Source organism: Callionymus lyra, chromosome 5, assembly GCF_982586985.1.
Source record: "Callionymus lyra chromosome 5, fCalLyr1.hap1.1, whole genome shotgun sequence".
NCBI lineage: Eukaryota > Metazoa > Chordata > Actinopteri > Syngnathiformes > Callionymidae > Callionymus > Callionymus lyra.
In genome coordinates this window covers 29,388,447-29,502,767 of record NC_141822.1, presented here as the reverse complement: position 1 = coordinate 29,502,767, position 114,321 = coordinate 29,388,447, and the positions used below count along the sequence as shown (strand labels likewise).

At 39.9% G+C, this 114,321-nt stretch overlaps 13 protein-coding genes across 18 annotated transcripts; 5 read left to right on the top strand and 8 right to left on the bottom strand.

Moving 5' to 3' along the window:
• Positions 1-2,281: 2,281 nt before the first annotated feature.
• Positions 2,282-4,701, bottom strand: LOC148080180 (uncharacterized). The gene is made up of 4 exons (XM_087791791.1): positions 4,622-4,701; positions 3,805-3,907; positions 2,853-2,960; positions 2,282-2,780 (listed from the first exon to the last, which is right to left on the bottom strand). Exons 2-4 carry the CDS (start codon positions 3,905-3,907, stop codon positions 2,611-2,613), a joined length of 381 nt encoding a protein of 126 aa, XP_087647917.1. The 5' UTR covers positions 4,622-4,701; the 3' UTR covers positions 2,282-2,610.
• Positions 4,702-11,761: 7,060 nt separating this feature from the next.
• LOC148080179 (SH3 domain-binding protein 4-A-like) lies at positions 11,762-20,419 on the top strand. Its single transcript, XM_087791788.1, has 4 exons — positions 11,762-11,910; positions 12,238-14,543; positions 19,017-19,205; positions 19,431-20,419. Exons 1-4 carry the CDS (start codon positions 11,787-11,789, stop codon positions 19,653-19,655), a joined length of 2,844 nt encoding a protein of 947 aa, XP_087647914.1. The 5' UTR covers positions 11,762-11,786; the 3' UTR covers positions 19,656-20,419.
• A 2,334-nt stretch (positions 20,420-22,753) lies between these two features.
• Positions 22,754-34,648, top strand: aox6 (aldehyde oxidase 6). Its single transcript, XM_087791787.1, has 35 exons — positions 22,754-22,903; positions 23,908-23,965; positions 24,051-24,147; positions 24,944-25,052; positions 25,127-25,253; positions 25,357-25,418; positions 25,943-26,023; positions 26,124-26,198; positions 26,387-26,531; positions 27,326-27,418; positions 27,480-27,631; positions 27,954-28,047; positions 28,114-28,223; positions 28,923-29,107; positions 29,174-29,336; positions 29,563-29,637; positions 29,712-29,881; positions 29,959-30,085; positions 30,719-30,841; positions 30,907-31,003; positions 31,216-31,340; positions 31,413-31,546; positions 31,620-31,707; positions 31,791-31,877; positions 31,939-32,130; positions 32,202-32,432; positions 32,503-32,598; positions 33,029-33,157; positions 33,290-33,364; positions 33,432-33,484; positions 33,539-33,653; positions 33,717-33,782; positions 33,856-34,044; positions 34,134-34,301; positions 34,382-34,648. The coding sequence occupies exons 1-35, from the start codon at positions 22,850-22,852 to the stop codon at positions 34,430-34,432; spliced, it is 3,996 nt and encodes a 1,331-aa protein (XP_087647913.1). The 5' UTR covers positions 22,754-22,849; the 3' UTR covers positions 34,433-34,648.
• A 5,858-nt stretch (positions 34,649-40,506) lies between these two features.
• ipo5 (importin 5) lies at positions 40,507-49,358 on the top strand. The gene is made up of 26 exons (XM_087791786.1): positions 40,507-40,650; positions 41,723-41,803; positions 42,387-42,579; positions 42,668-42,770; positions 43,010-43,106; positions 43,190-43,294; positions 43,368-43,490; positions 43,616-43,736; positions 43,797-43,884; positions 44,115-44,221; positions 44,675-44,799; positions 44,875-44,964; positions 45,031-45,204; positions 45,272-45,490; positions 45,557-45,640; positions 45,702-45,834; positions 45,898-46,019; positions 46,089-46,185; positions 46,647-46,819; positions 46,888-46,999; positions 47,564-47,619; positions 47,750-47,872; positions 47,938-48,157; positions 48,225-48,453; positions 48,518-48,659; positions 48,724-49,358. The coding sequence occupies exons 1-26, from the start codon at positions 40,573-40,575 to the stop codon at positions 48,808-48,810; spliced, it is 3,282 nt and encodes a 1,093-aa protein (XP_087647912.1). The 5' UTR covers positions 40,507-40,572; the 3' UTR covers positions 48,811-49,358.
• A 635-nt stretch (positions 49,359-49,993) lies between these two features.
• On the bottom strand, positions 49,994-55,910 carry atg13 (ATG13 autophagy related 13 homolog (S. cerevisiae)). Of its 2 annotated transcripts, XM_087791779.1 has the most exons (18): positions 55,747-55,910; positions 55,241-55,321; positions 54,878-54,958; positions 54,684-54,803; positions 54,548-54,594; positions 54,099-54,239; positions 54,000-54,040; positions 53,786-53,882; positions 53,216-53,320; positions 53,072-53,154; positions 52,788-52,885; positions 52,464-52,547; positions 51,641-51,747; positions 51,429-51,567; positions 51,294-51,368; positions 51,130-51,240; positions 50,673-50,801; positions 49,994-50,611 (listed from the first exon to the last, which is right to left on the bottom strand). In XM_087791779.1, exons 2-18 carry the CDS (start codon positions 55,307-55,309, stop codon positions 50,534-50,536), a joined length of 1,605 nt encoding a protein of 534 aa, XP_087647905.1. In that variant the 5' UTR covers positions 55,310-55,321; positions 55,747-55,910; the 3' UTR covers positions 49,994-50,533. The 2 variants fall into 2 exon arrangements, with proteins under 2 accessions (XP_087647905.1, XP_087647906.1); XM_087791780.1 differs by lacking the exon at positions 52,788-52,885 and having other exon boundaries at positions 53,067-53,154.
• A 188-nt stretch (positions 55,911-56,098) lies between these two features.
• Positions 56,099-61,151, top strand: harbi1 (harbinger transposase derived 1). Of its 2 annotated transcripts, none has more exons than XM_087791784.1 (7): positions 56,099-56,134; positions 57,943-58,108; positions 58,171-58,373; positions 58,446-58,524; positions 58,580-58,787; positions 58,855-59,030; positions 59,916-61,151. In XM_087791784.1, exons 2-7 carry the CDS (start codon positions 57,944-57,946, stop codon positions 60,114-60,116), a joined length of 1,032 nt encoding a protein of 343 aa, XP_087647910.1. In that variant the 5' UTR covers positions 56,099-56,134; position 57,943; the 3' UTR covers positions 60,117-61,151. The 2 variants fall into 2 exon arrangements, with proteins under 2 accessions (XP_087647910.1, XP_087647911.1); XM_087791785.1 differs by lacking the exon at positions 56,099-56,134 and adding an exon at positions 57,386-57,408.
• creb3l1 (cAMP responsive element binding protein 3-like 1) lies at positions 60,148-82,416 on the bottom strand. Of its 2 annotated transcripts, XM_087791782.1 has the most exons (13): positions 82,176-82,416; positions 72,338-72,470; positions 71,428-71,514; positions 67,595-67,743; positions 67,439-67,520; positions 67,181-67,374; positions 66,949-67,095; positions 66,766-66,824; positions 64,526-64,594; positions 62,697-62,799; positions 62,427-62,562; positions 62,191-62,356; positions 60,148-61,346 (listed from the first exon to the last, which is right to left on the bottom strand). In XM_087791782.1, exons 1-13 carry the CDS (start codon positions 82,278-82,280, stop codon positions 61,310-61,312), a joined length of 1,467 nt encoding a protein of 488 aa, XP_087647908.1. In that variant the 5' UTR covers positions 82,281-82,416; the 3' UTR covers positions 60,148-61,309. The 2 variants fall into 2 exon arrangements, with proteins under 2 accessions (XP_087647908.1, XP_087647909.1); XM_087791783.1 differs by lacking the exon at positions 71,428-71,514.
• A 3,998-nt stretch (positions 82,417-86,414) lies between these two features.
• Positions 86,415-89,981, bottom strand: LOC148080173 (ras-related and estrogen-regulated growth inhibitor). The gene is made up of 7 exons (XM_087792678.1): positions 89,930-89,981; positions 89,710-89,766; positions 89,385-89,458; positions 88,150-88,288; positions 87,795-87,888; positions 86,601-86,672; positions 86,415-86,523 (listed from the first exon to the last, which is right to left on the bottom strand). Exons 1-7 carry the CDS (start codon positions 89,979-89,981, stop codon positions 86,415-86,417), a joined length of 597 nt encoding a protein of 198 aa, XP_087648804.1.
• A 435-nt stretch (positions 89,982-90,416) lies between these two features.
• Positions 90,417-95,729, bottom strand: ndufs1 (NADH:ubiquinone oxidoreductase core subunit S1). Its single transcript, XM_087791778.1, has 18 exons — positions 95,617-95,729; positions 94,828-94,904; positions 94,345-94,436; positions 94,165-94,272; positions 94,000-94,076; positions 93,854-93,935; positions 93,447-93,763; positions 93,230-93,364; positions 93,051-93,165; positions 92,835-92,980; positions 92,474-92,602; positions 92,259-92,388; positions 91,700-91,860; positions 91,482-91,636; positions 91,235-91,410; positions 90,932-91,066; positions 90,738-90,810; positions 90,417-90,666 (listed from the first exon to the last, which is right to left on the bottom strand). Exons 2-18 carry the CDS (start codon positions 94,898-94,900, stop codon positions 90,575-90,577), a joined length of 2,196 nt encoding a protein of 731 aa, XP_087647904.1. The 5' UTR covers positions 94,901-94,904; positions 95,617-95,729; the 3' UTR covers positions 90,417-90,574.
• Positions 95,730-96,031: 302 nt separating this feature from the next.
• unc50 (unc-50 homolog (C. elegans)) lies at positions 96,032-99,062 on the top strand. The gene is made up of 6 exons (XM_087792603.1): positions 96,032-96,120; positions 96,746-97,017; positions 97,178-97,298; positions 98,150-98,289; positions 98,358-98,465; positions 98,556-99,062. Exons 2-6 carry the CDS (start codon positions 96,750-96,752, stop codon positions 98,690-98,692), a joined length of 774 nt encoding a protein of 257 aa, XP_087648729.1. The 5' UTR covers positions 96,032-96,120; positions 96,746-96,749; the 3' UTR covers positions 98,693-99,062.
• Positions 99,063-99,402: 340 nt separating this feature from the next.
• LOC148080170 (inosine-uridine preferring nucleoside hydrolase-like) lies at positions 99,403-103,709 on the bottom strand. Of its 2 annotated transcripts, none has more exons than XM_087792601.1 (8): positions 103,584-103,709; positions 102,763-102,944; positions 102,502-102,681; positions 100,323-100,434; positions 100,112-100,248; positions 99,959-100,036; positions 99,631-99,747; positions 99,403-99,555 (listed from the first exon to the last, which is right to left on the bottom strand). In XM_087792601.1, the coding sequence occupies exons 2-8, from the start codon at positions 102,937-102,939 to the stop codon at positions 99,403-99,405; spliced, it is 954 nt and encodes a 317-aa protein (XP_087648727.1). In that variant the 5' UTR covers positions 102,940-102,944; positions 103,584-103,709. The 2 variants fall into 2 exon arrangements, with proteins under 2 accessions (XP_087648727.1, XP_087648728.1); XM_087792602.1 differs by having other exon boundaries at positions 103,576-103,598.
• Positions 103,710-104,746: 1,037 nt separating this feature from the next.
• On the bottom strand, positions 104,747-107,955 carry LOC148080169 (nucleoside hydrolase-like). Of its 2 annotated transcripts, none has more exons than XM_087792599.1 (8): positions 107,904-107,955; positions 107,089-107,269; positions 106,837-107,016; positions 106,366-106,477; positions 106,157-106,293; positions 105,415-105,492; positions 105,028-105,144; positions 104,747-104,963 (listed from the first exon to the last, which is right to left on the bottom strand). In XM_087792599.1, exons 2-8 carry the CDS (start codon positions 107,266-107,268, stop codon positions 104,811-104,813), a joined length of 957 nt encoding a protein of 318 aa, XP_087648725.1. In that variant the 5' UTR covers position 107,269; positions 107,904-107,955; the 3' UTR covers positions 104,747-104,810. The 2 variants fall into 2 exon arrangements, with proteins under 2 accessions (XP_087648725.1, XP_087648726.1); XM_087792600.1 differs by having other exon boundaries at positions 107,875-107,921.
• Positions 107,956-109,646: 1,691 nt separating this feature from the next.
• Positions 109,647-112,449, bottom strand: LOC148080168 (inosine-uridine preferring nucleoside hydrolase-like). The gene is made up of 8 exons (XM_087791777.1): positions 112,315-112,449; positions 112,067-112,241; positions 111,190-111,369; positions 110,900-111,011; positions 110,697-110,833; positions 110,539-110,616; positions 109,920-110,036; positions 109,647-109,847 (listed from the first exon to the last, which is right to left on the bottom strand). The coding sequence occupies exons 2-8, from the start codon at positions 112,238-112,240 to the stop codon at positions 109,695-109,697; spliced, it is 951 nt and encodes a 316-aa protein (XP_087647903.1). The 5' UTR covers position 112,241; positions 112,315-112,449; the 3' UTR covers positions 109,647-109,694.
• Between the last annotated feature and the right edge of the window lie 1,872 nt (positions 112,450-114,321).

The window sequence follows — 114,321 nt, the reverse complement described above, 5'->3', positions numbered from 1 at the left end:
TTTAAGAAATTGAGATGACATTTTTGTTTTCATTAAACTGTTTCTTTTAACAAATGAGTTAATGATGTCAACTTTCCAGACGTTAGTCAAAGTTTCTGGGTTTTATCAAAGGACTTGATAAAATCACAATGTAGATGTTAAAGCGGATGTCGCGTTTTACTTTTACAACACTAGAAACATTTGCACCAAAATAATAGATTTTGACCTTACAAGTTTAAAGGTCAGATAAAAGTGTCCTGCCTGTCCAGGTTTTCTCTGGACACCTGCACACCTGTTTTCCATAGTCTCCAAACAACCACAGGTTAATGCATGACTTTAATTAGTTTTTATTAATGTTTTTTTTTTCTATGCCCTCATCTCACCTCAACCCTCACGCCATGCCACACTCCAGCAGAGGATAAGTAGAACAAAGGTTTATGAATCACTCCGAAACGATGACAAAAGCCTGAAATGCATTTAAGTTAATGGAAAGGCTATAGTGTTGTGTTACATAAAACATGCAAACAAAGATTTTAATTATATTGTTTGTTTGTTCAAACAGCTTTTGGTAAAAGGTTGACGTGGAAATAGTGTCCATAAAGGCAATTTAAGCAATAGATTTTGGAATGTTTTCAGGTTGTAGACAAAAATATCGCGTTCCAAATATCTGACATATCGCAAGAATTTTTCTGTTTACACAATTGCATTGGTAGCAATACACAGTTTGGTGTGAGTGTTCTTTTCTTCCCTGGTCAAGTTTCAGATGAAAAATTGTTGGACTGTTTGATAAACTGTCAGGCTGTCTGTGTAGTAACACGCCGCCAACTGGGCCTGCCACCAGATCAAACAGTTTTATTGATACAGTGCAAAAACTTGTTCACATCCTCATGGTTGTGTAACGTTTCTCAAAGTGGTTTATATAAATATCAAATTTCAACATAGCCAGTCATTCCAGGTCAGGTGATTTTTGTAATTAAAAACTGCAGAGAAACTATGATGATTCTTCATTTTGCCCTCTGGGGCTGAAAAGTGAGCCGGTCTCTGGCGCTTGAGAACATGCTTCTAAATTCACTCTTGTTTTTTGTTTTTTTTCATCAAAGTCTCCCCACAAGCTCAAAGCTTTCAGATGTACAACTCTTAAATTATCAGAAGAGAAGCGGATGTTAGATCCGGCCAGTGATTAGAGATTGCAGTTTCTTGAAATTACAGACTATCTGATGTACTTTCCCTGTCGGACCAATATGGCAGAACATAGACATTGTTAGTGGTAAATATTCATATCTGTGATGCCGCCAAGCTAAATGAAAAACAGATGTGGGTGAGTTTTGGAAAATTATTTTTATCATTTTGAAAGTTGAATTGTTTTGGGTGTGTCATCTCCTGCCACAAGCTAATGAAAGAATTACAAAAAACATCCTTTGCTTAGCTTAAAATGTCAAAGTGAAGCTGATTCTTGTTGTATAATCTGTATTATAATATAGTTTTTCTTCAATTCATTATTTTATTTATTTTTCCTAGAAATGTAACTTTTTATTTATAAGATTGACATGAACATAAGCAGACTAAAATGACATAATATTAAATATTTAATAAACATATATATACAGTATAAAGAGCATTACATTGAATAACTTAAATTTAGACATTTCTGTATATGTGTCAAACATGAGTTTTGATTTACTCAATATTTACTACTATATTTATTTATACTAAATAATTATCTTCAATAATCATCACATGATGGAGTCCTTTAAGAAACATCTTAAGACGTTTCTATTTGTTCAGGCTTTTCCTTGAATTTCTCGAACTCCTGTGTTGTTCTTAGTATTATCTTGATCTTTAAAGTATATACTTTTTTGAGTATTGTTTTGATTGTTTAAGCGCTTTGTGACCCTGGTCTCGAAAAGCGCTATATAAATAAATATTACTTACTTACTTACTTACATTTTCTTCTTAAAGTGTGATGTTTCAGTCAGACCAGTTCTTGAAGCCAACAATGACATTAGTTTTATGAATTGACTGCCTATTGTGCAAGAATATATCTTGAGCTGGCTCATCTATTTCCACTCTCACGCAAAGGTGCTGCACAGGCCGCCTCGGGTCATGACGTCACAATATATTGGTCGAGGGGAAAGTTGATGCGTGTGTATTAATTACTGTCTGGTCTGAGGAAGTCTGTCACAAAGCCTGTGAACAAAACTCTAAACCCTCAAAGGGATCCGTGTCCCCCAAACATCAGTTGAAAGCATCTGTTTTTCATCAGCAGTACAGAAGTGCACATCGATACTCTCGAAGCATTGCAGCAACTTAACCGATAGATGGCGGTGTTTATTACCATTGATACAGTTACAGCGAAAGTTTTGAAACTTTTAGGTAATTATTTTTTAAAAAAAAGGGTATACGTCAAATATATACAAAAAGATGAACATTGTCTACATTGGTTGGAATGAATTCATAAAAAACATTTGATGCATTTTAATCTTGTGAGAAACAAACTGAACAAGATCAGAGAAGTTTAGTTTGGTTCATTTTAAGAATTCTAAAGTGGGCTAAAAAATAAAAGTGTCATTTCAAGTATAAATATAAATTCTATTGAACTAATAAATCCAAAAATGCTCAGATGGGTGTCAGCTACTCCTCTTTGGTCTGCAGGGCTGTGTCAGATCCAACTGACTCTTCATCGTCGTAATCCTCATCATTGTCCGTCTCATTGGTGACGTACGAACCCTTCTGTTTGGACGAATTCCACATCAGGGCGATTGCCACGCACACCAGGATCAGAACAAGCGACGCAACTACTCCTGAAATTTCAAAAGGCCCGGTCAAAAAACCTCCCTGATAGGAGCCGGTGAGAGTTTGAAGTCAAATCTCACCTCCGATCAAAGCAGCGATGGCTCCAGCATCAGCTCCAGCATCAGCTCCACCAACAGCTCCAGCATCAGCTCCACCAACAGCTCCACCAGCTGCACCAGCTGCAGCCTCTATAACCACAGGTTGTGTTAAATCCACAGGATGTTGAAAACCCAACAGGCACACCCCAGCTGCACATATGTTTGCTCAAATGTACTAATTCATCTTCGTCTTTTAACAAAAGCAAAGTTTGCTCTGATCTCTTGGTTTTGGATTCCTTTAGACATTGCTTTGCCTTGCCTGACACCAGTTTGGCCTGCCTTATCTGGACCTTGGCACCTGCTTGTCCAAAGATGGCACCTTTATGACATAGACATAGACATGTTTGCACTATTCTGGCCACATATATAGCATGCTTTGGTTGCACCAATTTAATCCATCTGGATGTTTATTTATGGTTTGTCACCTGTTTATCTTGTTTTATCTTTCTTGTTTGGGACTTCTATGGTCCGGGGTAACAAGCTTAGTTCTTGTTTGACAGGTGTTTTGCTTTGGATGGCACCAGTTCAATTGTGTTTAGCACTAACATGGTCTTGTTTGGCACATGTTGTGCCTTGTTTAGCACCAGCTTGGCACCTGTCAGCTCTCCTGTTGCACCTGTTGAGCTTTGTATTCTAGGCTTTTGTTTCTGTTCTTTGCCGGCTTGATCGTGTTTGGCACCTGTTCGATCCTCTTATGTTGTCTCTTATGAAGAAATGAGAGCAGGTTGGGAAAAGATAGATGACCTTTATCTCTATAGCAGCAGACTATGGGGATGTCTCTTCTCTCCTCTGGTGCCAGGATGATAAGACACACCTTCCTACACACTGAATTAACCTCTTGCTTTCCCTCTCGCGGGTGTGTGTGTGTGTGTGTGTGTGTGTGTGTGTGTGTGTGTGTGTGTGTGTGTGTGTGTGTGTGTGTTTACTGACCAACCTCTCAGAACTTCTGTCACATTTGCCAAGATCAAAGGTGCTGTTGAAGGTAGAACTGAGTAGTCGGGAGTCTGGGTTTGGTTAATGTCCATGTTTATTGTCATCTAAGAAAAAAACAAAATAAATTCAACTACATTAACCTTTGTCTTTGTGGTTGGTTAAGGTAGGAACAGAAAATAGACAATTTGAAACTCAAACTGTCATTTGCTAGCATGTAGCTTGTTTGCACATAAATACAAAATAAACAAGCCATCATTGCATCGTATTACAGCAGGATAATTCTCAATAGCACGTGTCTACAGAAAAAGTGGCAAAGTTGTTTCGACAACTGACGTCAGTGTTTTTTTAGATAATAAACTTAGGAAATGCAGTAAAGGAATACAGTCAGAATGATGGACTATGTTCAAATATTACAAACAACACTTGTTTTGACGCTTAGTTTGCGTTCATATCATGCCCTTTTGGTCGGCTCGAGTCTAAGGCCACCCTCATACGTACTTTAACGCCCTTCACAAATGTTTTATGCTCATCAAACAAATAAATAAAGCAATTTAGTTACACTCCAGAGTTGGTGGTGGAAATTCAGAAAACACACGTCTCATCGGCAAAACATGTTTCAAGCTACACATAGCATCAGTTCACACTTCAGATCAGTAGGAATTGAGCCAAATGTGTTACTGATGTGCAGTGAGGACAGCAAGATAACAGCAACCGAAATAACACACTTCACAGAAGTTCAGCTAAAGTGAACGTTCAGGTTTTTAAGAAAATGTGATTAAATTATAGATTTCCGGGGAAACAAAGAGAGAGGAACTCACCAGCTGAGACGCATCTAGATCTAGAGAGAACACATACACACCCCCTCCCCAGCACAACCATCCACACACACACTTGCACACGTACACACACAGATGGGTGTGGTGTCAGTCCCCAGGGTTTGCAAATGTTCCCCCTCAAGCCAATCATGAGTCAGACTCCACCTCTTTCCTCTTAAACAAAACAACTTGAGCATGTGCAGCTGATGACCCATTATGTTGCATCATTACAGAAACATCTACAAATGCATAAATATACATAAAGATATATGTAAGTGAAAATGAGTATAATGCAGAGTCTTGAGCGCTCATTCGTCATTCATGTTTTCAGAGGTTTATCATGATGTAATCATGCACGAAACAAAGAATTGATTTTAAAACATGTATAATAATATACAACATAAGCATTATTTAAAAATGTAAATTATTTTATAGATCTTAAATTACATATTGAGCTGTATTTCACTTGGTGCTGTCTGTTATTTTGTGAACATTGAAATAAAAACCTGTTATTTAAATAAATAATAATGATTTACATGTTGTTGTTTTTACAACAGATTATCCTTGTTAATTCAGCTCTGGTATTATAATGATTTTTTTTTACAGGCATGTTCAGTCGTATCTTCATTTCAAACTTTTTAAACATTTCTCAAAACAAAAAATAGATGCACATATGACATGAGAGAATGTTCAAACTCAGATATCAAAACCTTGACAGATCCCAGAGGCGCAATCAAAAAACATGTTATTAAAAAAACACTTCACTATACAACAACATTTTGTGAAAGTACATTCCTTTCATTCAAATAAAATTTAGATATAATAAACGAATGTATTTATTGTGACCCTGCTCTGTGAAAGCCGCTTCACAAATAAAGCTTACAGTTGTGAACACAAGTGCGTTTTTCTTCTTCTTTTTCTCCAAACTATCGCCACAAGAGGGAGCTCTTCTCTTATCTATCCGCCTGCCACCCAGTTTCAGCTGAGTTTAAATAATCCAATACGGAGAATAGACTGAAAATATTAACTAATGAATTAGAATTAGTTCATATTTTCAGTATTAGTAATAACTCATTTTCATGCTCTAGATGTCAAAGCGGCTGACAGGGAGAGCTCCAGGAGTCAGACAAATCTTCAGATGGAAGTTTGTTTTAATTCTTGAGGGGTTCCTGTTGTGAGAGATGTGTCATGCACTCTCATCTCATCTCACGCTATAATCAGGACAAATCCCTTCTCTGTCAATCAAGATAATCTGGCTCATTTGATCGCCCGTCGTTGAGCTAACAGACTACCACAGTGGGTCGAAAGGCCTGCTACAATTGTTTAAGGCATTCCAATTGGGCCACATTCAACGTGTAACCTTGAAATAGAGACGCCAAAGAGAAAATGTCGATATGATTTACAGGTAAAATGTCTCTTGCGCTTCAAGCCCCTAAATGTACTGCAGGCATATACTGAAGTGACCTGATGGCAAGTGAGCACAGTGTCAATGATGGTTGATGTTACACTAACAAAGAGGTACATTGAACATCTTAAGATAACACGTTCGATGCTGATTCATTTTCTCAAATCCATGTAAATGTATCTAAGAGTATAAGAATGATCCACCTCCTCTTGAATCAACAGGTTGTTTTTAACAGTGTCATGGATTTAAACGGACACCCTCAACCTGGCAGCGGTGACCTGCAACGTGCCAGATTGCCGCAGCCGTAGTGGCCATCTCATGTCCCAATCTTCTCCACCCTAATCCCATAATCCTATCTCCTCCACTCTCACCCCTCCATCGGATTAGAACCTCCCGACCAGAGTAGCTGTCCGACACTGTCTCACCCGCACACACGCCTACACACACGCACACAACTTACCCAGTGACCTATATGGCCACTTCCTCTGTCCAGTTAGCTCATCTGACATATGGGAACTTTGAGGAAAACAAACAGGTTTAAGAAGTGAACGACAGACAGATTAATTCCTGATCAATCACATATTCAGCTGCTCATTCTCACGCTGATCCCCTCAAATCTGATTTCTGTGCCCAAAGCTGCTGAGAGGATGACCTGCTGAATCACCTGTGTTTGTTCCCAGGTGGCCAGGAGGACTCAAGGAGAAAAAACACCAAGAAGTTCATGTTCATAACCCACTTTATAGTTTACAAACGACTTTACCTCATCAATGCAAGGTCAGGAGTTGAAAATGAGTTTCAATTTGGGATTATTTTCACATAAAATGTCAGTTCACATCATGTCAGTTGTTCTCTGACTTTTGCATATTTCACTAAACGAGCATCTTCTCTTAAACTCATTCTTGTGGTTGTGTATGTTTGACAATAAAAGAACTTTACTTGACTTGTGTCCTTCTTTACCACCACCACGTATCGATAAGTGTCGGTTCATCGGAACAAACACCCCAACATCCCTCAGAAACAAGCTGAGGTTCTGTGCGGATGAGTCTGGCGGCGACATGGACCAGACGGTGTTGCTCATTTATCTTCCGTCCCAGACAAAGACTCCAGCGACTGGAGTGGCCTCTGAGTCAGAGAGCAGCATTAGCAACATGTGAGGTGTCTTGACAGTGTTGTCACGGAGCCCAGTGTGATACTGACTGTACACAGCTAATCCTGAGTCCCAACGTCCCTGGCACACTCCACAACAAGCACAACAACAGATGGTTGAGTTTAGCTGCTGCCTGGTGTCGGAAACGTGAATAGAACTGATGATGTCATCCGACACTCAGAGCCAAAGCTTGTCTGGGGATCAATGTGATAAGAAATGTGTGATTGACAGTTTTCTACTTTCATGATTATGTTAGATCTGTAGACTCCAAGGGTTTGAATCCAGCCCGAAGAAAATCTAGGTTTGGCACAAATTTTGTTTTTCTTCATGAGATATTCAACACAGGAAAACATGTATATTTATGATCTATATTGAAAATTTAAATCAAATTTAAATTATAAAAAAAATCCTTCATAGTGTTCTGGCTTTATTGAGCGATGTCACCAATCCTTTAAGACATTTATTTTATTTTTGTTTTATTCCTCAGGCTTTAATTAAGCTAGAGAAACACAAATGTTTATTATGTAAGGAATTTTTAATTAATTTTAACTGAATGTTAATAGAATAATAGATCAATTAAATGACAATATTTAAAAAAGACCATTTTTCTTATTAATTTATATTTTATTATGTCATTTGTTTGCTATAATTAATAAACATTATGAATACAAAAGTGAACTTTGACATCATAAATAAACAGGTGGAATGTTTTAAATATGACGAAATTGATGTCAGAGTAAACTGACCATCTTTCTACACCAGCATAAATCATTATTATTTTCTTGCATGTTTACCAAAACAGGTGAATTAGGTTGAAAGTGCTTGAAAGGTGATCAAAGTGTTTCTTCTCATGCCTCCCTCTTCTTTTATGTGATCTTTACTGTACTTAACAGGTTTTATAAATCATCCAGAAAGCTTTTGTTGGCGAGAACATCTTAGCAATATAAGCGACAAAGAAACTCTGCCATTAATCGACCTAAACATCTGACTCAGACAGCCCGGTTGCCGTGGAAACCTGTGTCTTTGTTGAAGCAAACACAGAGAGGAAGAATGCAGGAGCGTGACGGAGCTGCTCAAAGTAATCATTGGTCGATCATTCGGACCAGGAAGAGAGAAGGAGAGATCTTACGAGACCCCGAAACACTTTGACTTCATCTTGCTTGTTTGTCTTTCTGATCTTCTTATGTGGAGCAGACTGACATGAACTCTGTCCACGATGATCAAACGAACATCCTGGGCAAGAAACGCCATCCCATCTTTCTCAAGTGTGGGAGTCTCCACCAAGCAGGGGATTCCCAACATGATCAAATCCTCTGTGGTACACGCAAACCACCAATTTCATCCTTCGGCCCTACATCTCTTCTTCTGCAGAATGTATCTGTTGATAAGATTATGTTAACTTAACCAAATGGTAGTTTGTATCACCTTTCATAATGACTGGTTCCTCCAGTTCGCCTGTCAAATCCCCATTTAATTATTCAATGTATTGCATAACGACTTAATGTAAAAAGGGACAAACATCCCACTTCAAATTTTGACTTGGAAAAAATGGGCCTCAAATTAATCTTGTGTTATTTTTTTTGATAAATAATTTGGACTAAAAAGTGTGTTAATGCTCAAACTTAAACCAAATCATAATATCCTGTTTCTATCATATTTATATTCTGCCAGCGTGCGAGCGAGCAGAGATGTTGGTGGGTTCCCAGATTCAACCTGCTGATGTTGTCATTCTGATGCAAAGTGGGCTGCTGATACCAGAGTGGTCTGATAAAGACAAGAATAAAGGAGCCTCAGATCCTTTCACAGCAGATGAATGGACACGTCTTGTCCAGTCCGGTTCTCCAAAACCAGACCTGAACTTCAGGCCAGCAACGGATATTCTTTTCTCACCAGCATTCTGGGTTTGAGATTTGAATCATTCTTGTACAATCTGTTCTAAATTTAGCTTCCTTCGAGCAACAAGTTGAGTAAAGAGATGCTTTGTTGAGACTTTTGTGGAACGGACAACAATATTGCCTTTGGTTGTGTTATTATAAATAACAACACATGTGACCAAGAAACATTGTTTCTCTTCATAGATTACTGAGCCCTGCAAGTTGAATGATCACACACACACACTGATAAAAACACACACATTTTTACAAACACATACACTGATAGAAACACACACACACTGATAAACACACACACACTTTTACACACACATACACTGATAGAAACACACACACACTGATAAAAACAGACACACTTTTACACACACATACACTGATAGAAACACACACACGCACTGTGATAGAAACACACACACGCTGATAAAGGCACACACACTTTTAGACACACATATGCTGATAGAAACACACACACAGTCCCACACACACACACTCACACGCACGCACACACACTAATACACACATACACACACAACCACACACGCACACGTTTTAGAAACATACAGTAGACACACACACAAACACACATCCATCCAGTACACACATACTCACACATGTTTACACACACATTTATACACACACAAGTACTATCATCGCTGTTGAATCACAAGGGAAACAAGTGAGCGACATGAACATCAGTTGCTAAAGTGTCTGTTAAAAAGTAAAATGCTGATTTTCAAGAAATGAAATAGAATAAAATGACGCTTCCTGAAAATAAGTTCAATAATAAACGAAAGAAAATGCGACTTCACTTTCTTGAGCGCATCTCAACACAGAATAGTCATTTAAAACTAGACTTCTCTCACTTTTAGGTAATATTTAGTTTTTAATAATATTTAATTTAAAATAAATAACGACTTAAATAAATATGTATGTACATTAATTACAGCATGTGCTTGTTTGACAAGAATGACTATATATTCATCCAGAAATGCATGATAAGAATGCAGCCTAAAGCATCTATAAACAGAAGCGTCTGGACAAACATGTGGAAACAATCATATTAGTGTGCGAGTAAAAAGGCTCGCGCGCACAGGGACCGCCCCTTCTATGACGTCAGCACCTCCTCCAGCAGAAGAGCTTCAGTCCACGAGCAGATGAAGCTCAGAGCTCGTGTTGTCTTCCCTCCATTGACACCATCTTCAACTTGTCGTTCATTCATCATTGAACCTGCGTTTATTTCTCCTCGCGTCACTTTACACTTCGATGCGGATATTCGACCGATGGCGCGCAGGAGAGCGGAGGGTCAGTGACGGGGGGTCTCAGCTCCTCCAGTGGTCAGGCTTCCAGGCAGAGGTCAGTGCAATATTCTACACATTTATCACCTTTTCTCCTGAGGTGATCGTTTGGTGTGCCCGGGAATAATTCACAAGTTTGCTCGTGAGATCAGGGATATTGGTGATGAATCCGGCTTTGAATACATTTAACGTATTTATGTATTTGTTTCTCTATGACGATGACAACCTTTATATATGAAGACATTTACACTATATTATATTCTCACTTGAAACTCTGTTTTGGTCATTTCTCTTTTTATTCTTCATTTATTCCTCACACCTAAAAAAAAAAAAAATACCTCTTCATTGTTTTGCCTTCTTTCGTGAGGAGCCCACGAACATTAATAAATATATATCTGATGTTTCAAGCAAATGAATGAAGTTGTCAATGTATCTTCTTCTGACACAGGTGCGAGCACGCTAGCGAGTGCGAGCACGCTGCCGATCACGTCCACAGGCGCATCTGAACCTTCTCTCACACGCACGTCGAAGCTTTGGTTTCAGATCAATTGGTTGTGAAGGGTCTTAAATACCACATAGTCATTCAGAATGAGGCTGCATTCAATTCAAATAAAACTGATGTCATAATAAAATCATTGAGTGTATTGCTATGATTAGTGGATGGTTCCACCAATTAGGATTTTGTTGAGGTACATTAAACATGAAAAATAACACCTAAAACATAAATAAAAATACAGTTTAACTTTTTAGAGAGCAGCCGTTATTATAGTTTAATTGGATCTATGTCAACTTATACAGTAGAATTGTTACTGAAAACTCATGTCTATATAAAGCATTTTAGTCTTAATCTGCTCACTTTGATCCATAATATTAAACATAATATTCAATAAAAAAATTGTAGTAAATATTTTTTGTAGCTTCAACATCTTCTTAACTGTATCCTCCAGAACTGTAAGATAAGAGGAATGATGAAGATAATGAAGACGAGATGAATGTTGTTGACCAGCAGCCTGACTAGTTAATAACATATTTGTGCATTCCAGACCCTAAGAAGCTGGATTACAGTGTTTCTCAGAGCCTTGAAGCAAGACACAACCTTCCTTCATCTTAGGCCACATAATAGAGAAATTACAATTAGAGTTTTCATTAAATTAGTTCTTAAACAGAAAAATATATATTGAAAAGTATTAGGATTCAAATATTAGTGAAACAAATTTTAATCAAATCAAAAGTTCTAAATAATTGTGATTATGTTTTCCCAAAATTGAGCATCTGACATGTGCAGTCTGGCTAAAAAGATATAATTATTTAAGAGGTTTTTCAATCTAATTTCGATCTAATTGAGCTCATGAACACATTGATGGCTAAATCTCTGGTTTGCCTTCAGATGAGAAGTGCTCGGTGAGAGAAGCGTCTGCCGGGGTCGGCCATGGCTGCTCACCGCATCGTCAGAGTCAACAGCAGTAACCTCGTCCTTCCTCGCTGCCGCTCCGAGGGAACGCTCATGGAGCTCAGCGAGGGCGTGGGCGGGGCCAGTCTCGCGGATGTCAGAGGTCAGTGTCCCCCACATATTTAGATGAGGCAATACATGCTAGTTATGTATTTGTAATTTAACCTAATTTAACTAATCTCTTCATGTGATAACCTACTAAAGAAGTGAGAGAAGGTTTTCTTTTTACTTTGATAAAGGTTGAAAATGTTGTTTTTTGGCAGAAAAATAACCTTTTTTATTAATTATAAAGAAAATATATTTGATCTATCTATCCTAAAAATATACTACTTATTTGAAATAGTTTTTATGTACCCCACACTGGAATAGATAATCCTAAATAAAGTGAGTAAAGTTTAAAAAAAAACTAATCAAACATTCCTCTTTCTAGTGCCTTCTCCAAGTGCCTTAAGACTGGACACGTCGTCATCCTACGAAGCCGCCCAGGAAGTGGTTGCCATCAAGGATTACTGCCCCAGCAGCTTCACCACGCTCAAGTTCTCTAAAGGCGACCGTCTCTATGTGCTGGACACGTCTGGCGGCGAGTGGTGGTACGCTCATAACAACATGGAGATGGGCTACATCCCTGCCGCCTACGTTCAACCGGTGCACCTGAGGATCTCGTCTCTCAGTGACAGTGGCATGGTGGACAGTGGGGAGGACTTCGGTGGCTTGGGAGAATGGACTGGGATGACTCCCGCCAAAAACTTTGCAGCTGATAAAAACAGTATTTTCGATGGTAATCCTTTCACACAAGCATTGGATCAGAACCAAAAAGATTCCAACTTCAGGAATTCAGCAGATCTGATTATGTTTGATTCTTTAGCTTCTCCAACATGTTTGAACGTCTCTTCTGTCGCAAGTGATGCATTCAACGAATTCAAAAGTCCTTCTTATAATGAGATCCTACCAAACCTCCACAGAGACAATCCCTTTTTTAAAAGTAAGCGTTCGCACAGTCTCTCGGAGCTCTCAGTCCTACAGGCACAATCTGATCCAACGTTACCCTCCTCTGGCTTCTTCTCTGGTCTCAAGGCTCCTTCACCTGAGCAGTTCCAGAGTCGGGAGGATTACAGGACCGCCTGGTTAAATCATAGAAAGTTGGCTCGCTCATGCCACGATCTGGACTCTCTGGGTCAGAGTCCTGGCTGGGGTCAGACACAGCCTGTGGAGACGAATATTGTCTGCAGGTTGGACAGCAATGGAGGTGTAGTTCAGCTGCCCGACACCCAGATCAACGTCCACATCCCGGAGGGTCATGTCAACGAGGGGGACTACCAGCAGATCTCCTTGAAGGCCTTACTGGACCCCCCTCTTGAGCTCAACAATGACCACTGCTCGACTGTCAGCCCCGTGCTGGAGATCAAGATCAGCAACATGGAAACCAAATCGTTTCTCACGTTAGAGATAAAAGTGTCGGTGAGTGTGAAGAAGGAGAGTTGTGCCAACACAGAGATACTTTGTGTTCGGAGTGACTGCAAAGAAGGACCTTACACACCAATTCCTAATGCTTATGTTTACAAGGATACAGTCCAGGTCCAGCTGGACAGTCTAGAACCCTGCATGTATGCGGCAGTTGTGGTCCAGTCCAAATTCCTAAGCCCCAATACAACGGTTTGGAATCATGTGCAAAGGAAACTTACTCTTGGAGTCTACGGTCCTAAACACATCCATCCGTCCTTTAAAACGGTCGTGGCCCTCTTCGGGCATGAGTGCACTCCTAACACCTTGTTAGTCAGCGAGGTTGGCCGACCAACTTGCAGTAGCCCTGCGGCGGCCCTGCAGCTGTGGGGGAAACACCAGTTCGTCCTTGGACACCCTCAAGACCTGCAGGTGGGATTATACTCCAACATGTCCAGCTATCAAGTGAAGGCGAGCGAAGGTGCGGGTGTTATTCAGGGGTTTCAACTCAAATTGGGGAAAGTCAGCAGACTCCTGTACATGATCTCATCGTGCGACCCCAACAACATGTCAGACTTCACTCTCAGGATCCAAGTCAAGGACACCCAGGATAGTATTCTCACTCAGTTTTGTGTGCAAACTCCGCAAGCACCACCAAAGACTGGAGCAAGGATCACGGGTCAGAGAAGGTTTCTCAAAAAGAAAGAGGTGGACAAGATAGTTCTCTCTCCTCTGGCTATCACTTCCAAATACCCAAAGTTTCAGGATCGTTGCATTACCCAAGTCAAATTTGGGAAGTTGATCAAGACAGTTACCCGTCAAAACAAAAGCACATATCTCTTGGAGTATAAAAAGGGCGACGTTATTGCGTTGCTAAGCGAGGAGAAGTTTAAACTGCGAGGACAAATGCGGACTAAAGAATGGTACATCGGCTTCCATCAAGGGAAACTTGGTCTCGTCCATGCCAAGAATGTTCTGGTTCTTGGTAAGGTGAAGCCAATTTATTGGTCTGGGCCAGATTTAACAACCACATTGCTGATGGAGCAGATCCTGAAACCCTGCAAATTTCTCACCTACATCTACGCCACCGTCAGGACAGTTCTGATGGAGAACGTGGGCAGCTGGAGAGCATTCGCAGATGCTCTTGGCTACAGAAACTTACCCTTGAATTATTTTTGCCGGACCGAACTGGACAATGAAACGGAGAAGGTGGCCTCGGTTTTGGAGAAGTTAAAAGAGGAGTGCATCAATCTGGAGAACAAGGAGAGGAAGTCTTTCCAGAGGGAGCTGATGATGGTAAGACCAGCATATCCTCATCGTGATCGTGAACTGATCCTTTTCTCTGGCTGTGCTTCTTTGTTAACATCAGAAACAGATGTGAATTCTCAAACAAAGTTTACTAACTTATAATCCAAATACTTCTTAAGTCATAAAATTACTAACTGAGGATGTTCTTTAACCAAATTGCTGCTAAACTTAAAATCAAAACAAGTTTAAATTAAAAAAAGCATTTTTTTTCAACTTGACTAAATGTTATATATTTTTTTAAATAGTTCACGGTTCTGCATAGTTTTTCTATCTTATTACAACCTGTAACAAGTAACAAGTTTAAGAAAGAGATTTAATTAGAATCTAGATTATACAAAGTATTTTTTATTATTTTGAGACAATGCTATTTTTTTTACAACAAATCTAGTGTTGACAAGCTATTGGATTCTTTTAGTTTTAAAATGAATAACAAAGCCTGACCTGGTCAAAGTTTTGTTTCTAGACTTATTTTAAGAAAACTAGTTAACCCTTGTGTTATCTCAGGGTCAAGCTGACCTGAAGACGCAAAAACAAATATAATTGCTTTAACATTTGTGTTGCTTTTGGGTCAAGATGAACAACCTCCACCACTGCATATGTATTTATGGAAGCCAGGAGGTCGTTCACCTGGACTCAGAGAAAAATCAAGAGTTCAGTAAATATGGTCTTCAAATTATTTGCAAATATAAGGCTGTTTATCAAGTGTATAAAATAAATAAACAATTTAGCTTCACTCTGTCTATTAGGACTGAACGATTATTGAAAGAAATATAATTGCGATTATTTTCCAAAATATTGCGATTGCGATTATTTTTTCAATGTCCTCTTATTTATGCATTTTTTTTAAACTTATACAATAAATGATTAACTTAAGATTAAAATGCATTTCTCTTTGATTCTCAATATAAAGTTATTAAGTAATTTATATGGTAAAGGCAAATTAAGCAAACCTTCAAATAAAGGGAGAAGGTTTATTATTTACTCTAATTACTAAACAAACATATTCACTGCAAATACTAAAAACTACTGTAAAAACGAGCTAAAAGTGTGATGTAAACATTTATATTCATGAGTCAATAATAAATCATACAAACTTCAGTGCAGAGTAAAGAAAAGTGAAAACACTAGTCAGTCATTTTTCTTTTTTTTACTGCATATTTTTGCACAGTTTCTCGTGTTTAAGTGCATTTCCTGTAGTACACAATAATATATTATCATTTAGACAATTTGAATTGTTTGATTGCATAAGGTAACTTTGATGAACGCAAACACGCCGGTGGTGCGTACACATATACAACGTATTAGGTTGTTTTGGAGGTTTTGCAGGTTGAGTAGGTACATTTAAAAATATATATTCTGCCAATATCTATGTTAATGTCAAGCCATTAAGTGACCAAAACCTTTTGTTTGATAAAACCTCCAAAAGTTTTTTACCTTCTCCGTCTCAGGACTTTTCTTTTTCATAACTTTGATAGAAAATTGGTTTTCCTTGGGCTTTGTGTGACTTCCATCAACATGAAATGTCACAATGCTTAAGATATGAAAGAAGCGTTGAATCCCTCTTCATTCAAGACGCTTTGTCACTTCACTTTGAAATGCAAATAAATCCTGTAGTTTCATGGCAAAGAGGATTGAACGACCGCTGTTCAAAGACTCCTTTTTAGATTAAAATCCATTCACCGTCACAAATGTGTCTTTTAGAAAATATATTGAGCTTCATCTTGTCTGTACATTGGCGTAGCTAAGTTTGACTGTAGCATATGAATTATGAACCTTCTGCTCGGCTTCGCAGTTTGTGTCAACCCGAAGCGTCACATGCAAAGTAAAATGTGACTCTGACCATCTGCAGCAAGAGAGAAGAGTTCATCCACAAATATGCCAGTGTTGTCTCCTCTCCACCCAGAGGGGTTCCAAGCATTCCAGTTGCTTTTAATTCAAATGTTGTTCATCCCCAGAGGGACGACGAGGCGTTCAGGAAACTGGAAGAGAATGAACAAAAGAATTAAATTGGACACAGACAGCGGTCGGTGAAGAGTAAAAATGGGAGAAAGCCTACATATGTTTGTTTTTATTGAGTAGACACGATAGCAAGATTGGATCCAGACCCGGGGAGCTACATGGAGATGAGGTTTCCTGACTTTGAAGTGGAAAGTGAGACTCGGCGGATATAAAACAGAGAGAATCTATTTGAAGTTTGTGTTTTATGTCATACACAGCTGCATCTGTTTGTCTGGATCCATGTGACCTCACTGTAATCTCAGAGGCACAACCTGCTTTCAAGTCGAATAAAGGGGCTCTTATTCTGGCGGTTATTTTTTAACTCCCTCAATGCACCGGAGGAACCTTGAGTCTTATCTATTTCAGCGCATCCAGCCCTGACTACCCTGAACTGAAAATACACTTTTACATGCTAAGAAAAAGAATCAGAGAACTAAAAGGACAATAAGGATATTTGTCATTAAGTTGGATTTATTATATCTTTATCTTTTAATAAGCTTGATAAGGTAATAAGAAACGGAAAGGTTTCTAGTGAAGGCTATGTACTGGTACTTCTAAGAAGACAAGAGAAGACAAGGTTTTCTCATCTGAGGCCACATTGATCAGAATAGAGGTCTGGCCGGAGGGCATTCGACACCGCCCTGTAATATCTGCTAACGCCCCCGATCCAGTTACTGAAAATGGGGATATGTTTGTGAAAAACCTTCTGCAAATCAATTGATCCATCAACATCTTCGAGCTCATTTCATTGAGAAACGTGTGGAAAGTTGATTTCGTTGGCGTAGAAACAAAATCCAGCTGAAAGTTCAGATAACAGTCTTCTTCTGAAACCATGAATATTTTACAACCTGCACAAACACACACACGTTTGTCGGAGAAACACGAGAAGGTGGGCAGCTTGTGGCTGCTCCAGCAGAGGAGAGGGTGTAGAATAAAAGCCACTCGTGATGTCTGGAGAAGAATTTCAAAATAGAATCACAAAGAAAATATAGGTTACATACAACAAGAATAAGACCTTGATTTGATATTAAGTATAAAAGGTGTGTAACATAGAACACAGCTGAAATATGTGTGTTACTGTCACGGAGATATTCATTTAATTCACATTTAATTCAACTCTTTATTTCATTTAAAACAAAAGTTGATTTCATTCCTTCATTTTCTTTTGCTACATTTGACTGTGACTGAAATAAACCTGAGTGCAGCTGGCAGTGAAACAGCTGACATCTTCTCAACCCTTGACCCCCCCTTTGGTCATGTGTCCTGTTGTAGTAAAAGACGACCCCGAGTTTTAACCATCATTTCTGACCTTGGCAAAATGAGGCCCGGGGGCCACATGTGGCCCCCTCTCTACTTTTTCTACTTTTGAGGTCAGCAAGAGGCCGTGTACAAATATTTTATATCATCAATCATGCTGCCAAATAATGATCTGATTTAAAAATAATTATGAATATTAATTGGATTAAAATGTATTGCATTTTTATGACGTTTAATGTTACTATTTGCAGCTGTTGTTTGTTTGTGTACTGAGGTCGCAAATTTGCAGCCCTACGAAAATTACCCATAGGGGGCGCTGGGGCACCGCCCTTCACATTTTTGGAGGTTTGAGGAAGTGAAGTTTTGCCGATGTATACAAGAGTATAGAGATAAAAGCATTATTATTCATCATTAACTTAAAGTGATTAGATTAAAGGTGCCCCAAATAAACTTTACTTACTCACTATTAATGTGTCTATTTTTTTTTTACCTTACCTTATTTCTACATGTAATATATAGGATGGGGGGGAAATATTTTTCACCAGCCACCACTGGACCCAATCTTTTAACTTTATACCTTTTTAACTTTAACTCTAACAGCCCTCTTGTAAATTGATTGATTCAAACGTACACTTAAGAGTTGAACTAGAATGTTTTCTAAATAACTTTTTCCATTTTATAGATCATCTTTGCATGTGATTTATTAATTTTAATTTTAATACTGTACCTTTTTGTTTTATCTCAAATCTCTTTATATGCTACTTATTCGTTTTCCTGCATTTCTTTTTTTTTTTATTAACAATTTACTTTAAATAAACTGTATATAAAATAATATTTTATAATTAAGTTTTATTTTATCTTGAGTTTGTAAAGTAGCTGAAATATTATTTCTACAGCTATTATATATGTATATATAATATTCCTTTCTCCCACTTTCATTCTTCCTTTATACAAATAAAAATATATAAAATGAAGATAATGTGTAAAAACGTGATGCGTAACTAGTGTGAAAGCCCAGAAATGAAAACGCTGCTGCGCCAGCAGACAAGAGTCCTGGTACAGACGGAGCAGAAGATGTTTTCTCAGCTAAGGACCCTGTACAGGAGGATGTTTATAAATAGAGTTTGAGAACAGATGATGCGGATCATGTGAAGACGAGGAGATTCTAAGTGTGTCTTATTCAGCTGCTCTTTCATCCTCCTCCAGGCCTTGTTGAAGATGGACTGTCAGGGTCTGGTAGCCAAGCTGGTCCTGGACTTTGTGTTGTTGACCACGGCGGTGGAGGTGGCGTCACGCTGGAGGGAGCTGGCTGAAAAGCTGGCGCGGGTGTCCAGGCAGCAGATGGAGGCCTACGAGGCTCCGCACCGAGACAAAAACGGTCAGCTGGACAATGAGGTGAGTCGAGAACCTGCTTTACTTGAAGGCTGAATGACTGGACACTGTGTGCCCTGAATTAAGACCCAGGTCCACTTTCTTACTCACAACTATCTTACTCATTTGTTGTTTAAAAATATAACATTTACAACGTGAACTCAATATAACAGAATAAGGGGGAGTCAAAGATGCATAAGACAAATCTGAATCATGTGTGACGCTCCTGACCATATGTTGTTCTCACAGTCAATGTGGAAACCTGCGTACGACTTCCTGTTGACCTGGGCGGCCCACATCGGCGACAGCTACAGGGATGTTATCCAGGAGCTCCACCTGGGCCTGGACCGGATGAGGAACCCCATCACTAGACGATGGAAGCACCTGACCGGCACCCTGATCCTTGTCAACTGCCTGGACACGCTCCGCGGCGCCGCGTTCTGTCCGACCGGCTACGGAGACTTTGCTGTTTAAACATCACGAGGATCGACTATGTAGCAGAGTTTTTTAGTTCTTCAATTTCTACCTCACCTTTTTGCTGTTGACTTTGTTTATACGGCTCTAAAGACCACAAACCTCAGAGTGCTCCACTTCAGACTGCAAATTTAAATACGCTGAGAATCAACATCTTTAAACATCCCTGAAGTTTCAAAATGAGTTTTTCAGAAGTCACTTGAATAATTAACGGTTCTTTAATCTCAATTAAACACATTAGATGACAGTGTTTCTTGTTACATGTATCATAAAAGTATATTGTTTTATTTCACATCATTTATGTTCTACAAGCTGTTTCTGATACATTTTTGTTTTTTAAATTTTGTTAGAAAAAGAGGGAAAATACATAAAGATAACACTAAAAATGTAACAACACTATCTTTAAACCAGCTGAATCCAAGTGGCGACTTTAGCAGGTTATGATCGTAAATTAGCTCACAAGCTAGTAAGCTCTAGTTATCTGTAATACTATGAGTAATTGTAATGAAAATATTTAATATTGTATTATGTTGTAATCGTTTTACATTTATAGTACAGGACTCCAAAGTCAGAGTGGGTTAACATTAACAAGGAACTATCTTGTTGACCTTAGCTGTTAGCTTCTTGCTAATCTCTAACTTAGTTAGCTACTTTCTTGAATCATATAGTTAATGAAACGATTCTACAACCGTTGTTTGTACTTCCTACCCAAAACAAGATCGAAGCATGTCCCGACTATCATCCGAAAGTCGACTCACAAATTAGATTTAAACTCCATGTTTTTTACGTGTTCTCTGTTTGTCCATCTCTGAAATATTTTTATTCGGCAATGCCATGATTGTTTTCATCTTCCTGAGCTGTATTTGCAGTAAAACTACACGACCGACGTCACTGCAGTGTTAAAACATTAAGAGTTTATATATTTGTAAGAATTCGTGAAGACACTTGTCATTGTCTCTGACTTGTTGAGTGTGTTAGTCCAAAACTTGTTCATAAAGTTGGATACAAAATATAAAAAATGTTCATTATTTCTTATTTGGTTATTAGCAACATTATGTATCAAGTAATTTTGCGAACATGAATTAACAACTGTCGACCCAACCGTCACTCCGGGTCAGGATGGATGGTTAAGATAATTAAAGCGGACTTGACAAGCTCATGACCTTCTAGCGCAGGAGGGTCTTTCTCACACTCCAAACCCAGTCGCTTACTTCACGCAGAGAACACTCACCGACTGAAGAGAAAAACCCATGCAGTGAGTCACGTGTTTATTAAGGATAAGTGAGAATCCGTGGAGGAGAATCAAATTGTCAATTTGTGACATCACTGGAGAAGAGAACCCTGTGCTCGTCCGATAGCAGACCTGACCTTTCACGCTGACCCCATCTGGCCTTCCATCAATCATCCATCAGAACGGCGTCTGCTCGGTTAAGGGTAGATTAAGGTGAGATGGGTTCACTAAAGAGTACTATTACTAAACTATTACTGGAGGGTTCTCAGGCAGCTTGGACCAGCGGGAGGCTGACATTCTTTAAATCTTTAAATGAAACCCTGAATAAACCTCAGCCTCCTACATTTGAAGGTGGCACCAAGAAGAGAACAAATCCTCCACCAAACACAATGAGCTCTGCATCACGTGACCATCTCACTGTCCTAACTTAAACTGTACGACAAACCTGGATGGTGGTGAACACAAACACACACGTGTCGGATTCTTACTCTTCATCAACATTTTCATATTGTGTGAGAAACGTGTCTTCTTCAAAACAAACAGTCGTTTCACATGAATGAACAGATAATCATATGTAAAAATATGTGCAGCATAGATGAGTGCACACATCTGCCCTTCTTTCTGCTCTCTCTCTCCCCTCTTCCTCTCTCTCTCCCCTCTTCCTCTCTCTCTCCTCTCTTCCTCTCTCTCTCCCCTCTTCCTCTCTCTCTCTCCTCTCTCCCCTCTTCCTCCTCTCTTCCTCTCTCTCTCCCCTCTTCCTCTCTCCCTCCCCTCTTCCTCTCTCTCTCCCCTCTTCCTCTCTCTCTCCCCTCTTCCTCTCTCTCTCCTCTCTTCCTCTCTCTCTCCCCTCTTCCTCTCTCTCTCCTCTCTTCCTCTCTCTCTCCCCTCTTCCTCTCTCTCTCTCCTCTCTCCCCTCTTCCTCCTCTCTTCCTCTCTCTCTCCCCTCTTCCTTTCTCCCTCCCCTCTTCCTCTCTCTCTCCTCTTCCTCTCTCTCTCCTCTTCCTCTCCCTCTCCCTCTCCTCTCTTCCTCTCTCTCTCCCCCCTTCCTCTCTCTCTCCCCTCGTCCTCTCTCTCTCACACACAATAAATGACACAGTCATTCTACCTCAGGCGTTCAGCACGTTTTAAATCTCCGGAATACAACTACCACCTCAATATTTTGCAATATAAGCAAACATTTTTACGACATGAAAATGACATTGATTGCATTCTATCAATTGTTTGTGCGAAATAAATTCTGAAATATGAGGTTCATGAGAGCGTCAGAATACATTTAATGTAATCTTTCATTAAAGATTAGTTAATATAATTATTATACAAACGTTGTCACACCATACATAGCCAAGTCCTATTTTTAAAATCTGCTTCGTGACACCATTGATTTTAGTCATATTAAAATCCACGCGATTTTCCTCGTGTATTTTGGGATTAAATGGCGCTCGTGGTGAAGAACAAAATACAACTTGTCTTCTAGTTTGTTTGCTTGTTGCTGCCATCTTTAGGCAAACATGTGTACTGCGTTGTCCGTTCTGAATTTAATCAAAGGGATTTTTTTTAAATGTCATAGTTTTGTTTTGGATTCTTAGTTCTAGAATTACTTTCTGAATTAATGTCACACTGTCAGAAGTCGTTTATTCAGAATCTTTCTAATTTACGATATTTTAATTCAGATTGACTGTTGTTTCAGTAACTGTATACTTTGACCTTTGGAGTGTAAATAAAAAGAGAAATAAACACAGTCTGACAATGATTTATTTGGGAACTTTTTAGACTGTTGGAAGCAGGTCAGACCATGATTACATTTGAATTGTTAGTACTGAAGACAGCTTACGAAGAGATGTATTTTATCGTAATATAACAATTCAATAGGTATAAAAACAAACTAATTTTGTGTTTTATTTTGATGTGCAGGAAGTGGTGAACGGGAACTTGTGAACTTGTGAACTTTCAGTTGATTTGAAACATGTCCCCTGAAGAAGAAACTGCGTCTCTCTGCTTCTTTGTCAACGGAAGAAAGGCAAGTACAAATCTTGTCTTATTCGAGAAGACTCGAAAAACGTTCACCTTTTAACTTTGCGGGTTGTTGAAAATTCTCGAAAATAACAGAGAAAGTAATTTATTTTTGTAGAGCGCTTTTTCTAGGCCAGCGTCACAAAGCTCTTAAACAATCAAAACAATACTCAATAAAAAAAATGCTTAAAAGCTCAAGACACCACCGAGACAAACGAAGTCTTAGAAAATCAAGGAAAAGTCTGCACAAATAAAAGTGTAAAAATGAAAGATGTTTCTTGAAGGAGTCAGTAAACTCCATCAAACACAGAGGGAGAGGAAGATCGTTCCAAAGCTTAGGATCAACAGACTAGAAGGATTTCTCTCCTCTGGTCCTGAACCGCGTGCACGGAACCATCAGTAGATTCTGATCCACAGACCTCAGAGCCCGAGCTGGGGTGTAAGGCTGGATCAGATCACTGATGTAAGGAGGAGCCTGACCATGAATAGCTCTGAAAGTAAGAACCAGAATTTTAAAGTTGATCCTGAAAAAAACTGGAAGCCAGTGAAGAGATTTACAATTTATAACAATTGACTTGAAGAATTGAAGAAACATCTGGAAATCTCTGATTTTACCCAGGGGAATCAAGTACAGCAAAAACAATAAAGGACCAAGAACAGAACCTTGAGGGACTCCACACAACAGATCCGCCGATTCAGATCTTATTTGATTTATGCTTTAATTTGTGCTTTACTTTTCTCTCTAATTTATAAACATAATCTAAAGATTGTGCATATTATATAATGGAGGTCACTTAACTCCTAGGAACAACTGTTTTTAATATAGTCTTGTACCTCGCCACGATTCTGTCACATCTTCAGTCAGTTCCTTCGATGTCATGATTCTCACTTGCTCTGTCTTTACACTGTGAGCCTTTCTTTATGATTCATGGAAGGAAGTGACCGGTTCTTCTCCTCATTTAACCCCAAGTCGATCCTTCAAGTTTGAGGATTATCATTCTCTCAACTCAGGTGACAGAGAAAAATGCCGACCCAGAAACGACGCTGCTCTCCTACCTGAGGGAAAAACGTATCCTTCCATATTGTCCCTGATTAACTAGAGGAAGTTCTTGTTTCAACATAGTCCTCGTCTTTTACCTTGACTTCGATATCAGTTCGCTTGACCGGGACCAAGTATGGCTGCGGCGGCGGAGGCTGCGGGGCCTGCACTGTCATGGTGTCCAAATATGAGCCCGCCTCCAAAACCATTACGTATCCTTTTATTGTTGTTATTATGCATCACAGTAGCTGTATATAGTAAAAAAGTGTTGTTCTGCTCTACATACTTTAACTTCTTTGTAACTTCTGAAATATACTGTATATAAAAATCAATTTGAAAACCCAATAACACTAAAATCTCTGAAGAGAGAGTCGAAAAGAGGAATGCAGGCCATCAAATAGCTGATATTTTACAAGTGTCTGAACACAAAAACCGATGCTTGTCACACATTTCCAGAACTGCTAAAACAGCAACAACACACAACTGAAGAGCCAGCTAACTTACGCTCAAAAGCTCATATACCAAGCACCTGTACTAGTTTTCATAATGCAAGAGAACACTGACATTAAACACCAGATCAATCAGACGGAAAACCAAATAATATTCCAGTAGATCGGGTAGATAAGGCAGACACACACATAGGATTAACATGAATGTTATCTACCTAAATTTTGAGCCAACCATTAACACAAAATGACACCTGATCTAAGTGAAGCAGCTGTAGGTTGCAGTGTCTGTGGTAATGAAATGTTTGTGTCCTTCAGAGCTGCTGACTTTTTTATGGTGTATTTCTGCTTCATTCCTGTGTGACCACACGTGTTGCACAACACGGCTCACAATGTGACTCGCTTTAATATCAGTTTCTCAGCTACCAAAAGAAAAAAAACCTCATATTATTTTCTCCTATTTCCCTGCTGACATATTGTCCCGTGTGTTGGTTATTATTCTTTTTCATGGTCTTGAAAAAGAATCTAAAATGCTGCCGTGATTGACTTGAACATTTTCCAGTCATTTCACAGCCAACGCTTGTCTGCTGCCGCTCTGCCAGCTCTACGGTGTGGCGGTCACCACGGTGGAGGGCATCGGCAGCACCAAGACCAGGTTGCATCCAGTCCAGGTAGGAATGTCTAGTGGTGTCCGTGAAAGAGTCACTTTATTGAGGATGGAGCTGGTGATGATGGTGTACTTCAGGAGCGGCTCGCCAAGGCTCACGGCTCCCAGTGTGGCTTCTGCACTCCAGGCATGGTGATGTCCATGTACACGCTGCTGAGGAACAAACCTCAGCCCAGTCTGAGCGACATCACTGAGGCTCTGGGCGGTACTTTCACCAGCATGCTCTTTTCTCAACTGCTCTAGATCTGAAGTTATCAAATGTTCGTCTCGGCTCTAACATCTGGTCAATGTGAACTGATCATCTTCAGGGAACCTGTGCCGCTGCACTGGATATCGGCCCATAATTGACGGCTGCAGGACGTTCTGTGAGGTACTTATAAATGGAGGCTTTACTTCTGAAGGAAGACTGAACCGGACATGAGTGTTGGAGCTTCTTATTTTCATGTTTGCACCGGTTTCTCTGCTAACTTCTTCAATCTCAAATATTGAACATGGATTCCATGTGTGTGTACAGAGCGGCACAAACTTACTGTACTTTTGCACGTAACATTCATTTAATGATATCTTTAAATTAATTTGTTTGGTTAAGGCCTTATTATTTTATTTATAATTTATAGAATTTTATAATTGTATAAATACCAGAAAGTCACAATGACATCACATACCACCAGCAAGGAGCTAATTTCATGTCTTATAAACTGTCAAATTCTGCAAAAGACTCCTGAGTCCAGATGGATCTACTGAAAGACACTAATATTTGCTATCATACTGACCAACATTTACTTTAACTCCTTGGCAGTGGTAACATAGTGGTTACAACGTAGTACACACAAGTAACTGCTGCTGGCTCTTTCTAAAAATGAATCGATGAATAAAAGTGGATTATCCCAGCAGGGGGAGAACTGTTGTCAAGTAAACGGAGTCCCAGGAAGTTGTGGTAAAAATGGTGAAGAAAATGTCACCGAAGCAGAAACAGTAAGTGTGTTTTGCGTTTCTTTTTCTTATGACTCGAATAACTCCGAGAACATGAATGTGACTATAATGAGGATTCAAATGCCACATGTTGGATTTCCAGAAACATCTGTTTGGCAAAGATCAATTTGTTCCTTTGGACCCCAGCCAGGAGCTGATCTTTCCTCCAGAACTGATTGTGAGTGTCAGACAACATGTTGTTGCTGTCAACGTCATTTTTTTACTTCACTGTTTTTGAGAGAAGATAACATTCAAAACTGCTGCACATGAAAATGAACTAGAATCCATCCAACAAAACCTTTTCCAGGTTTTTTTCCCATCTTTATGTCTGTAACTGTTGATCAACCTCTTCTGTTACCTGTGCAGCTGATGTTGGAGTCAGAAACCCCACAAACCCTCTGGTTTCGTGGGGAGAGGTCTGCATGGGTGTCCCCGGTCTCCCTGGAGGAAGTAGTCCACCTGAAGAACAAGAACCCAGACGCTCCTCTGCTGATGGGGAACACTCACATTGGTAAGTACGGACACAGCTCAGTGTGATGGACCCTCACCTCTCCCCCTGAGACCCTGAATGCACATCTTGTTATCATATAGCGTTACAAACTTTTACTCCGATCATAAAAACTAAATTGCAGGAATTTTAGCCAAAGACATCTACAGCAGCTCATGAATGAAAAACTGAAAATCCGCAATACAATTTGTAGAAGATATAGAAGTTATTAAAGTAATAAGTATATACTGTTGATGTATATTGATGGTTTTAATGTTTTGTTTATTTTTTTTTAAACCACATAACAACAGAAAAATACAGAGTTCAGTTGAAGTTCCCTGTTATCTCAAATCTCAGAGAGAAACAAAAAACAAAAGCTCAAGTGTCAAGAACATAAACAGGATCATCATTTTTCTTGCCCAGGGTTCATTCAAGTTCAGATCAAGACCAGATGTCCGACAACATCTTGACAGAACAGACAGGAAAAGATAATAGCATTTTTACCAAGGCCGTTACATGTTTTAATGTCTGTCAACTAAACCTTTTAATACCGTTTTTAGTATTTTAAGGCAGTTTGATGATTTGACAAGGACCACAAATTGCCCTCAGTCCTGACCTTGGAAATATATTCATAAATTAAAAAAACCCAACTTAAACTGAATTAGTATAATACAAATGTAACAGGAAAGTAAAGTTTTCATCATTATCTTTATGCTTCTAGACACGATAATCATTTGCTTCATATTCTGGCTCCATCCTAGCAATTCTTCAACACTTTCACAGCTTTTGTTTTTCTGTTTTTATTTTTATTTTTTAAGGTCCTGAGATGAAGTTCAGAGGTGTTATGCATCCACTTGTGATCTCCTGCATCAGAGTGTCGCCTCTGTTTGACGTGACAGAGACAAGTCAGGGTGAGTCGTCCTCTCTTCAGCTGACTGACCCGGTCTACTTGAGCCTCTGACCTGTGTGCAGGCGTCTGGGTCGGAGCTGGCCTCACTCTGTCCGAGGTCCGAGCTCTTCTGCAAAAGCTCCTTAAGCAGCATCAGGAGGAGAAGACTGAAGTGTTCAGAGCACTGATCCAACAGCTGGGAAATGTGGGAAGCACACAGATCCGGAATGTTGCTGTAAGTCTGTCAGAACTCAGATGAACTTTCCATGTCAAGTCAGGGTGAAGAAAATGTGTCGTTTCACCAGAGACGTGAACAGCTTTTATATTTTCGTTAGTTTGTCATAATGACAACCTAGAGAGGAAGAAAACAATGTGACCACGGAACAATATAGTTCAAATAGTTTTGCTCTCCTCACAACTACACATTCTTGAATTCATCTCAAGCTAAAGTTTTCTTAACAAAACTTATCAAATGAGCTTTTCATGTTTCAATGTCTGATGGGATAACATTGTCTGTGGTTTGACTCAACCGTGTGTCTTCATAATGTGCTCTGCAGTCTCTGGGAGGACATGTTATCAGCGCTTATCCAAACTCTGACCTGAACCCGGTCCTGGCAGCCGGGAACTGCAAAGTCCTCTGCGTCTCTGTGGGTGAGTCATCCACTCACGTCTCAAGATAGTTCTTACAGACTTGACTGTTTCTGTTTTTCTCACTAGGAGGACGACGTCAGCTCGCCTTGGATCAAGATTTCTTCGTAAGCTCCCGGAAAACTGCATTGGAATCAGATGAGATTCTTCTGTCTGTTTTCATTCCCTTCAGCGTAAAGGTGAACATGATGCTTTAACCCGAACTAGCTTAGTGTTGAAGCCCTTGTGAGAAGTAGTGCCGGTTGTTCTTTGGATTAATCCCTGGGCAAGACACCCTCTGAGCCCCCCGTCTCAATATATACATGGTATATAACTAAATCATGCATTCTTGGTTAATGATCGAGTATTTGAACACAGTACCTTTGTTTCTCTCTCCAGTCACAAATGATTACCTACGTTTGTTAACCAAAACATATCGATCAAATATGTTAATGAAAAATGAATTAAATAATGCACACACGCATATTTCATGAACTTTTTACGGTGTTGTTTTCATTAACCACAATTAATTCCAGTGTTTTGTTTACAACAGTTTTCTGATTATTATCTTTGCTGTTCTTATTATTGTGTTGTGTATTGCTTTTTATTATATTGGTGGCATCACTGAGCCTCAGAAACAAATTCCCTCTGTTTCTCATGAATGCAATGACAATCAAAACATAAAATTAGCAAATATTTTGGAGCCTGTTTACAACTCTGAACTGACCATGAGTGTGAGAGTGTGTGACCGCCATTCCTGCTTTGTTCTGGCATCTGTTCCTAAGACTTCTTGTCCTGTGTAGCTGAGAACAACTACAGCTTCAGCAACTTTATATTAAGGGAATTTCTGACAGAAAATGAATGACTTTATGACATATTTTTCACATTATGTCCTCTAGGGAGAGTTCGTACGAGCGTTCCGACAGGCTCCACGAAAGGAAAGTGCTTTTGCAACCGTGACAACGGGGATGAGGGTGTGTTTTCCCGACGCATCCCTAATAGTGAAGGACCTCAGTATTTACTATGGTGGAGTCGGTCCGATCACAGTCAGCGCTGCCAAAACCTGCGCGGCCGTCCTCGACAGGTCTGACTGTCGGCATAAAACGCGAGCTGAGTAAAAGTGTCACCTGATGTTTGTCTTTCGTGTCAGGCCGTGGAATGAGGAAACTCTGAACCGAGCCTATGAACTTCTCCTGGAGGAGATAGAAATTCCTCTGTCAGCTCCTGGAGGGAAAGTGGAATTCAGGCGTTCACTGACTCTCAGCTTCCTCTTCAAGTTCAATCTGGAGGTTTTGCAACAGCTCAGGCGAATGGTACCATAAATACATTTAATCCATTTAAATACAAAACTGTATTTTACCAGAATGATTTACATACAAAAAATACATGCTGACAACAAACCTCTATGCCTTACATACATTTTTTAATCATGATTTCTTCCCTATTTTGTTTTAATAATCTTTCTTTCTTTTCCTAAGTCACATAATTGATAAAATTCTGTGGAATTGTGAGATGAGCTGCTATTTGTTTCTCGTGCAGAACGTGATCACAGAGCAACCAGACACGATCGCTCCTTTGCCCAGTGAGATCCAGTCCAGTGTCCAAGAGTTCCAGGTATTAATAACAATTGGCATTAAAATAATCTCTCAGAAAAAATGCCGTTATAAACGTTTAAAACTCTATTTCAGTGTGTGTCCGAAGAGCAAACTGAGCAGGACCCTGTGGGACGTCCCATCATGCACCGCACGGCTCTCAGCCAGGCGACTGGGGAGGCGGTCTACTGCGACGACATTCCAAAGATTGACGGAGAACTTTACATGACTGTGGTCACCAGCACCCATGCACATGCCAAGATCATGTAAGATAACAAACGTTGATCACACAAATAGTCAACTTGAGACTTGAGAGTCTCCAGTGAAAAGTCTTGTTTCGCAGACGTCTGGAGGTGAGTGATGCGCTGCAGCTTCCTGGTGTTGTCGACGTCATCACGTCCAAAGACATTCCAGGCAAGAATGTCCGATCGATGTCTGGATATGACGAGTTGCTACTGGCTGAAGATCAGGTAAAGAGCATGTTAATATATGTTGCTACAGTGATGTTAGGCTCATATTTTTGTTAACATTTATCTGCCTGCTCAGTTATGCATATTTTATATTTTCCCGTGAGCCTCAAGATCCTTATTGTAAGAATGAATTGTTATTATCCTCTATTGTACTCATCATTATGTGTCTGTTTGTACAAAACTCTCTTTTCATTGAACTATTTACATTAGAAAATGTGTTTAAGTCCCGCCCACTGAAAACTCTTGGTTTTTCTGGAACTAAAATGCTCTGCTGTGATTGGTCAAGCGTCTGGTTTTGCTTCATTAACCTGGGATGTCTCAACTTCCAGTAAACAAAGCAGGGCGAGGTTACAGCTGGCCTGAGTAGGAGTGAAGACCATTATTACGTGATAATGGAATCCGTTCTTGTAACCTCTTGTTCCCTGAGAATCAGGAAAGTTGGGTTTTGACATTGCTTTAGTTGCCCTTTAAATCAAATAATATGTTTTCAATTTATGGAGACTATGCTGTGTTTTACAAAGTCATATGAAATGTGGACTCTGGCAGAGGTATGCTCTGTCTCAGTGGCTTCACAGTTGTGATTCTTATTATTACTTTAGTCTTGAACAGTGAGTGTAAATGTGTGGTCTTCAGGTTTCCTGTGTGGGTCAGATGGTGTGTGCTGTTGTTGCTGACACTAGAGATCATGCCAAGCGAGCTGCTGCCGCAGTAAAGGTCCAATACCAAGATCTGCCAGATCCAGTTTTTACAGTTCAGGTCAGTATCGTAAACTTTTTTTTAAAGAACAAACCTAATCCTCAAGTCTTGTGTCTGTTGTGCAGCAAGCAGTGGAGAAGTCCTCGTACTTTGAGCCTCACAGGTCCTTTCATGTTGGAAACGTGACCGAGGGCTTTGAAATGGCCGATCACGTTCATGAAGGTACAGAGACAATCAATGAAAAGAGTAAACAGGGGGGGGAAAGAATTTGGAATTTGAGATTTTCCTGAAAATTCAAAAGTTATTTTTTAAATAACAAAGATAAAAAATTGTCAATTAAAAGTAAAGATTGACAAGTGCATTTTTTATCTTCTTCTTGATAACATTAATAGCATTTTGAGGTAGAGTTTTGTTGAACTGCGTGTCTCATGCAGGAGAACTCCAACTAGGTGGTCAGGAGCATTTCTACATCGAGACTCAGAGCATGTTGGTGGTTCCAGTTGGGGAAGAGAAAGAGTTCAAAGTATATGTGTCGTCTCAGTGGCCAGCCTTAACTCAGGTTCGCCCCTAAATGAAGAGATCAGAGGTCATTGAAACGGATAATGTGCCGCTAATTTCTTTCCAATTCCAGGAGGTTGTAGCCGAGACACTGGCCATCCCATCCAACCGCGTCTCCTGCCACGTTAAGAGAATAGGCGGAGCTTTCGGCGGGAAAGTAACCAAGACCTCAATTCTAGCTGGGGTGACCTCCGTGGCTGCTTGGAAGTGAGGGTCACACTAGCGTATAAGACAGATGACCGCTTCTTAGATGACCTCTGATTTCTTCTATCAATCCCAGGACCAACCGCCCTGTTCGCTGTGTCCTTGAGCGAGGCGACGACATGCTCATCACTGGAGGCAGACATCCAGTTTTGGGGAGATACAAGGTCCACAGACATTGAAACTGCTTCAATGTTGTCCTCAGACTAAACAAGTCTCTGTGAAGTAATGACCTTTATGGACCTTCCAGGCGGGCTTTATGAACGACGGAAGAATCGTGGCGGTCGACTTGAACTACTTTATGAATTCAGGCAACACATTGGATGAAACGCTGCTGGTCAGTGAAATGCACGGGTCACGTTTAAAATCAATGTGTTTATTCAATTCTGCTTCCACAGGTGATGGAGAAAGTTCTCATCAACGTGGATAACTCCTACAGTATTCCTAATTGCAGAGCACGGGTATCTGCCTGCAGAACACACATGCCATCCAACACATCATTCCGGGGCTTCGGAGTGCCACAGTGCCTGCTGGTGGTGGAGAACATGATCCATGAAGTTGCCATGATTTTGCAGAAGCCTGCTGACCAGGTCTTAACTCACCAGAGGAAGCTCATGCTCACGTTTGTTACTCTTGTTAAAGTCATTTATCTCCTGTTTAGGTGCGTGAAATCAACATGTATCGGGACCCGTTGTCCGTTACTTTCTACAAGCAGCAGTTTTGTCCGGAGAACATTCTGCGCTGCTGGGATGAGTGTAAAATGAAGAGCGGCTTTGAGGCCCGTCGACAAGCTGTCGACCAGTTCAACCAGTCAAACCGCTGGAAGAAGAGAGGTCTGTCAATCATCCCCATCAAGTACGGTATTGGCTTTGGTGATGGCTTTTTAAACCAGGTGAGATCTGTGAAACCATCACGAGCAGAATAACCTTTTACATTCTTACATTTGTTTGTGTGTGTTACAGGGCGCTGCACTAGTCCACATCTACAAGGACGGATCAGTGCTTGTCACTCATGGTGGCACTGAAATGGGCCAGGGGGTCCACACAAAGATGCAACAGGTACACCTGAGCGATGGTGATTGAATGAAGGGTCATTCTACGAACACGGTTTTCCATGTTGCTGGATTAGCTTGTTGCTAACAGTGCTAGCTGCAGATCAATTATTATTTCTAACATCAAATTTGGGACATTTTAATGAGAGAGAAACATTCATGCGTGAAACATGGTTTAATATTTTTTTAATTCTGTCCTGAATGTAGTGCATCCTTTCCATGACGGCTGTTAAAAATGAATGTGTTCTAAGAAAAAGCACACACAAAAAACAAACAACATTAACAGAGATTTATGCCTGAGGTTGGAAACATCATCTAACATCCATCCATTTAAAAAAAAGGCTTGACTGGGATTTATTTTTTATTTTTAGGGAAGTGGATTTGTAAGAAAGACCTAGACATAAAATGACTTCAACTTTGCTAAACTTTTGTGTCAGGTGGCCAGTCGTGAGTTGCATATTCCTTCGTCCAAGGTCTTCATCAGTGAGACCTGCACCGACACAGTTCCCAACACTTGTCCCTCTGCTGCCTCCTTTGGAACAGATTGCAACGGCATGGCAGTCAAGGTATTTCTCTCCGGGCAAACTTCTGACTTCACAACACTTTCGAATCCTAATTATTGTTGGTTGACCAGGTTTTGACTCTGATCAGGGACTGAATAGTTTTAATTGATACAAATAACATTTCTGCGTATGTAGAATGCCTGTGAGATTTTGTATCAGCGCCTGGAGCCGATCCGACAGAAGAACCCCAAAGGATCATGGGAGGAATGGGTAATATAGTTTTTTAATGGGATTCTCTCATAACCGAGAAACCTTAAGATATTTTTGGCATCTTCAGGCGGACGCAGCGTTCTATGAGAAGATCTCCATGTCAGCGACTGGATATGCGGGGTGAGTCGGTGTGAGGTTGATGAGAACTCTGGTAAATCCTTCCTGATTTTCCAGAGGTCCACATCATTACATGGACTGGGAGAAGTTCGAGGGGCAGCCGTACACGTACTTTACGTTCGGGGTGGGCTGCTGTGAGGTGGAGCTGGATTGCCTGACTGGAGACTACAGGGTGAGAAGAAGAACTCCAGACCTGTGGCAAAAGATCTTAAGCTCTGAGTGATCTGTTTTGCAGACGGTGAGGGTCGACCTCGTGATCGATGTCGGCAGAAGCATCAACCCCTCGGTGGACATCGGGCAGGTGGTTCTTCATAACAGAAAGAAACGGTCGTTCTTCATGTTCGGTTTCTGACCTGTGTGGGTTTGTTCCTGAGATCGAGGGGTCCTTCATGCAGGGTCTGGGTTTGTACACCCTGGAGGAACTCAAGTTTTCCCCGACTGGACTTCTTTACACTCGTGGTCCGTCTCAGTATAAGATTCCTGCTGTTTGTGACGTGCCGCTGACCTTCAACGTTTCCCTGCTGCCGGACTCGTACAACCCCCACGCCATCTACTCCTCCAAGGTACACACACATGCACACATACACACACATGCACACACACACTCACATACATACACACACAACAATGTTTCCTAAAATCTCACATGCAGGGCATTGGAGAACCCATTCTCTTCCTGGGAAGTTCCGTCTTCTTTGCCATTAAAGACGCCATAGCAGCCGCTCGTGCAGAAGAGGGACTCATGGGTCCGTTTCGCTTGGACAGTCCAGCAACTGCGGAGAGGATCAGCCTGAGCTGCAGTTCCCCCTTCAGCCAGAAGGTGCAACACAACCCAAATAGCGTCATGTCAATATTATTTATAGACTGTCAATTGTCTACAATGGTTATAATTGTTCGTAGATTCCGCCGGCAGTGCCAGGATCTTTCCTCCCGTGGGCCCTGAACATCTAAACTGACTGTAAGGAATCAAGAGTTTGTTGCATGTTAAAGGTAATAAGGGATTACGTTTAAAAGGCATGTTAGCATACACTTAAAATGATTTAATCTACATAAATGAACATTGATTTTGAACACTTAATTGAAGATGTTACGCACTTATTCTGTAAAAACTGATCACAGTCACTGCAGCGCAATACCACATGTTGAGCAACATTAAAGTCAATTTGATTCAAAGTTCAATTCTGTCTTTCTGTGGCCTGTGTACACAAATGCTTGGAGCAAATCCAGGTGCAATAAGGGGAATGACACATCAAATAAAAAGTCATCGGAATCCTAAACTTTTAGTGCCAGTGTTGTAAACACAACAAAGGATTTGTGTGACTTCAGTACAGAACAAAATAATGAAATAAGATAAAACACTAAATAAGCAATAGAAACACAGAACCAAGCACCAAGGCAGTCATTCTGCGGTGTCTACTGTGTTTGTTTTTGGAAAGATCAGACATCAACGATGCAGGGCGATGAACTCGATCCAGCACAAGAGACCTGCAGCAAAATAAGTCTCAAATATAAACGCAGGATTGCTTGTCTGATAGCATCTTAGTGAACTGGCTCTGGCAGGCCGTGCAGATCCTCTCGGTGGTGGCGGGGGAACTCAGAGGAAAGACTTATCCACTCCTCTCTCAGCCGACTTGATAGCGAAGAAGACGCTGGAGGCCAAGCACACACAAGGTTCCTCAACACCATGAGACCACAAAACATGAGCTGTGTGGAATGTTGTCAAGAGGTGCTGAGGTGTAATAATTTGTACTGTCAACTGACAGGATATCATGAGAATATATTTTGTAATAGAGAAAAAATAATTTATTAAAAATGTATTTTAAATCTGCTAATTCTAATTAACAATGTGGTAATTTCTGGGCATGGTGAAATCTGCGAACAAGAGGTTACCGAAGCAGAGTCCATTATGAAGAATTGAAATGAATTCAACCTTTCAATATTTGAAGAAAATAAATTAAACCATTCAATATTCTGATGGCATTGATATACTACCATACAGCTAATTCCATTTATTGAAGATTGTCATGGTCCATTGATTTTCATTTTTCAGGCCTTGTTTAGTTAGTGTGAGTTTAAACTATCTTTTGATAAAATTTCAAAAGTTTCAGGTCTGACATTGAAAATTGTTTTGTAATTTACTTTAACATTAGTTAATTCCTTTTTCATTCAAGCTCAACTTTTATTATTTCTATTTCCTTTTATATTTTCTTAATCAAGCTATTTTTTGAAAAGATGATTAAATTTTTTTTTCATTTTATAATTATTGATTCTTATTAAAAACAATTAGAGCCAAAAAATGTTAAAATGGTGGCACTTTTTTTTATAGCTGTCTCCTATATGCTTCTTATATATAAAAAATATGTATCATAATAGTGTTCTGTTTGAGTTCATTAACTCACTTCTATGTATTTATGTATTATTACTTTAAAAAAGAAATTATTTATATTAATTTTGTATCATAAATAAAAGTTTTGATCAAATCAATCCCCATCCGATCTCATTTCAAATATACTAGCACTGTTTCCTGTTTATGTTTTTAATCTTAAAATGTTTTGTTATAATGTTTTTCTAAAGCACTGATTCGTTAACTCATGTGTGCTTGACTGGTTGGAACAAAAACCTGCACCCTCTGTGCTGTTTTCTGGACCAGTTTGACACCCATGATCTAAAGCACATATTCCATGTTCCTATGTTCATGAGTTAACCAATCAGGTGTTGGCTTAAACAAGCAACACCTGACTGACAATTAATTGATTACTGTCTTCAGACGCCTGATTGGTTCAACTATATGTGCTTGACTGGTTGGAACAAAAACATACACCACCCTGGCCCTTTTCTGGACCAGTTTGACACCTGTGATCTAAAGTATACCCAGTATAAAATGTGTCCCTTTTATAAATGGAATCTATGACTACTACTTGTGTCCATTAACACAACCATTATTACGATGCATTGATATGTGTATTCCCGATAAAGAACCAAGCTGAACTCACTTTAAATTGAGGGGTCACCATGAGTTCAGGGGGGAAGATAAAATCTTTAGAAGGATCCAGTGAAAGAGACGAGTGATCGCTCAAATATTCTTCAGAGATCCGAGGGACATTAAAAGAAAGATGATATGCAAACATATGGAAATGAAGATACTATTTTAAATATCAAGACTAACATTATGAGTCTTCATATCCCTCCCATCTCTGGAGATGCAGCAACCTCTTCCTGAACCACCGTTTTGGCAGCAACCTCCAGGCTGTTGAGTCAAAAGGATTTAATTTGTCAGCACCAGAAGGACCAGATAGTTGTGTCATATATGTTGGTTTTAATAGACAATAATGCACTTCATACCTTGTACGTCATTTGCTGCTCAAGTATTTTCTTGCAAAAGATAACTTGTCTCAATGAGGAGGTAGACATCCTCACCAGCCAGCTCCTCCCTCACGTCCTCCAGGCTGGGCTAAGGTTTGTTCCTTGGGTGTGCATGGACATCACCATCCCTGAAGTGCAGAAGCCACACTGGGACCCGTGAGCCTTGACGATCCTCTCATGGGTACAAAACATTGATGACACTTGGCTTTCACAACATAGAAGCAGGTGCGGGTCAACTGGACCCAGTGAGGTTTGGTTTAAACCGTCTCTTCTTCTGTTTATTAATTTGTGTATTTATTGTTTCACACTTTCTTTGGTGTTACTGGCCACAGATACCTGATGCTATTTGTGTTTTGAAAATAACTGTTTTATTCCTTAACAGATGACATGCATCCCGTCTCCAGCTAAAGCAGTAACAAAGTGAGTTAAAGCCAAATTGAAAATAGTTTAATGGGAACATAAAAAGTGTTGTTTGAAAAAGGCGACATTTACTGACCTTTTCCTCTGAGGAAACTGAGCAGAACGTCTTCTGGATCCACATTGTTTTCCACCATCTGTGAAATACTATGTGAAATTTGACTTCAAACTGTGTCATCCATTTTTAGATGTTATTTAGTAATAAAGCTTAAGCAATGTGTTTTAATTTCATTGACTAATAATTGAGAGGATTCTGTTACTGAGAACAACTGAGGCATCAATAACTTACATATAAGACATAAGCATTTATAATAATAACTCTCATTTATAATAATAATTACTACTTCTACTAAAGCCCATAATGATAATGAAGTAGCAGTATAATGAGTCTATGGAATACGTTTCATGTTTGATGTTTAATTCTAATTATTTATAATACTTTTATTCTGGTCTTTATTTTCTGAAAAAAAAGTTTTGTTAATTTACCACATTTCTATTATATACATCTCTAAACTATAGCAGCAAAGTATGATCTCTGCTTTGTTCACAGAACTTCTCTGATTTGTGAAAAAGTCTAATAATTTATATCATAAATTGTAATTGAGGAGGGTTTTCTGTTATCGGGTATCATGCAGAAATGCCCCCAGCAGGTGGCGATATTGAACACTATGCAGGCTAAAAATAATTGTGGAATTTGTTTTTCTTTATAGAGCAATAATCTATAAATAATACTTATTTAGAATAATATTTTTCGGATACATTTTCCTTTAGAAATGTATCATCCTATCTCATCTTCTACAGATACATACATCATCCAGTTCTTTCTGGGGGACCCCAAGGTTTCCCCAGATCAACTGAGAGACAGAGTCTCTTTAGCGTTTCCTGGGTCTCATACCAGTGTGATATGTCCTGAACACCTCACCACTCCTGGAGGCATCGTAATCAGATGCCCAAGCCACCTAAACTGACTCCTCTTGACACTGGGGAGCAGTGATTCTACTCCGAGCCTCTCCCGGATGACATTGCTTCTCCCTTTGTCTCGAGAGAAGCCATCCACCGTACAGAGGAAACTCATTCGGTCGCTTGAACACTCGATCTTGTTCTTTCGGTCACTACCCATTATATTTCTGGACCCATAGCCAATCAAAATATTGGCATGACATACGTCAAACCTGTTCTGTTCTGCGGACAGCAACAAGTTTATGTTCATTTTTATTTTATTTGAAGAACTTAAAAAAAACAAGAATGTAGTGGATTAGTTTATAAAGACTTTTATAAAGAGCAAAGATGAGAAGTTTGTGACATCATCACAGGTTTGAACATTGGAGTGACAAGAGGGACATTGACAAGTTTGTCCATATGATCGTCATCCATCCTTTATATTGAAGAAACGAACTGCACTGCTGAGTGGCATTTTAGGGGAATCTTTTAAATTTTGATTATGTATAAAACAAATCGATTGTGTTTTGGAGGAAGAAGATTATTATTACTTTTGTCATTTTGATAGACAATCTTTACCAAAAGTGATTAAAGCACCCTAATTTAAAATATAGAAATAAATGACATTTGTACTTAGATATTAAACGTTAAGTGCACACATATAATGAAACAAGTAGCTGAAATGACTTGTCAGAAAATGACCCATTCATTGTGAACTTATACTGCAGTTGGTGCAAATGTTATATTTTTGCAAGATACAATGAACAACTATTTATCATAGTATCTGATTAACAATACCAGAACCAGAGATATTAACGTGTTGTTAATGGCAGTCACCTTCATTGAATTGTACAGATAGTTACACACATGCAGTTATACACCAGAAGCATTTCTTGCTTCCCTACAACAACAATTACTACTTGTTCATTAAATATATTAAAAAAGGAAGTTTTTAAAATACAATTCTACAATAATTAAATAATTATTAACAACAAATATTTAATAAATAAATAAATGTTTCCCAATATTTTAACTTGTTTTTTGTGTTTCCGTGTTTTTATTTACCACATCTTTGGATCAATAAGGTAATGCCAACTATGAAATGTTTAATCAAACTCCACTTTTGAGTTGTTCTGTAGAACCCTTCATTGTATCGAAGGAACTGGTGGTGGTAAGAAGGACACATGAATGATTTTAATTAAAAATACCATTTTAGTGAAATATCTTTGTACCCGCCCTCACCTTCGGTCATGAGCTTTGGGTCATGACGGGGAGAACGAGATCTGGGATACAAGCGGCTGAAATGTGTTTCCTTCAACGGGTTGCGGGCGTCTCCCTTAGAGATAGGGTGAGAAGTTCTGTCACTCAGGAGAGACTCGGAGTAGAGCCGCTGCTTCTCCGCGTGGAAAGGAATCAAATGAGGTGGTTGGGGCGTCACTTGAGGATGCCCCCCCGGGCGCCTCCCTTTGGAGGTGTTCCAGGAGCATCCAGCTGGGAGGAGACCAAGGGGTCGACCCAGGACCAGATGGAGAGATTTTATCTCTTCACTGGCATGGGAGCGTCTTGGGATCCCTCAGTCAGAGCTGGCAGATGTTGCTCGGGAGCAGGGCCGGGTCTAGGCAAGGGCAAGAGGGGGCCTGGCCCCCTCAAATAAATGTTGTGCCCCCTCAAACCAGGGCCGGGTCTAGGCAGGGGCAAGAGGGGGCCTGGCACAATGCCCCCTCAAGATTTGTGGCTGCCCCCTCATACATGCCTGTCTAGACCCGGCCCTGCTCGGGAGAAGGGTTTTTGGCGCTCCCTGTGGAAGCTGCTGCCCCTGCGACCCCACGACGGATAAGCGGATGACGATGGATGGATGGATTTTAGTGAAATATGCAAAAAACAGGTATAACACTGACATGACGATCATGGGCCCAGAGCAAAGCAGAAATATAGTGCAGCAGCCAAGACAGTAATATATACAATTACAGTAAAACAATTAATGAAACTAAGTAAACTGGCTGAGAATATGATGATAATGGGATCGGTCTGTTTAAAATGGTCTCTGATCACGTTCTTGTGTATCACGCTCCTGCATCTACGCAATGTGAAAGGCATCTCAAGCTCTATTTCCCGCGTTTTACTAATTCCCGCTCGGCGAATAACAGCCAAGCACCCGCTTTTGGGCGTCGACGTCAACCAATGGGCTTTCGAACTCAGTCTGTGGCTGACGTCATGGATGAATGAAGGCTTTTTCGGCCAATAGAAATCGTGCCCTGGCACTTAAGCCGACCAATCACGTCGTCGCTGCGCTCTGCGTGTGTGGCCCGAGCTCAGACTGCCGGACTCAAGTCTCCGCGTCTCCACCCGGCTTGTCTCTCTAACCTGCAGCCATGGCGGAACAGCAGCAGTTCTACGTTCTGTTGGGGAACCTGATGAGCCCCGACAACAACATCAGAAAACAGGCCGAGGTACCGTTGGAAGTTAGCATTAGCAGCGTCACGCTAACTGTTTGGCCAGAGCTCGCGACGCTTGGCCGCGCGCACGGGCTGCAGCCCACGTGCATGGAAGAGCTGACGCTGAGTGCTACTAGCAGCTAATGCTAACCTGCTACACCATGTTGCGTAGTTGTATAAACTCAACGTCACCGCGACATTTCAAGAAAACGATACAGTTTTCATTGTTAAGCGACATGTGTACATGGTTTGTACTTGTCATGGCCCTGTAGCTTTATATCGTTTCGCCGAAGTAATACAGGAAGTAGTATCCAGCTAGTTAGCTTCGATGTTGTATTATATCTTACTGATGCGAATACGAAACACGGAAATCAAACATTACTGTTTATTGTAGTAAATGTGATGCATGTCCCCGACTAACTTGTCATGTTATGTCCCTCCGCCCTTTTAAAATACGCTTTTCCACTAGTGGCCTTCGGTGCTTACATTAGTATCATTTGCTAACGTGGAATCTTGTGATTTCACTTCCATTGCTGGTGTGGCGACTCTGTGGCAGAGGATTTGGTGGAGCTCAGTGGATCCGGCTCTCTTTCTTACCAACATCAGCGCTTTCTTTGAAAAATAGCAGTTGAGCTAATCTTCCTGGACTTAACATCAACTCTTTCCACAAAAGAAAGTCATTGTTCTGCTGGAAACTCCTGACGTTGTTGCTCATCAATGATGTCCGGTCAGTGTCATGGCATCATCTGCCTCAGAAAATACGAGCCATCCATTTATTTTATCTTGTATAAAAGTAGACTCGTTGGTAATGTAAACTAAAAACAAACTGGTTTAAATATTTAAAGGTCCTTCCTAAGAATAGACCATTAGTAAATCCTTTGGTGTTTTTTTTTCTTCTTCTCCACAGCATACAGTCCATCTTTAGTTTGATTCAATTTAATTACAATATTTTCACCTGCAATTTAAACAAAAACAAAGGGTAACTAAGTGTTTAATTTATTGATGGGGAGATTGTCCTGGAGAAGCTTTTGTGAAGGTGCATTCTTATGTGTGAAAATAATTTTTCTGAATTGTGACTTCTCTGCAGGAGACCTATGACCCTCTCCCAGGCCCCACCAAGGTTACGTTTCTCCTGCAAGCTGTCAGAGATGCTTCGGCTGATGAAGAGGTGCGTTTACAATTATTTATTCCAAGAAGCAGTAAATGATGTCTATATTTTTAATTCAGAAATCGTATGAGGAAAACCAAGAAAGGAATGTGAAATGGGTAAATTTCACATTTCCCAATTAGTCTACACTTTGCCAGCTCCTCTTTCATGACTAAAAATATCTGTGAGGAAGCAAAGATGAGGAGTGAGCAGCTGGTAGTTGAAGTAAACACAAGCGTATACCCAAACTCTGAGTCACGCTGACCCGTCTTTGTGCCTGGCATCTTTCAACTGATATTGTAAAATAGTTAAACTCATCCTGCTTATTTTGCATCTCCTGATACTGTCAGCAGCCTGTCACCAAATGTTTTATTAAAGTGTGCCATATTCGTTAACTATTTTTATATTTATATTATATAAATATTAATAATTAATTCATAAAATTGTGACTCATTTGCTAATAATTCATACTAATGCCCATTACGAGCTGTACTTGACAACAAACTGAAGAATGACTTGTTTACATTTCTGAGCTGCAATGTGTTTTGTCATCCATAGATGGCTTTGTTTACCTTTTTAACCCTTTTTTTGTTTTGTCACTCAGGTCCGACAGATGGCGGCTGTTCTGCTTCGACGCCTTTTGTCGTCCTCGTTCGAGGAGGTTTACCCCACTCTTAACCCTGACCTGCAGACGGCCATCAAAGCGGAGCTTCTGACCAGCATCCAGCAGGAGACTTCTGTAAACATTCGCAAGAAGGTGTGCGACATAGCCGCTGAGCTCTCGCGCAACCTTATTGGTAAATGCTGCTACAAAACTTCCTTTTTTTTTTTTTTTAATCACAAGCCTTTGTGTTTACAAAATGTGGTTGTATGTTGTTCCTGTAGATGACGACGGGAACAACCAGTGGCCAGAGGTGCTAAAGTTTTTGTTTGAGTCTGTGAACTCTGACAACATTGGCCTTAGGGAAGGAGCCCTACACATTTTCTGGTGAGTTGACTGAGGCCTATGTATGTGAGCTATCAATGTAGATTACATTTCTGTTTTTAACTTTAATATTAAAATGTAATATTGTTTTCTTGAGTCAGTATTCTTTGTCATAAAATGGTCATTGAGTTTCTATTTAGACTTTATAAGAGTCTCCTCCATTTGCTAGCGTGGATCAGTTGCATCACATTGAATCAACATGATTTTGAAGTCCTAAAGGACATTTCCTCTTATTCTTGCAGGAACTTCCCAGGAATATTTGGTAACCAGCAACAGCACTACCTAGACGTTATCAAGCGCATGCTTGTTCAGTGCATGCAGGACCAGGCTAACCCACAGGTCTCATCTCTATTCCTTGATTATTTTTTTTTTTTCATTCATTTGTCTTTAATATTGTAAAAGTTCCTATTAATTTCCTTCAGATCAGAATGTTGGCATCTCGAGCAGCAGCCTCATTTGTTCTTTCCAATGAAGGCAACACAGTACTGTTGAGGCACTTCTCTGACCTTCTTCCAGGCATCCTTCAGGTATTCTGTGTTTTCTGTAATGCTGGATTATTGTCATTCTGTTTACTGACGTGCTTCTATTCTCGTGATTTAGTCCGTCAATGACTCGTGTTACCAAGGAGATGACTCTGTGCTCAAGTCTTTTGCGGAGATTGCAGACACTGCCCCGAAATATCTGAGACCAAACTTGGAAGCGGCACTGCAGCTTTGCCTCAAGGTGAGTTTACGGGTCAAACTAGCTTTACTTGACCACTAAAGTTTTTTTCATTAGTTGCAACGAAACCCCTTGCATTTCGACATTACATTGTTCTACATTTGAGCTGACTTTCTCGCCTTGCTCAGCTCTGTGCAGATACAAACCTGACCAACATGCAGAGACAGCTGGCGCTGGAGGTTATTGTCACATTGTCAGAAACTGCGGCGGCCATGTTGAGAAAACACACATCGCTCGTGGCTCAGAGCAGTACGTATCATCTCTGTTTTTGTTCTCGAGCGCTGGATTATTAATGCAAGTCCGTGTTAGTTCCTCAGATGCTGGCAATGATGGTGGACTTGGAAGAGGATGACGAGTGGGCCTTGGCAGATGAACTGGAGGATGATGACTTTGACAGGTAATACTAGGTTGTCTTGCCTTTTAATCCCAATCTTTTGGGCTACAGGAATTGTAGTGCGCAATGATTCCAGCAGACGCAGGTCCTTGAACTGAAAAAAGGCGTCTCTGGCTCTAAATTTATAAATGAACCTTTGTATGTATAGGCAATCCTCGCTTTGATGTTACCAATTGTGGATGGAAATTGTCATTTGAATGCCTTGTTAATATAAAGACTTTCTTCTTTGACAGCAACGCTGTAGCTGGAGAGAGTGCTCTGGACAGGATCGCTTGTGGTCTTGGAGGAAAGATAATTCTTCCAATGATTAAACAACACATCATGCAAATGCTGCAGAACCGTAAGTGCAGTTCCAATGTTACTAAGTTCCTCACTGTTGTCACAATCTTTACTGTTTTTATGTGCAAGAAATGCCACAAATGCAATATTGCATAAAATAGTAGTTGTAATGCTGCACTCATTCAAATAACATTTAATTTGTTTCATTGATTTATATGTTGTACATATGTAGAGGTGCTTTTAAAGTGTGCAATTAGGCTTAATAACCATTTGAAGTGAACTAAACACCACCATGGAGAACATCCTCCCTTAAATAAAAAAGAAATGAACTTGAACAAAATCATGCGTGAGTCAGGGTCTCAGCATTTGTGTAAACAGAAGAATGATATTAAAGTTACTTGTATCAACACATTAGTTTGACTAATTTAGTGTCTCTTAAATAGGTGTTGGACCTCTTATGTAAACTAGTCAAAGTCAAACTTTTGACTCTTGGACACTAATTTCTGTTTTCTAGCTGACTGGAAGTACCGGCATGCTGGGTTGATGGCTCTGTCCGCCATCGGCGAGGGCTGCCACCAGCAGATGGAGGCCATTCTCAACGAAATCGTCAACTTCGTGCTGGTCTTCTGTGCGGACCCTGTATGTAACAGACCCCCGGACCCCATACATGACCTCAAACCTTTACAAGGTGTTCACTTAAACCTCTGTCTCTAGCATCCAAGAGTTCGATATGCGGCCTGTAATGCTATTGGACAAATGGCCACAGATTTTGCTCCCACATTTCAAAAGAAGTTCCACCACAAGGTACCTGATCAGCCCAAATTTCCTCACAGCAACATCACTGTGTATTTACAAATTCTTTCTCTTCAGGTGATCTCGACTCTGCTACAGACGATGGAAGACCAGAATAACCCTCGTGTGCAGGCTCATGCTGCTGCAGCGCTCATCAACTTCACTGAAGACTGCCCAAAGGCGCTGCTGGTTCCATATTTGGACAATTTGGTTCGGCAACTTCACGCCATCATGGTGGCCAAACTGCAGGAAGTGAGTCTCCATCACTCCTACTTGCATCATGTGGTAGTTGTTTCTGATCATCATCTGCTTGTCTTAGCTGATCCAGAAGGGCACCAAATTGGTGCTTGAGCAGGTCGTGACCTCCATCGCATCAGTGGCAGACACGGCGGAAGAGAAGTTTGTGCCGTACTACGACTCGTTCATGCCGTCACTCAAACACATCGTAGAGAATGCTGTGCAGAAGGAGCTGCGGCTGCTGCGGGGGAAGACCATCGAGTGCATCAGCCTCATTGGACTGGCTGTTGGGAAGGAGAAGGTACAACTGAGGTTCACATTTCTTGCAGCTGTAGAATCTGACCTGTAAGGGTTAATCTTTTTCTAGTTCATGGTGGACGCCGCAGCAGTCATGCAGCTGCTGCTCAAAACTCAGACAGACTTTAATGAAATGGAGGACGACGACCCTCAGGTGAGCTACTGATGGTGACTAGAGATTGTTGTTCAACCTTACTGACTATTTTCTGGCCCAGATATCGTACATGATCTCAGCCTGGGCCCGGATGTGCAAGATCCTTGGTAAGGAGTTCCAACAGTACCTGCCAGTGGTCATGGGCCCCCTGATGAAGACTGCCTCCATCAAGCCTGAGGTGGCGCTTCTGGACAGTGAGTATTAAAAAATGAGCCCTAACTGACTTCCACGATATAACTGTGTTTCACTGGCTGCAGCTCAGGACATGGAGAACATCTCCGAGGACGATGGCTGGGAGTTTGTCAATCTGGGAGATCAGCAGAGTTTTGGCATTAAGACGGCTGGGCTGGAGGAGAAGGCTACCGCCTGTCAGATGCTGGTGAGAATTGATCCGTCTACTCGTCTTCATCTAAAGGTCGACACGTTGACTAACCATCTTCTTTTTCAGGTTTGTTATGCCAAAGAGCTGAAGGAGGGTTTTGTGGGGTACACGGAGCAAGTGGTCAAGCTGATGGTTCCACTGCTCAAGTTCTACTTCCATGATGATATCCTTGAAAATTACTCATTGTGCTTGTTCATGCACATTTGTTTTAATCTGGGTTAAAGTAGGTTTAAATAACTACCACAAATATTTTCAAATTTTGCTTGATAGAAGTAACATGTTTGATTTTCTGCTTTAAAATTGAACACATTTTAAATGTAAAATATTATGCTAAGTGTGATTGTACTGAAATGTTCTTATATATTGTAAGTAACTTTTAAATCCAATTCATGACCTTTGAATGTGCAAAATATAGATCTGTTTTTTTTTTTACACTTTTGTAAAGACATTCATTAGACTATTTGAAACTTGTATAAAGTTTTCTGATTCTGATTCTGAAAAAGCCCAAATCGTAAAACCTTTTCTATTCAAATGAACCCGCTTTGTCTTAAGATCAACTGACGTACAAAGTTATCGTGATGGTTATAGTATCATTGAAGACAGTTTTCTCCTTGATGGAAACACGTGTGCGAGTGGCAGCTGCTGAGTCCATGCCTCTGCTGTTAGAATGTGCCCGAGTCAGAGGTCCGGAGTACCTGACAGAGATGTGGCTCTTCATGTGCGACGCTTTGATCAAGGCCATTGGAACCGAACCAGACTCTGACGTTCTCTCTGAAGTAATGCACTCTTTTGCAAAGGTAAGGATCCCTTTAAAACTTCCAAGATTTTTTTACAGACTTGTTTTTAATTCAGTTTTCTTTTGAAGTGTATTGAGCTGATGGGAGACGGCTGCCTGAACAAGGCTCACTTTGAGGAGTTGATTGTCATCTTGAAGGGGAAGCTGGAGGAACATTTCAAGAACCAGGAGCTCAGACAAGGTGGGATCTGTGTGATATTGTATTGACATTACTTTGAAAATCTGCATACAATAGAATCTTAAGGATAACATTTACCATAAACGGTTATTTTAGTCATCCTTCGTTTTGAACTGCATATTAAGCCCTATTCGCACGATATAAGTATTACCTGGGGACCTCTGGTAATTTGTAATGATTACGGAGAATGCCTGAGTTTTAATCCTGTGCGACTGCACCATGTCTTTGATTTGTAATGTCATAATTCTGCCACGAATTGCCTACTATAATTCACCAAACGAATGTCTGGTGATAATACTAATCCCGTGGGAAGCGGTCTGTTTGTAATTCTGAATGCCGCATATATTCCACTTTAACGCACTTCTAGACACTCGCCATTGTGATTTACAAAACACAGAGGTTCCCAGGTAATACTTATCCCGTGCGAATAGGACTTTAGTGAAAATTGAGTCAACCCAATTCTTGAAACGTGAAAGTTTGATTTGATCACATGGTCTTTATATAGTAATGCAAGTGTCTTCTAGTCTGTAAACATTTTGGATTAATTTAAAATAAAACTGTTTGCAGCTAAGCGAGAGGATGAGGACTATGACGAGCAGGTTGAAGAAACATTACAGGACGAGGTTAGTAAATCAATGATTCTACACTCGTATGACATTGTCTGTTATTTTGGTAAAGAACTTTAATGCATGTCAGTTTAAGGTAAACTCTTTTGAAAGGTGTCTTATTTCCTGGCTTAAAATGGTCTTTCAGGATGAGAATGATGTTTACATCCTGACAAAAGTGTCGGATATCTTGCACTCGGTGTTCAGCAGCTACAAAGAAAACGCTCTACTGTGGTTCGAGGAGCTGCTGCAGCTCATTGTGCAGTTGATTGTAAGTAAAGACATTCAACTCTGGTTCAGTGTAGTTCATTTGTAACAGTCTGTCCTGTGCTTCAGTTGCCAGAAAGACCGTGGGCTGACCGGCAGTGGGGCTTGTGTATCTTCGACGACGTGGTGGAGCACTGCAGCCCGTCCTCCTTCAAGTACGCCGGCTTCTTCCTGCAGCCGATGCTGCAGTCGCTGACGGATGTGAAGCCTGAAGTGCGGCAGGCGGCCGCCTACGGTGTTGGTGTCATGGCTCAGTTTGGAGGAGAGAGTTACCGCACAGCTTGCATGGGTATGTTCTGTTCCTCAGTGAAGCGGGGATTTTTTTTTTTTTGGCCAACACTTCCTCTTTTGTTCAGACGCCGTCCCGCTGCTGTTCCAAACCATTCAAGCCACCGACTCGCGCGCCAAAGAGAACGTCAACGCAACAGAGAACTGCATCTCCGCTGTAGGCAAAGTGCTGCGGTTTAGACCCGAGTGTGCAAACGTGGACGCCATCCTGCCACACTGGCTCAGCTGGCTGCCACTGGACGAGGACAAGGAGGAAGCCGTTCACACGTTTGACTACTTGTGTGACCTCATCGAGAGGTAAAGCACTGCTTTTGTCATCACTAGATCTCCAACCATGATGATTAACCACTTGTTTCTCCAGCAACAATCCAATTGTTCTGGGACCCGACAACTCCAACCTCCCCAAGATCTTCCTCATCATTGCTGATGGTGTCGCAAACGAGTCGATCAAGAATGAAGATGCGTGCAGCAAACGACTGGCCAATGTCATCAGACAAGTGCAGGTGAGTCCAGCTCTCCGTCACATGTGTCGTCCTTCAGCCGCTGACTGTGGGTTTCTTGTTTTAGGGTTCTGAAGCCTTGTGGTCTCAGTGTGTGTCCGCTCTGAACGAGACGCAGCAGAACGCTCTACAAAACCTCCTGAGCACCGTCTAATCCTTCCCTACACTCCGCCTTCTTCCTCCTGCTGTGACTAGTGATGCTGGCTCCGCCCCCTTGGCCACCTCATCTACATCCTCCGACCACATGCAGCCAACCCGGGGAAGTAGGTTGGACATCTGGGACATTTCGAGGACTATAAAAGGGTCATGAACAGAACTGCTGAATGAAGTGGAATGCACACTGGGCGATCACTGCCTCTCCTGTGAAATATTTTTTAATTTTTTTTTCTTGTTTGGTGTTGCCTGATGGGGACGTCTCCATGGTAACAGCATGTCTCGGTGACTAACTGTAGAGTATATAGACAGATTTGACATGACTTTGGGAACTTTGAAAATTTTAAGCAGATATCCTTCGTATCTTCCAGATCAATCGACCACGTGTTAAGAACGGTTGCGTCCCCTTCAGTAGCACAGATGGGGTTCACATGGCTGAAACTGTATGTAGGGAAATATTTAGTCTGGCTGTCAACTCAGTCCTGCAGGTTTGATGGAATCAAAGTTTAAAAAAAATGAAATAAATTCCATTTACAAATGAAAAATGTTTTTAGACTTGTGTGAATGTGTCCTGAACCGCTGAACAATGTTGGCTTTCTGCATCTTCAGCCAAAATATCCTGGTCGTGAGTTTATACTTATGTTCATAGTGAAACTTTTGGCCCTTTTGTGGCTATTCATGTCACCGGTGTGAAGGGATGCTGAGACTGAGGGATGAAGTGGGACTGTCTGTGTTACAGTGGTTCTCGTCATACCTTTCCGGGCAGTTACAGTGTATCTGCCAATCAAATGAGGTCTGAATCAGCAGATCTGTTGCGTAGTCATAAGGTTCTTTTATTTTTGCTGTACTTGATTCCCCTGGGTAAAATAATTCAGAGATTTCCTGGTATATAATTTTTTTTTTACTGATGACATCCAGCTCTTTTGATCCAACTGAGCCCCAGAGGCTGAACAGCTTAGTCAATTGTTTGCTAGAAATCAAACAATGGCTCAGAGATGGAAACATCAAGACCTTTTTATATATATTTTTTTTATTCAAGCAGGCTTTTTCTGAGACTCCTGTGTTGTCTTGACCTTTTAGCATATATTTTATGGAGTAGTTTTGATTGTTTAAGCACTCTACAAATATAAATTACTTGGTCGTCAACCTTAAGAACAGCCATTAACTCAAATGAAATGAATTGATTTAACACAGGACAGCGAGTTTTGAAAACCCATGCTTTTATTAGTATGTCATCTGCAAACAAGGCTCTGATGCTCTGCAGAAAGTTGGAGGTACACGAATGAGCTGCGTGATGCCCTTCAGGTCACTATCGTTTCCTCATTCCAGGCTGTTGAATTTTACATCTTATTTACAATCTTGATTTAAAAGATTGTTTACTCCTGGTCACGACACACGTTTCACATTTCTAAATGAGGTGGATGCCTCTGCTCTCTTCAATGGTATTCTAACATTCACCTCATATCCCAGACCTGCTGGAAACTTCACATTAAGCTGGAGGCGACGATTGACTGGTTTTTTTTTCATCTCTAGTGTCGACATTTCTCTTCCAAGTGTTATTGGGAGCAAATGTAGTACTGACTGGGCTCAAATTAAATGGCTAGAATTTGGTTTTTGAATCAACACCTGTAAAGCTTGGAGGGTTTAAATGTTGTGTATTTACAGTCCGTCTGTACAATGAGTCGTTTTCATAGACTTGGTGAAGGTTTTAAGTCCCGACTGAACTACTGCAGCATGTCCACGAAAGCATCAAACTCATCGATGTTCTTCTCGTAAACCTTTAGCTTTTCAGGGAGCGAGTCCTGCAGGAACATAGGTTTGAGTCACTTGATGTATTAAAAAGGGTAAATGAGTAAATCTTACCAAATCTTCAGCCATCGATTGAGAGCTGATGTGTAACGACAAGCTGGCCAGCTGAGGTGGATTTTGGAATTCTCTATAGAAGGTCCCCAAGTCCATAGGCAACAAGTCGTCTTTGGAGAACGCAGGACGCTAGAGAGAGAACGGGTCAATTATGGAACCTTCATGAAGGATATTTTGGGACTTTTCACTGCGTGAAACCTAATTGTGATTCTAACCCACTCCACATTTATTTTCTGCCATTTGTTGTAATTTTCTATAAAACTGAAATTAACGTCGGCCCCATAGCTCATATGTATTTACTTTATACTGGCACCTTTTAAAAATTACCCAAAATGATTATTAATCTACTTTGATTTTAAATTTGGCAGGACACAAATTTAGTAACTTCCCAGTTAAAACCTTTTCATCTTCTAGCGAGTGTTTCTGACAGCTGACCTCTTAAACAAGTCGCACTCACCATGTCAACCATGACAAAGTCATCCTGCTGTCCAGAACCTTCTTCTGAGCCCTGTGAGTGAAGACTGGTTTGGAGGGGAGACGAGCACAGCGGGGAGTCTGGAGGCTGCACCTGTACATGAGTGTGTTAGAGCAGCACTGATACATGTGTCGGCTCAGATCTACCATTGGATCGTTGGATTCAGACTCCAGACCTCGCGGCGCTAAAGCGGTAAACGGCAGGTCCAGACTGGCCATCACCTGCACACACGGACCAATTTGAATAACCTTCAAGTGAATGTCAATATAAATGTGGTTTACCTGTTGATTTGGTTTGTTGACCAAGGCGCCCACCTTCCTGGTGAAGGTGTTGAGGGTCTCGATGGGGTTTGCGGGAGAAACGCTGCGTCTTAAGTCTCGTTTGGTGTCTCCACTCCGGGAGAAATCGTCATCGTCGCCACTGTTGAGACAAACGTGCAGGATGAGTCGCTCTGAGGCGGGACGACAAACACACTCTGGGGTCTGTGGTTCACCTGCTCCCAGGGGTGTGGGGAAAGTTATCAGCCGTCAGATGGGCGTCGGCAGCATGAACGGGCTGAGGGGGAAGTAGAGCATCGCCGCCTTCTTTCCCAGTATGTGCCTGGAAACAGCAGAGTCGACGTGGATTAGGAACGGTCGACGCTGCTATATACAGAGATCAAGGTTTCCGTCCTGTTTTGTCATCGTGTGAGTCAGTCCGACATCAAAGGCAGACGTGTGTCATCTCCACTTTGAAAGGACACCAAGTTAAATGTCTGATAGATACTGAGAGACCTGAACGCTGCGCCACACATTTCCTTAAATCCTAAAGTCCAGGGGCTGAATTCAGCCCGCCAACAAATAATGAAGTCAACAATTCTACAGATTTACAATATTAAGCAAAACTGATGTTGAAGAAAACCAATTTCTTCACTTGGTGAAGGTTTGAAGTAGGACCAACAATTAAAGAACCACAATCAGACTCCTGCTTCATTTACAATTTATATTTTGCTCGGCACATGACTGAGAAGAACTTTTGCACCTTGTGTGATTTATTTAAAACTCATGGTCATTTGTAAAGCCAGTCATATGTGGCCTGGAAGATCTTGAATTAAGTTTGCTCAAATGGGAAAATTGAATACTAATATTTTGAGAACATAAATAGTTGTCAGAAAACAAGAATTCCAAGCAGGAAATATTTTCACCTGAGTTGGATGCTCACGATCATTCAAAGAATTAAAATCTGCTCCGACTCATTTACTGTTCAACAAATCTACCTCTGTTTACTCAAGACTGCTGCCCACTTTTGTGATTTGAGTTTGTTACTGATTGACTTACCTGGTTTGGATTGACAGCACCATGACAGTGATCAGCAGCTCCTCCCTGTGGCGGAGTCTGGTAGGACAACCTGGAGCTGTACAGCTACAGAAAAACAAACAAGTCACATAACATGAGAACTACAAAGGCTATTATTATTTTGGTAGGAATGTCACAAATGCTAGAAATCAAACAAGGTGACGTAAACATGATGGTCGTCTATGTCAGGTGTGCAATACAGGTAAACATGGATCTTACCTCACACATCACATCAGAACATACTATTTGTCGTTCAAACACGATGGAAAGGAGAGGAGAAAACACACTACACTATCATAGACTCACGGTGTGAGAACCAGGAGCCAGTTGGAACTGCAGACTGTCCAGTGGGAGGGGCTTGGACAGTTTAGAGGGAGAAGGACTCAGAGTACAAACACACTGAGGTGCCAGGAAGGAAGAGCAGACAGAAGAGTAATGAGCGAAGTAAAGATCAGCTGCAGCGCGACATTCTGGACAGATGAACCCCGAAACCTCAGACAAAGTTTCCGACCAGCGTCAACACATCCGTACATGTTGGATCAAAGCTGAACCTGAGAGTCACGAGGACACAGAGCATCATCCTACCTGAGAGGGAGGAGAGGTTGAGAAGGAGGTGGTGCAGACCTCCTGAGAATCCTGGACTCCTGCCAACACATCTTCATCGTCTGGGGCTCTGGAACGGTCAAGGTTTGGTGTTAAAAAGACGACACTTGCATTTTTCTTGTGTATCGCACCTGTAGTTGCACGGCTGGCCCATGTTGACGGGTCTCTGGGTCCCCGGAGGATCCACGAAGTGATCCAGGATTATCCCCATGATGGGAGCCGAGGGTTCAAACTGCCTGCAGACACAAACAAACACGACCATTGAAGTCTCTTTCTGGCTCCAGTTTTATTAAAGGTCATATTTGAAATCTTAAACATTTGTGTTCTGCATGTTTGCATGTTTTAAACCAGGGACCTTCAGTTGGTGCATTAACTGATGAAGTTTATTTGCAGTACCTCATTGCTGGAGTCAGTTTTGTCATTATGGCTTTGAAGATGGAAACACAACGCAGTTTAACACCTCAATCCTACGCAGAGTCAAATACATTTAATTGTTTTAAAGCGTTCATTATGTCTCTGGCTTCGTCTTCTGAGTTTCCCTCGGGTTCTCAGGTGTCAGGTGTCAAGGCGAGGGGTTGCAGCGGTTAAATAGGAGAGTGTCCTCAAAACGTCTTTGTGACTTAATGAAAATTTGATTTGTCGCGACATTCAGGACTTTATTGTGTCGCATGTCAAGCTTTGAGGACGAGGGATTGAATCACCTGCTGGACATCAAAGCCAAGTTGGTGCGGTAAGCACACGATAGCGTGACAGTGCCGACAGGTGTACCGACCACTCCCACTCGCACCGACTGAAATCCTGAAACCACAAATATATCCTCCGAATTTAGGGCTGATTGATATTTCGACCATTTCATTTAAGCACAAACATAAGATTAACATACAATTAAAAAAAATTAAAATGATTAATTTTTACCTTCTCCAAGACCGCTGAGCTGAACTTCACCCACGTAGATTCTAGACATACAGGATCGATGAACAACATGTACGAAGACACAACTGGTGCACAACTGACCTGTATAGTATGACATAGTCATGACCCTGCTTTCGTGACAGTTTGTAGGCTGGTGTGACTCTGGTGATGACCAACAGAGACTTGAGGAGAACCGACAGACGGTTGTAGACCGTGTACGACACTTTGATCTCCTTGTCACACCTGTTGAGTAAAAACATGCGAGTGTAACACAAATACACAACTCTTTCAAGAGTTTCATCGCACAGGCGTCTCAAATAAGACTTTTTAATAAAGAAATGACACCCATAAACATGACAAATGGTAGTCATTTGTGACTTTTTAAATAATAATCTTTACTTTCTCTGCGTTAAAATATTTTTTAATAAAGAGATATTTTAGAGTAAATTATAGCCAACACTATTACAATTAACATTAGTGTTAGTTGTGTTTCGGTTCAGTGGCAGCTAAAAGAGAGGCCATTACCAGAGTAGTCAAAAAGCTGCACTTACTTTTCATTCATCTCCAAACACCAGGTTTCTAACTCCATGGAGTCGCCCTTAAAGGAAAATATGTTGGAAAGACATTGATATCTAAATTTATATTCAGTCTTGTGCAACGTAAAGTTAAAAGTTCATTATGTTTCACCTCAGATGTCTTCAATGAGATCTCCACACACATGGAGCGCCCCATGCTGGGCAGCTGACCAGCCAGTGCCTTCTTGGCTTCATGAGTCACCTCCGGGATGTCTTTAATTGCCAAATTAAACTGAGGAGTGACATAATACAAATATTGGTGAAACTGTTGCATCAGCAACCATGAGAACGCTCTTAAAATCATACCCAGTCTGAGCCAGGGGGTGATGAAGAAGAACGTGTGAAAATCTTTTCTCCAAGACGAGCTTGAACTATCACCTGGACAGTCTGTGAACACAAAAGTATGAACTACTAAGAAAAGTCTACAAAATATGAATCATGTAAAATAATATGGATCCTGCTATTATTTGCAGATCTTTTGACAATCTGATCATTGATAAACATTTACATTAACTTAATGTGCTGTCCTTTAAGCATATACAACCAACTTAAATCACAAACATTTCTGTTGTGTACTGGCCCTTTTTTTTAAAGAAATCTGGTGGCCCAATGTGTAACAAAACATTACAATCGTTTAATAAGGAACACATTTGAATGCTGTCAACTCACCTTCAAGGCAAAAAACTTAATAAACTTGTCCAGGTCTCTTTTATCCTGTGGACTCAGGTCACTGTCCATGTTGCCACAACCCTACAATCAAAATACATTTTAGACTGACTTAACACTCAGTAATAAATATACTGTAATGAGTCACTGTAAGGTGTTTTAAACACCTCGATAAAACTGAAAATTCCAGTTCCGTTCTTAAAAACGCTGAAATAATTTAGAAAAAAAATCATTCGTAAAAAATAATGTGATTCCAGAAATTTACGAAACCATCCTGTAAAACGATATTTGACGTAGGCAGAAGGCCTTCACGTTGGCGTGTACATTTATTTTCACATGAGAGAGCTTTGAGTCTCTCGATAAAATACAATTACATCTATTGTTTCGTTCACGATGTCAAAACTGTCATTTTGAACGTTCATTATTTTAAGACAAGCGAATTGGGAACATTAGCATTCTGCTAATGCTAACTGACAATGCCACGCACTTGGACTTTATCGAATACTTACATGCGTTTTTCAGCCACCAATCGGATTCAGAAAATTATGCAGTTCTAGAAATATCGGACATTCAACTGCTAGTTTAAGATTCACGAAGGTTCCGATTTTAGAGAATTTAAGGACGAGCTTTCAGCCTGTGTTTATTTTTCCTCCATGTCGACGTGTTTGTATGTCTTCACTTTCTGACCAGCACTTTCGTTAGTCAAAGGTTGTTATTTGACAATGATTCGAATAAAAGCGTAACACGATCAGATAAAAAAAAAGAAGAACCATAATATGTACGACTTTAATAAAAGTAGAATCAGATTTATGATTGATAGCAAAAGAGGCTTCGCCGTTGAATCTGCTGGCGTGTGTTGAAGGTTGCATTTACTTGGATTTGTTTGGGCTTGGAAAGGTATGAGCTTTTATCTTCTATTTATATTTTCACTATCGTAACTTCACTTTCCGTGTTCATGCTTTTGGTTTAATACAGTTTATTGCATTGAAGCAACTAGCACTTGTTTTTGTTTGTCGTAGAGATACGTATCGTAGCAGATGAGCTCGTCCACGCTCAGTGGTAGATACATCTCAATGTTTACGTCAGTCTAGCGACAGATGTCAAGATGCTTTTCAAAGTCAACACATGAACAACATAAACAACATAAACAACAACACTCACATCTATAGCAAGTCTGCGGACCTTAACCAGGTTTTAAATATGTTCTTGGCCGAGAAGTCGCTACTGAAGTACGTCCTAACTCATAGACAGGACTCGAGTCTACATCGAGAAAGCTTCCGCCAAAGTCATAAATAAGTAAAACGAGGAATAACAAAGACATTCAATTCACTTAAGCCATTTTATTGTGGACATCAAAGAAGCAGCCAGAGGCAGCCGTGACGTCACAGCCCGAGCCTGCACAAATGACGTAAAACGGAAGTGATTTTGACTCTAAAAGGATTTTCGCAAATACCCCACATACCGAATAAAATATAACTTTCTAAACGAAAATAAAAAACATGGAATCTCTTATTATTGGTATTTTTGTTACATCCTGTCAAATCTATCTAGACCAACAATACATATTTGTTGTTGTTGTACAACGTGTATATTTTCATTCCAACATCGAAACAATGAATAAATAAAAATATCTATAAATATTAAATAATGTTCCTGCTCTATAAAATAAAAACGCTTAAATTAACTAAAGTTGTTGATCTCTCCGGTGTATTGACCAACTCTTTTCTATTTAGTTAAGGTAACGTAAGGTAAAACTTTATAAATTGTTTTTTTCCAATAGCCACAGAAAATACAGCAATTCTTTCATAAAAAACAAATCAAAATAAAATAAGAACAAGAACAAAGAGAAATAAAGAGAAGACGATACAATCTAAGTAAAGATAAAGAACATAGATCAAAGAAAAATAACAAAGACAAAGGATACAAAGACCAACATAGAACAGAACATCATGATACTTTTACTCCACTCCTGCCCCCGAACTCAGAATTGTACAATTTAACAGCCCGGGGAATGAATGAGTCCTTGAGTCTATTTGTTTTGCATCTGGGAAGGAGCATTCATGCACTCATTCTGCTTCTCTGCTCAATGATGACAGTGTTGAGAGGATGACTGTCATCGTCCAGGATGGACAGTAGTTTGTCGAGTGATTTCCTCTCAGCAACTGTCACCAGTGAGTCCAGCTTCATGCCAACCACAGAACCAGCCCTCCTGATCAACCTGTCCAACCTGTCGACACTCCTCTTGGACACATTTCCACCCCAACACACCACAGCATAGAACAGGACACTGGCACACAGACTGGTAGAACATGCAGAGGAGCTTCTTGCAGATGTTAAATGATCAGAGCCTCCTCAGAAAGTACAGCCTACTCTGAACTTTCTTATATACATGGTCTGTGTTGCAGGACCAGTCCAGTTTACGGTCCAGATTATTTATAACCTTGACCCTGGATTACTGGGAACCATGAATGAACTGGAACTAAGCTTAGTTTGTGAAACAAATATTAACTTTTCTTTTAATTACTAATAGTCATAGAGGTAACAATATTTGAATAGAGGACGTTTAAGGTGCTTGATTATATTGTTTTTAAGTGTGCATGAAGGTGTAAAAGAAATTCAAATGAATTAAACATGTCATAATGAGCTGTGACGGCATCATCTGCTGGTTGTCATACTGACTGAGCAGTCTGGGATGTTCCACACAGCATGGCCGTCTCCATCGCAATCCTAGACTGTGATCTTCTGCTCCACGGTCGAGGTCAGAAGACGATGGACCGCTTTGACCTGGAATCTGTTTCGGATGACTTCCTTCTGACGCAGTTTGGCTTCCCCAGAGAATTCATCCATTATCTTGTGGAACTCCTGCGAGAGGTAAACAAAGAAGATCTCCTCGTGAAGGCATGTGATTCCATTGTTTGAAATCTTCCTTCTAGTCTCTCTGTAGACGGACTCAGCGCTCCAGAGCCATCAGTGCAGAGGTGCAAGTGTTGGCTGCTCTGGGCTTCTACACTTCGGGCTCTTTCCAGACCTCAATGGGAGACGAGATCGGGATCAGCCAGGCATCCATGTCTCGATGTGTTTCCAACGTGACCCGAGCCCTGGTGGAGAAGGCCCCCCAGTTTATCACCTTCACCATGTAACCTGCAGCATTATCCACTGACAGTCCTGGTGTTTCTTCAGTATTTGATTTTCTTCCTGCTTGCTGAAGAGACGTGGCCAGCAGAGAGCCGGAGTTCCAGAAGATGGCAGGCTTCCCCGGAGTTGTTGGTGTCCTGGACTGTGTTCAGGTTCGTGTTCTGCTCATCGTTGGTTTGATCAGCGCACTCAGTCCCGACTCCTCAGGTGGCCATCAAAGCTCCCAACAGTGACGACTCTTCATACGTGAACAAGAAGGGCTTCCACTCGGTGGGCTGTCAGCTGGTGTGCGACGCCCGAGGATTGTTGCTCAGCGCCGAGACCCACTGGCCCGGCGGACTGAAAGACTTGGAGGTTCTTGAGAAGTCGGCTCTGTTCAAGCAGGTGCAGGACATCGAGGAGGGCTGGCTGCTCGGTGAGTATCATGCAGATGAGCTCTGAGGTAATGGATGTAAAGATTAAGATGAACTTCCCTCCCACAGGTGACTGTAGATATCCTTTAAAGACGTGGCTAATGACCCCCGTGGAAGCCCCAGAATCACCTGCAGAGTTCGGATACAACCTTGCTCACGCAGCCACTCATGAGATAGTGGACAGAACGTTCAGAGCCATCCAGACCAGGTTCAGGTGTCTGGACGGAACCAAAGGATGCCTGCAGGTGTGTCCTTTGAGTAACGTTGATTCTTGTGGTGAATACGTGAAGCACAGAAGAGGATGTATGAGCCAGAGAACAGGAAATAGGGAAAACTAATATGTTTCTATGTGATTACGCCTCTTGTTTTTATTTCTTATTTATTTCTGAAACCCCTTTTAATGTAGACTGAAAAATATCCCAGTGTGAGCAGAGGAGTCTATGGAAACTTTCCCCTTTGAGAAAGGTTACCAGCCCCGAATAAACATTAAAAACTGCCCGACAGAGCTAAAAATAAAAACAAAACCTAGTTTTTTGCAAAAGAGCTAATAATAATAATAAACAATAATTATATTTTCCATCCTTAACGAAACTTAAACTTAACCAACTTGGTAACACCGCTTCCAAGACACATGTATCTCCTAACATCATCGAAGACAACCACATTTAAATAAATATACTGTATTTTTTGAGCAAAATGTAATTTTTAAATGTTAGATTTACCACCATTTTCATTGTTGTCGTTGTATGTTTACTTGTAAAATATTTCTATTTTGTCTGGTCAATGGATCTTGAGTGGGTTTTGTTAGCATCTTCATGCGTTAAAGTGTGGATACATTATGGTCATGGTCAATTAAAAAAAGCAGATTGTGTATTTTTACAGTTTACCAAAAATATTTAGAAACATTCATGGAAGACAAATAATATCAGAGAGAATCACAGAGGAGGCATAAAAAACATGATTTTCATTTACAATAAAAACTTGACTAAGAATAACTAATAATAAGAATTAAAATGATACTTCTAGTGAACTGTGTTGTGCTCAATCCGTCAACACGTCCCATAATGCATTGCAGGTTGTAAATGAAAGGGCTGTTCATTCTAATTGCGAACATTATATCTTGTGGGCAGTACTCTCCGGAGAGGAGTTCTTCCATCCTGCTGGCCTGCTGCGTCCTTCACAACGCCTCGCTGCAGTCGGGGTTAGACGCCTGGACGCTGGAGAGGACTGACCCCCCAGAACAGCCGGAGAGTCTCAACCAGAGGCCGGAGGAGCGCGACAGCCGGGCGGAGGATCTGCGGAGACAACTGCTGCTCAAACACTTCAGCTGAACTTCTCACACAAGAGTCGCGGACACTGAGATGCTGATGCATTTTTTTATTTAGTTGCTGGTTCTACTCTACTGGCTACACTAAAATAACATAGAGATATATATGGAGGGACATGCAGGACATTAAACGACACAAACGCACAATTGAAACATTTGGACTTCACACACGTTCTCATGACAAATATTTCAACTGTCGCAGATACATTCCCATTAGAAAACCCTGATTTTGACACAAGACTCCACAGGTTTGGAACACAATACAAAAACAAGGCCCTTATTTACAACTGCACATACCTTATGTACACTAATGGATCGTGGGATTGAATGACGGGCTGCAGTCACATGGTCTAATTCGTTTGAAAAATTGACTTCAAATTTGAGGGAAAATGATCCTTAAATTTTTTTTTTCTTTTTTTTTACTTTAGTGGCATTACTTCCTGAAATGTCTGGACTTCCTAAATATGTACAAACTTTCTACAACAAAGAATAAATACAACACACACTGCTGCTGCACGAACACCTTCAGTGAGGACAAGTGAAGAAGGAGTCTGCGGTGGATGGAAAGATGGAAAGAAGGCTGTTTTCAGGCAACAGCAGTGGAATTAACACTCAATTTGAAGACAAACGACGCGCCCCAGGTCACACACATATCACAAAATACTCCGCAACACATTTCCTTTTTTTAATCGCATAAAATAAATATGCTCTTTTTTTAATGCTCAGAATATATTATAAACAGACTCGATAAAAAAAAAATCAGTACATAATTTCATTGTTTTCTTTTTTTTTGCATAAATAAATATGCTCTTTTTAGATGCTGCAAATATATATTAACAAATTTCATTAAAAAATATTTCCCATCCTCCGCCTAAACCCCTGAAGACTCCTGGACAAAAGACACGTCAGTGACGGATATGGACTTGTGACAGAAAGTGGACAATATGGACAATTAAATATGTTTTTATATTCTAATTTTGAATTTCATTCACAGTGATTTGATAAGAAAATAAAATGGCTTTTTATTTCTGAGAAGAAACACATCAGATGTTGAGTTATGAGACGAACACGTATGTGGAAAGGCGGGCTTCGGTCCAGTTGATAGAAATTGACGTTGGATGAGTTTAGCAGTCACACGCTGGTGGGAGTTTAAGGGGTCAGAGGTCAGATGTCATGGGAGGAGAGGCTGGCTGCCTGTCAGAAAATCTCCGAAGATCCATCTGGATTTGTTTCGCTAGAAGAGAGAAGAGTGGAACTGAACAGCAGAACTTCTGAAAAGCAAAAACATCCTACACCTGAAAATCAGCACATTATGATTTGGTCGCAGAACCTCATCCTTTTCTACCCTCACAATGCAACAAATACATGTATTGAGTTCAATTGATTCAATCTTCAATTTACTTTTACAATGTATCCTATGTATGGTTTTCTTTTTGGTTGTACAAAATGTCTGAAAATTGTTTTTCATCACCTAACAATATGTTACAATTTCTTTTTCTATTTTTATTTTTATACTTTCGGCCATTGATAACTGTTAAGGTGAATGTTGAATTACGCCTAAACTGTGAATGAACAACATGAATATTTTTGAAAAATTCATTAACAAGGAAAATTCTTCTGTAGGAAGAATTCTATAGTCACTTCTCTATGTACATCTCAAATGATGTTCCTTCTCGTTAGACCCTGTATATAAAATGTCACAACTGTAAATGTTTTGGAAAGTAAACTTTCTCTCCACTATATCTGTGGAACAATTGGAATCATTTGGAGACAATTAATCATTTATTTTGTATCACGTTGATATGATTGGAAGTGTTTTTGCAGTCTAAATGTATTTATGAGAATGTTTACAGGATCAGCATCACAGAATTATTTACACAGATTATGCCTTTAAAAAACACAGCATATACTATCAAATAAAACAGCGTATATTTCACAAGAGAAGCACATACTGTCATCAATATAAAATATATGAAGATTAATCAAATAATGACAAGTGAATTATGTTCAAAAGTGTTACTGTTACGTTGTTTAATACCTAGTCTGTATTTTGAATATGTTAACAGCTTCGTTGGTACCTGTGCTGTGGTTGGGAGCCGGTGGTCTGGTTGCTGTTGGCCTCAGCTGTGTACCGGCTGATCTGGACCTGCACGTCCGTCTGAGACGTCTCGCTGTGTGACAACGTGTCCGCGCTCTCCTCCAGTGGAGACGCCTCGTCGTAGAAGAGCAGGCTGCGAGAGCGCACTGCAGCGAGGGAAAAACAATACTCAAGGTGAGTGAGGGATGTTGGACTGGTATTGGAGGTGAGACCTACCCTGGCTGATGGTGTAGGGGTCTGCTGATGAGGGTGAGGGAGGGGAGGGCCCGGAGGAGGGGGGGCTGAAGTAGGAGAGAGGAGAGATGCAGGAGGAGAAGGAGCCCAACACCAGCACGAAACACAAGGCTATCATCTGCAAGGAGAGATAAATATTGATAATTTCTCCCCATCATGAACAGTCAATTCAAATATGCATCTTTAATATTTAAGACCATGTAATTCATTGTGTTTTTCTCATAACACGAACAATAGATTTAATTTACTTACCATGATGCATGTTCCTGTCTGGGTAGAGGCCATTTTACCGGATTTAGGAACAACTTTCCCCATAACCAGTGACTGGAACTTCTGTAGCTGCTGAAGCAGAGACCTGAGGAGAAACACAACATTGTATTTAGATTTAGATTCATCCAGGAACATGACGATTATTGTTGGATATAAGTTCTGATAATGTAATGAATTAATGAAGTTTAAAACACGGCCTCCGTCGATCATTAAAAGAACCCAGTTAATAAAAATGCATTTTGGACCTGGAGAGCAGGGTCCTCGTGGTACCTGCAGTGACAGGTCATGACCACTGGGTGGTGACAGAGGTGCGGGAAATTCCTCCAATTTATTTCTATTGATCTGTTTTTAACGCTACTATTGTTTATTTCCACTTAAATAAATAATATCTTTAGGAGAATATGACGATGATTATTATTACTAATGTTGTTGTTAATAGACAAAAATTAGAATTTTTGCAATGTATTTTAAAAAAAAAAAGAAGTCTAAGATATGCAAAAATATTTGTGCAAACTCTACTAAGAGGCCTCTTTAAAAGATCAACATGATCTACTCAGTGTGGGGATAAAGTTACTTAAAAAAAAACGTAATATTGTCACATGTCAGATCGGGTTCTGCAGGTTTAGTCGCACATGCACAAATGTGTTTCTGGTATGTCTGCGTCTCACAATAGGTTTTAATCAGTGGAAAAGTGAATTTCTTTTTTTTTAAGTGTGAAGAGATCGGCCTCCCTTCTTGTTGAACCTCCAACCAGAATTGTTCCAGCCGTGACTTGCCAAGATGACGCGTTCAGAACCACTAATAACTGCATGAGAGACAATTTTGGGAGCCAGACGTTTGAAAAAAAAATCTTCAGAGACTTATAAATTTATAAGTGACTTTGTGAGCCGTGTTTACCAAACTGTGCCAAGTCATTGTTCCTGTGTGTGAATGATGAAAGCTCCTGTTCGCTCGCCGTTTTAATGACAGACCAGCACCACCACGCGGATCTACACCCCCAGACTGGGTCCCACCACACCCACCCTCCAGGATAGCAGCACGCTGGTTTCATATTGCCAAAAATCTGAGACGTCTGTATTAAAGTATTTCTAGAAAAGTTCCTCAAATTGAACCTGATTTGGTGTCTTTGATTTAATTCAATCCAGTAAACCGAGTTAAAACTGTGAGTCATAATTACATCACACTGAGGAAACCTATTTATTTTGGCAATCAGCAGAAAGTTTCAGAAAACTCCACATTTGGATCCATTTCTCCTTTCACCTGCTGGTTAGTTGTTTATACAGAACCAGATTGTTGGATTCCAAATGTACTTTTCTTGTGCCAGAAAGGAATTTGATGACTAAACTTGACAGTTTGTAAATCAGTTCTTTTTAGTTATTAGGATCCACCCCCAGTGTCAGAACATTGTAACTGCAATGTGGTGGCTCCTCTGTTGCGCTATTGCCAGATACAACTTGTACATTTGTTTAAAACAAGGTAAAAGCTCTTTTTTTTGTCAGGGCCTCGTTTGATCTTCCTTCTGGGTTTTAAAAAAAGTATATCAGTACATATGAAAACACTCTCATGTGGTCATGTGACACTCACCGACTTTCTGGTTGAGTTGCCAATGAGTCACGAATTGTTAAAATAATAACTGGAGAGTTTTGCCTGTTTAAAATTAAACCAATCACCAATTCAATTTTCCGTATATGTACGTAGAGTTTCCAGAAAAGCACCTTCATATAAAATGTATTGTGATGATGATGACTATTATTAAATAGTTCTGTAGGCCTGTTTAAATCAGTGCAGATGAGGTGATCTTGGAGCCTCACCTGTTAGCTGTCTCCAGGTTCTCAACTTTCCTCCACAAGTCGCTGTTTTCTGACGTGTAGTTCTCCACTCTGGAACACAAAGATTGACTTAGATTAGTGACTGATCTTGGATTTCAATGGACACTCCTGGATGTAAACACATCTGAACGACCATCCTGAAACGTTATCACACCGTCTCTCATCCAGCAGATGAAAAGTGTTTTTCTTCTTCTCACCTCTTCTCCGTTAATCACTCTGATCTCCTCCTGAGTTCACTTTCAATGCTTCTATTCAAACTCCGGTCCTCCCTGCTGTTAATGTCTATGAAATAATCCCTTAATCTTAGTGATGAAAGAGTGGACGCTGGAGCCTAATAGAAGGGTTTGATAAAACGTGAATGTATTTTTATCTTCAATGGCTGCTGTAGTGCCCGTGAGCCAGGCTAAAGAAACCAGAGAAGTCCATGTCTGGACAATCTGGATTTCATTTACACAATCCTTGTTCAGTATTTGAAAGTGAACATAAAATATTCTCTTAATTAATTGCACGTCAAAAACACGTGCTCACACCAGGAAGCAGATCCTGAATATGACATTATACGAGTTCATCGCGACACGGTCGCCTCAGAAGACCTGGAAACTTGCACCTCTAGCCATCCGTGTGAAGACATCCTGTATAGTTCATGTTCGGTTCCTGTTTGAGTCATTCTGGATACTGACTCACACTCAGACAACACAAACCAAATGACCTGAACATGTTGCTGTTCTTCCATGAGCTCGTGTCTACTTCACTTGCAGAAACTCTCCAGCAACAATCCTCCTGAGAAAACTCCATGTTCTGGGATTTTATTGAGAGGATTTCAGGCCAAACAAAGTGAAAAAGAAATAAAAGAAATATGATGGGACTATTAATAATTCATAATAATAATTATTACTAATAAATTATATAATGGAAAAGTAATAAAGGGGGGAAATTATGAGAACAAGAACATGTTTGATCAGTTTAAATTGTTTCATTATAGACTTTTTGAATTTTCTATTGTATCAGGCCCTCAGGCCACACTTCATCCAGCTTTGGTCTCCAGTCATTCATCACACTGGCATGAATGAAATGATATTTCAGATTTTCAACTATGGTGGGAGATTTATAGGATCATGAGGCAGAGCTTTTCAATTACAGAAAAGGTTTTAAAAAATAATGTTACTTTCACCTAAAAAGAATGATCTCTTCAATATAACTTACACACCTCATTCAATGCTTTTTATTTTTTTTACCCAATTATGAAATAGATTCTCACTGAATGCATCAAAACTAAACACATGAAGAATCATTTACTTAACAGAAAAGTGTGACACAATATGGTAATAACTTCTTATATTCTATTTTTTTTTCAAAATAATCACCTTTTTCTCTGATGACTGCTTCTTTTAATGACCTTCAAAATATAGTCACCTGAAATGGTTTGACTTCACAGGTGTGTTTTCGGGGTTACTAAGTGGATTTGTTTGTGTTATTAATGGGGTCGAGACCATTAGTTGTGTTGCGAGAAATCAGGCTGATACGTATTGAACAACCTTGTAATTAATTTCATGGAAAGAAATGAAGAGAAATGAGTGAGCCTCAATGGAAATGAAGCTCTTTTTTTCCTCTTTATTATAAATGTTACATTCTTCTTTTTTTTATTAGCTTTATGACTTTCCTTTAGAAAGATAATTTTTTCGGCCCAAATATTTTATATAGAATTGTATAAATCCAACCACATCTTTTTTCTCTCAAGATGTTTATTTGTATTGTATTCATTAACTTTTCATAGTTTAGTTTTTATGACTTAAATAAACAATGCATAATATGAACTAATGCTCTCTTTCATGCTCTCTTTATCTTAATGTTGATCTGTTGACCCTCACAACACTGTATGAACCTCCGTTGTTAACGTTTGTGTGGAAGAGAAACGTTTTCCTCTTCTGTATGTAAACACAAACGCAGAGTCACCATGCTCCACTCAGAAAAAAAGTGTAATTGAACCTCATAAAGCCTCTTTTAAAAACAAACTTCAAACTTGAGTGGAAATAAATAAGAAGCCCAGAGTGCCTCTGTTGAGGTTTGTCCTGTCAGCAGCTCTGGTTTGGTGCAAATAAACTAGGAATCAAAGGGAAAGCTCTACTGTTGGTCTGGCCAAATGAAAAGATGAAATCTTCATCTCAAATCAACACAGCTTAAAGGAAAATCATCATCTCACAGCGAGAGAGAAAAAAACCTACTTTTTCTCGAGACATTCAACGTATTCTTTCTTCTTCCTCCGACTCTCCTGAGCAGAAATCTGCAACACAAGATGTAAACATTAACCATTGTAAAGATTATAATTTTAACTAAATAACACAATTGTTCAAAACATTTGTTTAAATGCCGTTTTTAGTTTGATCACTTTGACCTTTGACCCCGACCTTATTTTTGATCTTCCGCCGGACTCTCTTCAGTGCTTTCTCCTCACTCTTGGTGAGAGGAAGTTTGTTGGGGACTGGGTAACCCTCGGCAACCAGGGTCCTCTTCTCCTCCTCTGTCAGCATGAGGGGTCCTGATCCCTGTAGCTTCTGCACACACACACACACACACCTGCATCACACACACACAGCAGTGACAGCGGGAGGACGAACAGAGGGGGGGGGGGTCGCGTACATGTGCAGCCGTGAGCAGCGGCGAGGAGGAGATGGCGGTGGACGAGGAGGACGAGGAGCCGCGACCTCCCGGCCTCTGCTGCGACTGCGGCGAGGAGGGCTGCAGGGCCAGGAGTGGGGAGGAGGGCGGCAGGGAGCCGTCGCTGTCGCTGTGGTTACTGCTGGGGGGTGTGGGGGGCAGCTGGAGAGCGTCGTCTGCTGGTCAAAAGAAACCGTCAGACCCCGCGGCCATACTTGGGAGGCCGGTCTCTCGACGTACCCGTGGGCAGGCTGAGGAACTGCTCCAGCTCTTTGGGCTCGTCTTTGATCATCACCATCTTGTCGGCCTCTAGGTGTCGCTCCTGTGGAGACAAACCTGATTGACCCACGCGACTCTGACAACACTTTCTCCCGTCTCTTGTTAAAGTCCACTGACCGGTTGCTTCCATCCTCTGCAAGGAGGGGGGGGACTCAGTACGAGTGGTGGTCCTTCGATCGGCTGCGGATCCAGTTGCTGGCTCACGTCCGACTCCTCCTGCTTGACCAGGATGGCTGTCAGGTCTTGACTGAAGTTCCACTCGAACTCTGGAGACAAAATATATGTGTCACCACAGTCGGAGGGAGAGAGATGGAAGCCAAAGTCACACACACGAGCCCCGTAAAACTGTTGCACCTTTTTCCATGCAACTGGTCTCCAGGTTGCCTAGCAACAGTACATGCTGACAAACGTGTCATTTGTACGACGTTGTAGAAATTGTATCATGTTCCGAAGCTCGTGTCAATGTCCACGACAGCTTCATTGCTTTAATTTGCCTAAAGCCCACTTTGATGTTATAATATAAGAATGATGAACATTGGGAACAAACTTCCATGTATTATCATTCAGAAATATATATTTTTGTAAACATTATTTAATATTGTATTTTTCAACATATTATTAGCCACCTATTCCATTCTAATTCTTCATTTAAATTCCATTTTTTATATAGTCTTTTCCTATAAAACATAATTAAAATACTGTAGTTTTCATTCAAACTTAATTATTACATTTAATTTATTTTATTAATACAGATGTTTATAAAGCTGTTCTATTTTTCTTTTCTTTTTATGATTTCCACCTAAAAACAAAGTAAAAATGTGCATGTTTTTCTAATGACTTCTCTCTGAAAATTTCATTTAAGAAAAAAACATTTTTTTAATAAAATGTTTATCGGTAGTTTGAAGCCTAAACTGTGCCTCAACGTTAGATGTTGTCCTCTGGTTCCGTCCCAGTATTCGTGCGGATCCACTTGGATCTCGCCACCAGTCTGACGCCCTGTAAGCAGCTGGAATCCTGGGTAAGAGAAGCTGCTGCAGCTGCTCCTCAGCCTTGTTAAACCTCGTCCTCGTTAAGCCGGAGCAGATTGAAGGCGACTAACAAGTGGGGGCGCTCAGAGGGGCATCTCGCCGCGAGTAGGTTCTGATGTGAGCAGTAAAATAGATGTCGACGCATCGAGAAAACAACAACGCTCTCCTGTGTCTGCTTCTATTTACTAGATGTCCAATAGACGCCATCAATAAAGGTGCGAAAACCCTGCCCTGCTTAATGGCGACTGGTTCCAGGCACCGTCACGGGGGGCCGATGGAGGAGGGATGGTGGCTGTGTTTGATCTCAGCGGGTCAGGAGTGGTATTAAAACAATAGTCGGAGCAGCTCAGTTGGAGTGGACATAAAACACCTCCCCCCCCTTAACCGCCTGGTTTTGGCAGAAAGACCACAAATGTTAAACGTCGTGTACTTTGGCTTAAAGATACTCGGCATCATCACCATCACATCTGAACGCACACATGCACACGACTATCAAGACGAGGAAGAAAGTCAAGTAAAAACAGACTGTTTTGCAGGAACCAAACTAAAAATGTTTATTCATTTGTTTCATCTGCTAGTAAGTTACGGCTTCATCTTGGATTTATAAAACCCTCCTTCAGTTCTCTTCTCCGGCAAATTAAAAGCTTTTCAGAGGAAAGCACGGATGATCTAACACAATAGAAGCGAAGCAAGTTAGGCTTTCATCGTTTTCTTGGTTGAAAAGACCTAAAAGTGTATGAATCTATATCTATCAAGAGCACTTGAGTCAGATGTTCACGCTACAGAGCTCTTCCTGGACTCCAAATGGCCACAATGAACGGCTCTGTATCTAGAACAAAACTGATTTTAGTTTTTGGCCTCATTCGTCTGCAAAGGCTAAAAAGGCAGAAGATTATCTTGTGCTAACTACTGTGCAACTTTGATAATTCAGAGCTCTGTAGCTCAAATAATAAGCAGCCTTTTAAAAGTTGAAAATCCTCCAACATTTTTAGCCCTTAGCAACTTAACAACATTACTTTTAGGAATCTGTTGCGATCGGCAGAAAAATAAGCTAGCACTCTTTTAAAGCCAACTAATCAAACTTTTAAACCTAAATTACATTGCCTTCGCATTTTTCATTTAAAATATTTTTTGTGGTTTCATATTGTATAAATTGTATTGGTATTGTATTGTATACAATTCCCAGGCAACCGGTAAATACAGCCAGTATAAATATATATATATATATATATATACATCCAATTTGGATGATAATGTAATCATATATGTAATATAAAGCATCAGGTCTGCAGTAAACAGAGGCTATAAGTGATCATTTGAACAGAAAAAGGTTTCTTAGTGTGCAGGTTTCTTATGCATAGTAAATATTACGAGAAATTCAGCTCCATTTGTGAAATGTAAGACACCCCTGAACATTTAAATGCATCCATTTTCAATTTATTACCATATTTAATACATATAAATGTTATTATAATTTGATTATTTACATGACTCACGTTTTTTTTCCTGCATTTTTAAAGCCCATAATCCACCTCAAATAAGTCTTATCCAGATGTTATGGTTTTATTTTGATTTTAAATTGTTTTTTTTAGACGAGGGCAAAGCTGGGTTTTTAAGAAAGTTTACTGTTACTATCTAAAGTAATGAATTTAACATGTTTTCTCTGGGACACGCCAGGTCGTAAATCCTGCTATTTCATACTCATTTACTGTCGTGGAAAATATGAGACCAACTGGGTTATGCAATCCAGTAGTTACTCCTGTGTATCATGTGACTTACAGACAGACAAGAAAACATATGGAATGTCGAAAAATGACTTTAATGTCATGATTTATTGAATTATTAGGAAAACAATGGTAAATGTCTAGACATCAGTTCCTTAAATAAACTTTCATGATGTTCACTTTGGCGTCCAAGACAATGTATGTTTTCAAAAATAGCTTTAAAAAGTGCCAATTTAGTATAAATGTGAAGGAACGCCACTGGTGGCGAGATGACGTGCGGATATCTTAGCTCTAGTCATAAGATCTTTTAAATGCAAGAGATTTTATTTAGAGGAAACAGAAAGGGAGAAATGGGAAAAGAAAGAGAATGATAACCTGGGAGAATGGAGGGAGAGAGTTTCCTTGGACTTCAGCATGGTTCATTGAGTGTGTGCATGTGTGTGTGTGCGTGTGTGTGTGCATGTGTGTGTGTGTTGCGTGCGTGTGTGTGTGTGTGTGTGTGTGTGTATGTGTGTGTGTGTGTGTGTGTGTGTGTGTGTGTGTGTGTGTGTGTGTGTGTGTGTGTGTGTGTGTGTGTGTGTGTGTGTGTGTGTGTGTGGGCAGGACTTGGCTAGGAGAGGTAGCTCCTCAGACGGGATACTAGTGCTCAACAGCAGGACCCACGGGGAAAATGGAGAAATGGGAGGACAGAGATGGAGATGTCAGATGAAGATGGACAGACTGAGGAAGGAAATAACTACTTGTGATTTCACAGGAAAGAAAAGATGTAGTCCACAGGGAGGTTTTTTTCTCTCCCTCAGACATGAACAACTGGGTGAAGTCAGTGAAAACAGTTCAAGGGTGGAGCTTTACACAGCACAGTGTCCAGAAAGTTTGTCTAGATCGTTTGGTCAAAATCAAACCCACTGTCGCAGCCAAATAACATAAATAATATACATAATATTTTCATTGTTGTCATAAGTGGACGTGTGAGATAACGACAAATATTTTGATGTATTTTTTTTAAAAGGTACACTTTCTCTCAACTTTATTGTTGATTATTATTTAAAATAATGCTGTTTTATTATAGGATCATGTTAGTTTTATTTTAACACGAAAAAGTTACATTATACATCTTATTTTCATTGAATAATACAGAAATGTGCAGCGTAGACAACAGTAAAAGTAGGTGATGGGCCAAAATAAATCAACAGCACACCTGAATCCTGGTCCATTTTGATTGACAGGGCTGGGCTCTGGGGGGCAGAGTCTTCACTCAAAGAGTAGCTGTGCTCAGCCTGGATATCTGTGAACGCAGAAATTATCTATAGTTTGTTCCGGGAATTCATGTCTGTTTAAAAATGTGGTCGCATTTTCAAGCAAACGTATAAACTTATAGTTTAAACGTCTAAAACACTGTTAGGCTGCACAGGCCAAGTTTGTCTTCTTAGCTCGACAATTATTTTTAGCCTATAAGATTAATGCAACTAATACAACTTTTTAAATTGGCTTTTGGTGGGCTTGTCCAGTTCCCTCTTGAGATCGGAACGCAACCATTCAAATCGAACAAACGGGAAGTTAGTTTTCCACGAGAACTAAACTGATATCAAACAGGTATACATTCTTTATAGTCGTATATGATCGTTGTGTGGACGAGGTCTTATTCCGCACGTGTGCTACTCATAACAACCTCACAGGTCTGGAGCTGGTGGTCGGCCCTTTGCAACCTGAACCCACAATTTGACAGCGCTAGCTTGACTGGCTGAGCACCTGCTAAATTTGGAGCAGAGGAAGTCCAGTGTGATCTCCAGCACATTTTTGGAAGCCACAGTAAAAACTGGCTCTGGAATCAAAGTTTTAGCAAAAAGAAAGGAGCCAGACTTGTCAGTGGTTTGGACTGCACTGGTTTAGAGGCGTATTGTTTGAGAGTTTAAAACCAGATCATGAGCCAGATTATCCCAACGTTGAGCCGGGCTGAGAGGGAAATCGCAAATCCTGTCAAGTTTGGTTTTCCGTCTAAGTGGTGATACAAATATCAACAATTAGCCTGAACTTAACCTCAACAAGCAGGAGGCTCCAGGTCAGGTGAGTGTTGCTACCACTGCTTTCAACTGTCAAGGATAACTAACCTGGGCTGCTGTCTATGTCCATGTGTGGGAAGGCTGGTCTGTCCGTCAGTAGGGGGCGCTCTAATAGATGATCCTCAAAGAAGCTGCTGAATAAATCGCTGCTGAAGTCCTCCATCTGGTCACCAGAGAAAGGCTGGAATAGAGAAGAAGAGAAACAGAGACAGTTGAGCATGTTTGGCTGTTAGCGCCTCCTTTAAAGCGTCAACAGAGCAGAGCGAGGACATTTCATTTGCTTTGACTCCTGATTTCATATGCATTCACACCCAATTATAATGTGTGTGACTTAAACTCTTAGTTAGAATAGTTGTGTTTTTCTTGTCGCGAAGTACTGAAGTGGACTGTAAATATCACTACAATCAAGAGGCTGTACAAATATTCTGCCACTTCAACTGACACTGCTCACCCTTGAAGCGTGTTGAAGACCACAAGTCTGACTTTTGCCCCACACTAGCTTACATAACCTGTACAAACCAGAGCATATGTCTTCCACCAACGCTCAGATTGCCTTGATCCAAACTCTAACTTCATACGATCACTATTCATTTATTAGTCAATTGTTTGCTAGAAATCAATCAATGGCTGAGTGAAAACACTTCACAGCTAAATGTGAACAAAACTCTGGTGATTGCGTCAGATGATAAAGTTCCACGGTTGAGTCAGTATTTGGGTGACTTAGGTCAGTCTGTCAAACTGAGCCTGAGAAACCTAAAGGTGTCTCGTCTGCGGTAAATAGAAAACTCATGTGAGAATTCTGACCAGCTCTAGTAAGAGAACTCACATTTCCCCGATTCTTAAAACTTTGCATTGGCTTCTTTCGGTTTCTTTCAGGATCAGCTTAAAAAATCTGGTTATTACTTTCAGATCTATTCATGGTCAGGCTCCTCCTTACATCACTGATCTGATCTAGCCTTGCACCCCAGCTCAGGCTCTGAGGTCTGTCGATTACAATCTGCAGGTGGACATAAACTTTCAAGTGCCTTTTAGGGCCCCAACCTATTTTGCACCAAGGACTGGTTGAATATCTGCATTTTTTTTTCAGCGACCAACCCTTATAGTGAAAGAGAATCATTTAGAGCTTGTGTTTCCCTCACTTTCACTACTTTACAAGCCTATTTTGTAGTCAAATTGACTGAAATGAGTGCATTGATGAGTCACAAACTAATGTCTACTTAAGAGAAAAAAAAGTTATTTTCTATTAACAAAACAATCAGACAGAAATAACCATCACAGAAATGATTAATTCTTTGTGTGTGGCCAACATATACCTACAGGACTGGTTCCAGTCCCCAGCTCGGGAGTTGTGCATCGCTGTTTGAGAGCAGCAATGGCTTAAAGCAATAGTTAGAATGTGACAGTTATCTAAAATGATTGAAGTTTTCAATGACGTATGTCCAGAGCAGTATGTTGTTTCCTTGTGATTTTCACATACATTCTCAAAATTACAACTCAACATTTCGTCCAACATTGTAGGGTTGGGCAATTAAATTAGGTCACATTAAAAGCTGTGACGGTTCAAACTTCAAAGTGGCTGTTAAGTCAAAAATAAATAAGGAATGAAAACAAAAGGATGGCGAACCTGAAAGTAAATACTGAAGTAACAAGGAAATAAGAGTAGAAAAAAAATAAAATGTACACGGAAATATAAAAAAATATGATCTTTAATTACTTAATTTCTTAATCATTTTATACAAATATAAATGATAAATGAACTACAGAGAAAGATACATAATGATAACATATGTGCTTTTAAAAAATAATATTTCCAATTTTCCTTGGAAACTGTTTATTTTTATAGGAGAAAAGTCAGTAAAATGAAGAAAGAACAATAGAAAAAATATATAGAAAAGGTTCTATTTAGGCAATAACTAGAAATAACTAAGAAGTGTATATAAGAAAAAAGTTAGCTTTTACTTTGACCTCATTAAAGGCTGGACAAAAATTCAGGATAGTGAAGTAATGTTAGCATAAAGAAGTGTAAGATTTTCCTCCTGGCGAGACTTAACAAGATAAATGTGAGCAAGTAAATTATATTTGTAGAGCGCTTTTCCAGACCAGGGTCACAAAGCGTTTAAACAATCAAAACATTAAAATATATACTTAAAAGATCAAGATAACACCAAGAACAACACAAGAGTCCCAGAAAATCAAGGAAAAGCCTGCAGGAATAAAAATGTCTTAAGATGTTTCTGGAAGGAGTCAGTAGATCCATCAAGCGCAGAGGGAGAGGAAGATCAGTGGGCAAAAAGGAGAGAATAAACCGTCTGCCAGGTGTGTTTACATCCTAATGGGGATAAAGAATGCAGTCATTGAGAAAAGGAAAATCTTCTTTAAGATCTAATGAGTCACTACAAACTCAATCACACAGTGACTCACAACCTGTTAGATTCAGAGAGATGCAGATGGAAACATGTCAGACAGTAGCGTGATCTCACCCTTAACTCTATCAGCAGCTTTCATTAGCTCAGATTTTAATTCAGCGCTCAAAGTTTCCACCGGTTTGAAGTTGAAAACCCTTTAGTTGCTCATCAGGAAATGTGTCATAGTGGAACACGAAAAGAGTCTAATTTGTTCTCCGGTCAGCTGGACAGTGTAACGTCCAGACAGCCCCAAGGAGATGACGACCGCCTCAGGATCTCCCAACTCCTCGCAGAACAAGCTAACCTGGCGACCAAACTCAGACTGAGCTGCATGGACAAGAGGATTATATGAAACTATTCAGGATGGTCGACTAGAACTGGAAAGGGACCATGGAGCCGACCCAGGAACCAATTCACTCTAGTCTCATTCAAGAATGTATTAAAGTGTCATCCCCAGAACTTGGATGATGATGATAATAACAAAAGATTATTGGAGCGCCAAAAAGACAACCGAATTTTATTGGTGGTGATGTAAAAACTAAATTGGATTTTTCAGTAGCGGTGTTTGGCACAGATAACATAAAATGAAATGTTCTCTGAGCAAATTATTAAGAGGGACAGAACATGTCCATTAAATGAGATTATTGTCAGAATAAAATAGGAAATAACAGTTTAGAAACGCATTATAAAATAAGAATATTATGTAAAAGTTGATATAATCTGAGTAACGTTTAACCCTTGTTTTGTCTCTGGGTCAAGGTAAACGACCACAAACTCATTTATTTTCGGGCCACTGGGTTACCCTGACCCAGGGATAACACATTAATATAACTCATTAAAAATGTGTAATTAAAAAGTTATTTTTCCCCCCAAAAAAATTATTTATTACTTCATTTTTTAAATTGTTCTACAGCATTCAAGACTGACTTGTGTCACTTGACTTTTATCCAGATCAGAGGTGTCAAACTCACACAAGGAGCAACATCTTTTAACAGTCCAAGTCGCGGGGCAAACAAAATGTATATTTAGCAGGAAGTCTGATTGTTATATTGAAAATATTATATTATTATACTACTCTGTTTTTTCCCTTTAACAACAAATTTGAGATTTCCTTGTATTGCTTACATGCATTATTCCTGTCCCTTATCTTTTCTTAAAGACTGGCATCTTCATACTATATTATTTATGAAATGATATTATATACTTTTTGGCCCCAGAGCCATGAGTTATGACACATTTGATCCATGTTTCATGCGACTCTTCAAGACACTGCTACATTTGCTGTCATGATCTGTTGCCATTTAAAGAAGAATAATCCTGACTTTTTTGTAGAGCCACTTTTGATGTTTCTGGGCTCTTCAATCATCTTCGACAGACCATAAGTCACACACGTGCACGATCATGAAGGGAGTGTGTGTTTGAGAGGTCAGTAGCATCTGTGGTAGAATCTGGGACTCGTGCAGCTGTATAATGAAACCACATGCAGATATCAGACACACACACACTCATACAAACACATACACACGCCGGGAAGAATAACAGATGTTGAGCAAAACAAGAAAGGTGCTTCAACAACTTATGTATTCACTTTAAAACTCCTGTGAAGAGAAGAAATGTATGTTTGAAAGCAGCCCAGAGCAAGAACTTTAGAACGGCAAGAATGAATGCTGTTATTGGAATATTAACAATTGCAATATTTTTTATTTAACTACGATGTAAAACATTGGTACTGTAAGTCCTTTACTTTGACAGGGTGCTTTGGATCATACAGCTTAAAGTGTCTTCTGTCCAGAAAGTGACACCTTCTTCAACTCTCTGACCCTAGTGTTTATATCCGTCCGTTTAGAGGCCGCTTCGTTCAATAATTCTCGTGACTTAAGATGTTCTCTCAGGCTCACACTGAGCTGTGCGTATGAGTGCGAGTGATTTCTATTTTGACAGCGAAGGATGAATATTATTTTGTTATATTATACAAGTTATATTATGTTACTTTAGATCAATGATCACAAGGGTTCACAGCAAGTGAAGTTCGCTAATATAAAACTAATATTCTCCTCCTTGTGTCAGTCGTGGGAACTTAATCATCCGGGAGAGGCTCAGAGTGAAGCTTATGGTCCGCTAGGCCACCAGGGGCAGTCTGGAGTCCTTGGCAGATCAGTTTTCTGGGTAGTCTTGTGAAAAATCAGTTTTTCAGGTGAAGATAGATGAATAGCAAAATGTGGTCACGTAGAGTCATGTAAGTCACTGGTGTCAAACTGGGGGTCAAGTCTATCACGTCAAATCATTTAATGTGGCCCGCCAGGTGGTTTGCTGAAAACCAAAGTAGATTGATGTTCATGTTGTTATGGTGACCTTTAAAGATGTACATTATCTATTAAGATAAAATAAGAAACATAGATTATTCATGTCTTTATTTATACAGACACTGTGACGAGAGCACAGATGTTGAGCCTGAGGAACGATTCTGAGGACATTCATTGGACAGACCCTTATATGTGATTCATTTCGGTAACGAAAGATTAATATGATCAAGACTTGATATTGCCAGAGACGCTTTTTGGTAACGTCCACAAATGGGGTTCATGAGTGCTCTATACATAAATGGCTTCGCAGGAAAATTAACCCAAGCAGAATAATTAAACTAAATATTTGTACTATGTGTAATATAATTTTCTTTTTCTTGTAATTGATAGAATTGGTATCGAAAAAGGATGGTTCAAGAAACAATATCAAAGTAAAAGTATCAGTATTGGTACCAGTATCATACATTTTCGATCGATACCCGGCACTAACAGCATCATAGTGGAGAGCACGGACTATGATGGTGCTCCAGGTGCTCTCAATATTGGCGGTGAAGGTAAATATGTTACGTCACTGATGCTCAACATCTGCTGCTCATCAGTCCGGACCTTCACACTTCCCTCTCTGCTGGGAACTGAAACACATTAGAGAGGAAAACACAGCTCAGAAACAGTTGACACTTTTTAACAGCAGCCCGAGAGCCACTGTGTCATTAGAGGGAAGCAGGGAATTGGGGGGTTGAGACGTAAACCACAGACAAGGACCTGGGAAAGGAACACTCAAGGAGTCATTACAGATGCACAGAGTTGGTGCGTCTGTAATTACCTGGGCTCGGCTTCGACACAACCTACTGTCTCCCCCATTCTTCAACATTTAGAAACGCATGTCGTTTCCGGGAGGTTTGCGCTTCTTCCTTCAGGAGCCATTCATGGACCCAATTAGCTGGGTGTGTATCATAGAGGGGTCTAAAGAACTTGGTGGTTTCCTTAATGAATCGGTCTTGACCTCGGAGAAGTTGGAGAAGACCGAGGGACTCCTCCCAGCCGTCCATGATCAATGCTAAACTCAAAGATTCTCCTGGACTTAGGAAACGTGTCCGTAGTCACAGCTCTGATGAATCCCACACGAGGACAAGGGCCATGAAGAGATCATCAATATCTAAAATAATATCCAGATTTCTGTTGTCTGAGATTTGTCAACCACCCACTTTTTTTCTCTCTCTCTCTCTCTCTCTCTCTCTCTTTGACGGTAACAATCTGAATATTTGTTTTCTGGTGGTCACGAGAAGGAGGAAGAAACTACAGCTCTCACTAAATCAGATTTTTTTTTCCCCTCACACGCGTGCTTGAAGCATGCCTTCTTACATTCCATCTGCTCACAAAGCAGCCAATCAGTGTGCAGGATTCAGATGAGGTGGGTGTGTCATTGACAGAGCTGGAGTACAGGGTCTGAATGGAGAGTTTAGGAGGAAAAAAAGGGGGAAAGTATAAAGCCAAAGAGGAAGGAGCAAAAATAGATGAAAAGCAGACAGTGGTGAACTTTGAACTCTTACTTTTCCCCATTGCTTTTACTGAAATCTTTCAGATGAAATATTAGGACTTTGGAAAAGTGAAGTATGAATATTTCTATGCACCCTGTCTCAGTAAGGTATTGTGCTATAATGTGTGCTATCACTTTTGTTGTCAACACTTTTATCCTCTCAGTAGTAGCGTGAACCTCATCACTTGAATGTTTCAGCCTCTAACTGATTCTTCTGACTGTTTTAGACGAGTTTAGACATATTCTAATATAAGAAAGTCTTAATTATACATTATTTTTCTTCAGTTTGGATCAGATTTTTAAGCTAGTACCATAACATATTTATTCATGAAGCATACAAATAACACACATTGGCCACCAAGTTCTGTTTAAAAGTAAATAAAACAAAGAATAAAAAACACAAAGAGCATAACAAAATACAGTAAGACAGCAAAGAAAATATAAGACTATAAGAGTATAAAATGACCAGAAGAAATAAGATCATCAAAAGTACAGTTAAATCTGAGTCTCCATGTTAATGTGATTTTTCATCAGCGATCGCACACCATTGAATTCACAGACACACAATTGTGCCTTAACAAAATGTATTTCAAGGAGCACCTTAGGGCAGATGATTTTCTTGAGAGTAAGTGAAAGAGGAAACACATTCTTTTGAGAGAATTATTGGCAGCGTTTACTTAAAGTCACCTGCTATATGGAGGTCTGCAGAAACATGTAGCTATGAGGCACCCCTGGGATGGTGACAGGCAAACATTTGCCCTGATACATGTTTTATCTTGGAAGGAAAGTGTTAGTGGAGGACAGAGTGTAGTTGAACATTCATCATGTCTTTCATCAGGAGCAGATCAATGAGCAAAAGCAACATAAAGGACGTAGAGAAACCTCCCTCAAGAGCGAACCTTATCGATTACAGTAAACATAAATAAACCATCTATAACACAATTTACTTGTCGCTTCCTTTACTGATACGTTTCTCTATATGTTCCCTCACTTATTTATTCATTAGCAAATATTTGTTTATATGCATTTCATTATTTATCTGGTCCAATTTTCTTTTACATGTCGGCATTTGTTTACAAATGATTGTGTGCTAGAAGGAAGTCAAAGAGGTTGAATTTCCTCTCCTCAGACCGTGTGACGTCATGTGTGTTTGATCACTGAGGGCGAAGCTTAAAGAAAAAAAAATCTTTCTCATCAGATGTGCACATACGTATGTGTCGGGTATAGTGTGGGGGAACTAAAATGAAACACTTACACAGGAAGAATATATTGGTGCTTGACGAAAAGCAGAACCATGACTTAATGTTAATACATAAAATCAAGTATTACAAAAGTTCGTGTCTCATCTATTCCAGATTATTCTTACCATCTTACATGGACTTTATAGCTCAGTGAGAATTGATTTTATATCCAGATTTGTGTTTGCAATGAAACTAGCACGACTTGTTTACTGTGTCAAGTTGTAAAATGATACAAATAAATCAACTTTACCAGCAGACAGCATCATGGTTGAGGTCATTCATCAGATATAGCAGATATCAGACAATGTGACAACTACTGATAGCATGTTTACAAGCTCTGGTTTTTTTCACAACTACTGTGTCAAATTGATCAGGTTGGTGATGAAATGTTTAGGTGAGAGCAGAGGGAATCCCTGTTGTCACAATTAAAGATCAAACATCCACATTTTGTGTGGAGTACTCTGGAAAAGAGGCCTGCTACCTACAACAAGAACACAATGTTTAAGATGTTTTTTCAGTTAAACTCTTGGTGAGTTTATCTGGATGAATAAACGAAAAGAAAAATTCTCATTTGAGACACATTTATAGATGTAGAAGGCACCACGTCCTGTTCCTGCCCCATGACTAAGATGGAGACTCCTGAGAGCAAATTAAGTCTCATGAGGAGTTTCATAGTGTGCTTCTCTTTGTCCTTGTTCAGTGATTGAGTATCAAATTGAATTTAACTAAAAATAGTATCACTGCGTACGTCATGGTGATTCATTTACTATATGATTGAACACAGTTACACGTTATGCGTGTGTAAGTCATGAATGGACTTATTTATACTATTTATAGCAGTTTTTGTTATACTAAGTAAAGTAAGTTTCAGATAAAGCCTGAGTCAGCAGAAACCTCAGACTCTAAACAATTGAGCTGTTTACAAAGTACACAAACACCTACTCATACAGAGCTCCAATTATCCTCTCATTGGTTTTGAAGAAATATAAGATGGCCCAAAGTTACCACTGAACTTGAGTTGCCTCGAGCTGGACTTGAGCAAGGCACCTTTCTACTCTGAGGGAGCAGCAATAACCACAGCACCTCCATGTCGCCTGTTTCAAAGTTACAAGACTATTAAACTGTTTCCTTTGCAACAGCAAAAATGTAACGACCACCTCAAAGTGAACCCCCCCGATACCACCAGACTGACAGGACTTGCAACTTGTCAAACACTAAAGAGCTTCCAAGAATGGACTAGATTGGTGCCGTTTATCAAATGGGCATCAGATCTGGTCAACACCCATTAACCACATGGAGACGGCGAGCACCCATCTTTTCAACCAAATATCCAAATCATTCAACATCAAATTCCAATGACTGCATGTTGCATCTTCTCCTCAGCGGCCGAATGACCGGCTAGAACCAATGTCCTGTAATCCTAAGGCTTCCCAGCAGGGCGGACCACTTTATTTAGACCAAAATCGGGGGTGTAGAAACCACAAGCAGACTGAGTCACAGACAAAAATAGAGGTCTGCTTTTAAACTTTTTAAATGAAAACAGAAGCAGGACAATGACACAGAGAGGAAAAAATAGACCCAAACCACCTCACTGTGAATTTAAAGCAGCCTCTGAGCATGAGACTCAACTTCCTGATATCATTAAGTGAAATGAAATACTTAAGGAAGGGCAAAGCACTTTAGATCATTTGAATAATTGAGGCGCACAATTATGGAAATGGAAAAGGTGCTGTTCATTGTGACCTCAAATTGACAGAAAATAATTGCGTACAAATCTTCTCTCTTTTATTGAATGAAAGAATGCACTGATCATCTCCAATACCGAATGTTTAAACGTGTTAGAAACTCTCACACGGTTTGCACTTTTGTTGTTTATTCAAACCCACATCTGCACAAATAACTAATTAACTTAAGGGTTGCATTTATTCCTTTAGATACACAAGCGTTACACATTTTACTATACAACACCAAGCATGTACAGAACAAGATCAAGTTACTTACATGAAAAGATCACAATAGTACCTTCACCTGCTGCCAACATTTTTTTAAATGTCTGGATGAAATATAACACACACAAAAAACACTAAAGTCTGCTGTTAAATTAAAAATCATGTTTCTTATTGTGTTTTTTAATCGTTGTTTTGATTGTGTATTTTTTTGAATGCTTATCTCCTGCATGGTCACTTGCAGAACTGATGCACACACACACATACACACACACACAGGGCTTCAGCCCCGGATGTCAGTCAGGATCTGACACCGCCCTCCCAAAGTCCGGCTCCGGCCGGAACAGAGAAAGGTGCGTTTGATTTCATCTGACATATGTTCCACGTGAGAAAGGCAACACACAGTCAATGAACACCAACGAGCACAAATACATGCGCCATGAATCAAACTCACCACGTTGGTGAGAAAGTCTCCATCGCTCAGTTCCTCCAAGTCCAACAGGTTGGTTCCGGACGGATATAGTCTCTCGGCAGCCAGACTGTCTAATAGAGACTCCATGATGGTGCATGTATCGACCCGCGTCCGCCGAGGCACCGACACCGCAGCTGAGTTCGACTGTCAAACTTGAAAGAGACACTTGGGTCACATCATTGTGCGCGCACACGTCGATGTGCGTCCAGCTGTGAGCGCAGCGCTGCCCTGCGTCGCCCCGCCCCCTCTCATGAATATCCACACTGACCACGCCCACCCTGACTCACTCAACCTGCCTTGTATAGGATGATCATCTCCGTTGTTTAAAAGTTTGTTCTGTGTCTTTTCAATCGTTACTCAGCAGGTTAATTTCGTCAGGGGCCACTTTACATTGTCTAATTGTCTCTGGTATTTATTTTCAGAAATCCACCTAAACTATATAATCAAAGCTTTGAAAAAGGATACCATTTGATATAATTATGATTATTCTCGTGCATTGCAAGGAGAGGGATTAATAAAGTCAAATAAAGTCTATCCAAGTTTAAAAGCCCTGCATTACTCAGGCCTCATAGGGGCCACTTTGACACAGTCAAATGGCTGCATGTGACCCCTGGTCCACACTTTGCCCCGGTCTGCTCTAAAGAGATCTACCAGTATATCAACAACTTTCAGTAACTAGACATGCACGTGATACGGCGAGACATCTGTCTCAGGTCGATGAAGAGTGAAAGGTAATGAAGGCTGGCAAGAAGAAAGGTGACTGTTTAAACATGCTGGAACTGCCTGCAGTGATACTTTCTGCAGCATATTTAGCTGATTGACATCACAAGCGTGATGGCGAACAAAAGGTTTTTAGAAATCCGAGCATGCCTGCTGGTACCTGATGCTTTAGTTACGTAACAACAGCAATATTGACATGTTTTATTGAAACAAATGTTATTACTGTTACAAAATATAATGTTGTTTTGGAAGAACTCTGGGGTGGAGGTTCGCTATGTTTGGCCCTAAAGAAATAAGTCTGAGGCATGTGCAGCATGATTTTTTAAAATACTTTGAGACAAGGTCCAGACGAGAGGCTCTGCTATGTGGATGGATCTTGGTGTCATGATAGAATGATTGAGTGCAGGCTGTCAACATTCTTGGCTCAGGTAGCAACTATTCTCTTTAGGTTCAATCCTGAGCTTTAAAATGACTGGATCTCTTTATGGATCCGTAGAGAGTAAGTAAGTAGGTAATATTTGTAGAGCGCTTTTCTAGACCAGGGTCACAAAGCGAGGAGAGAGAGAGAGAGAGAGAGAGGGACCAGGCCTGCTGGATCTTGCTGGAACCATGGACTGGGCCTTCAGAACCAGGGAGTGGTCTGGTTGAGGAAGCTCCTTGTTATCGTGGCGATAACTATCTGTATGTTTAAAGCTTCTATTCAGACACCTCGTTGAGTTACATAATGATCTCCTGTTACTCTTTAACCTCTTTCCTTGTCTCTTTCTGATTTGGGGTCAGTTCCTGTTCCTTTCCAGAGTGTCACTTTACAGATACTCCCCTCAGGGACCCGGGGACTCTACCAAGCTCTCGCCTGCATCGCTCTTCTGCGACTGATATCATCAGCAGTTTCTTTATGACTGTCTCAAAAATCATTACCGTCTAAAAAACTCTTTTTTAAACCTGATTGAAGCCAAATGAAACCATTTATTAAAAGTTTATTTTAGTTGAACTAACTTTTTTTAATGTTCTTAATTTATTCACGTAGAAAGTAAGAAGTTGATTATTGTTGTTAGCATCAATGTTCATTCAACACACCTGGTGTCTGCAACCAAACCAGGAGTAAACAGCTGTCAGACTTAAGATGGTCTAAAGAAAAAACAGAAAGCTGATTGAATCTGGTTGAAATTAAACAAAAGTAGGAGGTGAAGCAGCCAAAATGGCAGAGAGAAAGTGAATGTGACTGATCTAAGGAAGTTAACAAGAGCCAGCAGAACAGGAATAATAAGGTCAGCACTTCAGAGTTGAGGTCAATAATCCATACCTCCACCACTCAGCTGCTCCTTTTCTCCCTCAGTCCGACTATATCATCAGAAAACATCATCTTCCATGGAGACTCCTCCCTCACTCTATCAAACATAAAATAATCAATACTGACAAGCATTACTATTACTATGTATATTTCATCAGCACCATAAAGATTTGTTTAAATTTAAAATATATAATTTTGTCATGCCACCGTCACTTCCATTTATGATGAGATTTTTGTCATCTTCAGTGATGCTGGTATGACTCACTTTTGGTTGGGATTCGACCTTTGGTTTCCATGGTTGCAGTGTGATGTCATCGTCCCTGCTCGTCATCCATTGCTCACGACGGAGAGAACCCTACTCTAGCATTTGTCACCTGTTGTTTCCACCTCGTTACGAGAGGCCGTCTGCTGTGAGCCCTGGCTCGTGAGAATGAATAGTGAAGCTTATTTAGACGTTATTTACCCTCATTCTCAGAATCATATTAACATTTGACTGGTCGCCATAGTGATCAAAGGAGACATGGGCACGTGTTTTTCAGAAGGGGGGTTGGGGGGGTTATAATTAATCTAAGGTAAAGTAAGGTAAGGTAAGGTAAAACTTTATTGATCCCTCAGGACTTCGGGAAATTGTTTTTTTCCAATAGCCAGCAATTTTTCATAAACAATAAAAAATAATACATAAAAAATAAAATAAGAAGAAGAACATAAAGAGAAGAAAAAGATGACACAATCTAAGTCTAAAAGTCTACTGATGAATATATATAACAACATAGAACATGAATAAATAAATAAAACAATATAAATGTTTTAGATGAGTCACAGATGAAACTGAGCTGGTTGATCAAAGTAGTGAACATAATTGCTCTCTGGTGCACTTTCATTTCACAGTCAAAGAAGACATAGTGTTGCCAGAATAGGACAATATTTTCCATTCCTGCTTTGGTCTTTTTTTTATTGTCATTACTGTGTACTTTTAAGAGCCACTTGTAAAAGTCTAGAGAAAATAAGGAGGGAGTACAGGGAGATAGGAGACGACCGAGTGTGTAATAAAAGCCAGTTTTCTCTCTGACACACTTGATACAAAGAGTTTCTACCACATTTTCAACGCACTATATACTTTTAGTGGAGAGCAGATATCACCATCTAGTGGAGAGAGTGAAAGACAGATTTATTTTACGTTTCTCATATTTCACACAACGAGATTTCGAGACTCACTTGCAGCTTCTGTTTATTTAGAAAATGTTAGCAACAGAAACAGGAAAGCTGTTCAGTCCAATACAAAGAAAGGGACTCCAGTCCCAGTCAGGATGGAAAAGGGAGGAAAAGAACCACATTTGGACACACTTTCTCTGCAAGTCAAAAATAATACTTAAAGTAACTTGTGTTCAATGGATACTCCTTCTAGGCTTCATCTACTCATAGGCCGAGTCTTGTGCTTAAGATTTGTTTTGATTCACACCTGTCTCCCTCTACTGTCTCCTTTTCAAGCCAGATGGAGATGCTATACCAAGATGTACCACTAGTGTGTTTATTCCGAGTGTTTCTTAAATGGATGTTGGACTCTATTGTATCATCAGTATGTGTCTGTTTATACAAAACTCTGTTTTCATTTAAATATTTACATTAGAAAATGTGCTTAAGCCTGAAAACAACATTTTTCTGGAGATGAAATCTTACCCACGCCCTCTCTGTTGTGATTGGTGTGTCATCAATCCCAGAAGTCTCAACCTCCGTGGGACTCTTTGTATAAACAAAGCAGGCGTGATTACAGCTGACTGGAGGAAGAGTGTAGACCATTATTATGTCATAATGGACTCCGCTCTCGTAACCACTCATTCGCCAATATTTCAGAAGGAGGAGAACTTTATAATGTAATACATTCAAAACATGGTCAGGATGAGGGAATGACTGTATCTTCAAGAGGAAGACTTCGAAAAACATTTGAAACAAGAGAGTCAGGAAAGTTGGCTTTTCACATTAGTTGCTCTTTAACTATGTAAGTGCTTCACCCAACACACATCAAATTGGAAACACTGGAATCTTTGTGTAGGGTCTAAAAGCTGGACCATGTGTGAGTGACTCCTTGCTGTGCCCAAAAGGCTATGGTGCATTTAAAAGTGTAGGTCAAATGGGTGAGCATTTTTAAGTCTACACAGTGACAAAAATAAAATGCTCAAATGATGTTGTTTTCCCAAGTTAACATTTAGCAGTCACCACTGCATGGTCTTAGAACGAGTCAGTTTACGAGTCAACGCGTGTCGCACAGACAGCATGTAGGAGCGACGGTCTGAAGGCGGGCGCTGTTGGTCCAACACCAGCCTGTCGATTCAAAAACACCTGCTCAACGAACGCTCAAATGCACACTTCAACAACACTATAAAACTGGTAAATCTGACCTTATGATTTGAATCACTGCTGCTTCCACTGATGAAACTGCCTCAGACACGGAGAGCTCAGTGAAGCCACATCTACACACACACACACACCCACACCCCCCCCCCCCCCCCACACACACACACACACACACACACCATCATCATCATCATAATACTTAAATCTTGTAACCTACATGTTTTTATATCTCCTTATTTTTACAATTTCACATATAACAAAAATGTATATGTACTGTATATACAGTATATAAGTGTTGGGCAACTTCAAAATTGTGATGTACTATTCATTATGGTGTAATTTTCAAAGTTATTAGTTACATTCCAATATTCCAATTGTATCTCCACTTTGATATTACTTTTGTAATAATAAAAATATATTATTTGGGCGTTTTCTTTCAATAATACTGTGACAGACATAAGTGTTGTTTATTGCAACTGTCATTCTGACTGGAAAGAGAGGTGTTAATGTGAATAGGGAAGATGACCAAGCTAAAAAAAAAAGATGCAGAACCTTGTCAACATTTCCCCTTTTCTCTTACAAGATCCTTAGAAACCTCATATAAATATATCCACAGATGTAGAATGGTTGCTAAAACTTCCTCCTCCTCTTAAGTCTCAGCACACTGAAACCTCTTGAAGTACTTGAAAAAAGGTACTTCTTTATTTTTTACACATACAGTAACTTCTGTGTAGCTTTTTTTTATAGAATGGCCTCAATCTTAGTAGCCATTTTAAAAAATGTATGACCATCCTTGTTTACAGTTTTTTTTCATTTAAAATGAGATTTTACCAAATAATATACAGTATGACCATATTACTATTTTTTGTAAAGCCCAATTTGATGCATAACAATAAAAAATACTTTACTTCAAATTTTACTTGTGATTGGTTTACATAAAGTGTGTTTTATGTAAACCAATCACTCCCAAACTGTTGATTTAAAGCCCGCTAACAAAAACATACCTGTGTATGAAGCCTGTTTATTGCATGTTCGTATATGAAATATAGTTGTAATGTTATATTTTAAAGTATGAACGTTTGTCTGACCACTTGACAAAGTTTATTAAAATGTCACCCAGAATTTGATCCAAAATATTTACCTATTTACGAGTGTTTTATGAAGGAGTAACTGTCACAATGACTTTGTGGGTTAAAGGTGTGTCTGAAAGTGATGCACAAACAGACACACACTCATACCTCAAGTCTTTGGCCAGTGTCTGTCCTTCCTCCGTTGTCACCTGTCTGCCGATTTCTAGGTCAGCTTTATTGGCCACCAGCACTGTAGGAACCACTGTCGCACACACACACACACACACACACACACACACACACACACACACACAAGGGCACACACATGCACGCCAAACACAAAATCCCAAGTTGTAACAAGAGCTGCAGCTACTCTCGAAATATGGAAAGTGTCGTGTGTGTGTGTGCTCATGTGTGCGACAGTAGACAGACGATACGCTGTGTAGGAACAGACTTTTACGACACATTGTGGCCATGGCAACAATCCTTGGCTACTTCTGTTTCAGAGTTCATCAATCCTCACCCAGACTCTGTTTGGTTTGGTCTATAAGTCTCTTGACGGGAGGAACCTCCAAAAAACTTCCTCTGTGGATGATGGAGTAGAGAAGGAGGAAGCCATCAGCCCAGCGGATGGACGACTCCAGTGAAGGTGGGCAGCTCTCCTGTTTGATCAAAATGACCCTCAATATCCATTCATTCAACCAGTAAGAAAAAAGCACTGAGGAAACATGCTAATTTTGAGTCAATTTGAAGTCTGTGTAAACATATTGAGGAGCATTAACGACATCAGGAGAAAAATGTGCATTTACTAAACTGTCTATGACCGGAAGTATGATTGTGATATTATCTTTTCTTTCTATGAGGCTCAGTCAATCATAATTATCTATGTTTGTCCTTCACTAAACACTTAAATGACTTTCCTTCAACATAGTGTCTACTCTTTTTAGAAGTCTCTTTATAATTAATGACATCAATAATCCATCTTCCTTATCTTATCTTAGGCACAGTGTCAACATATCAACATTAAAAGGTATTTTCTTTGTTGTTGACTAACCATACCGTACCTACCAATACAAACTTACTTGTAAGTTAAGCTTAAGCTGTTTTTGAAAAAGGCTGTTCATGTTTTTTTATGCCGTGACAGTGTTTTTTGCCTGGGCGTGTATGTGACCCCCGTTCTTTTCAAGAGACAACCTTGTCTTTTTACACTTCCGCATTCAATTGACTATTAAATACTAGATCTTGTGTTACAAAAAATCCGGATTAATCATAGTATTGAAGCGAATCATTCATTCTCACTGTGACATTTGTCACACACAAAATCTTTCTGGACACGTGATTATTGTGATGAGGCCAACATATTTGCACCTACATTATTTTGTCCCTCCAAGAACCCACGAAATGATATGTAAACAACTCATGTACATGTATTTGTGTGACATGATGATTTAGTTAACACAAACCTTCGGTTAATCAGCGCCTTACACACACGCACTAGAATGTTATGTGGTCGTGATTTAGAGCGTGTCCTGTCAAGAGACCTCAAGGCTCTGGAATCAATCTCAGTTTTATGGGAAACTGAAGAAAGGTCCAATCGAAGGACACATGGGGGAGGAATTAGACTTTCGACTAAATATGTAACTTTATATTGAGAAGACGACCCAAGGAGCAGAACTGACCTTTCAGCTGCCTTCATCTATCGTAGCTTTTTCTAAAGATAATGTAGAATGGAGGCTTAAATGTCACTCAAACACCTGCCTTTGAAGCCAAATCCAAAATCTCCACATCAACCGATTCCTGGTCAACCAACGTTGTGCATCTGTAGATGACCTCTGAGCAACAAGACACAATGTGTTGACAGAATTAGTTTAATCGGGAAGAGGATGAGGTTGACATGTGAACAGAAGATCATTCATTAGGAATATTTATTTGCAATTCAGTTTCAATTACTTTTAATTTAAGCAGTGTTAAGCTCTTCCTGCCTCCAATTTATTCACATTTTCTCATTATGTTGTCTTTTTCTAATTACAATTGATGCTGGATTTGAGACAATAAATAAGGTAAAATACAAAAAAACACTCACCCTTCATATGGTCGTATTCCCCGATGAAGCGTTTGGTGATAAAGCGAACACACAACGCTGAAGACAAACAACAAAACAGTTGGTGTCAACTCGTCGCCTGGTGAAGTCCAGTTCAGCTCTGCTTCATTGCCATATTTAGCTAAACCCCTCAGTGGGACCAGATCTGAACGCCAAACATGTACATCTCTTAAATCCATTCCACCCTGAGATGAAGCTTCACCTGTTTTTCCAGTATTTTGGGTCCCCAGTATAAGGAGTTTCACTGGAACCATTTTTCTGGATCGTCCTTCACATGAAAGCATAAAAAGGATAGAAGAGTAAAACATGGAGGTGTGGAGCTACAAGACTCACCTCTATGGTCTGTGAGGAGCAATGTCACACCAGTGGTGAGCAGATCTCTGGAGGAATGACTCTCTCTCCTTCTCTCTAAATATCTGGCGAGGAAAGCTATGCACAGACATATCTGGATCCTCTCATTAGTATTTACATTTCACATTACAACATTTGTGCCAGAGACTTAACAAAGACTTTTGAATTATAATCCACTCGATTTAAATTCACTTTCTCTTGAGCATCAACACCAGAACCATGTTAGTTCAAATGCATTTGAGACACAACTTGACTTTAGATTAAATTCACTCGTTATAAACATGTCCTTCTACTCATGGAGTCCATCTGACACCAGAAATAAAGAGTCAAAGGCTGGATAAGCTCATTATGTCTTTATTTATATTCAAGCTTTATTCAACAAAGCTCACTCTCGGGAGGAAAGGGACTGCACAACAGGTGTTAATGACAACATTAAATAAAAGGAGGAACTGTGTGGAAGAGATGTTTCTTAGAATGGACCAACTAGTTCTGATGTTTAGCAAATGGAGGGTTCATCCACTGCGGCGGCTCCTTCGGTTGCTGCTTTCACGCATTTGGCCATGGTCTGAGAGGCTCTGCTGATGGAGTCTGAACATGAGGAGAAAAGGTTGAGCTTAAAAAAAACATGACCTCCAGAGTTATGTTGTTTTTGAACATACCTGTCATGTAGAAATCTTTGACTGTCAGTTGAGGGGGGACCAAGGGAGTGGCGATCAGGTCCTGCTTCACAGTCTGACAGGAAAAAGAAAGAGTTGATCTATTGAAACAATTCTAAACATTTAAGAGTTGGACTGATTTCATTTCTATTTTGTTAGTGAAGCTAACATAGTTTGGCTTGTGTTCGAATACGTACCATGGAAAGCTCATTAGCCTGTTTGAAGTAATTTGCTTCTTCTACGTCATCGTAGCGGACCAGGTTTGGAGACACTTCAGCCAGTCTGGATCTGACCTCCTCCAAAGAGTCGTAGGGCAGAGTCACTCCTGCCAACTGAAAACATATTTTCCTTGTCAAACAATCAACTTAAACCAAAACTATTGATTGGGAAAAAGCAAAAACTTTATGGTCAAAGACGTTTTCTCCAACTTTTTTGCAGCGTTTTGAATGTGATCTATTCCCATGATTAGAAAACTGAAAATCTGGTTGTGAATCACTCACCTCTGACAAAGCTCTGATCACCTTCCAGTCTTCTCGGGCCATTCCCGGCGCAGTGACGGCCAGCCTGGTCTGTTGGCTCCGCCCCTCCGTGTTTACATAAGTAGCATTTTTCTCAGTGTAGGCGGCACCGGGCAGAATGATGTCAGCCATGGTTGCTCCAGCATCACCGTGGTGACCTGAAAAGGAGGCAAAGGTTTCTCAGAATCCATCTGTGGTCAACCGAATGGTGGCATGTGTGAGAGTTTACCCTGGTAGATGACCAGGCTCTGTTTTGGGAGGTCAGCTCTGCTAATGCAGTCGCCATCAGCTCCCAGGAGGAACAAAACCTTGGGTGGATTCTTCCTGATCGCCTCCACGCCGGCCTTGTAGCCCAGATCCAAGGCTGCCACTTGACTGGCCACTCTATTTACAAACAAATCTGGTTCAGCGTCACTAGTACATTGATCATTAATTATACTTCTATACCTGTGCAGGACGTTGAGCACTTTCCAGCCTTCCTCCACGCCACTGCTGGTTCTGGCATTTTGAGCAATGGCAGACACAGCACTCATGATGGCGCCTCCATCTTCTCTCTGCAAGGCGCTGCTGCCTACGACAACAACCGGACGCTTAGCAGCCGAGAGGACCTGAGAGAGAGAGACCATGCAGTGGAAGATGTAAATAGAATGTACAGTGGTCACTTCATTTTTCACTTGTTCAATTAAACAACATTTAAATCACATTTATTTGAACAAACGCAACCTTTCATATGAGGTGCCATCCCTCTCGACAACCCTCTAAATAATTGTGACTGAACAGCTTTGATAATGCTTTGCCGCCCAGTCTACCAATCACAGCTGCTGATCACTTTTGACAGGCAACATAGATGTAGAACTTGCATTGCAGGGACCGATCAGCAGTCACTTAATGTTGCAATGCTTGGAATAGCATGATGGGAGTTTACCGTTTTGTTGGCACCATAAGTAAGGTATATAATATGTATATATATTTCAAGTATTTATTTATTCTAAACCGTGTGCATTACCTCACAGAAGGGGTGTGTTCCATTGGCCAGCTGTGTCAGCACAGAGGTTTCTTCTCCCAGATGGTCGTAGGTGAAGTTCAGATCAACACTGTGACCCACCAGAGCAACACGTAGCTCGTTGTGAAGCCAGCTACCAAAAAGGGAACATTGCAGCAGATATTAGCAGCATGCTAACAGAGGATATAGGGGGGGGGGGAAATGGAGTAAACACTTGCCTCTTGCGGACGCGGGCGTTGAAAAGAGGCGCTTCGTAGCGTGGGTTGGTTCCAACCAGAAGCAGCAGATCACTCTCTTCAATGCCGGCGATGCCAGTGTTCAGGAGGTAGTTGGAGCGCAGGTCAGTGCTGCAGAGAACATACTTGTGAACAAGGAAATTGTGTAGACTGACCTCATACATAAACATCATTGAAACATTTCTGCAAAGAGACATCTTGAACTTTTTCTTATATTTGTACAGAAGTGTGGTTAAAGATGTAATTCATTTAAATAAATAATTTAAATATACAAGTTCATTTCTATTGCTCAAAATGTGTAGTGTCATGTTGAATTAAAATAATTGTCAGTCAAGGACCGTACCCAGCTCCGGACATGGGAAACACCTCCTCAGTGCACAAGTTCTCAGAGTCCAGTCCGTTGAGAAGATCTTTGAGGGAAACAAGGGCTTCAGCGTCAGCCATCCCACCTGCAATAGCTGCAACTTCCGACCCCTTCACGCTCTGCAGCTAAACACGCACACATACATATGGTTGAAACGTTGTCTGAGGAAGATAGACATCAGCAACAAATGCTTACAGCTCCAGCAGCATGAGACAGAGCATCTTCCCAAGTAGTAGCTTTGAGCTGACCTGACTCATCCTTCACCATTGGCTGAGTCAAACGTTGCCTCTTTAACCCATCATAGGCGAATCTGTGAAAACAGTCCCACAAAGTAAGATGGGAATTCAAGGCTTATCAACTTCATAAGGTTCTACCTGGTCTTATCAGAGATCCACTCCTCATTGATGTCCTCGTGCAGTCTTGGAATGACGCGCATGACCTCCCCCCCTCTTGTGCTCACAACTATGTTGCTGCCAATCGCATCCAAAACGTCAATTGACTCGGTTTTCCTGTTAAGGATGATAAAAGGAATTTAAAGGATTTCTGGATACAAAAGATGCTGTCGAGATAGGACACCGAACAAATCTCTACCTGGTCTCCCAAGGTCGTGCAGTGAAGGCGTAAGGTTTAGAGGTGAGTGCTCCAACGGGGCAGATGTCAATAACATTCCCAGACATCTCTGACAGGAACATCTTCTCAACGTAGGTTCCAATTTGCAGGTTGTTCCCTCTTCCAGTAGTCCCGAGATCCTCCACTCCAGCAATTTCACTGGCAAAACGGACGCATCGTGTGCACTGAATGCAGCGAGTCATGATGGTTTTGATCAGAGGCCCAATATTCTTGTCCTCAACAGCTCTCTTTGATTCGGTAAAACGACTGCGGTCTGACCCGAACTGCATGGACTGATCCTAGGAGCAAATTGAGATTACATTTTTTTACTCCATTATACTTCATTAGAATAACCGTAGTTTGTGTAACTTTATTAATTTTCTTTTTACCTGAAGGTCACATTCTCCACCCTGATCACAAATAGGGCAGTCGAGGGGATGGTTGGCCAACAAAAACTCCATCACCCCCTCTCTGTAAACACAAATCAGATATAACTTTTGTATTAAATCTAAGATCAAGAAAAAAAAAAACATACCTGGCTTTACGCGTCTTCTCTGAGTTAGTGAGGATGTTCCAACCTTTCATGACAGGCATGGCACAAGCAGCCACTGGCTGAGGTTGCAGAGCAGAGCGTCATATTCATATTCTTTCACAGTTGCCCTGCTGATGTGCGTTTGGTGAATTTCACTGTGGTACTTACTTTTGGTGCTTTTTCTATCTCCACAAGACACATGCGACAGTTGCCAGCGACCGAGAGACGCTCATGATAACAGAACCTTGGAATCTGGATTCCTGCTTTCTCACAGGCCTAATGGAAAACATTTAGTTGATTTTCTATTTTCATCTTAATATACAAAATGTACACTCATGTAGTACATACCTGCAGGACAGTGGTCCCTGGCTCTACCTCAAGTGACTTGCCATCAACAAACACCTCCACCATGTTACTAGCGGCACGCACTGGAGTATGCACTGAAACAATAAGCAGGTTGATCATTTCATTACATACAAGCCATTAGAAAAAGGATTCGCCACGAAAATGGCGATATTTATGCCTAATTGCTGATGCCATTTTATGTAAAGTTTTCTTCAAATAAAAAGTTAAATACATGTTGTTTAAAGCAACATCATGATTGAGGTATTTAGTTAGTGTGGTAAGAAAACCATATTTTTGACAATTAGATAAAACATTTAAAATAAAAATTCATTATTGTCCAAGAAGAACCTTTTTAGTAGAGTTGTAATGATTTAAAGAAAGCAAATGTTTAGTCGTGCAAAAAGAAATAGGCCAAGCATTGATGGTTGACTAAGAACACGTGCACCTGTAAATACCTTTATTTATAGCATCAGATTTAAAACTTACCAGTTTTGCAAGTGGCCGAGCCGCCTTTGGCAGCTCCGGCAAGAGCACGGCCAACACTTGGTAGTCGCAGCATGATGCTACAGAGGAAAGAGTACAGAAAATATTTTTTTTATATTTAGATTAAGAGTACCACAGATTCGTAACAGGTAATTTACACAGGGGTTGTATTAGAATGCTTGATCTTGAACTTCAAAAGGCAGAAATAAGACTTTCTGACCAATAGGCATCAGGCTAAAAATGTCATAAATCAATTCGAATAAATAACCCAATGGTGAAGGCACTCACATATTGAATAAGGTCATATAAAGTTGAAAGAAAACAAAACACTCGCATTAAATCATGGAATGATACAATATTAAATAATTATGCATATTTTATACATATTTTTTAATCTCACAATAACATCTAAAAGAATTGACTAGTTCATGAACACAACATAAACACGTAACCCGGCGGAAGTGTACATAACATCATGACAGAGCTAGCTCTGAAATTCATCAAAAATAACGATTAAATGATAATCATTCTTAAGTCAAAAACGCATCAAAGAAACATAGAAAACACACTGAAACTAAGAGCAATGGTGAGAACACAAGATATAAACACAGCGCTCACGATGCGGACTAGACCTTGCAGAGGACTCCACGGCTAGCTGTGTTAGCTTACGACGTCACTCAAGGACACAAGCTCTGACTCCTCTAAAAACATTCAACTAAACACGCTATTTAAATACTTTCTATTGTATTTTATGTCTAATTGATATGCATTCATTGTTGTAGTTGTACTTACCTTTCGCTATTTGGCCTTCTGGACCAGAACAGCGTTGTTCGGAATTACACTTCCAGTCTCAAGCGGTATTGCAATGAAATGCACTTCCGCTGGACTTTCAAAGCAAAAAACAACAACAAACCACAAACACGTTCTAAAATAAACATAAAAGCCTAGTGGGAACATATAAAAAAGTAAGTGTACGTTTATGACACATTTTTATATAAGGCGCATTTTTGAAGGTGCCTTTAAAAAAATGGAATATTATTTATATTGGTATTTAAAAAACAATGTTATATTAATTAATAAATAATTCATTGTCAAGTATCATTTTAAATTTGTACATTGAAAATAAAATAAATACATGTTTCTTAACACATATTTGCTGAACTACATTTCCCATGTTGCACCCCGTTGTTACAGGAAGTTACTACGTGTACGATCGTTTTCCTGACAATACAGGAAATGTCTACATGAAGCCACAACTAAAGTGCGATCTCTTTCGTCAACAAAAGAAAACGTCAGGTATTTATTCTAAAAATAATGTTTTTCATTTGTCTACATTATTAGAGTCCTCGCCGAGGATAACCAGTGTTAGGAATTTAAAGTGTGTGCTAAATAGTTAGCTCGAAGCTAAATGTGCATAGCAGCTAAGCATAGTAAACATCGCCTTCCATTTATGATACATCAAATTAATTTACAGTGAGAAGATGATGAGATGTGTTTTTTTTAAATTAGTCTCTTTTTAGTTCACCAATGGCTTTATTTTGGGCTGTACTATCGGAATAGCATACAGTTTTGGTTACCAGTTTCTTGTATAAATGGCATTTAAACGAGGACGGACAAAGTTGACAGATAGCTTCTTTGCTTTATTAGGAAGTATTGTTTATGTTATTATCATAGCTTTATAAAAGTACAACACCTTTCGGTTACTGTTGTTCAATGTTTCTCTCAACAACAACAACAACATAATACTGCTGTAGAAGGTTACATTCATGACTCCTCAGCCAATCCAATACATCACTGATTGTTTAGATGGGTTTTGATGTATTTAACCTTTGTATGGTCAAATTGACCCCCATGATCACCAGAAGGTAAAGTTAACATACACATGGTGTTTTAAATGTTGTTACACTAATGTCACCTCCAGCACAATGTTGCCCACCACATCCCACCAAACCAATGGAACCCCTGGATCCAGAGACGCTGCTCGTCATACGGCAGGTGCCAAGCGCTACAAGTACCTTCGGCGACTGCTTCACTTCCGTCAGATGGACTTCGAGTTTGCACTCTGGCAGATGCTTTACTTGTTCACATCACCACAGAGAGTCTATCGAAACTTCCACTACAGGAAGCAGACCAAGGACCAGTGGGCAAGAGATGACCCAGCATTCCTAGTCCTGCTCAGCATCTGGCTCTGTGGTGAGTTTGAACTTTCAGACTCCATTAATCTCAAACCAACACTCTAGTTAAGTGAAAGACGACAGCTGCTACTAAGACCACATTAATATTCTAGTGTTGCATCACTCGCTGAAATGATGTGAATGGTTTTTAATAACTTTACTTTGTTGTCTTGGTTCAGTATCAACGATTGGATTCGGTCTTGTTTTGGACATGGGAGTTATCGAGACCTTTAAGCTTCTCTTGTGGGTGGTCTTAGTTGACTGTGTTGGAGTGGGTCTTCTCATATCAACTTTGATGTGGTAAGTTACTAAGTTTATTACCTTTACAGGGAAAGAATATGATGTTAAATTAAGATTCCCCACCTGACTTTTTTTTTTTACTTAAGTGTGTACTTTCTATATTTATTTATTTATTATCTTATTGTTTCAATATTTTTACTGTGTCTAAATATAACGTGTGTGTATGTTTAATCGTTTTAGTAAACTGTTGTGACTACTCTTATATCTCCAACGTGGGATTTATGAATATGTATCAGATATCTACTGTGTAAGTTTAGTAAAAGGAAAACATTTATGCTTTATTTCATTTTGCAATTGAAGTCCAGCGAAAACACTTTGTTTACCAAATCTACTTGAACTCCAGTCCTTTTGATACAAAGGCTGTTATTGTAGCACAGAATCTCGCCCCTGAAATGTAGACTTGACTGAAGTGAATCCAATGTTTTCCCAGACAATGAAGGACAACTAAACACCTTTTAGAGTGATTTAACTTATCATTAATATCTTTGGAAAACGAATACAGGTCAGGACAAAAATGGAGATCTTACTGTACATGTTATTAAATCTTTCCACAGTTTTCAACATCAGATTTCATCATCAACATTTAATTGTCATTTGTATGTTACAGGTTTTTTACTTTCCTAATACTGCTCAATTAAACTCAGTTATATTTTATGTCCATGGTAAGGCTGTAGGTAACAGTTTAGCAGCCAACGATCCCTGAACAAACTGAAACCAACATTTCTACTCAGTTTGTAACTGCTTTAAATGCTTTATTATGAATGTTGTAGGATGTCAAAATAAAACATTGTAGTTCCGCCTTTAATGTTTGGTCGGTGGAAGCGTGTGATGATGGTGATTTGTGTCCGTAGGGTGGTCACCAACAAGTATCTGCTCAAAAGTCCCTCCAGAGAGTTCGACGTAGAGTGGGGCTACGCTTTTGATGTTCACCTGAATGCTTTTTACCCACTTCTAGTCATCCTGCACTTCCTGCAGCTTTTCTTCATCAACCGTGAGTTGCTGCATTAGACCACGTTGTGAGCCGTTACACGTGTCATCATTCACTCTTGTATGTTTCAGATCTGGTGGTGATCAATTCAAGCTGGTTCCTGGGAAACTTTGTAGGAAACACCATGTGGCTGATAGCCATTGGTTATTATCTTTACATCACGTTTCTAGGATACAATGGTGGGTTAATCTTTAAGTGCATTTCATTTTACATATTGGAATTCAGTTCAGTTTGAAGAAAGAGTTTCTAGCTTGTGTTTCTTCTTACAGCTCTTCCCTTCCTGAAGAACACAGTAGTGCTTCTCTACCCGTTTGCTCTGCTCGCCCTCATCTACATTCTCTCTGTCTCTCTGGGATGGAACTTCACTCAGGGGCTCTGCTGGTTCTACAAGTACAGAGTCCAGTAGAAGAGAATTGGGACATATGTTGGCTCCGGGATCTATTCTTCAGCTTCCAGTCAGCCTTGTTGAGAAGGACTCAACAGATGCTGGCGGACGCTTTTTACTGACTCTGAATAATCTTCCTGGAGCTCCACGGGTGGTGAAGCCGCAGTTTCATGTTTGGTTTTGTATTATTTGTAAATAGCATCTTGTCAGGTTGTAATATATAAACTCTGAGCTTTGTTTGGAAATCAGAAAAGATGGTTTGTTTTCATTTAAACAACAAGAAAAATGGAGTTAGCCTAACATTTGGGTGAAGTGTGATCTTGTGTTCTCATCAAGTGACATTCCAGGGGCCCTTCATAAAATACAAAATAAAAGGTTTTATTTTCTGAAATGGCACATGAATTTATTTTTAGAGGATTTATACATATTATTGATGTCTCACACTGAAATTGCTCTCCATTCATACATGTACACAGAGAACGAGTCATACTCGAGTGATATACCTCGAGTTTCAAAAACATTTGGTCGATGTAATTAACAGAAGTTTACAGTATGTCCACGTGGTGTCGCAATTTCTTTGTTTTTAGAGGTGAAAGGTTGTGCACACAAATACTTCGCATTAACATGATGCCTTTTAAAAAGAAAATACCTTTGCTTTAAAGAGAAAACCTTTATAAAATAATGACTGGATGGCATTTCTGCACAAACTTTATTTTGATTTTTGAAATCTCCTACTGAAGAGACTTCATCAACATTTCCTCGTATTTTTTCAGGTCAAACTTCAACATGAGGGTGGCCTGGTGCTTCTTCTTAAGCAGGTCCAAACGGTCCAGAACCATCATTCCCCTGGTGTGGGTCCCGTTCAGCTCCACGGTCACAGCAACCTGGAGCAGAAATGCAAGACATTCCAGTTGCACATCATCTGATTCAGGAGACATGAACCAATGAAGGGCTCTGACCTTCTCACTGTCCGTCAGCAGAGTGTCGTCGATGGCAGCAGCGACTGCATAAGCATCGCAGGTGTTGAATGCAGATTCAGCCACAAACTCCTTCTGGTACCGCGTAGTCTTCGCCATCTGCGTCAGCATGAGTAGATATGTGAATTTTCATCTTGTTAGTCTACTCCCTTGTTACACTTTCAACTTCATGAGTCGGCAGTAAATTACCTAAAATAGTTTTTAGTGAGACTAGCAATGAAACCCAACACATTTAAACCCAGTGTTGTCTTCTCTCCGACCCCTTGACCTCAGTCATTATGCAGCCGCTATAATCACTCTTAACCCAGACCTGTCGAGTGTGATGAGAAATCTTCTCAATGAATCGAGCCTTCTCCGTGTCCTGGGTCAGCCACGTGTCGCAGAAAGACTGAAGATTAGGAGGATTAGATTTAGAACATTTTAATTACTTCAGAAAGAAGATTGTCGAGACGTTTTTTCTGACCCAAGGCAAACTGTTCCTACACGTGAACTCCCAGGTTGCAATGTAGGTTGGGCAGGTGTATTTGTCCAACACAATGAAGGCTGCTTCTGGGTCGGCCACAAAGTTGAACTCTCCGCAGTTTGTGGTGTTTCCTCTGGCTGAACGACATCCCATACAAACCATCACTAGCATCATGATCGCTCCGCAAAGTTGAGACAAGACTGAAAGTTACCTTCTGTGTTTCCTCCCATGATGTACAGCGACTTCAGTTTTGAAGGCAAAGATGGATCTAATTTGACAGCCAAGGCCAGGTTAGTAAGGGGCGCCGTGGCAACCAGAATCACCTGACCAAAACAAGAAAGAATGCAAATGTTCAGCGTTCAAAGCTTACCACTCACTAATGGCTGGTTTACTGACTTAAATGTCGAAAATATTTTCAATTATTGTTATACATTTTGTTCCTTTATTGTTTGCATTTAAATTAATTGTTTATAAAATAAAATAAATCGATTTAATTAAATTGACAATGACGATTAATATGCAATATTTACGTCGTTTGTTCGTTTTTGTCTTGCGATGAAACTTCCGACCGCTAGATGGCAGCATTTATTATGTTCATTAGTCAACAGAGAAAGGAACAGGGGCGAGAAGATACAGTGAACTTCAGCCTCCTTAAATCTGATGTTTGGACATAGTAGTTGCAACTTCAAGACGTCAAGAATCATCTAGTCTGTCAATTCTGTAACACCAGAGTAAAGTACTCGGACATTACTACAAATATATCCTTAACCCTCTTGTGTGGTGTATGGAAGTACATCAGTGCATTGTTATATTTTAATTTCGATTATTCAATATTTTAGCCAATATTTAGCCAAAAATGTAGCCTTTTAAAAGTCACAGGTTGGAACCTCTGAGCCTCATGATCTACGAGAGTGTATGTATCAAGAATGAACAGATTATAAAAATGAGTGAACTTTTCAACAGTCTTGAAGGTGATTTGTGGTTTTATTTTTGTTAAACTTCCTCTCAAGAGGTTTCAAACAAGATCGTCTTTGTTAATAAAGTATTTGTGTTAATGTATGTCAAATATAAACATTAATATAAACAGTGTGACCGATGTCAAAAAATATTTAAAAAGAATGATTATAAACTGTTAATAGTCTCAATTAATGTTTTAATTTAAAAAAAAATTCTGATCAAGAAAACGGAATTCATTAGAATTTATTTAAAAGAAATTGCATTTTTTAACAGAACAAATGTTATAAAGAGAGTCAGTCTCACCAGATATGAGATCATTCTAAATCATGACAACGCTTAAAAATGTGCAAGAGCAGGTTTAAAACCCGCGACTCCAAGAGAGAAGACATCACATTAGCTGACTGAGTAAAACAAATGTTGGAGTGAGCCTTCAACAAACTGTCTTATAGTGAAGGATCAGACCATCAGAGTGAACTATCGTTCCTGTTTAAATCCTTTGACATCAGAATCTACTGATTGACCGTGAGATGCAGTTAAAACAAAGTTGATACTTTGTCATTAAAATATCTAAACTGATGCGGAAGTGATGACGTCACATGATCGTTTATGCACGCAAGTATGATTAAGTAACTCCGTACTTGCTTTGTTTTGTCTGGTGGCACTGTTATGATGAAAAAGGCTTCTGTTTTTTTTATATAGAATTTAAAATGCTTCCAAAAAATGATATTAAATTTAAAACGCTTCAAATTGGTTTATATTGAATTAAAACCCCAAGAATAAAAAAATATTGAATAATTGAAATTAAAATATAACAAATATTGAATAATATAAATACAAATATAACAAATATTGAATAATTGAAATTAAAATATAACAAATATTGAAAGGTTGAATTCATTTCAACCTTTCAATATTTGTTATATTTTAATTTCAATATTTTTTTTTTTTTTTTTTTTTCAACCATTCAATATTGTAATCATCATTGATTTACTTCCATAGTGGCGTTTCAAGCACGAGAAGTTGAGCGGGGGACATGAGATATGACGTGAGATGATGACATGTAAGGTTCCCATAATTTAACAAACTGCTTTATGTTCAAAGTTACATTTCTTTAGATTCTTGCTGGAGGCCACACCCTCCGAGCTCCTTCAAATTAGAAGCTGGACTTTAATAATAGCAGCGATTTGCAAATTGAAGGGGGGGGGCAGGGGTTGGGAAAGTTGATTGACATGTCCCCCAACCAATCTTATTTGAGAAACTGGTCAAAAAGTAAGTACACTGTTAACTTGAAAACATTGTAGTAATCAGGTTGAGAATTCACAAAATATATAAAGGCGTTCAATTATTTGGGCAATACACTTATCTTAATCCAGATCCAGCAGTACAGAACCAAACAGTATGGATAGTAAAACTGCTGTATCAACTGGACTCACCTCATTAGGGTGTTTAGAGACGATTCTGTTGATAGCCTGAGCTGCATTTTCTTCCTGCACCACCTTATTGCTCGGAGGGTACTGACCAAGAACATCGCCAAGCCCGTCTTTCCCGTGAAACTCTCCAGCACTCCATTTCTTTGCCTGTATGGGTTCTGCACTACCCGGGAACACAAGGACCTGAGGGTGCGTGAAACATGACTCTTGCATCTGATAAATACAGAGAGAAAAAAAAAAGTTCTGAACCGGAGTTGGACTCACATCGAGGCGATTGCAGACGTTCAGAACCCGGTCGGTGTTCCTCAAGGAGTTGTCCAGGGATGTGTTGCCGTGGGAACAGGTTATGGCCAATATCTGGACATCTTTGGCCGCCATGGCTACCATGATGGCCATGGCGTCATCCACACCCGTGTCCACGTCAAGGATCAACTTTTTCATGGTGTCTGGTGACGACAACGTTTTTTAACAGAGAGACAACATGGTTCCATATGAAGATGATCGAGTCTATAGGAAGAGTAACACCAGGAGTATCGACCTTGTTTACCACCTAATGGAAAAAGGGGCGTAAGATTAACTTCTTGAAAAATGCCAATCTTTTTAAAAACAAACGCAACTTGCACTGCATTTGAGCACTTCTTAATAAAAATAATTTAAAGGAAACTATGACGGTAAGAAAAAATGAATGTGAGGCTCGCGGAACAACCGTGAGCGTCATAAACCCACACGACAGGATATTATGTGTCCTTCAGTCTAAACGTGTAGGTTAGGCTGGTAAACATGTGAAACTTACAGCTCTGTGGTTCTCGTCTACACCCCCACACAGTTGCAGTTTGAACAACCATCGTGGCAACTATTAAACAAGTGATACAAATATACTAATCGTTATTTCTTAATCTGAGAAAATTACATTTCTGCAATAATACACACACACACGTCTTCTTCACTACATAGATTACATGAAATCCATAATAAATAACCACCTGGAGTCAATTAAACAACTTAAATAAAAAGTTAACTCACGAACAATCAATATATTTTTAAAGAAATACGCCTTAAAAACGGAGTGAAACATACATCCTTACCTCACGAGTCCGTTCAACACACTGACTCCAGAGCGACAAAGAGACCGAAGTTTGTCTGGAATGCTTTCTGCCAGAAAGTTCCAGTTTTACAACTTTTTTTTCCACCAAAAGGGAACATGATGCCAACGTTTTACAAGTAAACTCAATGTAATTTAGGTTTCCAATGAAGTTATTTGGTGTTGCGAGATCTCATTTCAAATTGTGTTGATTCACAGATTTTAACCTTTTGAGGAGTCATAATTGTTGATACTATTAATTAATTAGTTTTGTCATATTAGCTTCTAAACACATTCATAATAAAAACAATTGGTTAATTGCCAATTTTAAATATGTATTAGGAGATAGACAACTTTATAAGAGTAACAAGTACTAGTTGACATTTAATATGTCTGCCCTTTGTGTGATGTAAGCAAGTTCCAGAACATTTTGCCATAAAAGTTTCCATGTTAAAAAATGTATCAATAGATTATATATAAAATAAATGTATTGCTTCTCATGAGGCCACAAGGGAAAATAAAGTGCATGTGCAAAAAAAACTGAAAGAACAGAAACCTCTGGGTGTCTTTTCTTGTTTGAACACTTTCATGGTTAACTTTGTGTCTTGGGTTTTAACAAGTATCTATTAATTAATTAATATTAATTAGGATAAGTACTTTCTAAGTTTAAAATACAGTTTAAAATACATGGCAAACATAATAAATGAAAAAAAACTACACAAATAAAAAGGTCTTAAGAGGCTTCTTAAAGCTGTCAGTAGACTCCATCAAAGCAGAGGGATACAACTAAGAGGTGATGCTAGTGATGCTAAGCTAAGCTCACAATGACTACATTACTACTGTGGCTGTACTATGGGATTCTGAAGTTTGTTTAACGTTTCTTTTTTGTGAGTTACGAGGGGCCTTTGGGAGCAATACAAGTTTTCTGATTCTGATTTGACCAGCAATACAGAGTTTATTAAACCATTTCTGTATCAACTCCACTGTACGGTATGAGTTCTTTTCTCACAAATAATATATAAATATTTCCATTTTTTATCGAAATAGACTCAATAGAAATAGTTGTGTTTTAATACTCTCTTCGTTCAGTCATACAAATATGATTTCTCCAACTATGTTTCTTTTTTTGGATAATTTTTCATGAAAACTCTTGAAAAAAAAATCAACTTTCTACCCAAAACAACTCATTTAGTCTTTATTTTCCACAGCATCATCCATCACTTTCTTTTGTTTATTTCAGAGAATTCATGAACATCTGCTTGAACTTCTCCAGGTCAACCTTCTTCATGATGACGGCCTTGTGCTTCTTCTTCAGCAGCTCCATGTAGTCCAGGACCATCATGCCGCGGGTGTAGGTCCCCTCCAGCTCCACAGACACAGCCACCTGCGTTGGAGTTTACAGGAAATTGTCCAGTGAACACCTCAATTGTTAACAAGTAGCTACTCGCCTCTTCCTTCTCGGTTATAAATCCGTCGTCAATGGCAGCCGCCATGGCGTAAGTGTCACAGGAGTTGAAGCCTTTACCAGCAATGATCTCCTTCTGGTAAGCTGCAGACTGAGCTTTCTGTGTCAAATATAAATGCAAAGCAACATTTCAGGTGGAGACAATTTACATGACTTAGCAATACTGGCCTTTTTTCATGTGACCAAATAGCTAAAAAGAGCTGTAAAAATAGTTGTTGGAATGACTTTAGACACTCTGAGAACTGTGGTGGGAGGGTTTTTATATACACTATATATAAGTGACACTTCACAGCTAATAACAGGAAAAACATTTACGCCAGTCACTAATAAGAGTCTCTCACAGTCACAACATATTGATTTTAGATCTCACCTCCATGGACATACGTGTGATCTTCTTCATGAAAGCAGCCTTCTCCGTGTCCTGACACAACCACTGCTCGCAGAAAGCCTGAAGACATAAACGCTCACATGACAGCTTGTAGACAGTACTAAACCACAGGCAGCCAAAGATTTGTAGTCTTGAAATATTTCATACAAAGTTAATTGTTTATCAGAAACGGAATAAACAGTGTATGTTGCAGATACATTTTTAAAATATGTACGTAGATATACTAGGCACATTAAAGGGCACATTTTTTATCTCTTTCTTTCTTCGTCCAAGTGAACATTTTAGCTTCAGCTCTTGTTGCATAACTTGAAACCAGAACCCCTTTTTTGTTCTCAAACTCGTCCAGAAAACATTGTGTTCTATTCTAGCATCTGGATCCTCCATGCATATGCCTTGCCAAAAAAAAAAAGAGATTTATAGCACTGGATTTATGAGTCACATCTTTTTGAAATTTCTGTCTGGAGAAAGAAAAGATAATGGATGTTGCATAATATCTGAGCAGTCCACAAGTTCTAAGCATATAACATGTTTTCAATTATCGATCATTTTATTATAAATTTTTTTTAAACATAAAATACCCAAAGAGGTGAAAACATTTCCTAGTGTTTCCTAACTTATCGAAGCTCAACAACAGTTTATGCTCATTGCTGGTAATACCGTGGTCCACCGGACATTAAATATGATTTATTCCAGCTATTTGCACGTGACCGGAGCAAATACTCACCCATGGCAGGCTGTTTTTGCAACTGAACTCCCAGGGAGCGATGAATGTGGGGCAGGTGTATCTGTCCAGCACCACGTAGGCAGCTTCTGGGTCGGCCACAAAGTTGAACTCCCCACAGACGGTGGTGTTCCCTCTGGCTTCAGTACCACAGCTTTATTTATGTGGAGAATTCTAAAATGTATTTATTTGTGTTGTGAACTTAAACTTACACTCCGTGTTGCCTCCCATGATGTAGAGAGCCTTCAGTTTCTCTGGGAAGGACGGATCCAGTTGAACGGCTACAGCCAGGTTGGTCAGTGGTGCCGTCGCAACCAAGCTCACCTGAAGATGAACAACATTGAACACAAACAGAAGAAGAAAATAACATCCTTAAGGGGCCACAGTGTATACTGAGCCGTCAAACAAACGGACAAAGAAAAACAAGCTTAAATGGAACTTTAAAGTTATGTTTTAATAAAAAAGTCCAAAATAAAATGGTTTGTTTTAGAATCCTGGTTTGTTTTATAGTTTACTCAAGAGGGCCATGTTTACGTTCAGACCTGAATCAAGCTAATCATTAGCCAATACCTGGATTGATATTAAAGCCATTCCAGCAGGGAGACATAGAGGAAGCATGTTGGGTAAAGCTGCTAACAAACCAGCAACTTTCTTGTTCTGTTTTATAAAATTCAGTTCCTCACCTCTCCCTTGTGTTGATTGACAATCTTGATCATGGCTGGAACTCCTTTCTTCTTCTGCAGCAGGTCCAGACCCGGGGCATCGGGGTCAGGTACGTCACCCAGCCCGTCCTTGCCATGGTAATCCGAAGCATGGCGTTTCCTGGCCAGCAGAGGTTGTGAACTTCCACGATACACCGGAATCTGAGAAAAAGAGAAACCACCAGCTGAGCCATCGTTGGTCTGTTGGAAGAATGGAACCAGATCTTGTCCTACATCCAGCCGCTTGCACACTTTCAGGACTCGAAGTGTGTTCATCAGGACATTCTCCAGGGGAGTGTTGCCATAGCAACACATGATGGCCAATACTTCCACGTCTGGGTGTGCGAGGGCCACCATGATGGCCTGAGCATCGTCCACCCCTGTGTCCAGGTCAATGATCAGCTTCTTCTTCATCCTTAGTGGAGAAAAAGTAAGTCTGAATTGTCAGGTTAGTTCCCAGACTTAGTTCCCCAGAGTGTACTTCTTCACCAGACTTTTGGAATATACTTGGTGCTTTTCAGAGATTTCAATCCATAACTGAGTGACTTGACTGTAGAGCAGCTTCAAATGCAATTAAACTGCACATTTCTTTGTTTACCAGCAGGTGTATCATATCTACAAGAGTGTGCCCAAGTGTAACCAATTAGGATTAATAAAGTTAAAACCGTTTCAACAACGTTTCTTAAATCTGGAAGACATAAGAAGCCCTATGTGACCTTAACAAAAACTTTAATTTCCTCTCAATCATTTCTTTAAAACAGACACAAGAATACTAGTTAAAATAATAGCTAGGATACTTCCTGTATTTAACAAAATGGGAAGAAAGTAATTAGAAAAAAAAGAAAAAAGATGACCGTTTTAACACAATAGAACCAGTTAAATATAAGCAGTCAAGAGGGGAAAACGAAGGAAGAGTTTATCAAACATTTTCTTGTGGATCTACATTAGAAAATCAGAAGCAGCAATAACTCTTTCCATCATGGATCTCTGAAAAGAAAAACAATTTATAATTCCAAATACCTGTTAAATATCCAAAAAGCCAAACTGACCTGCTTCGTGTTGATGGACTTCCTGATGTGAGAGTGAGAGTGGACCGCAGAAGGACACATTGAAGTCTGGAATAGATCAAGATGGGAGGAGTCTTACGTAAGTGTCTCCGTCTGCAGAACTAGAATAGATCTGGGACATTTCCAGGCGACCAGGACTTTGGATACGTTCTTCATTAAAATCAATCTTTGTTTGTTCTACAAATAATCGGTGAAGTGGACTTTAAAAAATAGAATTAAAGAGTAACAACATTTTGTGAAAGGGCCAAAAATAGTTAACAGCATTAATGTTAGGTTATTGGTCATTTCTCTCCATTATTTTTGTATGGTAGTGTTCTTTAATGTTTTCATTGAAGGTGGTTAAGAACAAAATGTTTAAATATTAGAGCTGTCAAAATGAATGTGTCAAAGAAGGAATATCAGACATACATTACATACTTGTTTCCTTTATATTTGATCATTTCTAATGATTTTTTTAATTTTGTGATGCCATGATTCATGTAGTAGAAATCTCCAGCACTGTGTAACTCCACGTGACCACCTTACAGCAGGGGCTCAGAGACAGTCTTTTCAGCTACTGGGATTCTTTTAAAGTTACTAGAAAGGTAAAGCAGGAAACCGACCCAACAACTGTTTCTGCTAATTAGCAATGGAGATTTTAATGCAGTTACACTTTCCTGACACAGGGGGAACTAGAAGCAATCTTTTGTCAATATTCGACTATATTTAGGGAACCAAACTTACTTGATGTCATATGTCAAAGTTAAAACAAACCAAGAACATCAACGATGTGGATAGTTGTTTGGATTGGCTTTGCCACTTGAGCATCATGATAAAAAGGGAGGGGGTCTATGTTTTTTTCCCCTTGTCATTTTGTTAGACAATCTTTATTTAAAGTGAATTTATGAAAAACAACTGACATTTTTACTGAGGTTAAAAATGAAATGTATTCTGCACACATATATATACTTTAATGTAATTACAGTAAATATGAATAAACACAAGAAGAGTGCTCTATACAATTCTAAATAAGAAATGTTTGTGATGTTGTAAGTGTCATTATGGAGGAATGCTGATATGACGGATGCAGGTTGTTGGATTAATAGTGAAATAAAATGCTATTTTGACTTCTTGCAATTGTAAATCTGACTCCAGTCAATACCGCACCGGCCATGAACCTCATCACACATCATTGTAAAGTGTCCACACTTGTGCCCCACTCATATCTGCATTTTGAAAGTGTATTCCCTCTGAAAGTTTCTTTTATAGAAGAAAAACGCATGAGCAAGAGGAGGGTTTTTATGTCCAAGATTAACAAGCTCAATATTCTGAATTTTACAAAACAACAACAAACAATGTATCCCTATAACAGTCCCTGATTGTGTAGTTAAGGGTCAAGATTTAAGTTGTCATTAATGAAACATTTTTAGAACCCAGAACGTTTTGTACACAAGCAGTTTTCTCTCTTTCAACTGTTGTTGTTGAGCGTCCTCCTGAGCTTCTGTCCGTCATAAGTGTCTGCACATGTGAGCGTGGGCTCTCCAGTCGTGTTTGTCTATACAGGGCCGGAATATATTTCAAACTCCGCCCAAAAGCTTTGGCTGTCATGAGTAACTGATCATGTGGAGCAACATTATTATCTTCAGAAGAGAGACAAGAGTCTGTGACTGAAATCACATGATAGAAATGTGGTGACGCAAGAATTATGAAGCGTGCTAATCTAGCATGCAACACGAGACGATGAAATCATCTGTAATAAAAACTTTATTGTCCTTGACATTCAGTTGTTGTTATTTACTTTACAGATTCAACCAACATGGCCTTGAACTTGTTCAGGTCGACTTTCTTCACGATGACGGCCTTGTGATTCTTCTCCAGCAGCCCCATGTAGTCCAGCACCATCATGCCACGAGTGTGCTTTCCATTGAGCTCCACCGACACGGCAACCTTTACAGCGGGAAACGTGTTCGTCAGCAGATCCTTGACTTTCATTCTGGATCAAGAGCATTAGTGGCTCACCTCCTCCTTCTCGGTGATGATGCTGTTGTCGAGCGCTGCTGCCAGAGCGAATGTGTCGCAGGGGTTGAATCCCTTTCCTTCGGTTATCTCACTTTGGTAGTCGGCTGACTGGGATTTCTACAGTAGAGGATGATATTGTTTAGAATGTAATTACAAATAATCATGTTTTAATCTCTTAAGACTAAAGATTTTTTATTTTCACTCTTTGTAGTCAGAATAACCTGAAGGTACGTTCAGAAACAACAATATATTTGTAGTATTGTCTGAGTACTTGTTTCTGGTGATGCAGATTTTACTGACCGCATTGCTATTGACAAATGCTTTCATTTGTTTTTAAACCATAATATCTCCCATCGCAGCTTCAAAAGCTGCTGTATCCTCTCGTCCCCAGTCATTGCCAGGGATCTTGCATGATTTCATGTTTCCCTTGGCTGCGGATAAAGGAATAACTGCTGCCATTTAACATATAATGTATGTGGTGCCAAGTCTTCAAGGTTATATATATAAAGAAAGACGTGTTGTGACAGAAGAAATATGTGAAACATTCCCTTTAACACACAAATGGCAGTTAAAGGAACATGTTGGAACAATGACTATCATTAAAAGCACACACTCTTACCGTCATGGATAGTTTCCAGATGCTCTTCATGAAGGCTGCTTTCTCAGTCTTCGCAGATAGCCACTTGTCCACGAAACTCTGAAAGTGATATCAAGACCAGACAAACTCATTTCAGACCATCAGTACGTTGGTGGATTACAGCGGCTGTACGGACTGACCCAGGGCAGGCTGTTGCGCTGGGTGAACTCCCAGGAGAAGATGTAGGTGGGACATGTGTAGCGGTCAAGCACAATGTATGCTGCCTCAGGGTCAGTGTAGAAGTTGTACTCTCCACAAACACTGGTGTTTCCTCTGGCTGCAGAACATTAACGTTTTTTCAGAGGAAAAAACTCAAGAGATGAAAAATTTGAGTAGAACATACATTCGATATTTCCGCCCATGATGTAAAGCGCCTTCAGTTTAGATGGCAGAGATGGGTCCAGCTGGACGGCGACAGCCAGATTGGTTAGAGGAGCAGTGGCCACCAGAGTCACCTGAGAGTGAAAAAAGAAGGTTGGAACGTTTATACTGTTTTAATCTGTTGACCAGCAGCGATGAACACACTAGTTTCCCACTAAGAAGTCAACACATCCCTACGACAGTGTCAATGATAAGATGGGATGAACAAAGAGTGGAGAAGAAGGATGTTTAAAGTCCTTAGTTGATACTCACCTCACCAGGATTCCGCCTCACCAGCTTCACAATGGCCTTTGCAGCTTTTTTCTTGCTCAAGAGTGCCATGTTTGGAGGATCAGTATCTGGCACATCTCCCATCCCATCCTTGCCGTGGTAATCGCTGGCACTTTGTTTCTCGGCCAGTATAGGCAACTCGCAACCCGGGAATACCGTGATCTGTGGTGTGAAAGACATTCAAAACTCAATTTAATAATTGACACAGAATAGATTAATAAATATGAATTAAAATATGAATGATCAACTTGAGAGTTCTGTGAGAGGGTTTCAAATGATGTGATTCATTGATCACAGTCATAATTAGTGCTTTAATTAAAATGTAAAAAATGAATTTTAATCTCTTACTTTTTATTTCTGCTTTTCTTTCACAAGTTAGTTGGCTTTTTATTGACCTGATGTTTGATGTTCTTTCTATTTCACAATTTACTTAAAAACACAAAAAGCTTAAAGCTTAAACACTTAAAAAGCCACTTTTTTAGGAATATCAATCTTTTGAGCTGCCACAATAATACATCAAAAATGAAAGGGAAAAACAAATGTTGAGGGCTTTTCCCAGCCTTTTCAGGTCCAAATGAAAATAAACGGTTAATTAAATCAATTAATTAAAGATCACAATTAATTAGTTTCTATTTTTTCCTATCTTTTGACCGTAACAAATGAAAAGAATGTGAAATGATATCAGAGATAATAAGTGTGCAATTTATGTCAAAAATTCAATTTAGATAAGTGATTACCAATACAAAAAAAGAAAAGAAAGTTAAGAAAAAACAAAAGAATGCATGAATAAAAAATACTTGCCCAGAAACAGAGCAAGATCCTATTTAGATTCATTTAACAAATGGATGGGAAAACCTACATCCTGGCGCTGAAAGATTTTCAGCATTCGGAGAGTGTTCTTGACGACGTTAGACAAGGGCGTGTTGCCGTGGCAGCAGGTGATCCCTAAAATCTCCACATCAGGCCGGGAGAGCATCACAGCGATGGCCTGGGCATCATCCACCCCAGTGTCGACATCAAGGATCACCTTCATTCTGCAACAATCAGTAAAAACATGCCAGTCAAAATAGTTGGTGCAAAAACAGAGAAAACAGAGAGAAGTGTTACCTGATGAGTCGATGTTGAAAGACGAGTCAACCTGGAGAAGTGGCAGATAGTCTCACCTGAACAACCAGCTCTTATACTCCAGGTGCTCGAGGTTGGCTCGAGGCATGCTGAGGTGACGTAAATTCCTGTTCTCAAACACACACACAGAGGTAATTTAATCACACTCATTGCACCTCTGGAACATTTCCAAATGCTGCAAGAAACACGCATTACACCGTCCATATTGTATGTCTTATCATGTTGCATGACAGGAAGTCACACGCAAAGGAATTTTTTGTCCAAATGCAGAAGTTATTTTGCAGAAGTCCTGCCAGTTCAGTTTCACAGGGTCCAGTTGTCGACCGGAAAATTAAAACTCCAGGCTGTGCTGATAGGCAATTATTTTCATTGTGTTTCTCCACCTATGTTGTCGGATGACATTCATTTGGAAGTTGTACTAATGTCGTTTTTCGGGCGTAAACAATTGAGCAGAGATCTCACTCCTTTTTTGTTGAGTGCTGCTGTCAGACCGTAACCCGTGATTTACTCTCTCTGCTTGTGAAAACCTGCAAGTCCAATTAAAGTGGCGTGCAAAGCAAAATTATTAAAAAACAAAACAACATTTACTGCACCTGTTAATATAATCTAATTCTACCAGTTTCTACCTCTCTCCGTAACTTACCGAGTGTGAACTTTTTCTATGCAAATATTTTCAGTCTGGAGCAAGAGGTGTGATCGTTTGCTATATTGACTCTTGGAAGTGAAGACCTTTCGAAAGTGACCCAACAGCTTTAGTAGCTGACAGATGAACTACATGCCATTACAGTGGATGAATGGTAGTGAAGAATTTTCACTTATTCACTCATGGTCATGAGAAATTTATTATTCAACACTAATATCAATTATAATATAAATGATAACAACAACAATAAGGCCCAAGGATGGCACAGTGGTTAGTGCGATTGTATGTTCTCTGCACCATACTGTGGTTCTGTGAAAATGTGGGTCTTTTTTTAAAACTTCTACTTCCTTTGAAACCCTTACTTTTAATTTGGATTGTTCTTCTGTGCCTGAAAACAACACACTGCCTATTCGTTTTTTCCAACTTCTTTTGGTCCACTCATAAAAAACAGTTGTTTTTTTGTGATAGCAAGTTAAGTAAGTAAGTAAGTAAGTAATATTTATTTATATAGCGCTTTTCGAGACCAGGGTCACAAAGCGCTTAGACAATCAAAACAATACTCAAAAAAGTACATACTTTAAAGATCAAGATAATACTGAGAACAACACAGGAGTTCGAGAAATTCAAGGAAAAGCCTGAACAAATAGAAACGTCTTAAGATGTTTCTTAAAGGAGTCAGTAGACTCCATCAAGCGCAAAGAGAGAGGAAGATCGTTCCAAAGCTTAGGAGCAACAGCCTGAAAAGATTTCTCTCCTCTGGTCCTGAGCCGTGTGCGTGGAACCATAAGTAGATTCTGATCCACAGACCTCAGAGCCCGAGCTGGGGTGTAAGGCTGGATCAGATCAGTGATATAAGGAGGAGCCTGACCATGAATAGCTCTGAAAGTAAGAACCAGAATTTTAAAGTTGATCCTGAAAGAAACTGGAAGTGAAGAGTTTTAAGGATCGGAGAAATGTGAGTTCTCCTACTTGAGCGGGTCAGAATTCTCGCTGCAGAGTTCTGAATCAACTGCAGACGAGACAGATCCTTCTTGTTAAGACATGAAAACAAACTGTAACAATAGTCCAGACGAGAAGAAACAAACGCATGGATTACAAGCTCCAGATCATGTTCCGACAACATTTTCCTAAGTTTAGAGATTTTTCTCAGTTGAAGGAAACAGTTTCTGGTCAGTTTTCTGCAGTGTCGAACAAGAGACATGTCTTTATCAAATACAACACCCAGGTTTCTCAGGCTCAGTTTGACAGACTGACCTAAGTCAACCAAGTACTGACTCAACCCTGGAATCTTATCATCAGGAGCAATCACCAGAGTTTCAGTTTTGTCCACATTTAGCTGTAAAGTT

Excerpts from the sequence above, each read along its gene's own strand:
- LOC148080180 (XM_087791791.1), bottom strand. The coding sequence starts at position 3,907 with ATGACAATAAACATGGACATTAACCAAACCCAGACTCCCGACTACTCA. Across the intron at positions 2,961-3,804 it reads TGTGACAGAAGTTCTGAGAG|AGGCTGCAGCTGGTGCAGCT; the intron begins GTTGGTCAGTAA and ends CTGTGGTTATAG. Across the intron at positions 2,781-2,852 it reads CATCGCTGCTTTGATCGGAG|GAGTAGTTGCGTCGCTTGTT; the intron begins GTGAGATTTGAC and ends TTGAAATTTCAG.
- LOC148080179 (XM_087791788.1), top strand. The coding sequence starts at position 11,787 with ATGGCTGCTCACCGCATCGTCAGAGTCAACAGCAGTAACCTCGTCCTT. Across the intron at positions 14,544-19,016 it reads TCCAGAGGGAGCTGATGATG|GCCTTGTTGAAGATGGACTG; the intron begins GTAAGACCAGCA and ends ATCCTCCTCCAG. Across the intron at positions 19,206-19,430 it reads ACGGTCAGCTGGACAATGAG|TCAATGTGGAAACCTGCGTA; the intron begins GTGAGTCGAGAA and ends TTGTTCTCACAG.
- aox6 (XM_087791787.1), top strand. The coding sequence starts at position 22,850 with ATGTCCCCTGAAGAAGAAACTGCGTCTCTCTGCTTCTTTGTCAACGGA. Across the intron at positions 29,882-29,958 it reads CATGCACATGCCAAGATCAT|ACGTCTGGAGGTGAGTGATG; the intron begins GTAAGATAACAA and ends CTTGTTTCGCAG. Across the intron at positions 32,433-32,502 it reads GTGATGGCTTTTTAAACCAG|GGCGCTGCACTAGTCCACAT; the intron begins GTGAGATCTGTG and ends TGTGTGTTACAG.
- ipo5 (XM_087791786.1), top strand. The coding sequence starts at position 40,573 with ATGGCGGAACAGCAGCAGTTCTACGTTCTGTTGGGGAACCTGATGAGC. Across the intron at positions 41,804-42,386 it reads ATGCTTCGGCTGATGAAGAG|GTCCGACAGATGGCGGCTGT; the intron begins GTGCGTTTACAA and ends TTTGTCACTCAG. Across the intron at positions 43,107-43,189 it reads AGGACCAGGCTAACCCACAG|ATCAGAATGTTGGCATCTCG; the intron begins GTCTCATCTCTA and ends AATTTCCTTCAG.
- atg13 (XM_087791779.1), bottom strand. The coding sequence starts at position 55,309 with ATGGACAGTGACCTGAGTCCACAGGATAAAAGAGACCTGGACAAGTTT. Across the intron at positions 52,548-52,787 it reads TGGCTCCTGGTTCTCACACC|CTGTACAGCTCCAGGTTGTC; the intron begins GTGAGTCTATGA and ends GTTTTTCTGTAG. Across the intron at positions 51,241-51,293 it reads CTGAATCCAACGATCCAATG|GTGCAGCCTCCAGACTCCCC; the intron begins GTAGATCTGAGC and ends ACTCATGTACAG.
- harbi1 (XM_087791784.1), top strand. The coding sequence starts at position 57,944 with ATGGCCGTCTCCATCGCAATCCTAGACTGTGATCTTCTGCTCCACGGT. Across the intron at positions 58,109-58,170 it reads TTGTGGAACTCCTGCGAGAG|TCTCTCTGTAGACGGACTCA; the intron begins GTAAACAAAGAA and ends TCTTCCTTCTAG. Across the intron at positions 58,374-58,445 it reads CAGTTTATCACCTTCACCAT|AGACGTGGCCAGCAGAGAGC; the intron begins GTAACCTGCAGC and ends TGCTTGCTGAAG.
- creb3l1 (XM_087791782.1), bottom strand. The coding sequence starts at position 82,280 with ATGGAGTCTCTATTAGACAGTCTGGCTGCCGAGAGACTATATCCGTCC. Across the intron at positions 62,800-64,525 it reads AACCTGGAGACAGCTAACAG|GTCTCTGCTTCAGCAGCTAC; the intron begins GTGAGGCTCCAA and ends GTTTCTCCTCAG. Across the intron at positions 62,357-62,426 it reads CCCCTACACCATCAGCCAGG|TGCGCTCTCGCAGCCTGCTC; the intron begins GTAGGTCTCACC and ends CCCTCGCTGCAG.
- LOC148080173 (XM_087792678.1), bottom strand. The coding sequence starts at position 89,981 with ATGGTTCCAGTGAAACTCCTTATACTGGGGACCCAAAATACTGGAAAA. Across the intron at positions 89,767-89,929 it reads CCAAAATACTGGAAAAACAG|CGTTGTGTGTTCGCTTTATC; the intron begins GTGAAGCTTCAT and ends GTTTGTCTTCAG. Across the intron at positions 88,289-89,384 it reads TTTTGGATTTGGCTTCAAAG|GAGAGCTGCCCACCTTCACT; the intron begins GCAGGTGTTTGA and ends TTGATCAAACAG.
- ndufs1 (XM_087791778.1), bottom strand. The coding sequence starts at position 94,900 with ATGCTGCGACTACCAAGTGTTGGCCGTGCTCTTGCCGGAGCTGCCAAA. Across the intron at positions 93,166-93,229 it reads TGGATCTCTGATAAGACCAG|ATTCGCCTATGATGGGTTAA; the intron begins GTAGAACCTTAT and ends CTGTTTTCACAG. Across the intron at positions 91,637-91,699 it reads GTGCTCAACGTCCTGCACAG|AGTGGCCAGTCAAGTGGCAG; the intron begins GTATAGAAGTAT and ends GTTTGTAAATAG.
- unc50 (XM_087792603.1), top strand. The coding sequence starts at position 96,750 with ATGTTGCCCACCACATCCCACCAAACCAATGGAACCCCTGGATCCAGA. Across the intron at positions 97,018-97,177 it reads GCTCAGCATCTGGCTCTGTG|TATCAACGATTGGATTCGGT; the intron begins GTGAGTTTGAAC and ends GTCTTGGTTCAG. Across the intron at positions 98,290-98,357 it reads GCAGCTTTTCTTCATCAACC|ATCTGGTGGTGATCAATTCA; the intron begins GTGAGTTGCTGC and ends TGTATGTTTCAG.
- LOC148080170 (XM_087792601.1), bottom strand. The coding sequence starts at position 102,939 with ATGAAAAAGTTGATCCTTGACGTGGACACGGGTGTGGATGACGCCATG. Across the intron at positions 100,037-100,111 it reads GTAGGAACAGTTTGCCTTGG|TCTTTCTGCGACACGTGGCT; the intron begins GTCAGAAAAAAC and ends CCTAATCTTCAG. Across the intron at positions 99,556-99,630 it reads TGCTGACGGACAGTGAGAAG|GTTGCTGTGACCGTGGAGCT; the intron begins GTCAGAGCCCTT and ends TTTCTGCTCCAG.
- LOC148080169 (XM_087792599.1), bottom strand. The coding sequence starts at position 107,268 with ATGAAGAAGAAGCTGATCATTGACCTGGACACAGGGGTGGACGATGCT. Across the intron at positions 106,294-106,365 it reads CATGGGAGGCAACACGGAGT|CCAGAGGGAACACCACCGTC; the intron begins GTAAGTTTAAGT and ends GTGGTACTGAAG. Across the intron at positions 105,145-105,414 it reads TCACACGTATGTCCATGGAG|AAAGCTCAGTCTGCAGCTTA; the intron begins GTGAGATCTAAA and ends TATTTGACACAG.
- LOC148080168 (XM_087791777.1), bottom strand. The coding sequence starts at position 112,240 with ATGAAGGTGATCCTTGATGTCGACACTGGGGTGGATGATGCCCAGGCC. Across the intron at positions 111,012-111,189 it reads TGAGGCGGAATCCTGGTGAG|GTGACTCTGGTGGCCACTGC; the intron begins GTGAGTATCAAC and ends TTTCACTCTCAG. Across the intron at positions 110,617-110,696 it reads AGCGCAACAGCCTGCCCTGG|AGTTTCGTGGACAAGTGGCT; the intron begins GTCAGTCCGTAC and ends TATCACTTTCAG.